This window comes from Schistocerca cancellata, chromosome 11 (assembly GCF_023864275.1).
Source record: "Schistocerca cancellata isolate TAMUIC-IGC-003103 chromosome 11, iqSchCanc2.1, whole genome shotgun sequence".
Lineage (NCBI taxonomy): Eukaryota > Metazoa > Arthropoda > Insecta > Orthoptera > Acrididae > Schistocerca > Schistocerca cancellata.
In genome coordinates this window covers 94,720,990-94,865,168 of record NC_064636.1, presented here as the reverse complement: position 1 = coordinate 94,865,168, position 144,179 = coordinate 94,720,990, and the positions used below count along the sequence as shown (strand labels likewise).

General features: G+C 42.3%; 1 protein-coding gene across 1 annotated transcript; it reads left to right on the top strand.

Annotated features, from left to right (window-relative positions):
- The first annotated feature begins 128,417 nt into the window (after positions 1 to 128,417).
- On the top strand, positions 128,418 to 129,110 carry LOC126108255 (speckle-type POZ protein-like). The gene has a single exon (XM_049913484.1). It carries the CDS (start codon positions 128,418 to 128,420, stop codon positions 129,108 to 129,110), a length of 693 nt encoding a protein of 230 aa, XP_049769441.1.
- The last annotated feature ends 15,069 nt before the right edge of the window (positions 129,111 to 144,179 follow it).

The following is a 144,179-nucleotide window of genomic DNA, read 5'->3' as shown; positions in this document are numbered from 1 at the left end:
GAAATTTCTAACTTGAAAAGAATTATCAGGATCAGAACAATGGATAACCACAACACAGTCGTTACATTCACTGATTTCAAAAAATAGCCTACGGTTCTGTAAACGGTTAGACAGTGTCCTTAACAGAGGACAATTAGTCAAACAGGCACTTACAGACGCAAGTTCAAAAGTTGAATTCGTAGGAGAAGTTTTTGAAGCCTTCACAACTGACACAGGGTTGGGCAGCGCGATGGGCTCTCACCGATTTTCTTCAGTTCGACCTCAGACAAGGACATGACAGGGAGAGACAGAGAACTACAAGAAGAAAACGTCGAAGGAATCCATCTAGAACAAGAAAGAGCATGATCTGACTTGAAATGTCTGACAATATTTCCATGATTTCTAAGGACAAAACAGATGAAAAGATAATGATAGAAACACTGTACAAAATTGCAGCTACAACCTGATTACAAATGTCGGAAGCGAAAACGTAATACATTGAACATATACACAACAGAGGAAAATAGATACAAACACAAAACGGAAAAGTCAAAAGAGTTGATAAGCTTATGTGGGAGAATGGATACAATCAAATGGTTAGACAACATCACAAGTAAAGAAAGATCGAGGAAAATTGAATTAGCAAACAAATTCACCCAAAATCGATATAATAAAAAATCAGTATCATTCCAGGCAAAAATTTAACACCACGCAACAGTAACTACACCGAATGCACCATGCAGATCTACATGCCTAACACCGAGTACAAGAGGTGAAGGAGAAGAACTGGAAATGCAGATATACTTCAGGGCCACAAAAGAACTAAACTAATAAATAGCTTAACGAAGAGGAGAAATGAAGAGCTATAGGGAAATGTAGGAACAGTCGCAGACACAATAAGAAAGAGGAGATGAAAGTTTTACGGTCATTGTACGAATGACTACCGGCTATTGGAGAAAAATTTTAATCTTGTATTTTCAAATTGAAAAACATCACGAGGTGGCTGGAACAGCCAAGAAAGGATGTGACAAAAGCGAACGTCACAGAAGACACCGGACAAGACAGCGAAAATTTCAGGCTACAGGTCAGTAGTGCAAAATTTCTTGTCCGACAACAAAACTCACAACCTAGGAGGCTGACGTCAAATGAACAGAGTCGGGCCGCCAGCCATGCATAAAGAGATTCTGGGAAGAAGAAAAACAACGTACCATTGTCTTAGGTTCTAACCTATCTGTAGTTGATCAAATTCAATTATAAAAAAATAGAAAACTTAAAGAGGTCATAAGCAGGAAATAAAGGAGAAATAAACACAGAATTCCAAAGAGAAGCACTGCAGAGGTAAGGAAAATTCACAAAAAGTGACAAATGTTCGAACCGGTCACGAGAATTGAGCTACATATTTCAGTTCAACATATTGAGTCCAAGTTTCATTATTTTCATCCTTTTTGCAATTGGTTAGTGCTGTTCTGTGTCACTGTATTTCTGTTGCTACTGTCGCATTCTGTAGTACTCCGACAAATAAGAAATTCTGGAATCCATAACTAAACTTGATCTAGAAATCTCAAGTACAAAGACAAGAACCAAAAAAGCGCGTGTCACGTGACACGGCACTACAGCGCGACACGCACGAGTCGCGCGGCTGCAGCGCGTACTGCGACGCGCACACCACACCTCGCACGCGCCGGCTGGCGACGCTCTGCGCTGACAGAACCGAGGCGCGCGCAGCCTGGTATCTTCCTCAAACGATTTTACAGAAACTATTCACGGAAAATATTTGATTTTTGCTTTACTTGTATCGTTATGTATCAGCTTCGTGGCGAAGTGCCCATCACCACGCTAATGGTCATTCTTATTGTGATGTACACAACTTTAGTAAGACACTACGCAAAACTCAAAAAGTTTGCAACGAAAATTAGGGGTCGCTGTGATTTTGCGTTTGGTACGTATTACACCATATGTTGCTGCGTATGAAATTTAGCTAACATGCTGAATTTTTGTTTAGACTTGGGAGGAGATCTCTATCTGACTCCGATCTCGAGGAAATTGATCCCATGTAGCGCGCTCACTTCCGATCTCACGCCCGCGAGAATGAAATAATCGCAACATCTCTCATATCTCCTAAACAGCTGGAGACATCGAAACGAAAGTTTGGCGAATGACAGCACACAAGGAGGAGAGCGTTTTGCCAACTCTTAACCACACGGAACTTTCTTATCTATGGCGATATATCAGTGCTTATACTTCCCTTTCTATTTATTTCACTCCAGTGACTGTAATTTTTTAAGAGTTATTGACAGCTAGCGAAACAAGAGCTTCCTAGTACGAAAATAAACATGAAATTTCTTCTTGTATGTTACTGCAAACCGACACTATGAGGTTTTTTGTAAGCTATTGTTGCTCTGTGATTGCCAATTCATAGTTTAACGAGGCACTCCGTTTCGGAATTCTGTCGCAATAGCTGCTGTGAGATGAGTTTGGCAAATTACACTGTGACAAAGGACGTACAATTAAACCAGTCACCAAGAGAAATGTGGCCGTAACTCACAAACGGTAATGCTTCTTCGAATGAGAAAAGGTTAACAATTAACACAAAAATAGATTGCCAATTCTTTTGGAATTTCGGTGGAATTCCAGTAACCCACCGTATTTTTAACACTGAGCCACTGCAATGGAAACTTACCAAAGGATTTTATTCCTTCTCTTCATCGGAGTAGTATTAAGATAATGACGAGCGTTCCTTCAGGCGGAATGATAGGCACATGCCAGATACTGGTTACTTACGTACGGCTTACCAAACTGAACTTGAAACACCCACAAAGAATAAGAACAAACAATGGAGATGAAAAGAGACGACACAGGACAACAAAGACACAGACAGAGACCAGAAAAAAGGAATTACACTACTGGCCATTCAAATTGCTACACCACGAAGATGACGTGCTACAGACGCGAAATTTAACCGACAGGAAGAAGATGCTGTGATATGCAGATGATTAACTTTTCAGAGCATTCACACAAGGTTGGCGGCGGTGCCGACACCTACAACGTAAAACACCAGAAAAGTTTCCAACCGATTTCTCATACACAAACAGCAGTTGACCGGCGTTGCCTGGTGAAACGCTGTTGTGCGTCATGTAAGGAGGACTTTCATAAAGGTCGAATTGTAGCCTATCGCTATTGCGGTTTATCGTATCGCGACATTGCTGCTCGCGTTGGTAGAGATCCAATGACTGTTGGCACAATATGGAATCGGTGGGTTCAGGAGGGTAATAGGGAACGCCGTGCAGGATGCCAACGGCCTCGTATCACTAGCAGTCGAGATGACAGGCATCTTATCCGCATGGCTGTAACGGATCGTGCAGCCACGCCTCGATCCCTAAGTCAACAGATGGGGACGTTTGCAAGACAACAACCATCTGCACGAACAGTTCGACGACGTTTGCAGCAGCCCGGACTATCAGCTGGGAGACCGTGGCTGCGGTTACCCTTGACGCTGCGTCACAGTGCTGGTGTTCTCGACGACGAACTTGGGTGCACGAATGGCAAAACGTCATTTTTTCGGATGAATCCAGGTTCTGTTTACAGCATCACGATGGTCGCATCCGTGTTTGGCGACATCGCGGTGAACGCACATTGGAAGCGTGTATTCGTCATCGCCATACTGGCGTATCACCCGGCGTGATGGTATGGGGTGCGACTGGTTACACGTCTCGGTCACCTCCTGTTCGCATTGACGGCACTTTGAACAGTGGACGTTACATTTCAGACGTGTTACGACCCGTGGCTCTACCCTTCATTCGATCCCTGCGACACCCTACATTTCAGCAGGATGATGCACGACCGCATGTTGCAGGTCCTGTACAGGCCTTTCTGGATACAGAAAATGTTCGACTGCTGCCCTGGCCAGCACATTCTCCAGATCTCTCACCAATTGAAAACATCTGGTCAATGGTGGCCGAGAAACTGGCTCGTCACAATATTCCAGTCACTACTCTCGATGAACTGTGGTATCGTGTTGAAGCTGCATGGGCAGCTGTACCTGTACACGCCATCCAAACACTGTTTGACTCAATGCCCAGGCATACCAGGGCCGCTTATTACGGCCGGAGATGGTTATTCTGGGTACTGGTTTCACAGGATCTATGCAACCAAATTGCGTGAAAATGTAATCACATGTCAGTTGTACTATAATATATTTGTCCAATGAATAGCCGTTTATCATCTGCATTTCTTCTTGGTGTAGCAATTCTAATAGCCAGTAGTGTAAAATCACACCGAGTGTAACATTGGACGGAAAGAAAAAGCCAACCACCAAGTAACGCACTAAAAAACCCAGTCTAAAACCGTAGGCCAAAGGGCAGTCTCCACACAGAAAAAGGGACAATCGCTTAGATCAAGCGATAATAAAACCCTGCACGAATAAACCTCAAAACTAAATCTGCCATTGCAACATCGTCCGATAAAAGTGCAGGAAGCGCACCGGGCAGCGCAAACGTCAGCCCGAGCGGAGTTAAAAGCGGGCAGTCCGACAAGATGTCGACCACCGCCGAAGCAGACCCGCAGAGACATAAAGGCGGATCCTCGCGGTTCAGTAAACAGCTGTGCGTCCTCCTGGTGTGGCCCATGCACAGCCGGCAGAGGACGACAGAGTCCTCACTAGAGACCCGCGAGGAGAAGCGCCACGCACCGGTAGCCTCCTCGGTGGCCCGAAGTTTGTCGGGTGAAGGAAGGGCGCGCCATTCTTCACCCCAGCTGCGAAGTACCTTCTGCCGCAAAACTGACCCGAGGTCACTCTCCGAAAGGCCGACCTCCGAGGCCGGTGCACCGACAGCCCGTTTGGCGGGCGCGCCGACACGTCCGTTTCAAGCAAGGGATGTCGACACGACCCGAGGTCCACACAGAGACCACACAGTGGCTGCAATGGACAAGAGTATGGAGGGTCTCCTGGACAGGCATCACCAGTTGATAATGGCGTCGTTCTTGCCTTAAAGGCACTCTCGACTAACATCAACTCGTCACGTCCAATCTCAAAGGTAACTAACGCTCACGACCGTTACAGCTCGTATTTAGAGCAAACCTGATTTGCTGTCTCGTAGTGGCGCAGCTGTCGCCACTCCTATGCGACTGGCAAGAAATTGGAACATACATCATTTTCCAGGTGTATGAGACAGGCGAAATACCCTCAGCCTTCAAGAAGAATATAACAATTCCAGTCCCAAAGAAAGCAGGTGTTGACAGATGTGAAAATTACCGAACTATCAGTTTAATAAGCCACGGCTGCAGAATACTAACACGAATTCTTTACAGACGAATGGAAAAGCTGGAAGAAGCCGACCTCGGAGAACATCAGTTTGGATTCCGTAGAAATGTTGGAACACGTGAGGCAATACTGACCCTACGACTTATGCTAGAGAATAGATTAAGGAAAGGCAAGCCTACGTTTCTAGCATTTGTAGACTTAGAGAAAGCTTTTGACAATGTCGACTGGAATACTCTCTTTCATATTCTGAAGGTGGCAGGGGTAAAATACAGGGAGCGAAAGGCTATTTACAATTTGTACAGAATCCAGATGGCAGTAATAAGAGTTGAGGGACACGAAAGGGAAGCAGTCGTCGGGAAGGGAGTGAGACAGGGTTGAAGCCTGTCGCCAATGTTATTTAATCTGTATATTGAGCAAGCAGTAAAGGAAACAAAAGAACTATTTGGAGTTGGAATTAAAATCCATGGACAATAAATAAAAACTTTGAGGTTCGCCAATGACATTGTAATTCTGTCAGACACAGCTAAGGACCTGGAAGGGCAGTTGAACAGAATGGACAGTGTATTGAAAAGAGGACATAAGATGAACATCAACAAAAGCAAAACGAGAATAATGCAATGTAGTAGAATTAAATCGGGGGATGCTGAGGGTATTAGGCTCGGAAATGAGACGCTTAAAGAAGTAAAGGAGTTTTGCTATTTGGGGAACAAAAAAGCTGAGGATTGTCGAAGTAGAGAGGGAATAAAATGTAGACTGACAATGGCAAGAAAAGCGTTTCTGAAGAAGAGAAATTTGTTAACATCGAGTATAGATTTAAGTGTCAGGAAGCCGTTTCTGAAAGTATTTGTATGGAGTGTAGCCAGGTATGGAAGTGAAACGTGGACGATAAATAGTTTAGACTAGAAGAGAATAGAAGCTTTCGAGACGTGGTGGTACAGAAGAATGCTGAAGATTAGGTGGGTATATCACATAACTAATGACGAGGTATTGAATAGAATTGGGGAGAAGAGGAGTTTGTGGCACAACTTGACTAGAAGAAGGGATCAGTTGGTAGGACATATTGTGAGGCATCAAGGGATCACAAATTTAGTATTCGAGGGCAGCGTGGAGGGTAAAAATCGTAGAGGGAGACCAAGAGATGAATACACTAAATAGATTCAGAAGGATGTAGGTTGCAGTAGGTACTGGGAGATGAAGAAGCTTGCACAGGATAGAGTAGCATGGAGAGCTGCATCAAACCAGTCTCTGGACTGAAGACCACAACAACAACAATAACCTTTTTTCAGATGTAGTGCGATATTTTTCCGTCAGTGTATTTAGCGAGTTGAAGTTTTTGATATCGTAACTCTGTAATTTCGATCACGTATTCATTGATTACGCAGATATTAAGTAAAGCGCAGTTGCTGCACAGAATAGAAAAAGATGGTCTATGATATTATTTGATGTAGGTGTGATCAACACAGAAACTCTCTTGCAATATTATTACTGAATAATATTAGTGGATTAAATTGATAAATACGTCTCACTTTCGTCTGAAATGCTGTCGTTTAAGGTTCATCAGTCCCTGTCATAAATTTTCCCTTTCTCAGTAGAACGATGATCATAGTTAGTGATCCTGACGTTACTCGTATTAAATGATCCTGACAGACTGCCCAAAATCTGCGTGAATTCTGACGCTCAGACTATTGGGTTGCCTTAGTCGAGGAGAAAACAAGTATATGATGTTTGTGCACGAATTCAGCAATTTTGTGACTTGGAATGCACGCACATACGCTATGTCATCAAAAATATACGGACATACCTAAAACATACGTTTTTCATATTAGGTGCATTGTACTGCCACCTACTTCCAGGTACTCCATATCAGCGACCTCAGTAGTCATTAGACATCGTGAGAGACCAGAAAGGGGTGCTCCGCAGAACTCACTGACTTCGAACATGGTCAGGTGATTGGGTGTCATTTGTGTCCTAAGTCTGTACGCGAGATCACCACACTCCTAAACATCCCTAAGTCCACTCTTTCCGATGTGATAGTGAAGTGGAAATGCGAAGGGGCACGTACAGCACAAAAGCGTACAGGCCAACCTCGTCTGTTGACTGACAGACGCTGCCGACAGTCGAACAGTGTCGTAATGTGTAATAGGCAGACATCTATTCAGACCATCACACAGGAATTCCAAACTCCATCAGGATCCACTGCAAGCGCTATGACAGTTAGGCGGGAGGTGAGAAAACTTGGATTTCATGGTCGACCATCTGCTTGTAAGCCACACATCATGCCGGTAAATACTAAACAAAGCCTCGCTTGGTGTAAGGAGTGTAAACATTGATGGATCAAACAGTGGAAAAACTTTGCGTGGAGTGACGAATCACGGTACACAATGTGGCGATCTGAATGGCAGGGTGTGGGTATGGAGAATGCCCGGTGAATGACATCTGCCAGCGTGTTTAGTGCCAACAGTAAAATTCGGAGGCAGTGGTGTTGTGGTGTGTCGTGTTTTTCACGGAGGGGGCATGCACCCTTTGTTGTTACGCGTGGCACTATCACAGCACAGGCCTACATTGATGTTTTAAGCACCTTCTTGCTTCCCACTGTTGAAGAGAAATTTGGGGATGGTAACTGTATCTTTCAACAGGATCGAACATCTGTTCATAATGCACGCCATGTGGCGGAGTGGTTACACGACAATAACATCCCTGTAATGGACTGGCCTGCACAGAGTCCTGACCTGAATCCTACAGAACACCTTTGGGATGTTTTGGAACGCCGACTTCGTGCCAGGTCTTTCCAAATGACATCGATACCTCTCCTCAGTACAGCACTCCGTGAAGAATGGGCTGCCATCCCCCAAGAAACCTTCCGGCACCTGACTGAACGTGTGCCTGTGAGAGTGGAAGCTGTCATCAGGGCTAAGGGTGGGCCAACACCATACTGAATTCCAGCATTACTGATGGAGGGTGCCACGTACTTGTAAGTCATTTTCAGCCAGGTGCCCGGATACTTTTGATCACATAGTGTACATTGTGTAGGGACTTTTCGCCCCATGGTTACTTGTAGCACATAGACAAAATAGGGCGGGTATTCCGTGATGACCTACACGAGACAGACGTTCGATTATCAAACGAAGTTCACTCTCCGAATGCGTCGCACTCCCGCCTCCTCCAAAGTGGTTGGAGGCCATCGAGCATCGGGTCCTCACTCTCTGGAACAGCCGCCACAACCCTGTTTCAAACAATTATCCCTCGCACAGCAAACTAGATTTACAATTGTAGATGTTTACACAATGACGTAAGTTCTTTGACTGTACTTCCAAGAGAACGTATTCCTACCTGAAAGATCGCTGCTTCTTTCGCCGCCTGGTTTCCATAGGCCCCTGCTGCGTTTGCTGTAAATACGGGAGCTCCTAAGGTTTCTGATAACCTGTGGTTTAGAATTATCAAGAAGAAACTCTTCTACGTTCATCAGGTCACGTAAAGAAGATTTCGCTGCGACTGTGATCAGCAATTACTGCAGAGGGACGCTTTGCGTTGTGCAGTTAACAATGAGCGTATAGGCGCGCTCTGCACTTCTTGCCGAGATACGAACTCTGCTGTATCTGCATTGTAAGATTCCATCTGACCAACACAGATCGGGTGTATTTGAATATCCGGTCAGAATGGTTATACGCTTCAGCGGACAACTGCTGAGAAAAAACGGTCACTAAATCAGTATGATTAGAGTAGACAGTCTGGATGGAGATAAAGCAGAATTTTTGTCCCAATAGTTCTCATGATGTAATTTACAACTCGACAGAAAAACCTTAATTGCAGCCACACATTAACAAATACCTTCTCAGTAATGATCACGAAACGTAAGAAATCTACCATTTATTATATTATGACAAGAGACTACGTAACTGATAGAAACCCGCGTTATATTTGTGATCTGAAACTTCTAACAGAGGAATACGAATTTTCCATTTAAATGCCGTTGAAGTTGCATCTAATGTTACTCCGTGAAGAGGGGGCTGTGACTGTTTGTGTGGTGGGGAGGGGGGCTTTGGGGTGGGGGGGGGGAGTGCGCAAAATTCCCATCTTGAGAGACACACACACACGTCCGTGCGCGCACATGAGAGCGTGTAGGTACGCGCATGCGCGAGTTTGCGCGCTCAAATTCACTGTCAAAAATGAACTCATGAAACTTTTACGCAACCTGCTAACAAATAATTTACATTATTGCAAAAAAAATGGTTCAAATGGCTCTGAGCACTATGCGACTTAACTTCTGAGGTCATCAGTCGCCTAGAACTTAGAACTAATTAAACCCAACTAACCTAAGGACATCACACACATCCATGCCCGAGGCAGGATTCGAACCTGCGACCGTAGTGGTCGCTCGGCTCCAGACTGTAGGGCCTAGAACGGCACGGCCACTCTTTTTTTTTTTTTGCCGCGGTGTGATTGGTCGCAATCACCTGTTTTTTTGTTTTTTATTTTTTTTAATGGACAAGTGCTCTACCATCTTTATATATATATATATATATATATATATATATATATATATATATATATATATATATATAAGCTGTTCCTCCGCTTTATGGTCCAACAACGCGACCACTTTTTTTTTTCAGCTATCCTAGCCACGTTTTTTTAACAAAAATGAAAAAAAAGGAAAAAATGATTTTGGAAGGTTGGTTTTTCTGCTTTTTTATTTTATGTTATTTTATTTTTATACAAATGGATGAAAGGAAGGCCGTTCGGCTACATAAACAGAATAATAGGAAGTCGTCCCGTTACGACAAAGGATGCTGCATACTATAGCCCGCTGCGAATTTGTCGATGACTGTCTTCTCGTTGCTGTGTTGTTTCCGTTGTTTGTTCAAATCTCATAAAAAAAAGGAATTGGGAAGAGGTGCTATGGTCATCTTCTCATGTCATCGATAATCCAGCTGCGAGGCGGATTATGGAATGCGCTCCAAAGAAAATTAGAAAAATATTGCCTATATTTAGGGTACCTGACGATCGCACAATGTCGTTCGTTGAGGTAATACCAAAAATCGGGTACAGTCTTTTCGCCATTACCGAAGAGGTAGTGAACAGCGTGGCCGCTGATCCACGTCACAGAGTTCGTTTTTGCTCTTGGGAAATAAATCTCATCGGGGAAAAGAAGTGATCGGGTAGTTATCCTGTCGGGAGTCGTGCGTGTGAGAAAAGCCAATATCTGACGCACCAAATACCAAACGTCCTTTGCCGACCCGCATTCGAAACGATGTTCATCCGTGTCAATCACTTGGCATGTGGCACACAAGGGTGAATCAACTAGGTGGATGTGATGTAGGCGGGACTGGCTCAACTGTTTCCCATTAACAGTTACGTACCATGCAGATTGCACGTTAGTATCAAGGGTGGTGGCATTCACTGCCTGCCACACAGCGCGCCACTTTGTAGTGGGGTGTTTGCTTTCAATCACATTCGGCGTCCTGTTCATTTGCATGGCAGCATATATCGCCCTCGTCATCATCAAGCGTGTGGGTAGTAGTGCGGTGCGGATGTAGCTTAATTCAAGGAAGAGCTGGCTAATGTAGAAGAAAGGTGCTGGGATGTCCGATATCATCAGAGGGGGTGCGAGTGAGATTGGTCGTAAGGCCTCCAATAAGAGACTTGTGAGGCACGTCGGACTTCGTCGCCACAGTTGCAGGTGACAGCTGACGAACAGGGCCTTCGCTCTGTTCTGAACATGACAAAGGCCTAAACCCCCTCTGCTCCTCGGGAGGGTTAGGGACTCGTAACGAATCTTAAATAACATGCCCGTATTAACAAAGGATCCTAAAACCGCCAACATGCGGTGAGCCAGGGTAGGTGGTACGGGGAGTATCTGTGCAAAATGGGGGATACGTGACGCCAAATAGACGTTAGCATATCGTGTCCGTTGCAGGAGGTCTAGATGTCGCAGACGGTGGTCACTGATTCCTGCTCTCATCTGATTCAATAAACGCCTGTAGTTAATGGCTGTTGAACGCTTCATATCAGATGTGAAATCAATGCCAAGACAGCGGATTGTGTCACTGATTCTTAGCGGTGCGACACTCTCGTCGGGTAGGCCTCTGCCTATAGACAGGGCGTGTGATTTGTGGAGATTGAGATGGCTCCCCGATGCCGCGCCGTAGGTCGCCACCCACGCCAGTGCTGCACGAACTTCGTCATTATTGCGAAGAAGGAGTACCAGATCATCCGCATAGGCAGTGCAGCAAAAAGTGTGTCCACCAAGGGATATTCCAGTCAGGCGTTGTCGGAGGCCGCAGAGGAGTGGTTCCAAGACGAGGGCGTACAATATCGCCGAAAGAGGGCAGCCTTGTCGCACCGATCGCTGGATCTGTACCGGCGGCGTAAGACGGCCATTATATAACACCTTGGACGTCGCGCCGCGTAGGAGACGCATCAGTACATTAACTATGACGTCCGGATACCCCATGTGTCGCAGTACCTCCATCAAAAATGTGTGGTCGACTCTGTCAAAGGCCTGGCTAAAGTCGAGTGAGGCCAAAACTCCTGGCAGTTGGCGAGCTTTGGCTAGCGCGATCATATCTCTATATCGGCACAATGCGGTGCGAATATTATGGTCACCACCTAACGATGCCTGGTCCTGCGACACAACACATCGTACAGATCGCTTTAGGCGTGCCGCAAGAAGCCGGGTGAAAATCTTCAAGTCACTGTTGAGTAAGGTCAAGGGCCGATAGTCACTGATCCTGGATCCGCCACGTGGTTTGTGTATAGGCACAATCAGTCCTTCTAGGAAGGCCCCAGGTATCTGCGTCGTGGGAGACATAAGATCGCGGCAAATATCAGTCCATGCTGGTGCCAGCAATTGTTGATACGTCCGGTAAAATTCCAGAGGAAGGCCATCAGGTCCCGGGGAATTATGAGCAGCCCCAGCCTGTATTGCTTCAATGATTTCCTCTTCCGTTACATCTGCTGTCAAATCCGCCGCCGCTGTCGGAGAGATCGAGCCATAAGTGAGTTGAGAGACTTCGGCGATCACCTCCGGGGGATGTCGACGTTCCGAGTATAGCCTAGTGTAGTGAGCATGAAGGGCGTTTCCTATGTTGCGCTGGGTATCAAGGCGTCGTCCGTCTTCCGTCGTGATAGCTTGGATCAGTGTCCTGCGTCGGCGTCGTCGTTCTGCAATGACGTGGTACATAGACGGTTCCTCCTGGGCCACTCTGTCTTGAGTGAGCGCTCTGACGATCGCACCCTCAAGGTGGCAACGTGTTAATCTGATGATCTGTGCCTGGGCACGGTTCACCGTCACCTGCCGTGCAGATGAGTACGGCAGTGTTGTACATTCCCTTAAGATGCTGTAGTAAAAGTCCATGGTATGTCTCTTCCATGCTGCAACATCTCGGCCGTAGCCTATCAAGGTCTTCCGGAGGGCTGGTTTGGCGCAGAGTAACCACCACGACAGTGTAGACCGGTAGGTGCCACGCCGGCGGCTACATGAGTCCCACGTGTTCTCTATAAGGCGGCGGCATTCCTGAGAAGCGAGGTGGGCGACGTTCAACTTCCAAAGACCACGGCTGTGCCATACCTTCTGGCGGCCGAGGGTAATAGCGCAGATGTAGGCCTCGTGGTCAGAAAAAGCTGTGGGCCAAACTTCGGCAGCTCTTGTCCCCACAGCTATGGAGCGCGAGATGTAAATCCGGTCGATGCGGCTGGAGGAATGGCTGGTGTAGTGAGTAAATCCGGGCCGATCGCCACAAACATGTTCCCACGAGTCCACCAATTGAAGATTATTTATAATTGTCGTAAGTTCTGCGCAGGGAGAATGGTGTGGTAACTGATCCTTAGGTGCTTGGCTACAGTTAAAGTCCCCTCCCATTATCAAGGCGTCCTGACGGCCCATAAAGAGGGGCGTGATTGTATGAGCGAAAAAGGTGGATCGTTCGCGACGCCGACCAGATCCTGACGGTGCATAGATGTTAATAAGTTTGACTCCTTGGATAGTAAGAGCCATGCCTCTGGCGTCAGGGAGATACTCGACGTCTTCTGCGGATATACCTTCGCGGAGGAGGATCGCCACACCACTGCCATTGGCAGACGCATGTGAGACCCAAGTCTTGTAGCCATAGCGTCCCTTGCAGGCTGTGACATACACCTCTTGAAGGAGCGCAATGTCGATGTCTGCTGCGTTGAGCAGGTCCCGTAGCATCTTTAGTTTATGTTGGGCACGTATGTTGTTGATGTTAATCGTCGCTAGACGGTACGTTTGGTCAGCCAGGTCGGCAACTGGGTTGTGTAGGAGGCCAGGTGTGGGGGGCAGGGGCGGCCCCACAGAGGCTGACGATACAGCCGTAGTCACTGTTGTTGGTCGGTGCCGGGTACAGCCGCGGGAGCATCTCTGCCTCCGGCATCCTCCTGTTGCTGTGGCTCATCCTCGACATCATCCGCCCAAGAATCAGATGCAGCAATTGGTAACTGTTGATGAGTGCTGTCAGTAGAGCGCTCGCGCGCATGTTCAGTAGCAGAAGTGATGTGTCCTGATTGTCGTCCGAGGCCGATTGTTCGTCCGGGTCACACATCCGAAGTAGGCAATCATCGGACGGCGTATGGCGCCGTTTCTTGCGTTTTCGAGGGGACCGTTGTTTCCGGACATGTTGTTCTGTGTCAGAGTGCGGGCGACAATCATCTGATGCGGTCTCCATTGGAAGGAAGGCAGAGGTCGGGACAATTTCAGTTTCTACTTCCATCTTCTCTTTAGGCTCGTCTTGGTGGCACAATTGATCACCGTCTTGAGGCAAGGCTGCCGATGACGTCGTAGAGGGGTATATGCTGTCCGCCACACTGTCATCGACCGCTGACTGCAATAAGGTGTTACGATCCTGGGCAGGAACAGCTGTTGCGGTTGCAGCCGCTGCATACGTGATGGGGAGTGAAGTAGGCGTCGCCGGGGATGGAACTTCACCAACCGGTGTCTGAGTCAGTCGGCGTTGAATGCAGGCCGATCGGACATGTCCTTCCTGGCCACAGCCGGCGCAAGTACGCGGTTGTCCGTCGTACATGACAATGGCTCTGCAGCCGCCAATTACTAAATAGGATGGCACATGCTCCGTCAGTTCAATCTTAATTTGTCGCACTCCATTTAAGACGGGATACGTTTCAAACGTTTGCCATTTTTCAGCCAAGTGGCTTAGCACGTGGCCGTATGGTTTGAAAGCTGTCATCACAACATCTGGCGGGACTTCGAATGGCAGCTCGAAGACCCTCAGAGTGCGAAGGCCTAATCCAGCGTGGTCGATCGTGACAGTTCCTATGTGACCATCAGAATGCTTGAATTTAAGTCCATGAGCGTGTCGGCACACATCATCAGTGCACGCCTTGTCATTGATCATTTTTATGTAGACGACACTTTGTGTTATAGAAAAGTGGATCCCAATGATGTCTTGAGGTGCAATATGTAGTTCTTCCCGGATGAAACGTTCAATGTCAAGTGCTCGAGGTCTTGCATAGTCCGCTTGAAATGTGATCTTAATGGTGGACTTGCGATACGAGTGCGCCATGGCACTACCGAGACACGGACGCGTGTCACTCGCCGCAGCGGAAGGTAAACAGTAAACACTCGCGCGCGCGGTGCGCTAACAGGGGGACACAGGCACGACGACCTTGCCCCACCGCTGCTAACAGCGGACTGCGCCACTCCGGCCGGCTGTAAGTTATGAACATTAACTCGACAGGCAGTAGATCATGAACGTAAAACTGACCAGGAACTTACTACGGAGCAGCGACACTGAAGACACACGCAGCTAGTTTTTTACTATTCCAAGCCACTGACAACCAAAAGAAACACCATTTCAGTTATCGTAGCGATTTTGCTTATGGGTGATCATGAAGGAAATGACTGTCCCAGAAGCTGCAGAACACGAGAAACTGCGTGCAGTTAGACCACGTATGTTTTTCATATATGTTGACATGCCTAACAAAGACACAAAAACCTTAACATCCTAGAAGAACACCAACATCACACATTTTCGCAACTACCTATGAGCACGATCGCTATTGATTAAGCGTCAGCCTCATCTTGCGCTACAAAAGTTGAGTATCTCTCACCTTTTCGCCGAGAGAATTTTCTGCTGCACGCTGGAAACCTAAAATAAAAGCTTCTGTTACAGAACTCTGTTACAGAATTCTGCAAGCTTCGAATTCGCATCGTATGTAACTCTCGGGGGCAGCGCAACAAGACAAGTGTCGCAAACCGACAGCTGCTCGTATAAATACGCCATTCAGAGAGCAATTATTCGTCGCGGGAAAACGCTCAGAGAGTAAATAATACGTGGCGGGAAAAACAATCTCGCAGCGAATATTACTGAAAGATGCGCATCAGTCGTACAGAGTTTTGACATGAGCTAAAAATAAAATATATTAACTGAAGTAATGTATAGTTTTGTAAATAGCACCGCCGATTGCACTAGCCCTCTGTCAACCTGTATGTTTACAGAAATAACCCTCCAAATTTTTCCAGCCATTGATATGACGCAATTTATACACACCAAAAAAAGTTTTGCATCACCTCGGTTCCGAGAGTTCCGGAACCTGTACAGAAAACTGGAATAGAGATCAACATAAACGCCATTTCCGCCCATTTTATTGCTAATGAAAACCACACATTGCATGTTGTACCACCATAGAGCGAGACCTTCAGAGGTGGTGGTCCAGATTGCTGTGCACACCGGTACCCAGTAGCACGTCCTCTTGTACTGATGCATGCCTGTATTCGTTGTGGCAAACTATCCACATGTTCATCAAGCCACTGCCGATCCAGATTGTCCCACTCCTCAACGGTGATTCGGCGTAGATCCCTCAGAGTGCTTGGTGGATCACGTCGTCCATAAACAGCCCTTTTCAATGTACCCCAGGCATGTTCGATAGAGTTCATATGTGGAGAACGTGCTGGCCACTCTATTCAAATGATGTAGTTATCCTGAAGGGAGTTATTCACAAGATGTGCACGACGGGGGCGCGAATTGTCGCACGTGAAGACGAATGCCTCGGGAATATGGTGCCGATATGGTTCCACTATCAGTCGGAGGATGGTATTCACGTATCGTACAGCCGTTACGGCGCCTTCCGTGACCACCAGTGGCGTACGTCGGCCCCACATAATGCCACCCCAAAACGTCAGGGAACCTCCACCTTGCTGCACTCACTGAACAGTGTGTCTAATTCGTTCAGCCTGACCGGGTTGCCCCCAAACACGTTTGCGACAATTGTGTGGTTGAAGGCATATGCGACACTCATCAGTGCAGAGAACGTGATACCAAACCTGGGCGGTCCATTCGGCATGTTGTTGGGCCAATCCCTACCGCACTGCACGGTGTCGCGGTTGCAAAGATGGATCTCGCCATGGACATTGCGAGTGAAGTTGCGCATCATGCAGCCTATTGCGCACAGTTTGAGTCGTAACACGACGTCCTGTGGCTGCACGAAAAGCATTGTTCAACATGGTGGCGTTGCTGTCAGGGTACCTCCGAGCCATAATCCGTAGGTAGCGGTCACCCACTGCAGTAGTAGCCTGAGCGAGGCATGACATCGACAGTTCCTGTCTCTCTGTGTCTCCTCCATGTCTGAACAACATCGCTTTGGTTCATTCCGAGACGCCTGGACACTTCCCTTGTTGGGAGCGCTTCCTGGCACAAAGTAACAATGCGGACGCGATCGAACCGCGGTATTGCCCGTCTAGGCATGGTTGAACTACAGACAACAGGAGCCGTGTACCTTCTTCTTGATGGAGCGTCTGGAACTGATCGGCTGTCGGCCTCCCGACGTCTAACAGGCATGGTTGTTTACACCTTTGGGCGGGTTTAGTCAAAAGGACTGTGTCTGTGATACAATAGCCACAGTCAACGTCTATCTTCAGGAGTTCTGGGGATCGGGGCATGAGTTAGCAAAAACACATATTTTGCATGAAAAGGTTTGATTTGTCGTGAGCACTTCGTTCCGGCAGTTTTGAGGAAAATTAACTAATGACAATCATCGCAGCACAGCATAAAATTCGTTGTACGACATATAAGTTGGCAGAATTAATTAATCCTGCCACCTCATACCACTAACAGATTAATATACTGACCCTGTGAAGATATAGGACACAGGCCAGGAGAAAGAAGAGTAAACAACTTAAATTTGAATACCATCATAGTTGATATTTTAAGGTTTCCAACCGGAGACATTCCAAAGCATGTTTAACCGATTTTTCTTTTCATAATGCGGGGCCACAGTCATAACATATTTCCTTAAAGTCAGTACCGCCATTAGACTGTCGTTCATTTGCAAGATGGCATACTCAGTGATGAAACAAAGCAGTAGGCTTTACCAGAAATACCGACCCTTAGACAATGTGTCTAATAGTGTATTTTAAATACGAGAGTATGCCATCTTAGGCACTGTATAACACTTAAAAGATTTGATAATGAAACTTTGAAGCGAAATTTATCTTGTAAGTGTAAATGTAACACCAGATAAACAACAGTCTAATATCGGTACTGACTTTAAAGAAAGGTTTAACAGATTTCAGCTCTTGTTTTTTTACAAGCAATGACGACTATGGCGTTTGGCACATGGCGCACAGTACGACCTGAATGCGAGATGAATGACCTATCAGCAGCTGGAATTTGAGCGAACGCTACCACTTCATTACAAAGGAGACGAGAAGCCAAGGAAATGTGGCAGCACTAAACTATTATTAAGGATGCGAACTGCACTAGCACAAAGGCGATAAAGCATTCCCACCTTATTTAACGACACTTAAAGGGACCATACCGTGGTTCAGGTCGAAAAAAATCGATTTTAGGTTTTCATCATATTTCGACGGCTTAAGGTTTTATTTAAGTAATCTGAAAAGGATTGTACTGAAAAAAATTTTTTTCGAGCATTTTCCAACCACGTGTGTTCATGCGCCACGCCCACTTTTCTGTCACCCACTTTTCTGCATATATTTTACATCTTTATATTCCCTACATTGCACGTTAGGATTTTTTTTTTACTTCCGAGTGTGTTGGCTATCCTTGGAATGCAACAGTCGGTGTTCTTTTGTTTCTGCTGTTTGTAAACAACACACTTTCAAAAACGCGGTTTGTTTTGTTCAAGTGTGATTGCGAGTAGTTGTTATAGAAAACTTGCAGGTGTACTATGGGCAGGCAATTAGGAGAAATAAAGAAATTCTGTAGGCAATGAAGAGAGATGTTTGGGCCACATTCTTCCGTAAGTCCCCTACTGATGATAGGCCATGTCATGGATTGTGTACATCAGGAGAAAATTCGTGGTGCAAATACAATAGGGCTCAGGCAACTGGAGAATCTTATTCTCACCAGCATTCTCTTCCTGCTGCTGTTATTACAGCAATTAAACCTATTTTCAGAGACTTGGCTCATCCCGACCTTCTAACGAAATGTCTACAGGGGCAGACACAGAACCCAAATGAATGTTTCAACAGCATAACTTGGAACCACCTTCCTAAAACTGTATTTGTAGGCATGCATACAATGAAACATGGAGTTCATGATGCTTTTATTTCATTCAGTTGTGGTAATATTGGAAAGTGTTGAGTACTGAAAAAGCTGGGAATTAATCCTGGTGAAAATATGATCACTGGGCTGCAACACTGCGATAAAATGAGAATACCCGATGCAGACAGGTCTGCATCTAATATGGCCAAGAAAGCAGGACAAACATCCAGCAAGGTGAAAAAGAAGCTGGAAGACCTGCTAGAAGAAGGGCCATCATATGCAGTAGGACAGTTTTAACTAGCTGTAAGTAACAAAGTTAAAAAGTTTTTTCTTTAAAGTCAATTTTCCTCAAACTAAAATTTTCAGTACATATGCCCCTTATATCTGAAACTGTCATAGATAAATGAATGAAATTTTCAGAGACTCTGCATAACATAAAAATCCACTTGTGGTACTACATTCATTAATATTTCCCCATTAGAAAGTTAACAAAAAAATATTTTCTGCTGAAAAAACTTAATATTTTTGTTAATAAATTTAAAAAGTATATCTTGAAGACTATAAAATGGATAAAGTAGATTTTAGTACAGTTGACTCTATTAGCATCATGTAACATACAGTAAAAATATTAACGTCTTGCATCAAATAATTTATTTTAGAAATGGGTCAAATACTTGCCTAAATTAACATGGGTTAGATAGGCAGGGTGTGGTCCCCTTGAACAGAAAAACAATTTCGAAAGGCATTTCGTTCCATGAACTAGACAGCTATGATTGAAATGGCAAATAAGCGTTCTGTCGAAAATAGAGGATAAATTCTCGCTTCCGTTTCCAACTGTCGCCTTCCACCGATGACGTCATACCTAAGTCAAGGTCGCTACTTACAACGTTAACTCCCCACCGCACCCCCGTCATATTTAGTGGTAAGATGGCCCAGTGGATAGGATAGCCCGTCAAAAACTGAGCACATACCAAGCATTAAAACAGGGAGAGGCTGTACTGGACTGTGGAAAAAAAGCAAAATAGATACAGTGAACGGTTGAAGAACAAGAAGTGCAATATAGGGCAGCCTGAAACATTAACGGCGCCGTGCGAAGTCATCATGGTATATGACTGTATGGTGCGAAAACTGGCAATTGACCCTGAATAACAAAAAGTGTGACGTCATCCACATGAGTGCTAAAGGAAAACCGTTAAACTTCGGTTACACGATAGATCAGTCGAATCCAAGGTCCGTAAATTCAACAAAATCCCTAGGAATTACAATTACAAACAAATTAAATTGGAAGGAATACACACAAAATGTTGTGGGGAAGGCTAACCAAAGACTGCGTTTTATTGGCAGGACACAAAATGTAACAGATCTACTAAAGAGACTGCCTACACTACGCTTGTCCGCCGTCTTTTAGAGTAGTGTTGCCCGGTGTGGGATCCTTACCAGAGAGAATTGACGGAGTACAGGTAAGTCCTAAAAGAACTAGGGACTCACGCCTCCTGAAAATGACGTAATAAAGGAACGTGGAGTTAATAATTAGAGCGACACCAACTTGAAAATTCTAAAAGAATGTATAGCAGGAGTGTGCAATGGTTTGTTATACGATACCAGTCTCTGGACTGTAGACCACAACAACATCTGTTTTGGTGTTGCTTTCGGTACTTCTATTGTTGGTGTAGCTGTGTACTGTCCATTCTTTGAGTATTGCCATGTATGGTATCACTTTATTTGTTGATTCCACGTTCTATTATTTTTCATGATTGTTATAGGCTGTTAATTATTTCGTCAAGGGTTTACCTTTTTCGAATCGCTTGCTATGCTCTTGGAAGTACGAAAAACATTACTAACTTTGGAATCGACAACTACACTTAACCTAGCGTATATCAGACAATAAATAAGTAAATAATCATAGAAGAAATGACACTTTTGAAAAACCACGAAAAATAACGAACCGAGGGATGGAGAACTACAATTGACCTGTGTAACTGTCGTCTTTGGTTGCTGCCACACCTCACCCTCGGCAATCGTGGCACATTCGGAAAAAAACGGCCAAATATTTGTGAGAAGCAAGATTACAGGTGCAACTGAGGGTCGCCTCACACGCAGAAATTTCAGCTGCACTCTTTAAGTTCCTGTCTAACCCCGCCTTCGGAAATCATGCCGTATTAGGAAAAAATAGCCATATATATTTACGAGAATACGATTATAAATACGATTGCTACTTGATTGACACGCAGCAACTTAAGCTGTACACTTAGGTTCTTGACTAACCACAACCTGGTAAATCGAGATATGTTTATAATAAACAGCGTAGTTTACGTCAGTCACTAAGACAACCACAGATAAAATTTAATAACAAGCCACTTGAACATCGTAAACTCATGGCGTCCTTCACTCTGGATGTCACTGGTCAAAGCTGACAGGTAGAAACGGACACTAGATTTATTTCAACATAGAACTTAATGCCTGGAATTCATTTAAAATAAGTTAGGAAGTGTTTAAAATACGTTACTTCTTACGATATTGCCATGGAAAATGTGTGTTTCACGGCAGCACCGTGATGTACTGAACACGTCACGTTGTCTACGCGAGCGAATACAGCAAGCACTTCGGATGGGCATCTTCGTAGCGCCATGTACAATTTGTAGTGATTCCGAGCTTACTCTAATTACAAGATTTATGAAGTTAACGGTTCTCCAACACAAACTGCTTTAGACGAACCGTAATAAACAGTCAGGAGGCCTGTTTTGCAAAACTAAATTACCTCGAATATAACTGTTGTGTCGAAGTCAGTATTCACCCAACATACGTGATGTGAGAAGTAATGTTATGTGCCCGCGGAATCTTGCAGCTATCTAACGCTTGTGCTTTGGCTGCCAAGGATTGGCGGAAAACAGATGCTGGTTCAAGACTTACCAGAGACGGCTATTGGCGTTGCCCGTGCCGCTACAGCATTTCACGGTTTTTTAAGGTTTTGCTGAGCGCGGACAGAACCATTCGTGATGCTCGCCATTCGACTCCTCAGACTGTTGCTAAGACACGACATGGGACGTCGAAGAGATTTCTGTATTGTTGAAAACTGCATCACGTCGCGATTGTTTACTCTAAGAGGGTATGAGGACAATTGTCGCCTTATAATTACAGGAGGCGTATATGCGCTGTGGTGTCCGGGGCAATTTCGCCGAAAACAACGCACGCACAGCCTTACTTCCTGCCCCGTCGAACACTTTCCGAACATCACAGAGGATCTCCTGCGAAACATGCAAGACCGGCAGTCCTGAAAGGAAGGATATTGCGGAGACACGGCGTAGCTTCAGGCTGAAGCCAAGCAACGCCTCCGCAAGTTTCTTTCTTCCAGGAGCGCCGGCCTTGCACGTTTCGCAGGAGAGCCTCTGTGAAGTTTGGAAGGCAGGAGCCGAGGTACGGGCGGGAGTACGGCTGTTAGGACGGGGCGTGAGTCCTACTTGGGTAGCTCAGCTGGTAGACCACTCGCCCGCAAATGGCAAAGGTGCCGAGTTCGATTCTCGGTCTGGCACACAGTTTTAATCTGCCAGGAATTTCACATCAACGCTCGCTCTGCTCAGAGTGAAAATTGCATTCTGGCAAGTAGTTTATTTATTTTTTTTATTTTACACGTCTAGTTCATTAGGACCAAATTTACGAGGAGATGTCCGTGGTCATGGAACGAGACAGTACATGAAATTAACATCAGAAACGTTGACAAAAGATAACATCTACACGATGATGAGCGAAAACTAGCATAATCAACAATATAACACACGAATTTTCTTTCTTTTATCCAGGAACTCCCTGACACACTAGAAGGAGTGAGCTATTATCTTCGTGGCACCTTCCTGAAAATGGATGCACCGGAGTACAACATGCCTTTCTGCACAGTAGTAAAGGAGTTGCAGACCAAGTGCAGACTGGATCCCTGCCTCGTATTAACAGAGCGGACAGCTGCTGCTCCTCGGGGGAAGGCTCATGTTGTTAACAGCGAACGAAACTGAAGAAAATGCCTGTTGAGAGGCCAGTGTCAGAATTCCAGGGGTCGACAAGAGGTTCGCGATCGTGTACCACATTTTGCTCGAGCTTCGCATTTCTCAGCCAAAAATACCCTTTGAGAACGGGAAGAGTTACCCCAGAGAAAGTAATATTACATGCCATAAATGAATGAAAATGAACAAAGTAGACTAATTTCCACTTTCGACTACCACTTATTGCAGATACTGTACTAATAATATATAAAGCAGCATCATGTTTTTGAACACGGGCTTTCCATGACCGCTTAGTTCTTAGGAATTTGGAGTGTTCAGATTCACTTATTATTTGCCCACGCTGTGTAATCACAACGACAGTTTTGATTGAACTGTGTGATAGAAAGTGTAAAATTTGAGTCTTATTGTGATTTAGCATCAGTTTTGTTTCTACAAGCTATGAACTTAATTCTTGAACTGCACCATTTGATACGTTGCCTATGTTGCACTCGACATCCTTCTCTATGAAGTTAGTGTCATCAGGAAACAGAAATATCTCATAATCACCTGTGATATAAACATATATCATTCACATATATAAGAAACAGGAATGGTCCCAGCACCGACCTCTCAGACCCCCCCCCCTCCTCCGCCGCTGCTTTACATAACCGTCTCCCAGTCAGAGACCATGTTATGCCCGTTCTTATTACTGTGGACACATCATCTTTCGCTGTACGTTCTTAAGATATGAGTGGAACCAGTTGTGTGTTACTCATCTTATTCCATAATGGCCCAACTTCTGTAATATCATTTTGTGACCAACACAATCAATCACCTTAGTTAAATCAAAGAACGTCCCTGGTGTTCGCGAATTTATGTTTATTGCGTTAAGTGAGTCACAGAGAAAAAAGGATACAGCATTTTTAGTTGTTAAAGCCCTTCTAAAATGAAGCTGATCGCTTGACAGAAAATTATGTGAACTAGAATAATCAATTAAGCTTATATGTACAGTCTTTCCGACAACTTCAACAAACATCGATGTCATAGAAAAAGATCTCAAATTGTCGACATTATCCCATTCTCCTTTTTTATAAAGTGGCCTCACTTCTGAGTACTTAAATCGTTCAGGAAACTGACCATTACTAAAGGAAAAATTACTAGTATAACATACGCATCACAGTGCTTTAGGATTCCGCTACGTACCACGTCGTATCTACGACAGCCCTTAGTCTGCAGCGATCTGATTATTCACTCAGTCCCCCCTCTGTCAGTATAACTGAAGCGTGTTTCAGAAAGCAGTCTCGAAAAGCCGTCTTCTGTGAGAGTTATGTGATTCCCCTTTCAAACTAAGTTTTATTTAATTCACCTGCTATATTGCTCATATGGTTTTAATTTTATCCAGAGAATTCGGTACTGAATTTGCATATCACGCTTTTTGCCTCCATAATAACACTTTAAAGCAGTTTACAGTACTGTCTGTAATGGGCTACTGCAACACGATTGTGGCTGTTTCTAACATTATAAATTCCCACTAGTCAGCCACCTAGATAGCCTGTTAGTGCTAGTATCCTGCTTTCAGTGTTCTAATGGAAAGCGACTTCCAAACGCCATGAGAAATGTGATAAGGAAAGCGTTTATTTGTCAGTCGTCTATGTTACCAGCAGTATAAACGTCCTGCAACTCTTCTTCTTTAATGAGGTTCGAAAAAACGTCTGTTGGCGATGGGTTAACTTTTCTAAATAGTTTGCAATTATATTTAACATTTGTGTACGCACAGATTCTTTTACCATTAACATTTGTATGTCATGTTTTGAAGGTAATTCACCCTTTCACAAACAGAATGCCTGTCTAGCAATGAAGAATGAACCAGAATGTTGCCTTTGGTTGTGCTACCGTTCCCCTGCACTCTTGTCACAAAGAATATAATCTGCATTAGATGATGTGAATTTCGGATATGTTTCAGCATTCTTTTTGTTGCACAGTCACTTGTAAAATTAATATTAAAGTCACCACGTGTACAACTTTTGATTCCACGGTCTTTTTCCCCAACATTTGAGACTTTCATGAAACAAATTGGTCACGCATGTATCATTCAAAGTATTTTCCATCGTTGGCCACTACTTTCTCCCATCTTCCGGGCAGTGTACGAATCCCACGTCGAAAAAATTGTTCATCTTTTGAAGCGATCCACGAACCGATCCAGTTTGTGGCCTCTTCATGAGACCGGAAGTGTTGGTCAGCCAGGCCATGCGCCATTGATCTAAACAGGTGATAGTCAGAGGGAGCAATGTCTGGAGAATGCGGCGGCTGGGGTAGGACTTCCCAATTTAACGTTTCCAAGTACGTTTTGACTTCTTTTGCAACGTGGGGTCGAGCGTTGCCCTGCTGCAAAATCACCTTATCGTGCCTCTCGCTGTACTGCGGCCGTGTGTCTTTTAACGCTCTGCTCAAACACATTGATTGCGTTCGATATCGATCACCTGTCATTGTTCCACTTGGTTTTAGAACCTCACAGTACACGACGCCGAGCTGGTCCCACCAAATGCAGGGTATGACCTTGGAGCCGTGAATATTCGGTTTGGCCGTCGACTTGGTAGCATGGCCGCGATATGCCCATGATTTTTTGCCTTTGGTGTATCGTAATGAACTCATTTTTCGTCCCCGGTCACAATGCGATGCAGAAATCCCTTCCGTTTTTGCCTCTGAAGCAACTGTTCACAAACACACAAACGTCGTTCAACGTCTCTCGGTTTCAGCTCACATGGGACCAAACTTCCTTCTTTCTGAATCATGTCCATAGCTTTGAGACGTTTTGAAATGGCTTGCTGTGTCACTCCCACTACTTGTGCCAATTCTTCTTGAGTTTGACGTGAGTCTTCACTCAGCAATGTTCCCAATTCTGCATCTTCGAAAACTTTCTCTCTTCCATCACTATGCCGGTCTACGACGTTAAAATCACCGTTCTTGAACCCTTGAAACCACTCACGACACTTTCTTTCACTAATAGCGTCTCTCCCAGACGTACGTGAGACCGGTCGATGAGACTCAGCCGCTGTTTCCTCCATATTGAAACAAAACAGTAACACCTCCCGGAAATGACGAGAATTAGGCTCGTAAACTGACATTTTCAATCAAGAACAACTTTATGATGCAGACACAAATCGACTAATGTTGACCGAGTTCCAAGCTAACTGCCTGACGTCTGCGATCTGTTTCTTGTAATTTTTGGTGCTTTCTGTAAAGTGAACCAAGAGCTCTTCTTAGCTGGAACGAAAATGTCCTAAAATCAGAGTTAGGGGACCTATCAATAACTGTAATTAAAACTTAAATTTCACTAAATTCGTCTGCTTCAGCAGAACACTCGTAGACATAATACGGCGCAGTGCTTTCCTATGTTAACAGACTGAAATGGAATACCGTGTTACACGTACATGTCCATACCCCACTCCGAGAAGAGCTCCTTGAAAACTAGCCAGCTAATCTGTAAACTGGTAAAGGACGCCTATGAACTTTCACATTATTTAAGTGATGCTCTGATATTCCAGCAATGGCAGTATCAACATCAATATGCATTTCACTAATTTTAACCCTATTACTTCTTATATTTCATGTAATGTGCTAATTCCTTCATTACGTAGATACCTGACTTTTTCTAAAGGTGAATTCTTGATTAGAGAGACTTCCCTTAAGCTGAGATACCTATCAGCCGACTTCAAAAATGGTTCAAATGGCTCTGAGCACTAAGGGACTGAACTACTAAGGTCATCAGTCCCCTAGAGCTTAGAACTACTTAAACCTAACTAACCTAAGGACATCACACACATCCATGCCCGAGGCAGGATTCGAACCTGCGACCGTAGCAGTCGCGCGGTTCCAGACTGAAGCGCCTAGAACCGCTCGGCCACCTTAGCAGGCCAGCCGACTTCAATCCAAAAAAGGCACAGCTCTAGCACCAACAACTACGGGAATTTTCCCATAAGCGATCCCACCCTCCCCCACTACACTGTCACCTATAAGCTTTGCCAACTCCTCATCCCATACCTATCGACACGCAGGCTGTGCCTAGCAAAACCCGAGCTGTCGATAGATTAGATTTGATGAGATTAACTTTCATTCCAATTGATCCGCAGTGAGGAGGTCCTCTAGGAAGTAGAACATCTCAGAAAAGCAATAACACATGACACATATTTACAACTAAAACAAATAAGCTAGTATACCTTCCACAGGTCCCTAGTGGAATGATTGTCATTTTATTTTTTATTTTTTTGTAGAAATGAAACGAGCATTTTACAACACTCGTTTACTAAGGTCGCATTAATGCACTGAATTTAAAATTAAAAAAAAATGTTTTTATATATGACAATAAACATATAATAGAACTACAACAATACTTATTTACAGTGAACACATTACTGCACCAAAATGATGCAGAAGTTAGATTGTACTTTATATATATATATATATATATATATATATATATATATATATATACTCAACTGGCAGCATTGTTTTGGAAATCTTTCAGCTGTTAAGGGGACCAAATCCGGCCTATCTAACCCATGTTAATTTAGGCAAGTATTTGACCCATTTATGAAAAAACTAATTCATGCAGGACCTTAATATTTTTACTGTATGTTACATGATGCTAATATGATCAACAGTACTAAAATCTACTATATCCATTTTATATTATTAAAAAATACTTTTTTAAATTTATTAACAAAAATATTAAGTTTTTTCTGCAGAAAAGATCTTTTTATTAACTTCCTAATGGGGGAATATTAATGAATGTAGTACCAGAGGTGGCTTTTTATGTTATGCAGAGTCTCTGAAAACTTCATTCATTTATCTATGGTAGTTTCTGATATAATGCGGCATATGTGCTGAAAATTTTAGTTTGTGGGAAATTGACTTTAAAGAAAAAACTTTTGAAATTTGTTACTTACAGCTAATTAAAACTGTCCTGCTGCACATGATGGCCCTTCTTTGGCCTCTAGCAGGTCTTCCAGCTTCTCTTTCACCTTGCTGGATGTCTGTCTAGCTTTCTTGGCCATATCAGATGCTGACCTGTCTGCATCAGCTATCCTCAATTTACCACAGTGTTGCTGCCCAGTGATCATATTTTCACCAGGACTAATTCCCAGCTTTTTCAGTACCCAACACTTTCCAGTAATACCACAACTGAATGTAATAACAGCATTATGAATTCCTAGTATCATTGTATGTATGCCTACAAATACAGTTTTAGGAAGGCAGTTTCAAATTATGCTGTTGAAACATTCATTTGGGTTCTGTGTCTGCCACTGCAGACATTTCGTTAGAAGGTCAGGATGAGCCAGTCTCTGAAAATAAGTTTAATTGCTTTAATAACAGCAGCAGGAAGAGAATGCTGGTGAGAATAAGATTCTCCAGTTGCCTGAGCCCTATTGTATTTGCGCCACATATTTTCTCCTGATGAACACAGTCCATGACATGGCTTATCATCAGTAGAGGACTTATGGAAGAATGTGGCCCAAACATCTCTCCTCATTGCCTCCAGATTTTTTTTTTTTTTGTTTCTCCTAATTGCCTGCCCATAGCATACCTGCAAGTTTTCTATTTCAGTTTTAGTTAACCAACCCTGTCCGGTTAACAGTTTTACAAACAATTTTACAAGCTGCAGAAACAAAAGAATACCAGCCGTTGCATTCCAAGGATAGCCAACACACTTGGGAGTAAAAAAAAATCCCCAACGTGCAATGTAGGGGATATAAAGATCTAAAACATATGAGAAAAGTGGGTGACAGAGAAGTGGGTGTGGCTCATAAACACACGTGGTAGGAAAATGCTCTTTAAATGCTGGGAAAAAAAATTTCCAGAGTACTTGAATAAAACCGTGATCTATCGAAATATGATGAAAACCGAAAATCGATTTTTTTCTACTTGAACCACGGTGTCGTCCCCTTAAGATAGCAGAATCATTTATCTCTATTACCCAGGTCTGAAACCGATCTCGGACATCAGTTCATTGAATATATAGAACGGAAGGCGTCCAGACGTGAGCAAGTGTTTTGGCCAACACAATGATGATGATGTTTGGTTTGTGGGGCTCTCCAGTGCGCGGTCATCAGCGCCCGCACAAAGTCCCAATTTTTACGCAATCCATTTTTTTACTGAGTCCAATCTAGCCGCTGTCACGAATGATGATGATGAGGACGAAATGATGAGGACAGCACAAACACCTAGTCCTCGGGCAGAGCAAATCCGCCACCCGGACGGGAATCGAACCCGTGATCCACATTCAGCAACGCTAGTGACTAGACAACGAGTTGTGGACTGGCCAACACTATAACGGAACATTTATCATGAGTGGTGTAGAATATCTACAAATTTTTTGGTCTAAACGTGATACAGAGACGAGAAACAATGTGTGGGCGACGTTTTATTTAGTCGGCATTGGGGTGGACAAGCAGGAGACAGAGGAGTACTCACTGTGGGCATTCACCCCACGGTCCTCAAGACTGTACGTAGTTACGCTCCTGTAGCAGGTCCAATCTTTTTTGAAATAGTTGTGTTTTTCACTATCAGGTATCAGCATTGTTCAGGCACCACCTATCCCAGTATAGTGTAGCCATTAAGCGTTTCTTACCACATTTCCGTTTTTATGTAGTTCTTTTACTGCAATATGAAACTGTACTAGTTTTCCAATTAATAGTAATAACAATAATAATAATAATGGCAAACCGAAAAAATCCTGGATGACTGGAAGATTGCTCTATTCATCCACTACATAGAAAAGTAATAAATCAGATGTAAACAACTATACGCGAATCTCTCTATTACCAGTCACCTACAAAATTCTGTCAGCTTGTCTCTTGAATACAACACAACAGTAAATAGAACCCTAAGTAGCAGAATATCAAGCAGAATTCAGACTGAACAGATCATGCTTGGACAAATTTTCAACCTCAAAACCATACTCAAAATGCGAGCTCTCAGACAAAAACGGGTGTAGTATGCACATTTGCAGATTTCAAAAAATCATGCCAGTCAATAGACAGGCCCTCACTATTCCAAATTTTAGAAGAGAGGGGATTATATCCCAAAACACGAGAAATCATAAAACAAACACTAATTGGCACGAAATCCGAATAAAAATGTATGGGAGTCGTCTCAGAATCCTTCGACATTCAAACAGGTGTGAGACAAGGTGATGGAATCTCTCCTATTCTGTTCAACGTAGTTCTAGACAAAGTCATGGAAGAATGGGGGAAAGAGCTCAAGAAATGTGGGTTTTGGGAGCCAATCCGACTAAGCGTTGCCAAAAACAACCTCTACATACCATATCTTGCATTTGCGGACGACCTGGGGATACTAACAGAGGATGAGCAGACTGCACTCAAACAGCTGGAAATATTCTAATCATGTGCAGAAAAAGTAGGTTTACAAACTTCATTTGAGAAGACAGAATTTATTTGTTCAAAAACAGAAATTGCAAGCTTGAAAACAAAATATAGTAAACTTAACAGGGTCCCATAGTTTAAATACGTTGCAGAATTCATCGAACCGACAGGTATTGAAAACATCTCAGAATAACGCCTCCAAAAAATTAAAAAAGGATTATGGTTAACGCAAAACCTCTACAACAAAATGTCAGTGTGAAGAGGGGCAAAAATTCGACACTACAATTCTGTCATCAAACCAGCAATCCTCTATGCAAGTGAAACACTAACCCCTAACAGAAAACAATAACTTGAAGACATCAAAAAATAAGAGAGAAAGATCATCAGGAAAATTCTATGAGGAAGACATACCCAAGACGGCTATAGGCTACAATCAATTAAAACAACACAAAAGTTTTCAAACATGGAAAGTGATATTAGGAAAAGGAGAATTAAATTCCTTGGGCATCTCAGCCGACTACCAGAAAATCGATTGACGATGAGAATAGTAGATTATGTAACCGAAGAGAATAATAGATTATGTAGCCTCACTTAAGAATTCCACACCTTGGCTAGATGAAATTCGAAAGGACATAAATAATGCAAACATAAGACCAGCCGACATTCTAGAAAGAGACACCTTCAGACACAAAGTAGACGGATGGGAAGTTATATCAGAACAACCAAAAGAAAAACAGTACAGGCCTAAGTGGTCGGATGAGCTTAAACAAGCATTTTCGGAAAGAATGGAAGCCTGTTGGAAGAACAAGAAGAACTCAAAGAAACATTGATCGAGTTATTTGCTTAACGTCATCAATTTCTGGGGAGAATTCGTCAATAATAGTAATAATAATAATAAAATGCTCACGATCGGAAGTGAACTCTTGGTTTACAAATTACCAACCATCATTGCTAATATATGGGAAAACAGCATAATATCAGCTTTGGAAAACTGCTTTGATCCAGCCACTACACACAAAGGTGTATGATACAGATCCAAACATTTACCGAGGTATTTCACTTCTACCAATTGTCTCACATGCTCTGCTTACCAGACTGGAGCAACAGACAGACCATTTGATAGGCAGGCTTCCGATCTGGCCGACCAGATGCGCAACAGATCTGGAACCGCAAGACGATAGTGCAAACTGCAAAGTTTCTACTTTGATAGACTTCAAAACAGCGTTGCGTTTCATTCGACCGCATCACCCTGTTTAATGTACGTCGTGAATGCGGTGTGCAGAACGAGACGACTATGTTAATCGAACAGGCCCTGACAGGTACAGCTCCGAAACTTTTCAAATTGGATCTAGACTATCCCCACGCCTATTCAACAGCACTCAATAAGATCACCAAACTCGGGAGAAATAAATACCTGCGATAAGTATTGGAACGGAAGGTAAACGAATGAACATCGAGTGCCTTGCTTTTGCTGACGATCTAGCAAGGAAGCCAGCCACGCCACGAGACTGCCATCAACACCGAACTCCAAATCTCTTACGAAAAAACCCAATACACAGACTGCAAGAGCCCAAAATTCTCCCCACTTGCAACCAAGTATGGTAACACCACACAAGTAGAACACTTGAAGTACCCAGAGGAAACTGCTGGAAACACTAGCAACGGAAGAGTAGCTTGCAAAACACGTGTACAGAAACTGCGCAAGCCTGCGCAATTACGTGGTATGTGTACAACGAGAAGTCGCTGCCCATCAGAGCCAACCTCTGTCACCACCACACAGTCGCCTCACAGAAGTACTCCACGCGACGGAGACGGCTACCGATGTCAAAGACACGGAGGAAATAGAACGGCAAAACAGAAAATATTTAGACCCAAAATTGAAATGATATCTGGGAGCGCAAACGCTCGGAAGAACTATATTCGCTGACTGAGTGGTTCGCCTCACTTGCACGGAAAAGGCGCGTAGAATTCTACGGTCATATAGCAAGAGTGGACGACTCTCGCTTGATCAAGAAAATCCTCCACATCGTCAACAGAATCCGACTGTCTAAAATACGTTGCCTGGTAGACACCCGAAGTGATTTTACAGGAAATCGGTGTTGACCTACTGACAATTACTTGTACAATATACAAGAAGAAAATCAGTGCACATAACTTCATGCCCAAGAACTCAATAGGAATGAATTTGAAATTTAAAAACATATGGACGCAAGGAAGAAGACAAGTCCAAAGTGAAAAGATGAGGAACTTTTAATAATTATAAACTACACAAGTCCAAGGGGTGAATAATAGAGCATTTTTTATTTTATCAAACAGTTTTGCTGCAAATGGCTGTGAAAAAATTGCCGTACGAGTAGATTCTCGACCGACTCTTTTGTGACGACGAAAGTGACGCTGCAAGACGAGACGAATGTGGATGCAACGAAGCAGACCAAGATGACTGTAATTGTACAATCTCATCCGCAATTTGCAACTGCATTTCATTAATATTTAATTATTAACTGTTCCCCAGTTCAGGAGGATTGCGCATAAGTGTAGTACTGCACGGTTAAACAGTCTTGTTTGTATTAATGTTTGGCAGTCAGCTTTTGAGCCCCCTCTCTACGAGCGCCCTTGGCGGGTGCTTATCTCACCCCCCCCCCCCTCCCTTCGCCCCTTCCCCACGCCACAGGTTCCAACGCATCCATATTGCGGTCGAAATCTGAATGATACAGATGTGTAGTGTTTCGAACCTGTAATTCCTGGATTTTCCCTTTTTTTGACACATTTTATTTGCAGTTCTTAGTAATATTAAAACACAACTAGCTCTTTACTCGCATGAAGTGCTGAGTGCTATTGACAAGTTATTTCAAATTGATATCGTATTTCTGGATTTCCAGAAGGCTTTTGACACTGCGTGCTTATGGAATATCGTCTTAGTAATGTGACTGGATTCGTGATTTCCTGTCAGAGAGGTCACAGTTCGTAGTAATTGACGGAAAGTCATTGAGTAAATCAGAAGTGATTTCTGGCGTTCCCCAAGGTAGTGTTATAGGCCATTTGCTGTTCCTTATACGCAAAAAGGATTTGGGAGACAATATGAGCAGCCGTCTTAGGTTCTTTTCAGATGACGCTGTCGTTTATCGACTAGTAAAGCCATCAGAAGATCAAAACAAATTGCAAAACGATTTAGAAAAGCTATTTGCATGGTGCGAAAATTGGCAATTGACCGTAAATAATGAAAAGTGTGAGGTCATCCACATGAGTGGTAAAATGAATCTGTTAAACTTCGGCTACATGATAAATCAGTCGAATCTAAAGGTCGTAAATTCAACCAAATACCTAGTAATTAGTTACGAACAACTTAAATTGGAACACATATAAAATACTGTGGGGAAGGCTAACGAAATGTAACAGATCTACTAAAGAGACTGCCTACAGTACGCTTGTCTGTCCCGTTTTAGAATACTGCTGTGCGGTGTGGGATCCTTACCAAATAGGACTGTCGGAGTACATCGAAAAAGTTCAAAGGAGGGCAGCACGTTTTGTATTATCCCGAAACAGGGGAGAGAGTGTCACTCAAATCATACAGGAGTTGGGCGTTTTCGTTGTGGCGGAATCTTCTCACGAAATTTCAATCACCAACTTCCTCCTCCGAATGCGAAAATATTTTGCTGTCGCGGAGCTACATAGGGAGAAACAATCACCATTATAAAATCAGGGAAATCAGAGCTCATACGGAAAGAAACGGGTCTTCGTTCTTTCCGCACGATATATGAGATTGGAATAATAGAGAATTGTGAAGGTGGGTCGATGAATCCTCTGCCACACACTTAAATGTGATTTGCAGAGTATCCATATAGACGTAGGTGTAGATATGTACCTACAACGTTTATCAAAGTACTTGTAGCTAAGAGATTGAGATTAGTAAATCGTATAGGACAAAAGAATGGTAAAAATTAAAACACTGGAATATGCTGGTGAGACGCATCAGGAAGAAGAATTGGTGCAGAATAACCAGAGAAAGAAGAGAGAAAAATATTGAGGGAAATAGAAGGCTCCAAGGCTACAGCCTCGCAAACGTGTATTTCGCCCGCGTCTGTGACGTAATTCACGCAACACTCAAGACTGTTCAGTGGTAGCTAGCCGCAGGGCGCACTCCTCACGCAGTGTGAAGCCCGGGGAAACCCCGTCAGCAGTGCGCCGCGCCGGTGCAGGCTGCGGAAACACCTCCTGGAGCTGTGAGTGGAAGTTGATTGAATAAGAATGCCGTTCTCGCATGATGTGCTGCGATAGTTGTCCACAGGGGCCAGAAAGTACAAAATGAGAAAAACCACCGGATTCATTCCTTGCTAAGCGAGAGAACAACGAAGGGAAAATTTGTGCTTCTACACAGAAAACTGAAGGCAAATCCAGACAAATTTTTCGAATACTACAGCATGTCCATTAACTGATTTGAAATGCTTCTGAGCATGGTCAGAGACGGAATTTAAAAGGAACACATCTACGTCTATGAGGCGACGTATCAGTGCAGAAGAAATACTCGCAGTTGCTTTAAGGTACGTCTTATGTTGTATTTTCTATTCTTTGTGTCTATGATTGTTAAAAATTATTTTAATTAATATATAATGTTAAAGTCCATGAGCCCACAGAATTTACAGAATATAATTAAAGTTCAATTAAAGCTCAAAAAGAGTAACAAAACATTCTTCTTCACCTTGTTCAGTACAATTTCATGCACTGCTTTCGTAGTGTCGTACTGCATGTTGTTTAACTGTGCTCTCACTTGGTGAAGATGGTGGGTCTTGTGTCTAGGAATCCTGCATACTCGGTTCGGTAGACAAACATCCAAACAACTCGTATTAATGAGTTTTACTACAACAAAGCAAATACAACACTTAACTTTGACAGATGTGCGGAAGCAAAGGGAGACATACAAAACAATCAATCTTCTTCGTCAGAGATTCCTAACGAAGTGGCTAACGTAGAAGCTGCTACCGAAGTGGGCTCCCACCATTCGGGCGCGGCGCTTATGTCCCCTTCACGTGGGAGCCGCTGCTGTAGCGTTGTCGTCCTGGAGGGAGGTCGGTCAGCGTGCGATTGGCCGTCCTCTCCTCACAGCCTTCCCACACACTGCCGATTGGAGTGCCGGCGCTGACTTTATGCATTAACAGTCAAGAGGAAGGCTTGGTCATTACATAAGATTTTAAAAGCTCAATAAATTTAAACTGAAAGTCAAGTTTGACCTGCAGTTTCAGTATCCTAATCACAGGAAGCTGCGACACGAGAAACATGTCATCCGTGTCCAGCACACGGGGTGTAGAGTGTGCCAAATCTCCTTTATACACTTGTCTTACGAGCGTACTTCCTCCAGATGGAGACTGAGTTATCACTGTAATCAGATCACCTGCAATGGTGTTCCTATTCCCACAAGTTCTGAAAAAATAACGTTTTTTATATAATTTAACGAATATTAAAAGGTGTACTACTTGGCTTCCGCCGTTTTTTCCCCAACATTTGAGGCTTTCATGAAACAAATTGGTTACACATCTATCATTCAAAGTTCTTTCCATCGCTGGCCACTACTTTCTCCCACTTTCGGGCAGTGAACGAATCCTGCGTCGATAAAATATTTCATCTTTTGAAGCGATCCACGAACCGATCCAGTTTGTGACTTCTTCATGAGACCGGAAGTGTTGGTCAGCCAGGCCGTGCGCCATTGATCTAATCAGGTGATAGTCAGAGGGAGCAATGTCTGGAGAATACGGCGGCTGGGGTAGGACTTCCCATTTTAACGTTTCCAAGTACGTTTTGACTTCTCTTGCAACGTGGGGTCGAGCGTTGTCGTGCTGCAAAATCACCTTATCGCGCCTCTCGCTGTATTGCGGCCGTGTGTCTTTTAATGCTCTGCTCAAACACATTGATTGCGTCCGATATCGAGCGCCTGTCATTGTTTCACTTGGTTTTAAAACCTCACAGAACACGACGCCGAGCTGGTCCCACCAGATGCAGAGCGTGATCTTGGAGCCGTGAATATTAGGTTTGGCCGTCGTCGTGGAAGCATGGCCGGGATATCCCCGTGATTGTTTGCGTTTAGGGTTAACGTATTGAACTCATTTTTCGTCCCCGGTCACAACGCGATGCAGAAATCCCTTCCGTTTTTGCCTCTCAAGCAACTGTTCAGAAACACACAAACGCCTTTCAACGTCTCTCGGTTTTAGCTCATATGGGACTCAAGTTCCTTCTTTCTGAATCGTGCCCATAACCATGAGACATTTGAAATGGCTTGCTGTGTCACTCCCACTAATTGTGCCAGTTCTTCTTCAGTCTGACGCGAGTCTTCACTCAGCAACGCCTCCAATTCTTCATCTTCGCAAACACTCTCTCTTCCACCACTATGCAGTCTACGACGTTAAAATCGCCGTTCTTGACGCGTTGAAACCACTCGCGACCCGTTCTTTCACTAATAGCGTCTCTGCCAGACGTACTTGAGACCAGTCGATGAGACTCAGCCGCTGTTTTCTTCATACTGAAACACAGCAGTAACGCCTCTCGCAAATGACGATGATTATGCTCGTAAACTGACATTTTCAATCAAGAACAACTTTATGATGCAGATACAAATCGACTAATGTTTGAATGAGGTTATGTTGACCGAGTTCCAAGCTAACTTCCTGACGTATGCGATCTGTTTCTTTCGACCGCTACTTACCGTTGTCGCCACCTATCGGCAAACGGCGGAAGCTGGGTTGTACACCTCGTATGTTAACTGAACGAGCTATTACAGCTCAACCAGTGGAGTTGTACATCCAACGACAATAATGTGTAATTCTCCCTTACGCCCTTTCTTGAAACACAATGTTCTTATTATTTATATTCTCCACAACGTGTTTCGGGGAACGTTTCTTATTTTCAGTTGCTTTTTCTCTGTGATACGCCAGTTATTCGTGATGTTTCGCATGTGTGAAGTGCTCCATTGTTCTGTTGTCTTTACTGTAACGTATAAAAAAAAGTGCAATTCTTAATTGGTCTTTATATTCAGATCGATCATTAATTAAAAATTTCATGTGCTTTTATGCATTACAGTAAAGACAACAAATCACTTAGCACATCACACATGTAAATCATCACAAATAATTGGCATAGCGCACAGAAAACACACTTTAAAATGGGACTGATTTCCCGAAACTCAAAGCGCAAAAAATTAGTAAAAAGAAAATCCGCAGGCTTTCGTCAACCATTTATAATGCATCAAGTCAAATTTTACAGGTATCTAGGGCATGGGAATTCGAAGCGTTCTCTACATTTTAAATTTCTGCTCGGCCGATTTACAGTTGCTGGCATTATTAGACAAACATGCACGATCATTTGGCAGATGTTAAGAGAGGAATACATGAAACAACTCACCACAGAAGAGTGGAAGAATATTAGCGACCAACACGAGAAGACAGCAAACTTCCCTCACTGTACGGGATCCATAGACGGACAACACGTCACAATCGTTAAACCGTGCAGATCAGGCAGCGGTTATTACAACTGCAAGAAGTACTTTTCTGTTGTACTGACGGCCATAGCAGACAGCAATTATTGTTTCAGATTCATAAACGCTGGGTCATTTGGTCATCAAGGAGACTCTAACGTATTCAAAGCTACTGCATTAGCTAAAAAAATTTAGAATCAAACTTTGAATTTGCCAGCTGCTTCACCACTTCTCAGTGATCGTTGTGGCCGAAAATACGTCACGTGTTTGTAGCTGATGAGGCTTTCGCGGTGAGTAACAACTTAATGAGACCGTATCCCACAAAAAACCTGACTAATAAATTAAAAGTCTTCAGTTAGAGGATGTCACGATGACGTCGCTATGTAGAATGTGCATTTGGCACTTTAGTTAATAAATGGAGAATTTTTCGTCGTCCAACCGAAGTTAATGTGAATGTGGCAGATACTGTCATTCAAGCATGTTGCGCTCTTCACAAACATGATGGCTACAGTTTCGGTGACACACTGACATGCAGTATGGAAAGTATTCCTGCACATGAGACAAAAGGGAAAAATAATGGGAAAAGTATCACAGATCGTTTTGCTGATTACTTCTGTATCATGGCTTCGATCTGTACCGCTGCAAGATCGTTGCGGTAACATCCTCGAACAAAGACGTAGTTTTATTAGTGTGGCAATTCACTTGTTGGCATTTTATTCATGAATCTGTACAGTGTTTATAGATACTTAAAAAACATTTTACTGTTAGTACTCGCCAAGATCTGATTTCTGCTTGTCACCTAGACCATCCCCCTTTCTGCCAAAACGGCTGCAGTAACTGCTCGCCACGACTCTCTCCTGTTGTCTTTGTTTTTATACTCTTCGTCCCGCGTGTCGCACAGATACGATGATGATGTTTGGTTTGGGGGCGCTCAACTGCACGGCCATCAGCGCCTGTACACATTCCCAATCTGTACACAGTCCAGTCTATCCACTTTCACGAATGATGATGGAATGATGAGGAGAACACAAACACCCAGTCCGCGGGCAGAGAAAATCACCAACCCGACCTGGAATCGAACCCGGGGGCCCGTGATCCAGAGGTAGCAACGTCAGCTACTAGACCACGAGCTGCGGGCGTCGTACAGGCGGTGTCGTAGGGTTTCCTACCGTGGGGTTTCCTAGGAGCAGTTTCGCACTAAACCTGTCAGAGGCCCGGGCCGGCAAAACAAACTGAGGCTCCCCTTGCTTTCCCCTCCCACCCTCCTCACCACACATGAGTTCTCCGAGAGTTTCAAACGCAAACGGAAGTGAGTCCCACATTGCTTATCATCTTCATTTTGTGTCGTGATAATTTACAATGTATAACGTTATTTTACGTAACACTGAAAGTGACTGCTCTCGTAATCTCGTTGCTATTATTTAATAGCTATGTTGCCCCTTATACGACAGAATTCATTACATGATTTCTGTTGTTCGAACCTATTATTTATGTTTCGCAACTAAGTCGGCATAGAGGGAGCGGGGCGTATAAAAATGAATCCCTATTTCCCAAACCAAGAGGAAGGTCACTGTCTACATAAAACTTCGTTCAGTGCATGGTGGAGGGTACTTTACTTACGGATTTCAACAAAAACCATAGTCTTGCTCCGATCTTGATGAAATTATGTACATTTGATCTTCAAAACAAGGGGAACCTCACCGTCTACGTGAAATTTCATACGGTGTATGGTGGATGGAGGGTACCTTACAACATAATTACACACCGTTTGACTGATGAGCTTGGGAGTTGGCTCATGTAAGTATGTTTTCGTGGGGAAGGCATTTATAAAAGCCAACGTATGCTGGATGGCGGAGGGTTGGCCTACCTTTAAATAAATTCAACATCGTTTCGTCAATCAGCATGAAAGTTGGCAGATATACGTATTTTTTTATAGACAGGGAAAGAGGAGACGGCATGACAGGCGGAGGAGGAGATATACGGAGAACGTGATGGGGGCGGAGAGGGGGGAGGAGGTGCATCCAGAGAAGTGAGAGAAGCAGATTAAAAGAGAGAGGGAGCAGCAGGTAAACAGAGAAAGGGGGAAGGTGGTGAATGACTAATGGAACACTGTAATAAATACATAAATTAGGGGTGTTATTGTGAATTCGATGTGCTATTAGAAATAGCGGAAGAGGAGGTGGACAGAGACGGGAAGATGGATGGAAAAGGAGAGGAGGAGGATGTGTTGTGAGAGAGGGGGCAGATGGAGGAGATGGAAAGGGAGACGGATGGGCGGAAGGAAGAGGTGGATAGAGAGATGAGGCAGGAGTAAGTGGACGAGAGAGATGAGGGAAGAGGGGATGAACTGACATAAAACTGGGATGAATAAATATCTGGGCAACGCCGGGTTTCTGTTAGTAATTAGATAAAGATTTACGCGACAATGGGCGTGTTCATCTGAAAGAAATTACGGAATATTTTCCTATGGTTCGATGAGGCGTTTAAAGTCTCGATAACTAGAGTGTTGTTCTTGATGTCTACATATGATAAAATTCGTTGCTCAATACAGATGACTCCACCAAAGTTCATCTAGTTGGAATTTCATCTTTATAAAATGAACTACATAACAATCAGCTGAAAAATGCTCCTGTTGGAGCACAATAAAGGCAAATATGTTCGTGTTTAAAAGACTCTGACAGAAAAGTGGGCAACCAGCTGTCTGAGTCCTCATTCCGCCTTCCTCACCAAAAATTCTGTAAGCTTCGCAGGACGAGTGACCGTGTTATGTAAGGAATTTACCAAGTAAAATTTCAGTTTTGTTGAGTTAAAAATTCAATAAATAGCAGATTTTGTATTAGAACTTCAGAAATACCGTTAAAAGCGTACTTTTGTGAATGAAATACAAATAATTAGTTTTGTATGACATATATGACGAAACTCCAGAATCGGCAAGTTAACTTTGCGAAATTATTGATGCTGGTAAAATGTGTGCTTTATTTAGACATACCGTTTTGAAACAACAATATTTTTAAGGCCCACAGCAAGCTCCATAATTTTTCACACAGAACATCACGGTAAATTTTTTATCAACCAACTTTTCGAGTCTCTAGACCCCTCCCGTGATGACGCTCGTATTTCCGACTACAAATAAATATCGTAACAGTGAACTTTCCGACTGACATGAAAATAAGAACACCCCTTCACATTTCATCCAGGCTTAGGACTGGCTATGCACGTAGTACATAGGCATGTTTAAATGTTTTTTTTCATTTTATTTCTTTTTATTTATTTCTTCTTGTTTTTGTTGTTATTGTTGTTCAGAATTACAGTAGCAAATTAAAGACCTTTTTTTCTTATGAATCGTAATTTCTTATTCAATTTTTTGTAAAAAGGCTAGAGATTTTAAACGCCTTTTTAAACCTCCAGAGTCTTCATATGTTTTCATAATGTCTTTTAATCTTTTGTCAAGATCTATGTACCTTTTCTTTCTTTTTTGAAGAGGTAGGCCAATGGAATCTTTTTTAATTTCAAAAATAGCATTCACTGCCTCCTCCTTCAGCTTCTGATTCAGAAAGTATATATTTGGATGTTTCTGATTTATTGAGGAATTCAGTTTTCTATGCCAACCTTTGACAGCATTCATCGTTCTGTGTCGTTGGTTATAAACATTCCACATTTCAATAGATATATTAGGATTTTCCATCCACTGATCAACTATATAGTCTGCAAATGCTGTGATCTTCTCTCCACTGGGCATTTGTTCCATTATTAAAATCCATGCTTCATCGACAGTGTTAAGTGGAAGATGTGCCATTGCAGCACACATGCGACAAAACAACCGGACTTCCTCCCTATCCCTGTCGTCTTCCGTTAATCCCAGTTCCTGTATCTTTTTCCACAGACACTGGTTAAAGTGAAAATTACAACAGGAAAGTTGTGTTTCAGGGAACACTGAATTCATTGCTTTAATTGTAGCCATTTCAAAATCTAGCACTGCAGTTTTTGGTGACCACCCAGGCATCTTAGATCTCAATCCAGAAAAAAGTCTTTCGTATAAATTTTGACTTTTGTCTGGCAGAAAAGCAAATAAAACAGGAAATATCTTGGTTGCCTCTTCTGTACTTCCGATGTCGACGTGGATTGTGTACAATTGTTTGAACTGTTTCGAACAGCTGTCAAATGTCCCATCCATAAGCACAGTTCCATTGTCACAAATGATTTTCTCTGCTTCTTCACGAGAAAATACTAAAAGTCTTTTGCCTGGAACAGAGCCATCATCAATCTTCAAAAAAACTATTACCTTCCGTTAATTTCAAAAGGTCTTCGCTAAAGTGAATTTCCGAACTAGAGCCAGGGTTCTGGGTTGTCCCAATAGCTCCTCGCCTTACACAATTGAGTCTTGGAGCTGTCATAATTCGGAATATTTGCCACGAATTCTAACCCTTTATCTTTCAAATCTTGAAATTCCTGCTTAAAAATTTGGGCTACAGGCACTGTCTTTTCTTCACGAATTCTTTTTCTGCAATTATGTAGTCTTTTCTTTATCTCCACATCTGTTTTGTCAGGTGGACAAGAATGTTGCTGTTGAGCAACGATTTCACCATTTGCAATTTTTAAACGACCTTTTGCACCTACCCCGTTCATAATTGACGCACATCCAGTTCGTATATTCTTCATTTTTCCTATGAATACGGTATCGATGACTATCCTTGATAAGACACGGCCTCCCTTTAGTTGTTGTTATCACTTGCATCGTGTACACTGCGTAGAACAGAAGTCGTATTGGAAAACGCACGGAATGAAAGCTATCGACGACGACACTGTCTGAGAAACGGTGACAACTCCTGCACTGAGGGTGAGCGACTGGGGTAGACAAGCAGTGGGGGAGGCTCAGTTCGCAAACACCTCGTTACGGAACCGGTTGCTCTGGACAGCTTCGCTACCTGCTGCACCCTTGTAGGAAACCCCACGTAGCCACGCAGACACAGGGCCAGCTGTCAGCTTTGTGTATGGAACTACACTGAACGCCGACCCCTGGTGCGTCAGATGGGTCTTCAGAATACTGTTACAGACGTATGTATGTTTCCAGTTTTTAAGAAACAACTACAGTTGTGCCACGCAGTTTCCCATTGAAACCCTCCATAATGCTGCTCACTTATCAGTGCCGAAATAGAGATGCCATTCATACTTCACTGTGATAAACAGTCTGTTCACGGAAAAACGAATTCTCTAATCAAGAATGGCAAACAAAAAGAATTGGAAATACCTAAAAAAACCAAATTCAGATTTTAAAAATTCAAGAAACAAAGGTTCCTGGAAGAAAATGTAGTAGATTCTTGTAACTACAAAATCTTCAAAGGCAAACCAGCAATAAAAATTACGAATCCGATGCCATTATGGGGTACAGCTTTCTGTGTTCATGAAAACGTGATTAGAATAGTTACAGAATTTAGATCCACCTCAGACGCACAATCTTTCTTGTCAGTTAGATGCAAAAACAAGATATAGAATAAATGAAAACAACGAGAAAAATTCACAAAGAACAGAGGAATTCTGCTGTCTTTTAGAAACTGAAATATCTAAAATTCCAAAGATGAACATCGTATTACTATTACCCGACATCAGTACACAAATACGTAGAGGAAAGAAATTTAGAAATGTAGTAGGACACTGCCCAGCTCATAGAATTACCAACACAAATGTTATGAGGCTAATCAGCTCGTGTTAAAGGTCTCATCAGAACCTAACACCAACCTTATTTAGGAAACTCCCAAGAAAAGGTGAAACGTGGATATCTCCTAACCGAATGTTAGGACGATTTCAATTAGATCATGTGGCTATTTCGCAAAAAAGTGCAATGGAAACTGTGAATGTGAAAACAGTACCGAAAAGTGAATCTGATTCTGATCAGTACCTCTCCAAAATCAGGCAAACTCCTACCGAATTAAGAACATAGAAAGTCACAAAGATTAATAATATATAATACAGGCAGGCTTACTATAACGTAAGAATCAATTAAAAACTGTTGTTGTTGTTGTTGTTCTTGTTGTTTTGTTCTTCAGTCCAGAGACTAGTGTCATGCAGCTCTCCATGTTACCCTATCCCATGCAAAGTTCTTCATCTCCCAGTACCTACTGCAACCTACATCCTTCTGAATCTGCTTAGTGTATTCATCTCTTGGCCTTCTACGATTTTCACCCTCCACGTTGCCCTCCAATACAAAATTGGTGATTCCTTGATGCCTCGGAACATGTCCTACCAACTGACCCCTTCTTCTTGTCAAGTTGTGCCACAAATTCCTCTTCTCCCCAGTTCTACTCAGTACCTCCTCATTACTTATATGATCTACCCATCTAATGTTCAGCATTCTTCTGTAGCACCACATTTCGAAGGCTTTTATCCTCTTCTTGTCCAAACTATTTATCGTCCATGTTTCACTTCCATACATGGCTAGACTCCATCCAAATACTTTCAGAAACGACTTCTGACACTTAAATCTATACCCGATGTTAACAAATTTCTCTTCTTCAGAAACGCTTTCCTTGCCATTGCTAGTATACATTTTATATCCTCTGTATTTCGACCATCATCAGTTATTTTGTTCCCCAAATAGCAAAACTCATTTACAACTTTGTCTCCTTCCCTAATCTAATTCCCTCAACAACCCCTGTTTTAATTCTACTACATTCCCTTATCCTCGCTTTGCTTTTGTTAATGTTCATCTTATATCCTCCTTTCAAGACACTGTCCATTTCATTCAACTGCTTTTCCAGGTCCTTTTCTCTAAGTCTACATATGCTGGAAACATAGGTTCGCCTTTCCTTAATCTAAGCTAAGTCGTAGGGTCAGTATAGCCTCACGTGTTCCAACACTTCTACGGAATCCAAACTGATCTTCCCCGAGGTCGGCTTCTACCAGTTTTTCCATTCGTCTGTAAAGAACTCGTGTTAGTATTTTGCACTTGTGACTTATTAAACTAATACTTCGATAATTTTCATACATGTCAACACCTACCTTCTTTGGAATTATTATATTCTTCTTGAAGCCTGAGGGTATTTCGCCTGTCTCGTACATCCTGCTCACTAGATGGTAGAGTTTTGTCAGGGCTGGCTCTCCCAACGCCATCAGTAGTTCTAATGGAATGTTTTCTACTCCTGGGGCCTTGTTTCAACCCAGATCTTTCAGTGCTCTGTCAAACTCATGACGCACTATCATATCTCCCATTTCATCTTCATCCACGTTCTCTCCCATTTCCATAATATTGCCTCCAGTACATCGCCCTTGTATAGACCCTCCTCGTACTCTTTCCACCTTTCTGGTTTCCCATCTTTGCTTGGAATTGATTTTCCATCTTGATATTCATACAAGTGGTTCTGTTTTCTTCAAAGATCTCTTCCTGTAGGCAGTATATATCTTACCCCAAGTGATATATGCCGCTACATCTTTACAGTTGTCCTATAGCCATCCTTGCTTAGCAAATTTGAACTTCCTGTCGATCTCATTTTTGAGACGTTTGTATTCCTTTTTCCCTGCTTCATTTATTGCATTTTTATATTTTCTTCTGTCGTCAATTAAATTCAATGTATCTTCTGTTACCCAAGGATTTCTACTAGCCCTCGTCTTTTTAGCTACTTGATCCTCTGTTGTCTTTACTATTTAATACCTCAAAGCTGCCCATTCTTCTTCTACTGTATTTTTCCCCCCATTATTGTCAATCGTTCCCTAAAGCTCTCCCTGAAACTCTCTACAACCTCTGGTTCTTTCAGTTTATCCAGGTCCCATCTCCTTAAATTCCTACCTTTTTGCAGTTTCTTCAATTTTAATCTACAGCTCATAACCAATAAATTGTGGTTAGAGTCCACATCCGCCCCTGGAAATGTATTACAGTTTTAAACCTGTTTCCTAAATCTTTGTCTTACCTTTATATAATGTATCTAAAACCTTCACGTATCTCCAGGCCTCTACCATGAATACAACCTTCTTTCATGATTCTTGAACCAAGTGTTAGCTATGATTAAGTTAAGCTCTGTGCAAAATTCTACCAGATGGCTTCCTCTTTCATTCCTTACCCCTATTCTATATTCACCTATTACTTTTCCTTCTCTTCCTTTTACTACTACTGAATTCCAGTCCCCCATGACTGTTAAATTTTCGTTTCATTTCAATAACTGAACGATTTCCTTTATCTCATCCTTCAACCTCTTCGTCATCTGCGGAGCTACTTGGCATATAAACCTGTACTACTGTGGTAGGCTAAGTGCCTCATGTTGTAAGTAGGCTGTTTATGTTTTCTCTATGTAAGTAGGCTGTTTATGTTTTAGCCTGTGGCTAGTTTGCATTGTTGTCTGCCATTGTATTGTTGGGCAGCGGCAGCTGGATGTGAACAGCGCGTAGCGTTGCGCAGTTGGAGGTGAGCCGCCAGCAGTGGTGGATGTGAGGAGAGAGATGGCGGAGTTTGAAATTTGTAAAAATTGATGTCATGAACTGCTATATATATTATGACTATTAAGGTAAATACATTGTTTGTTCTCTATTAAAATCTTTCATTTGATAACTATCCCTATCAGTAGTTAGTGCCTTCAGTAGTTTGAATCTTCAATTTAGCTGGCAGTAGTGGCGCTCGCTGTATTGCAGTAGTTCCAGTAACGAAGATTTTTGTGAGGTAAGTTATTTGTGAAAGGTATAGTTTAATGTTAGTCAGGGCCATTGTTTTGTAGGGATTTTTGATAGTCAGATTGCGTTGCGCTAAAATTATTGTGCGTCAGGTTAAGCACAGTTGTGTACAATTGTTCTAAGGGGACGTTTCATATGTCGACCCTTAGCCTAGGATACCTCACTGGAATCTTGTAGTTTGTGTATTTAGTGTAGCTTTTGTTTATTGCTAGCGCGTAATTGTAGAGAGAATCTCCTTTGTAGTTGTAGCCTTTCATTGTTGTACAGTAAAACAGTTGTGGCATGCATATAGATTTGCACCAAGTATTTCGCAGCTACGCTTGCAATTAACTAGATATTATTTTCAGTGCTATGTTAATGTGTTCTCTTATTTTTGCTATTCAAATTGTGCTTTTCTGTGTTATCGTGTGAAATATTGTGACAATAATGGCGTGTGAAAAACGTAACACTCGGCTCCAAAGTAAACTGAGAAATGACAGTGAAGACGAAAGCAGTGTGTTGGCCCCACCATGTAATGAATTAACTAATATTCAAAGTAGTAATTTGGTAACTGTGCATGGGGAAATGGAGCGGGCGTCAAACAATGGCGTAGGCAGTGAAACAGGTAGTGATGAGGGAAGCATTATCGATCGATCGGTCGGCAACAGCTCGCCTCAGGAATCCGAAATGATAGGACACAATTTTGCAAATACTGTAGATTCAGGTTTTGCGTCCTCACCGTTTTCTCAAATGAGTCAAAACACATTTTCCGCTTGTCAAAATGTGAATGTTACCGGTGCAAATTCACTGCTGAAAAGCACTGAGGAACATGTTTCAGACACCAGTGCATTGTTATTACAGTTAATGCAACAAATGGGACAAAGGCTACAAAAGTTAGACACAACGCTTGAACAAAATCAGAAACAAATGGGACAAAATCTTCAAAAGTTAGACACAATGGAACAAAATCTTCAGAAGTTAGACACAATGGAACAAAATCAGAGACTAACACAGCAAAAGCTTCAGAAGTTAGACACCACACTTGAACAAACACGTGAAGATTTAACTACTGAGTTACATAACATCGAATCGAAATGTCAAAAGGTCTGTAATGACGTAAAAACACAAATTTGTGAGCATTTCCAACCTATTTTTTCGCGTCATGAGAATGCGTTACAGAATCACGAAGCAGCCATAAAAGAACTGCAGACTACTGTTCATGAAAATCATGAGACCTTGCAAGCTAAAATGGACTCAGCTGCATCTACCAATTCGGTTACGCAACTTGCAAAAACTCAGGAAAACTTAAAGGACACAGTAGAAAGACACATGGGGGAAATTAGTTCATTATCAGAGAAAGTAGTTGAACTTTCGGATCAGCTAAATAATTTATCTACGAAGGTAGATGATAATCTGAATGACACAAAACCAGTTGTCTTTAATGACACAGAAGAGTGCGAACAAATTAGGAAATTCAAACAAAATCAGAATCAAATTAATACGCAACACCAAAGTGAAATCCGGGAAGTACAAGATCAGCTGACACAGGTAATACAAGAATTACGTATTTTAGAGGACACTCGCGCTCCAACACGGGAAGAGGAACTTAGAAATACGCAAAAGCCACAAAATAATAACACAGGGCATTTCGGAAGTTATGAAAGAAATTGGCAAGGTACACCGAATTTTGAGATGGAACCGCCGACACGAAGTAACAATGACCGATATGCTACTCGCCGACACGATGATTTTGATTATAAGCTGTTCATTTCTACACGTAAATTCAAAACGTTTAAGAATTCTGCCAACGACATTCATCCACAAGCGTGGCTCCATCAATTCTCTCATTGTTTCCCTCCCAAATGGTCATTGGAGCACAGGTTAGAATTTATGTGTGGCTACTTAGAGAATGAACCAGCTGTAAGAATGCGATCGGTCATTCACGATTGCCACAGTGAAGGAGAATTTTACCATGCCTTCCTCTCAGCATATTGGTCTCAAGCCACACAAGACCGTGTAAAACATAGCATCATGATGATGAAACACTTTGAACAATCTGAATTTTCCAGTCTTGTCAAATATTTTGAAGACATGTTGCACAAGAATCAGTACCTGTCAAACCCATACAGCCCCTCAGAACTCATCCGCATTTGCTTAATCAAACTGCCTGAACATTTACGACATATTATTTTGGCAGGACGTTGCAAAGACGACATTGAAGCTTTTCAGGGACTGTTACAAGAATTAGAAATTGACACAGACAGTCGCAGGATGCGAAAACAGGAAAACAATCACTACAGGTCACATCCGTCACAATTCCGTGACGACAGAAACGATAACTGGACGCGACAAGGCTATTCTCACCACACAAATCGTGACCAAAATAGACACCACCCGTATGACAACCGTTGGTAGAGTAGTAATAATTACAGGGAAAGATCACCTCTCCGCAGTAATGACTATCACAGAGACAATCATAGAAACAGACAATTTGGCAACCAGAACTATTATTATCACGGAAGACAGAATAACTTCAGACGCAACAGTCCAGCGCGCAGTTACGATTCAGGGAGAAATTCTCCACCACTTAACCGACAAGAAAGAAGCTACAGGAACTACCGACATGACGACAGACGATATGATCGTAACAACAGACCTGAACTTCATCAGAACTGGCGGGACTCTAACAGAGCAGAGCCCTCTCGGCAAGGCGAATTTGTGGAAGTTAGGCCTCCTAATCCCAGTAACGCCACGCGCCAACAAAGAAACAGACAATGACTCGCACCGCAGGCTGCCGCGTGCGCCGGCTGGCTCCGAGAAAAATAACATTTATCTGGTACTGCTAATGAGATTTTAATGTAACATTTTGATGTACTTGAAAATACATTCTGAATTAAAGTACTTTCTGGGAGATACCAGATGACACAGTGGTTAGTTAATGTGACAGCTACACGATTATATTACGACGCTGCTAATGCGTGACAATTTACAATGTTGCTTTTGCGGTGTATCTGTTTTATATCTGCACAGTTTTTTCTGAATTCTTCTATAAAGTGAGACATGTTTTAGTGGTGATTTTTGTGCTATTGCTACAAGGAGACAGCCTTTTTCTGTAGCACAACAATACGTTACAGCACAGTACTTTCCTCATCACGGCAATAAGCGTAATAACTAAGTTATCTATATGCAAAGCATTTCACTTTTGTGTATCATGAGGTAAGTACATTGACTTCTGCAGAACTTAGCTTTTGGAGGACAATAACTACGACACTTCCCAGAGATTATCTTACAGCAAGACGCACATTTAGCGCTACAGGACTCGTATTTGAGTGATTAATTTTGTACTTAAAACATTTATTTTTAAAGATTTTTGAATTACAAAGAAGGTTTTTGGTGATACATTTCATTCCATTGCTGTAATCTGTAACACCTGAGGGTATAATTACAATAATCCTCAGGGGGGTACATGCTTACTTTGTGTACCATGTGTTTGGCAAGCACAAGGAGCCCTAGCTAATATGGTATTTGTTTATACAATTTAACACATCGGTACCATATTTCTCTAACACATAAATTACACAGCTATCTGATCATTTAACAGAGAAACAAACATCTTTTTACTATGTCAGTGACACATGTTTACGCAATTACAGAGTTGGATTACTTCACACTTAAGAAATTGTATTTTGTCTGTACTTTGTGAACTCTTCATATTTTTTCAGAACCATTGTGATACTATGAGAGCTTTGAATGATGTATTTGGTAAGGGAGCATGATTTTAAAGTACGTTTGAGGCAGATGACACTTTTGACATGAGCAGAGAATTTTGTTAGGTTTTGAAATTATTGGAGGAAGCTACGACGATTTTGAGATTTGACGGAGGTGTTATGATGTTATTATTACGACGACGATGTGTATTACGCTGCTGATGTATATGATCAATAAGCTAATGCTATATGAGTTATTTGATTATGCTACTTATCTGTTATGATGAAATATTGAAGAAGTGTTGACGAATAAGGTAAGGAATAATGAGTAGTGTTTAGGGACTCTTGACTTGTGAAAAAGGATGTTGGAAACCAAGAATCGTACTTTAAGAATTATGAAATGTGTGTGTAAATGCGTGAATGTATCACAATGCCGGCGAAAATTTTTTGGACAATGTTATATTCATAGGATTTTGTTTCTATACATTTGCAACGCAAATTCTCGACCTGTGAAATTTTGTATATGAGACTGTCTCTGTAGCGGAAAAATGTCGTAAATATCTCCATAAGAATGTTAAGTGACCACTTGCACGTGCGTCGTCGGCACACAGCTGTGTCAGACACCTGGAGAACAAGCCATTAGGGTGTGCCTTTCCGGAAGCACAGGCAGAAAAAAAAGGAGGCCTATACGACCGCTAATGACATTCGTTTGTAGAAAGCATCGCAAAAACGACTTGGTCGAAATTAAAAACATATGATAACACTGTGGAGTTCTTAATTTATGATATTTACTGAAATGCTTAATAAAATGACAAGAAATATTTTTACATCTGCACACCTGATTATGTCAAGTGTCTTTCTCCGAGAGTTGAGAGCTACTGACTTACAAAATGCCACATGACTATTGAATGATATTTTTATGCTTTGCTTTTCATAGTTGCTTATTTCATTTGATGTCTGGTTTCCAGCTGTGTTGCAGCATTGCTTTTATAAAATGAAATGCATTTGCTAATGTGAACACTTTCTGTCAACAGATCTATTAAATAATTATTTTATGATCCACATTCTTTAAAAAAGGAGCACTTGGAAAGGAAACAACAATAAGAAGGAACTAGTAACAGTAACACATAATTTTCTTTTCAAGTACATGGTAATATTTTTTTACAATAAGTTGTTATGGTGCACCACTTTAATTACATAGACATTAAGATGTGAATATACATTTCCCTTGTCTGCATTATCGTCTTTAGTGTAATATTTTTTCTGCTTGAGCTATGTCATGTTTAGGTATAAGTTGCTGCTGTTTGCCAGGCATAGTGTTATTGAATTTGACTTTTGCTAATTTATCCTGCTAGCTTTGCCAATTTGCATTTTTTGTCATTGCTGTTTGTGATAATTTGTTATGTGATGCTGCATTGCCTCGTCCCTTGGTATATATATATATCTGAGCTCAGTAGATTTAAGTTAGCTTAAGAGGGGTAGACTATATAAGAAACTAACTATGATGATGACTTGGAAGAAATGTATTGAGAAGCTATATGAAAATGGTTTGGGCGAAAAAGAAGGATACTGTACAGTGGAGAAAAACTATTTTTGACAGAGGATGTGAACAGAATACAGAAGGCAGGCTTAGATAGGACTTTTGGGAATAATGATGAATGAAGGGAGATCTCCAAGAAGCAAAGAAAGTTTTGTTTGCCAAATACTGCAGTAAAACAAACCCTGTCCTTTCCTTGTGTTATCCCACTATGTCTTTGTGTACCCTTGTGTATTTGTTTTCTTCCTGTCTCTGTGTAGTTTCATAGAATTTTTTCTTCTAATATTAAGCTACATTCACTATGATGAGGAATACTGTTCTGCTCAAATATAATTGGCATTAATAATATGTTATTTTCTTTGTAAAGATGCTTAGACATTATTTATTCTGTTTTGTTTTAATGCTCATGTGTAAAGTTGATGTTTCAAAAGTTATTCTGATCGTTTATGTATTTACTTATGTCATAATTCCTGTAACACTGATGTATATGTTAGTTCAATTCTTTTGTAAAGCCCATATTACTACAAATGTTATGTGTATTGTTATGTTTTTAATGATGTATTTTGTACCTTTGTCATTGTATTCTTATGTTATAAAATTGTAATTGACAGCAGTTCATCAAATTAAGTAACTTGTAAGTTCCATTTCACTGCACACATTTCTGTTGGTCATAGTATATGGACAATATGTGAGAAATAGGGACTGATAGTGTTTGCACGTGTGTTAATAATTTAGCAAGGGACTGGATAACAGCATTGCTGGTTCTAAGGACAATTAGAAAAAAAAAAACTTTGTGAGTGCACAAGTGGTGGTTATGGACTTGCTATATTATCCGCAAGACTCTTCGATGGTGATTGTGCACCTGCACAGTCGCAGCAGATGGCTGCTGGCCATCTCTACAAGGACTACAGTGGGTCTGCATCTTTGATGGCCCACCAATACCATTATTTCTACAAGGACTGCAGTGGGTCTGCACCTCTGGTGACCCACCAATACTGTAATCTCTACCAGGACTACAGTGGGTCTGCTCTGTGACGACCTACCTAACAATCTTCTTCAAAACGTCGAATGACTCTGCTGTGGGTTTGCTCTGTTGTGGCCCATTACCTGTCAGCATGTCAAGAGTCAGCACTGTCTTTCTGTTGGAAGGACAACACTACTTCTTCAAGACTGCATGGACATCCACTACTTCCGTGTGCATTGTCTTTTATTGCTCAGACTTTGATAAAAGAAACGGCAGTTTTACTGTGGTGAATGATCAGGACTGTTTTTATTGACTGTGAGAAAATTTTAGCTGTTGACCAACATTGTATTAATAAGTGTGTGCATTTGATATCTTTGTGATTGTAATGAGGAAAAATTTTTTTAAATCTGTATTGGCCAGTGCCCAACACTATTTGTAAAATTTTTTGTGGGGAGCGTGGGGGCTATGTAAGTAGGCTGTTTATGTTTTCTCTATGTACTACTGTGGTAGGCTAAGGGCCTCATCTCTATCTTGGCTACAATAATGTGTTCAATATGCTGTTCATAGTAGCTTACTCGGACTCATACTTTTTATTCATTATTAAACCTACTCCTGCATTACCCCTACCTAATTTTGTACTTATAATCTTGTATTCACCTGACCCAAAGTCTTGTTCCTCTTGCCACCTAACGTTTTAAATTTTCTAACCTTCCAGCCCGATTAAGGAATCTGACACTCCAGTTTTCTTTCTCCTGATAACGGCGTTCTCTTTTGTAGGCTGGACGGGGGACTTTTTTACCTCCAGAATATTTTACCCAAGAGGACCGCATCACCATTTAACCATACAGCAATGCTGCATGCCCTTGTGAAAAATTACGGCTGCAGTTTCCCTTTGGTTTCAGCTGTTTGCAGTACCAGCACAGCAAGGCCGTTTCGGTTAGTGTTACAAGGCCAGATGAGTCAACAATCATCCAGACTGTTGCCCCTGCAACTACTGAAAAGGCTGCTGCCCGTCTTCAGGAACCACACGTTGTCCGACCTCTCAACAGATACCCCTCAGTTGTGGTTGCAGCTATGGTACACCTGTCTGTATCACTGAGGCACGCAAGCCTCCCCACCAACGGCAGCAGCAAGCTCCATGGTTCACGGGGGCGCTCCAGATTACTTAATTCAAAAGATATTGTAGGTATGTTCTTGGATTTCAAAAAGGCTTTTGATTCTCTTGACAGAGAAACTATAAATAAAATAATTCGACAATTCGGCGCTAAATCTAAACTGGCAAACCTAATCCGTGAAACAATTAAAGATACAGTGAGTAAGGTGAACTTTATGGGAGAAATTTCACAGCCTTTCAAAATAAAAACAGGTGTACTCCAAGGCGACGGCCTGTCACCAATTCTTTTTAATAGTGTGTTAGGGAAAACAGTAACAATTTGGAACGAAAAACTTATTGAACTCAATATATCACCTGTAAGGTTAGAAAGAGGAAGCAAATAGATCGATATCAACTGTCTAGCATTTGCAGATGATTTTGTTATACTTTCCGAAAATGTCGGGCGTACTATAACACAAATAAGTCTCTTGGAAGAAATAGCTAGGAGAACCGGCTTAAGAATTTCTGCAGAAAACACAAATTTTGTAACAAACGTTAAAGATGCTCCAAAATTTCTCAGAACAGATATTGGGCACATAGAGAAGGTAAGAAAATTCAAATAGCTAGGGGAGATAATGCAACAAAATGCTTTGGAAAATTCTGCAGTAGAGGAAAGCTTGCATGACATGGGGAAAGCGATGGTGTCGACAAAGACATCTACAATACAAAGCGTCTATCGAAAAATGCAAAAGTAAGGTATTACAGCACAGTAGTGAAGCCAGAATGCCTACATGTAAGCGAATACCTGGCATTAAACTAGAATGTACATAAATTATAAGTAGCAGAAATGCGAATTGCTAGGAAAATATTAGGACCACAAAACACAGCAGAAAGTAGGAAATTATGAATTAATGCTGAAGTAGACCAAAGTATACCTAGAACATATTTCAAACGTAATGAGAAAAAGAAGACTCATGTTTTTTGGACATCTGTTTCGAATGCAAGACAGTAGATTAACTAATAAGATTTTCGGAAGCTCTCAACAAGCTGGGTCAACGAAGTGAAACAGAATTTAGAAAGCAACAATACGAAATTGGAAGATATAAACAACAGAGAAGCCTTTCGGGAGAAATGATTGAAAATGGAAGGATCCTATGGTAGGGTGGCTAAAAAAACTGGTTCAAAAGGATCGGAATACAGAATGAAGAAAGATGGTGAACAGATGAAGGCATACCTGAAGAAAAAAAAGAGAACGGAGAACGAATAACTGAAATTGGAATGTGATCGCCAGATGGCCTATTCGCAATAATAATAATAATAATAATAAGACCTGACCCGTCTTTCGCAGGAGACTGCTGAATGCTTCTTAAAGGCAAAACGCCTGCTGTTGAAAAATGTGTCTACAGATACTACGTGAAATTGTAATCAGTCGAAAGACACTTAAACATTTTATTCACAATGAGTGACGACATGCCACCCAGAAAATAAATATGTTTCTTAACGAAACGTAGTTTTACACTTTACTTAACTACGTGCTCGAATTGTTTACCATCGACTGCAGACTTGCGATAGCCGTTCGAGAGAAAGATGAACAGATAAAAGTAGACTGGATGTTACGTAGTAGCGTCCTGTGGGGATGGGACGGCGCACACAGCCTGGTGTGACTGGGGCTTCGTGACAGGCTGCACCTTCCAGCGCTGCCCTCAGAGATGAGCAATCGAGAGCGGCTGGCAACTGTAGTGGAGCACTGCTTCCTATCGGACGGTCAGGAAACATCTCATCCGCATTTGCGTCGCACCGCGGAAAGACCGAGCTGGGCAGCCGTCGTGTCGGAACCACGTACGCTGACTCTTATCCGGCGGTCCGTCTTCCAGGAGAAGAGACGGAGTGTTCGTAGAGAAGGGTGCCTATTCAACAGCCCTGCGATGACGTGAGAACTCACGGTGGAGTTTCCTATGGCGCCGCACCACGCGTTTACGCTCCACGGTCGTCGGTGCTGTGCGTGACGGGGCCAGCGTTCACTTTGAGCTGGCCAGCAGTGCACGTTACGTACATCTACATTACTGCCGTTCGTCAGCGTCGCTTCCTCGGTAAAGGGGTAACACGTTGTAAGAGGTATGCGCTGTCTGCGATATGAGAATCGCTGACCAGAGAGCAGTGTTGACTGCAGTACGAACTGTGTAGCTGTAGCAGTTAGTTGTTGCTAGTCGCTAGTCTGAGGTTGTCTGCGCTTGTCTGCAGTCTGCTCTGGTCGCGAATCTGGAGATGGAGTATTATTGTATAAGATAAAGAAGCAGTGTCGCGCATATCTAGTAATGTATCTGGACTGTCATCCAAATGTTAAAAAAAAAAGTCCTAATAATAATTTTTGCAATATTAAGTAATTTTTTTTAAAAAAAGCATTCATTAAAAAAAAATGAGTTGCTTCCTTTCACAAATCACAAATGTATAGGCCAGCATTGCACGGAGCTGTGCCGGAAAAATGTTAAGTAAGAGCAGATATATTCGCCGTTTTTATTGAGGTAACAATTTTTGCTTTTTATTCAGAATGATCTTACAGGGCCACGACGCAGCACTGCTGTCGTCCAAATTTTACCAGGTTACTGAATTTATTTTTTTATTACTAGATTTAGGAATTTTTCTGTTTCGTGCTTATAATAAATGAGAAAAGAAATTTTGTGGGTACATTAAATGGGAACCTGTTTTGTTCTGAGGTCACACAAAAATGAGAATCGCTATCCATAATAAATATTTTTAATTTCAATTTTAAAATTTTTGCGGGGAGGTTACAACGTTGGAAAATAGCAGTGTCGCGTCCCAGTCGCCGCAGAGCAAAGCGGCAGACTTCTGCACCGACGTTCGAAATCACGTCCTCCGGGCGGCTGATGCAGCGGCAGACGACGAGGGTGGGATTTGTGTCGATGCGAGGTGCGGATGACACTCGCGTTCCCCGGCACGACGCACCGCGGGCTGAACGGCCGCCGCAGCCAGCACGGCTGCCTCGCGAGCTGCGTCGGCCGCAGCCCTCGTCGCCGCCCCCTGCCTGGCGCCGAGACTGCCCGCTCGCGCTGCCTGGCCTCATATAACTCGTGCGAGGGCCTCACGCGACGGACAGCGTCGGTCGTGATGGCCGTCCCTGCCGTCTCGACAGCATTTCTTCGGCATTCGCCGTACAGAAGTGGCACGTCCAACTTCTCCTCATCAGCGTGCGAGGAGCCTTACAGCGGAAATGACCTGCCGACAGACGACACAGTTCCTGCTGGTCCCGCAATGCAGACGAGTAAACAGTTGACATGCTTACACAAACTTGTAACCTACCCTGAGCGTGATTAAAGGCAATAGCCGACTCCGGACGACTTGCCTTTCAGTCTTAGAACATTTCTCGGATTATTTTGCGAAAAGTTTCAACTCCAAAATCAAATGGTTCAAATGGCTCTGAGCACCATGCGACTTAACTTCTGAGCTCATCAGTCGCCTAGAACTTAGAACTAATTAAACCTAACTAACCTAAGGACATTACACATATCCATGCCCGAGGCAGGATTCGAACCTGCGACCGTAGCGGTCGCTCGGCTCCGGACTGTAGCGCCTAGAACAGCGCGGCCACTCCGGCCGGTTCAACTCCAAAATCAACAATCTCCATATCCCTGTACTCGTCTGTTCAAGCGCATTCGGAAGCCGTAAAAAAAAGTATATCATCGTATTTTTAAAAAAATCACACTCGCTTCAATATCTCGATGTATTCTTAACATTCTCTGTGACTCACCAGAATACGTACCCGCAAACCACTGCCCATCGTCAGCAGTACAGGTTCCACAAATGTATGCCCTATTATACCAAATGTAAGCAAACCCCAACTCACATACGGGCCGCACTGGGTAGCCGCGCGGTCTGGGACGCCTTGTCACGGTTTGTGCGGCTTCCCCCGTCGGAGGTTCGAATCCTCCCTCGGACATGGCAGTGTGTATTTTCCATAGTGCAAGTTAGTTTAAGTTACATATAGTAGTGTGTAGGCGCAGGGACCGATCAGCTCTTCAGTTTCGTCCCATAAGACCTTACCACAAATTTCCAAAAAAACATTTTCTCACATACTGTCGTCTCTTTATTTTCACGGCGGTCATACAAAGTGCTCAAAACGTTGATAACGAGAATTGCTATAAAATGATTTTCGGCAAATAATACTGCACGTTGAGTTACATCAGGAATTACCGGCATCGCAGGCCCGTGTTGTAACGCATTTCGTGCCTTTGGCAGTCAACGGTGTTTCCTAACAGAATGCTTGTTTTAATTTTTCCCACAAATGAAAACATAGTAGTGTTAAGTTTGGCGAGTGAGCAGACCATTTCACGTTTTCTGAACGACCGTTCCAGTGCTCTCCAAGTGTTCTCTCCAGAGGCTCCGCCGCCAGACGTGACAAAGCGGGGTTCACGATGATGAAACATTGGCTGCCTTATGTCCCCCAGTAGCTGCGGCGGCAGCACATCTGAGGAACTCGAGATGCCCGGGTGTGTTTAGATTCCCGTCAGCAGACCGCAGACCACGATGCGGGTCTCGAAAAACACGCACTCAATGACAATATAGCGATGGCGTCGCTTTTGTCGACTTCCTCGAGTCGTATTGAATTTTCAGCTGACGATTACAGCGTGTTGCGAAGATTGACTTGCCCACGGTGTGTAAACGATTGTTCTTCCTTAAGGTACGTTCTCCTTCTTGCGACTGTTGCCATTATCGTTCAACAATGATCGTGGAACGACAATCGTAGAACGCTATTGCTCTGAATAGTGCTGTGTTCGTTCGAGCGGTCATTAAACGGCGATCGTTCGTCTCGAATAGTCCCTACGGTCGCTCGCGATTTCTGTTGTGGAAGGCCACATGCGTCACGGCGCCGTTTGATGTTTTACCGGATTCCTGATACAGGATACTTGTGAAACTGTCGTACGCGCACATCTCCACTCCATCGCTACCTCGGAGACGCAAGTAGGCCGACTATAAAACGACGTTCAAACTCACTTAAATCTTCATAAACTGTCATTCTAGCAGTAGTAAGCTATTTAACAAGTGCGCCAGACACCTGTTCTCTTAGACTCACGCGCCAAAGACACTAGTATAGGCATGCGTATTCAGATACAGAGATATGTAAACAGGCAGAATACGGCGCTGCGGTCGCAACGCTTATATAAGTGACAAGTGTCTGGCGCATGTATTAGACCGGGTACTGCTGCTACAATTGCTGATTATCAATATTTAAGTGAGTTTGTACGTGGTGCTACAGTCGGCGCAAGAGCGATGGGACACACCATCTCCGAGGTAGTGATGAAGTGCGGATTTTCCCGTACGACCATTTCAGGAGTGTACTGTGAATATGAGGACTCCGGTAAAACGTCAGATCTCCGACATCGCTGCGGCCGGAAAAAGATCACGCACGAACGGGACCGACGTCAACTGAAGAGAAGCGTTCAACGTGACAGACGTCCGACTCTTCCGCAAATTGCTGCAGATTTCAATGCTGGGCCAGCAGCGAGTGTCAGCATGCGAATCATTCAGCGAAACGTCATCAATATGGGCTTCCGGAGCCGAAGGCCCTTGGACTGTTTATGGCTGGAAGCATGTTGCCTCGTCGGACGAGTTTCGTTTCAAATTGTATCGAGCAGATGGACGTGTATCGCTGAAACAACCGGTTTTCGGCTGTATACATTTTTTCCACTCCAGTTTAACCTGAATTGGAAAAGCGCTCAAACTAACCTGTTTCTGAAGTAACCGATTGTCGGTTTATCGTTCCTATTACGTCCTGTAATAAAGTAGAAATCGAACAAACACTGAAAAATTTTTCTCTCTTAGTTTCGTGATACATTGAATCAAAACAATTAAATAAGCAAACAAAAGAAATCACCGAGCGTCAGCCGTTCGCTACTTTTCTCGAAAAGTGATGGGTGGTTGAATTCCAAAAAGACATCAGTATTCGCCTAACGACTCCAAGTTTCAGAAACTCCGCTCAAAAATCGAGGATCGCGCCGAGGGTTACAACCAGATGGACGCGTGTTATGTAGACACTGGGAAAAGATCAGCTACCTTGTATTTTTACTGAATGCTGTGAATGAATTGTTAAGTTTTTAATTTATTACTCTTTTATGGCAGACAAATATTTAATCCCTTAAAGCACGTGAAGTATTGCAGTTCTGTGCTGTGTCGGTTCGGAAAACATTTTACCAGTAGAATGGGAAAACGAGTCCAAGTTGGAAATTTTTACTTTTTACTCATTCGATGACTAGTTTCGGGCCGAGACTCATTTTTAAATCACCATAACATAGTCGAAAATGGCATTTCCGAAGAAGTAAAAAAAATGTGCAATGAGCATTTACAGTGCGTACAGATAAGTTATCTGTATGCACTGATCATTGCATATTTTTGGCGTTTTCGGAAATACAATTTTCGGATGTGTTATGATGATTTGAAAATGGTACCGGTAATGATGATTCATCGAATGAGTGAAGGGTAAAAATTTGCAACTCGGACTGGTTTTTCTGGTTCTACTGAGTAACGGAAGTTGCTGACCCGAGCTGCTCCAGCACGCTGGAAGCTGGACAGTATTTTACGTCACCTCGAAAGCATGTTTCCAGAGCGGCGCTGGTGCCACCGGCAGTGCGAGGCACCGCCGCGCGGGCCGTGCGGGGGCGGGCCCCGCCACGCACCGCACGCACCCGGAGGATGCTAAGTTCACCGGACTTGGATACGATGTGACGTCATTATGACGTATACACGCTACATCGAAAACGATAGAAACCGTATATCGACTATTCGACTTTTGTGAACTTTCGAGAGGTTGTGACAGGGTAGCGCTGTGCTCTGCGCCATTCCTTTAGATGTGTTTTGCGTTCCTTGCGTTTAAATCGTGTATTGTACTATGTTTGTGTCCTGTGCGTTGTTTTTCGTTTGCTCGTCTCTAATTATGTGTTCAGCATTCGAGAGACTAATCAGAGAAAACCTTACCACCATGGAATGCTTTGACACAGCATTCAATCATTTCATACGTCAATCAGTACTAGACACTAACCTTTGGTTAAGATTACATTGAGAAATCCACTTCCCCTCGTATTTCGTCTCCGGTCGACTATTTTTCTTCAACAAATTCTTCATATTTTTCTTTTTAAGTTCGAAATTCAATCATTCTACACATCAGTCATTACTGGACACTAAGGTACCTTTCTCTGCGGTCCGAGTGTAAAATTACTTGGAATTATGGTTGATAAAAGACTATCTTGGGAAGGACATATACATTACTCAGCTAACAAACTTGCACGAGTTAAGAAAAAAAAGTCAGCAAGAGTATGCTGCTACAATCTAATATGTACTGACAAGACCAATTGTATGAAACCATACTAAAATGTTGATAATAAATAAATATTATTTTCGGCGTAAGCATTCAATACAACAATCACAGAATCTAATCTGGTCGGGACATAAGAAGACTTCACTTTTTTACGTGGTGTTTTCAAGGCCACGGTCAGGAATATTTCTATTAATATCCAGCTCTTTTATTTTGGCGAAATACATACACGCTGCCACACTGAGCTGTTTTCAGAATCGCACGTGTCAAAACAAACCACTAGCTGACGACACTTTAGAATCTGGAACGTTCGTAAAAGTCGATAGGTGTGTTAATCGACTAAAGCGTATATACGTCATAATGACGTCACATCATATCCAGGTTGGGTGAACTTGGCATCCTCCCACGCACCCGCGTCCCTTGTGAGGCGGCGCCCGCGGTGGCTCCGGTGTCGGTGGACTCCGCCTCCGGCCGATCTTCTCAGATCAGTCCGCCGCTGCGTGCGCCGCCACACTACGGCGCCTCTTCTCTCCCGAACGTACAGACTTCGGACGACAATCGGTGAAGTTCGGATGAGTTAGTTTTCTTCGGTCAAACCGACTGATGTTCTCACGCACTAAATATGGAGCGTCAGAAACTGATAAGAGTGTGTTTCTGGTATCCTGAGGATGAAAATATATCGGGATATAATCCGGAATACATGGACTGCAATCGCAGGTTTATTCGAAACCTCATCTAGCAAAATCTTTATTGGAAATATTAGGCATAGATCATAACCTCCAAAAATAATTTATTCGAGTCAAAAGGGTGGCGTATCGTATATAGGATAAACCTTGGTAAGTTGGTGGCATTGCGTATTTCGTGACACTTTGTGGATTCCTCTTCACGGATTTATCAACCACGCTAGAAGTGCAGCCTCTGCCCACACATAGCAGCACACGGCCCCTACCTGCGGCCTCGGCAGCACAGTCAGTTGTTTCCTCCCGTCGGGGGTAACTGGCTTTCGCTTTCGCGCTGCAGAATCCCACGTGCTTTCAAAGTGCTGATTACTCCTCATACTAACAAAGTAACATTTTTTGATTTTACACAGTTGTTTATGTGATATAAATAAATTTTTCTGATTGAGGTTTGTGTTTTTGCGTTCGTTAGTTTGGACGTAATAGCCTCAGCTGCGCTAAAGTGCGCGTCGTTTACGATGACGGCCGACTTTAGGTTCGTTCTGCGCATCTGACGTCACAAAACACAGTCTGCCAATGAACAGAGAACGACGTTGCCAGAGCTCGACTGCAGTGCAGAGCGCGGACGAGTGTCTTCAGTTTTAGAAACGTTCAGTCACAAATAAAGCAATTGAACAAAAGCAAGGTCTTTATAGCAAACTTCCTATAAAAGAAAGTTTGGGAAAAGCATTCTTTATACCAATTGCTTCATATTCTATTAATTAATTAAACCAAACAAGCAATAAGCCTCCTAATTCAGGAGATAGCAAGAACATTCATTCGCAATAAAGAACGGCGGTAATTGTTTATTTCCTATTATACTTCGACGAAACGTGAGTAATTCATAGTCATACCAACAGTGTTTGTCGGTATTTTGCATGATTCTTTAAAGTCATCCAGGAAGCCAATTGAATGACAAGCTGCGGTACCGTAATGGTTAAGGTGATGCCGGCACGGTAGCTCAGCGTGTTCGGTCAGAGGGTTATGTACCCTCCGTAGTAAAAGAAACTGAGTTAATCGGTGATCAACGAACTTAATCGGATGTCTTACGACGTCCGCCCCGAGCAGATACAACTAGTAAAAACGAACAAAATGAGATTAAAAAAAACACACACACAAAAATAAAGTGTTTGGATTGAAAGCAAAAGGTTCTGAATTCAAACCTTATTCGACACTTAAAATTTTCATTATTTAAAAACAATATCGAAGTGTCTTACTTCATGAATTTTATTCGTTTGAATGTAATTTTTTTAAATATCTAGTGGCAACTAAAATCAACCATACGGAAAGTATACGCTGTTTTTACGTCTGCAAACTGTTCAAAATTTCGTGCAATGGTTTACTACATTTAATGCTGCACAATAACTGCGTTGAACATCGAAACAAAATTAAATCATTTATGGGGGGAAGGTAATCAGTCAAGAAGATGTGTAAAAATCAAATTTTTGGGCCAAATACTTTTTGTGAAATCGAATGATAAGTGTGTCAAATGTGGTGTCACCGCCAGACACCACACTTGCTAGGTGGTAGCCTTTAAATCGGCCGCGGTCCATTAGTATACGTCGGACCCGCGTGCCGCCACCGTCAGTGATAGCAGACCGAGCGCCACCACACGGCAGGTCTAGAGAGACGTCCTGGCACTCGCCCCAGTTGTACAGCCGACGTTGCTAGCCAGGGTTCACTGACAATTACGCTCTCATTTGCCGAGACGATAGTTAGCATAGCCTTCAGCTACGTCATTTGCTACGACCTAGCAAGGCGCCATTTATCCTTTGCTATGTATCTAATGAAGCATGTACAGTAACGAGAGATGTTCACCAATTGTGGATTAAAGTTAAGTATTCCAGCAACTACGTACTTTAATTACTAGACTCAACTCCTTTAACTGTTCCAGACCTCACAACAGTTTGCGTGAGCTTAACAGCGTGCATTGCGGCCTCCTCAAGCAACACGGTGTTGGCACTTATGCCAACACCTCATCAAAGTAGTCGGAACACCAGGTGTTTGCACAGGCGAGTAGTGCAGTGATGACAAAATCGCGCACAGCGCGGAATGCGGGGAGCACGTCTCTGTAGCAGCGAAAGGGATAATGCGGCCGTGGTGGCTTTACTTCATAAACTGCGCGCTCCCCCCTAAACGTAAGTTTGCGAACTATGCTATACTATGGCGCTGCTTCTCTTGGCGCGTGCGTCGTTTGCAACTGGCAACGCAGCAATCTCCCGCGTCTGGGCGGGCATGCGCGAACCGCCAGATAAAAGAATTGAACTATAGTAAACATCTTAGCATTTTAACTGCCATCTAGCGCCACCCTAGACAGTCTTCGCAAATACTGGCTAATAAACGTATTTAAAAGCAGATACTTAATTATTTGTAGCAGCGTGCCCGTGGTATAGATAGAGCACTTCATTTTAAACCAGATAATATATTAAATTTGCATATCACGAATTAACCAAGCTATCACGAACTTAACCAGTTTTTTTCTTCTGCATGTTAGATGTCTCCAAAATATCGCTATTATGCCAACCAAAATATTATTACAGCAGCAAGGTTGGTAAAAGAGGAGAAGTACTCAATTTACAAGGCATCAAAGCAATGTGAAGTGCCGTGGCCTACCCCAAAAGACTTTCTTAGCAGGACTGAAGGTGAATGTGTGGGCGTACCTAAATTAGGGAAACCTCCGCTTTACCTGTACTAATGGAACAAAGAATATGCAATTACATACTTTCCATGCAGGAATTGACTGTAATTCAGATTCTAAAACCAGCATATAAGCTAGCTACAGCAACTGGTAGGAAACATCCCTTCAGTGAAGAAGAACAAGCTGCAGGGGACTGGTGGCGGAAAGATTTTAAAACATGTTATGGGCTTCCCTTAAGAGTGCCTGAAAATATAGCTGCTTATAGGTCTTCAGTCGGAAATAAGTCAATAATTACTGACTTTTATCAAGAATTAGAAGCATTAGTCACAGATCTAGGAGTTCAAAATCGTCCAGATCTAGTATGGAATTGTGATAAGACAGGGCTCTCATATGTGGTGTACGCATGCAAGATCGTTGCAGCAATTGGAAAAAAGTATGTATATAGCAGAACTTTTGCTGATTGAGGTGAAAATCACACAGTTCTTGGCTGTGTCAATGCTAGCGGTCACTGGATACCACCTATGGTAATATTTACGGGTGTTCGAATGTCAGAAAATCTTCTGAAAGACGTAATTCCTGGCACCATTTATCACCAAAAGGGAGGATAAATGGAGAACTTTTTTCTGGAATGGACCAATCGTTTCATACGATGTATACCTCCTGCAAGACTTATAATTTTAGTAATAGATTCCCATTGATCCCATATTTCAGCAGTAGCCCAAACACTTTTAAGTCTAAACTGAAGAGTTTCCTCATGGCTCACTCCTTCTATTCTGCCGAGGAGCTCCTGGAAGAGCTGAAAAATTAAGCAAATTCCAGTGTTACATTGTTGATTTTCTTTATTTAAACTTACGACTTGTCGCCTGAATATGTTTCTTATATTTCATTTTATCTGTTTCTACTAACGTGTTATAATTTCATGTATTGACTCGTTCCATGACCATGGAGACTTCTCTTTAATTTGATCCCACGGAGCGATAAAAAAAAAGATAAAAAAAATAAAAGGTCATTGATCTGACCAAGAAGAACCAGATCTTTCTTCTGACATTTTCTTCTCACATTCTGCAACCATTTGATGTAGGGGTATATAGGCAACTTAAAATATCATGGGGAAAATCTTTAAATAGCTACATGGTCAAGAATCCAGGTCTCAGACCCAACAGATCTGATTTCCAAAAATTGTTGAAACCTGCTTACTACAGTGCTTTCAGTCCTGAGATCGTCATATCAGCTTTTAGGAAGACTGGGATATATCCATTTAATCCTGCCACTGTGACTGATGTGGCAATAGCCACATCAAAGCCGACAGACAAACCTGCAGAAGACAATCTGGAGCCAGCATTGGATGACCCAGAAAGTCATTCGGAGGTGAATGACCTTCGTGCTCTGCCTGTCTTAACAGATGATGGGAACAAATGCAAGCGGAGGAGAAAGACAGATAGCAAGGTAAAATGTCTGACTCCAATTCAAGAAGCAGCTTCCAGGAGGAACCAGAGGTAGGCCTATGCATTTTCTAAAATATTATCCTACGTGCTTCATTAACAGAGTTGACAGTTGTTCCTTTGAGTTGTTGTTTATTTATTTTAATGAAATTTACTGATTTATTGGTAGGCCACGAAGATACATTAAATCTACAACCCAGCATCTCTGGAGTGACAAAGAAGAGGACAAAACATACCAATAAATGTGGATCCTGGGGCCACAATTACACTCCTGGAAATTGAAATAAGAACACCGTGAATTCATTGTCCCAGGAAGGGGAAACTTTATTGACACATTCCTGGGGTCAGATACATCACATGATCACACTGACAGAACCACAGGCACATAGACACAGGCAACAGAGCATGCACAATGTCGGCACTAGTACAGTGTATATCCACCTTTCGCAGCAATGCAGGCTGCTATTCTCCCATGGAGACGATCGTAGAGATGCTGGATGTAGTCCTGTGGAACGGCTTGCCATGCCATTTCCACCTGGCGCCTCAGTTGGACCAGCGTTCGTGCTGGACGTGCAGACCGCGTGAGACGACGCTTCATCCAGTCCCAAACATGCTCAATGGGGGACAGATCCGGAGATCTTGCTGGCCAGGGTAGTTGACTTACACCTTCTAGAGCACGTTGGGTGGCACGGGATACATGCGGACGTGCATTGTCCTGTTGGAACAGCAAGTTCCCTTGCCGGTCTAGGAATGGTAGAACGATGGGTTCGATGACGGTTTGGATGTACCGTGCACTATTCAGTGTCCCCTCGACGATCACCAGTGGTGTACGGCCAGTGTAGGAGATCGCTCCCCACACCATGATGCCGGGTGTTGGCCCTGTGTGCCTCGGTCGTATGCAGTCCTGATTGTGGCGCTCACCTGCACGGCGCCAAACACGCATACGACCATCATTGGCACCAAGGCAGAAGCGACTCTCATCGCTGAAGACGACACGTCTCCATTCGTCCCTCCATTCACGCCTGTCGCGACACCACTGGAGGCGGGCTGCACGGTGTTGGGGCGTGAGCGGAAGACGGCCTAACGGTGTGCGGGACCGTAGCCCAGCTTCATGGAGACGGTTGCGAATGGTCCTCGCCGATACCCCAGGAGCAACAGTGTCCCTAATTTGCTGGGAAGTGGCGGTGCGGTCCCCTACGGCACTGCGTAGGATCCTACGGTCTTGGCGTGCATCCGTGCGTCGCTGCGGTCCGGTCCCAGGTCGACGGGCACGTGCACCTTCCGCCGACCACTGGCGACAACATCGATGTACTGTGGAGACCTCACGCCCCACGTGTTGAGCAATTCGGCGGTATGTCCACCCGGCCTCCCGCATGCCCACTATACGCCCTCGCTCAAAGTCCGTCAACTGCACATACGGTTCACGTCCACGCTGTCGCGGCATGCTACCAGTGTTAAAGACTGCGATGGAACTCCGTATGCCACGGCAAACTGGCTGACACTGACGGCGGCGGTGCACAAATGCTGCGCAGCTAGCGCCATTCGACGGCCAACACCGCGGTTCCTGGTGTGTCCGCTGTGCCGTGCGTGTGATCATTGCTTGTACAGCCCTCTCGCAGTGTCCGGAGCAAGTATGGTGGGTCTGACACACCGGTGTCAATGTGTTCTTTTTTCCATTTCCAGGAGTGTATTTAGAAGACGTGAGGAAAAAATCAGGGCACTATGGATACAGTGTAGTTTGTGTTTAATGTGGTACCATTCGAAGTGTCAACATACTTTTGAAGAGAGTGAGGGCGTTTTTATGTGCATCAAGTGTCAAAACCTTTCTGGTGGAGACTAAAATGAGGCTTTCATTTAATCAGTAAATTCAATGCATTGTTTTTGCTCATTACTTCGTTAGTACTTTATCATTATTATCATAAATAAGCCTCAGTGTCGTAAAATGACAGAATAATATCTTTTATAGAAATACAATGCTTTCATTATTTAATTAATGCATTATCACGAAATTACCCAAGTAATGTCACGAACTTACTAAGGGGTGTCATGAAATAACCTACAAAATTATTAGTTCATGAAATCATAAGGGAGAGAATGTAGAATCAACTAATCATAACATTGTGCATACTGAGTAATGCATTTAAGGACAGGCTTACATATACAGGGTGATTCAAAAAGAATACCACAACTTTAAAAATGTGTATTTAATGAAAGAAACGTAATATAACCTTCTGTTATACATCATTACAAAGAGTATTTAAAAAGGTTTTTTATTCACTCAAAAACAAGTTCAGAGATGTTCAATATGGCCCCCTCCAGACACTCGAGCAATATCAACCCGATACTCCAACTCGTTCCACACTCTCTGTAGCATATCAGGCGTAACAGTTTGGATAGCTGCTGTTATTTCTCGTTTCAAATCATCAATGGTGGCTGGGAGAGGTGGCCGAAACACCATATCCTTAACATACCCCCATAAGAGAAAATCGCAGGGGGTAAGATCAGGGCTTCTTGGAGGCCAGTGATGAAGTGCTCTGTCACGGGCTGCCTGGCGGCCGATCCATCGCCTCGGGTAGTTGACGTTCAGGTTTCATAACTAACCTTTTACGTAGGACTCTCCATACAGTTGATTGTGGAATTTGCAGCTCTCTGCTAGCTCTGCGAGTCGATTTTCCTGGGCTGCGAACAAATGCTTGCTGGATGCGTGCTACATTTTCATCACTCGTTCTCGGCCGTCCAGAACATTTCCCTTTGCACAAACACCCATTCTCTGTAAACTGTTTATACCAACGTTTAATACACCACCTATCAGGAGGTTTAACACCATACTTCGTTCGAAATGCACGCTGAACAACTGTCGTCGATTCACTTCTGCAGTACTCAATAACACAAAAAGCTTTCTGTTGAGCGGTCGCCATCTTAGCATCAACTGACGCTGACGCCTAGTCAACAGCGCCTCAAGCGAACAAATGTACAACTAAATGAAACTTTATAGCTCCCTTAATTCGCCGACAGATAGTGCTTAGCTCTGCCTTTTGTCGTTGCAGACTTTTAAATTCCTAAAGTTGTGGTATTCTTTTTGAATCACCCTGTATAATTCAGCAGGGTTTAAAAATATTTTTTATGTACTTTAAATTAAGTTAATACAGAAATCCTCACGAAATTGCCAAGGTTTACCCTACTTATAGCTACTGTACTGGGTCTTTTTTGGGGCAGGCTGTCATTAGTTGCGCACAACTCTGTCGTTTTATGCCAGTAGGACAGTGATTGTGTTGATGTGAAGTGGTGTGCAAAGGTGGTGCACAGTGTGTAGTTACACTTTTAAGTGCTGTAGGTTATCACAGTATCTTACGCTACACCTTATGTTTGTGTTTTATTCGTGTGGTCAGTGACACTCATTGACGGTTAATTGACGCACGTCTGTACAACTTTAAACAAACACAGCGAACCAGAGTGTTTACAACTTGCTTTTATCTCCAGTATTAACGAAACGTTTCTCCCGTCATTTCATATATCCGTACAACTTGGCTGGTTATTCCGACAACAGAGCATGTAGTACCCACCACGTTCTTTACGAGACAGGAAAGCTCATTCCACGCATTTGGGGTCTATTTAATAGCAGAAGCCACTATGCAGCACTCGTATCCAATGAGAGAGGCGTCGTTAGAATCTAAGCTACTTGATTCATAGTACACGATGGTTGTTTTTTAAGTAAGGGCCGTTTTTATTTTTAAAAAAAGATACAAATACTTTTGTAAAAAAAACTTTTATTTTCTGATTCTACACACTTTTAACTATTTTTCTACATAGTTGCCTTGTTTATTTAAGCACTTGTCATACTGTACAACTAAGTTTTTCATTCCCTCTTCAAAGAATTCGGCCGCGTGCTCCGAGAGCCAAGAGTTCGCGGCCGCTTTCACTTCATCGTCGTCATTGAAGCGCTGCCCGCCAAGATGGTGTTTCAGGTACCGGAAAGGGTGAAAATCGCTAGGAGCAAGGTCGGGGCTGTATGGTGCATGGTCCAAAACTTCCCAACCAAAAGAATCAATCAAATCCCGAGTCTTTTGAGAGGTGTGAGGCCTAGCGTTATCGTGCAGGAGCAAAACTCCTTTTGTCAGCATGCCGCGCCTTTTGTTTTGAATTGCTCTGCGGAGCTTCTTTAGAGTTTGCACAGTAGGCATCTGAGCTGATTGTCATTCCTCGTGGCATAAAGTCGACTAGCAAAACACCGCGCTGGTCCCAGGACACAGTTGGCATAATCTTGCGCTTTGACAGCGTCTGTTTGGCTTTGACCTTGACGGGTGAGGTTGTGTGTCGCCATTCCATCGATTGTCGCTTGCTTTCGGAAGTGATATGGGATAGCCATGTTTCATCTCCAGTGACAATTTGACTCAACATGTCATCCCCTTCTTCCTCGTAACGAATCAAAAAGTTCAATGAAGTGCCAAATCTCTTCCCTTTTGTGGTCCTCTGTGAGGAGTCTGGCTATCCACCGAGAACACAGTTTCTTAAAGTTTAGGTTTTCAGACACAATTTTGTACAAAACCGATCTTGAAACTCCAAGAAAGAGTGGAAATTGTGAATCTTCTTTCCTCACGAATCTTTGTTTCGACTGCAGCCACCAAATCATCAGTGATCACAGACGGCCGGCCTGAGCGTTATTCGTCATGGACATTTTGACGCCCATTTTTAAACTCTCTAACCCACTGACGCACTTTACCTTCACTCACTGCATTCAAGCCACAGACTTCTGCTAACTGACGATGAATTTCTGCAGCTGATAAGCTTCTCGCGGACAAAAAAACGTATCACTGCCCGTATGTCACACGCGGCGGGCGATTCAATAATCGTACACATTATAAGGTAGCACAGCGATGCGTACACGTCAGCTACAGAGCTGCAACTTGCATCAGTGTGAACTGGAAGGATGCCGGCAAGTGGCGCGGTGGCTTGTTGCGGAGTCTGCGCGAACTACGGGACTACCGAGCGAGGTGGCGCAGTGGTTAGACACTGGACTCGCATTCGGGAGGACGACGGTTCAATCCCGCGTTCGGCCATCCTGATTTAGGTTTTCCGTGATTTCCCTAAATCGCTCCAGGCAAATGCCGGGATGGTTCCTTTCAAAGGGCACGGCTGACTTCCTTCCCCGTCCTTCCCTAAACCGATGAGACCGATGACCTCGCTGTCTGGTCTCCTTCCCCAGAACCAACCAACCAACCAACCAACTACGGGACTATACGCGCGAACGGCCCTTACTAAAAGAACAACCCTCGTAGTTTCTAACCTAACCTAACCTCGTGTGATTCGTAAACCAGTCGCGGACCGGCTGCACCCCCTCTGTATTCTACCAACAAATCGATGCCCACCACCGTCTCCACTCACTGCAGAGCCTGCGTGCTCATTCCATTCCGTGTCCCTACAACGTGTGACACGGAGCCATTTGTAAACGATTCCAGCTGTGACTCATCGATATTAACAGGATACTACGTTTTTTTCGTTTTGTGAAGTACGTAATACTACATTTCCGAACATTTAAAGCAAGTTACCGATCTTTGTACACCTTGAAATCTTTTAAAACCTGACTGAGTATTTTATGCATCTTTTATCAAACACTACTTCCATATAGAGAATTGCATCATCTGCAAAATGTGCAGGTTACCATTAATACTGTCTGCATGGTCATTAATGTACAACATGAACAGCTACCATCTCAACACAGTACCCTGAGGCAACAAATTACTTCTACATCCGCGCGATGAATCTCCAATACGTGACAACTTTCTTCGTTTTCCTTACCAAAAAATCCTCGATCCAGTCACAAATTTCGCTCGATACACCGTACAATTATACTTTTGATAATAAGAGTAGACGTGGTACTGATTCAAATGACTTTCGGACATCGAGAAGTACTGGGTATACCTGACTGCCTCCACTCGTGGCTTTTAGTATGCCGTGAGAGAAACAAGTGAGTTGGGTTTCACGAGATTGACGTTTCCGAAATCCGTGATATTTGACATACAGGAGCTAATTCTGTTCGAGGCACCACACTATGTTTTAACTCAGATTATCTGCTAAAATTGCACAACAAATCGATGTGGAGCATAGTTGGCGGCAGTTTTATGAATCGCTTTTGCTGTTCTCCTGATCTCCGCTCTCTTCCGACAACTGGGGACGGTTTTCTGTTTGAGACATTATAATTAACAGATTACACCTTATAAAAGAAAAGATTACGAAATGCGTCAATGCATAGCAGACGTGACAGAAAAGTCGATAGCGACCCGCTAAAACGTCCAGGTGCGGAATTTTCGCTCATTTTTCTCGACAATAATAGTAAGCAGTGCACGTTAGTCATCAATGTCTACTTCATTGCTGCAAGACTGTTGCATGTTTACAATTGAGACCGAGTCTAAACGTTCCGTAGTGGCCCCACGTGATTCGAATTTGATGGATCATAAGACGAACACTTTAAATTTTGCGATTAAAGTGATTTTCATTTTCTGTTTAAAAAAGTGATGTGGCGACAACTGCTGAACAAACTTTCCTCACCCTGCTGTACGACAAATCGCAGAAAAAACGTCGCGTTCTGGACAGGTCTCTAGTGCGGTGCATTAATTAAACTGCATATTTTCGTAGTATGCAAGTATATGTCCACCAAATAAGGTACTTTGGCTTTGCAAACACGTAAACAAACGTGGCGGCGCGTCGCTTTGCTTCTTTCAGCCAGCCGCGGTTTGCCACACATCAGGCCGTCACCAGAAACTTCATTTGACAGGACAGTGAAAATAATACCGCACGAATGCTGCGGTGAGCGTCCTCGGTGCTGTGTCGTGCCGCCAGAAGCACGTCCGTGTGGCGTCACGTGTCCCGTGCTGTGACCGGCAGACAGGAGAACACGAAGCGGCTGCCGTGTCGATATAAGATCCGCGCACTTACTTGTCAATCGTGAACCAACGAGTCTGTTAATTTAATCTCGCTTTTGGAGCAGACGCTGTTTGTCTCTGCTCCAAATGCAGGTACAACATTTCTAACATACTCTGGCATTGTCTTTAAAGAAGAAGAAAACAGGATGCTGGTCCAGGGGTGATTTAGAATGAGAAATACACAAACCGTAACCTGTTAAAGGGAAATGTTACACTCGGAACGTGACAGCTACGTCAGCTTTCTGCGAATGGACAGGGAAACTTCGAATAAAACTTGTTTGGAGCACCTTCCCGCTCACATTGAAAAAGAAGACGCAAGTATGAGAAAATTTATTCTTTTCTACTTGGTATTCTGTGACAGATTATTAAGGTACCACAATGTGGGAACATGAAGCCTACATCGCCCTTGGAAGAATTTCGACTTTTTATTTTACTGCGTGTTGTGCGTAGAAAGCTGATTTTCTTCTTAACCTTATCCTGCGTAAACTATGGCTGGGAAACCTCCCTACACGTAATAATAAAATGAATTTAAATGTGAATAATTGAATGTGATTCTAATTTAATGTAACCTCTGAACAAAATTGGTTCCCATTTATAATCTCCGTGCAGATATGCATTCACATTTGATGTACCCACAAAATTCTTTTCTCATTTAATGTTAAGTTCGAAACAGAAAAATTCCTAAACCCCGAAATAAAAAAATAAAAATTCAGTAACCTGGTACATTTTAGGACGACAGAAGCGCTGCTCCACGGCCCTGTATTCTGAACAAAAAAGCAAAAATTCTTACCTCAATAAAAACGGCGAATATATCTGCTCTTACCTAAAAAATTTTCGGCATTGCTCCGTGCAATGCTGGTCTATACCTTCGTGATTCGTGAAAGGAATGATCATGCATTGGATAAATTCTTTAAATTGAAATGAATGCTTTTTTTAAAAAAAATTACTTTATATTATAAAAATTATTATTAGGGCATTTTTTTAAAAAAAATTGGATGACAGTTAACATTTTTTACTAGATACGCGCAAGGCTGCTTCTTTACCTTATACAATAATACTCATCCTCCAGAGTCCCGACCAGAGCAGACTGCAGACACGCGCAGACTACTGCAGACTAGCGACAAGCAAAAACTAACTACATACTGCTCTCTGGTCAGAGACTCTACTATGCCTTGCCTATTGCAGGCAGCGCATACCTCTTACATAACCCTCCACTGGGGTGGCAAAAATTTGGCAGCGATGGTGAGTCAATTGGACTTGCCATGAGCAACAAGTTTTTCTTAATTAACTAAGTTTACAATCACACAATATATACATATATATAAGTGCAGAACATGAAATAAAATATAGTGCACATGCACTGAGTACAGAACATATCAAGCAATGACAAAATGTATACGCAATGAGTACAAATCATATTAACAAATGACATAAAGTGCACACGCACTGTAGTACAGAACATATCAGGAAATCACAAAATGTATACGCAATGAGTACAAATCATATTAACAAATGACATAAAGTGCACACGTACTGTAGTTTTTTTACTATTTTACAAGAACTAGGATAGGAAAGGGAAGGATTGTATCATGGTTATAGCACATCAGGTTGCACGCAGCTGCACTGAAAGTCCATATCTTTCTACAGACGCACAACACCAAGTGAGACAATCTGAAGTTCTTTTCGTGAAGTATTAATCAGTGTAGCCAAGACACTGAAATGTCGTATTAATATTCCATGTTATCATTTTGGTAGTAAATTATGTACACCAAACAGTGGGACCATATTAACATCTCCATCGCTCAAGGTGGTGGACAGCATGTCGTGTCAACACCACGTTCTTGTAAGGTACACCAACGTAGAATTAGTGCAAAAACCAAATATAGTGCTCCATAATCATGAGGATAGACAGGACAAACGGATATTGCAGTAATTTCTGGTAATTAGGTCAGAAGGTGAAGGACATTAAGTCTTATGCCAGTCATCATTGAGAATTTCACTAGTTTATCAACTGATTTGAGTAATTGGTGGCACTCATCGCCCAGTTACTGAACATTTCTGTGCCATGTATGTAGTATTACAGAATAATGTTCATAAATCGTTTGTTTACAGAGAACATTGGCACTCATTGCCCAGCTACAAACCATCAGAAGTCATCATTCAAAACAGGAGCTAATGAGTGTAGCATCAAGCTACTGATATTCATATATATAGCATGAAAGTGACATAATACAAATTTAAAATATAAGAAACAGTGGCATTCGTTGGCCAGCAAGTACTGAATATTACAAAACATTTTTCATCATTCAAGTGACATACGACAAATTTAAAATAATTATTGCCACTTATTGATCAGTTACAAATCATCAGAAGTCATCAGTCAAAACAGGAGCTAATGAGTGTAGCATCAAGCTACTGGTATTCATACATGCAAATGACATAATATAAATTTAAAATATAAGAAACAGTGGCATTCGTTGGCCAGCAAGTATTGAATATTACAAAACATTTTTCATCATTCAAGTGACATATGACATATTTAAAATAATTATTGGCACTCCTTGGTCAGTTACAAAACTTCAGAAGTCATCCTTCAAAACAGGAGTTAAAGAGTGTAGAACATGCATGCATTATTACAAAATATCATTCACTATTACTCAGAACTCATAATTCAAGTGACATATGACATATTTAAAATGTAACACAGTGTAACTATTACTCAAGGTCTGTGATTAGAAAACATCATTCAGTATTACTCAGAACTCTCTTAAACTGGTAGCATTATTTGGGACTGGTAATACATTTTTTTTTTGTGCTAGCAAGGCATTGCGTTGGGATCGATAATTAATTGCTGGTGCATAACAATATTTGCTTTTGACTTATTGCTGCAAATGAGGATAGGTAACGTCATTCGTCATGAGTCAGCTGTAGCAAGGTTATGAAACAAATAAAGTATATGTGATCACATTCATGAATGACACACACAAATGGGTAAAAAAAATGCAAGTACTAGAACAGGTTTAATGACCAACTGCTTATAGCACATTAATTTCATGAATAGCTTCTCCTGGAAAAAAAAATACAAAATGGACTATTAAGCTGAAAGAAGAAACGCATATTATGCTGAAAAGTAGTGAACTTCGAATTAACAGGTAATGAAATGTGTATTAAATATATATGTTCTCTAGCTGTCCTTTCCAAAACCTTCAGTCATCATACCATGCGACATAAGACATACTGTCAAGAGGAACTGCAACAAATACTTAAATAACTACTTAGCATAAATACATAAACTTCAACATTATCCTCATCTGCAAAGAAAAACTTAAAAGTGGTGTGTTTAGTGGCCATATAAAGTTTATCACTATCAACACCTGTAAACAAAAACTTCATTATTCATATCACCATAACTCCAATATTATCATCACCTGTAAAGAAAAACTTCATTAACCATATTAGCATATTCTTCATCACTATTCATCATCATTCATTATCATCTGCAAAAAGACACTTCATCATACAAATATTCATAGTATAGAGTTCCTTATTTCTAGTATATTTCATCACTAAAACTAAGATGTGTAGTTCTGTCTGACAGATTGCATCAATCGTCTCGTATTCTGAAAGAAAAAATTAGTTAAGACCGCTATCAAACGATGTGTATAGTATATTCTTGTTAATGCTTGTTAATTCTGATCCATTTACTCTTCGTGACGAGGTATTGCATCTTCTTTCGGTAATTCCGAAGGTGAAATTCCCATTTCATAATAATCCACTGTGTTCTGTTTAATTTATATTTTTTAGACGTTATTTCTTTCTGAAAATGATAAACAATGATTAATGTCTTGCATTTAAATCATATACCCATTAAATAAAAACTGGTTTCTAGAGATATAATTAAGCATACAACATAGCATGACAGAAAACGTAATATGTCAAAAACATAGACAGTGTGCAGTGCAAAAATGTACACAGAGTATTACAATGTAGCAAAAAAAAAAAAAATGTAAAATAGTCACGATGTTGAGATATCATAAGGCAAAATGTCAAAGTCAACTGGTGTTTGTTATATCTTAAACATTTCATAGTGCATACAAACAAAACAGGAAAACAATCATACATATATGAAGAATGGAAAATGTGCATGGTCTGACATGTAACGACAAGAAAAGCGACCTGCTAACCTTACCTTGCCGGACACTTGCCAAAAATAAAATACGATAATCATCAGTAAGTGTTCATGTAAATATAATTGCATATGTGGTTATATAAAAAAAATCAGGAAATGGCATTACAGTGTGATAAATCATAAAGTATGTTCATTCAATGAAGGGTTTAATATTGGAGACATGGTGATTGCCTTTACTTTTTCTGGTTCTCAGAGTTTCGACGTGTACTACATTGGGGTGAGGAATGCTGCGAATTCGATATGGACCTGCATATAGAAGGTTACTAATTCTTTAATTATGTTAGGTGGTTCAACATTTTTCAGTATAACAGTCGGAGATAGCATAGTAGATTCATTTGGTATGGAATTAATTACATCTTGGAATGAGACTATGTGTGTGTCCCAATCAATATGTCTTTTATGGCAGTATATTCTACATAGTTTACCAATTTCTTTCATTAGTCGTTTACAAGGGTTCGAGGGTTCGAAGAATCATGGTACCTGGATATATAGATCGGAGAAATGTTTCTAGCTCGTAACATACGTGTCCATATAGCAGATCGAAACTGTGGTCCATTGTCGGAAATTACTTTCAACACATGCCCTACATGGAATAGAAAATGTTTTACATATGCTTTCGAAACAGTTTTAGCGGTAGCTTTGCGTAACGGAGTGAAGGTAACAAATTTTGAAGTGAGTTCAACAGCGACAAAGATGTAGCAAAAACCTCTATTAGTTCTGGGAATCGGACCAAAATGTCTACAGCGGCCATGTGTCTCAATTTAACAGGTACAATGGGATGTAATGGAGGAATATGTGAAGTCGTATCTGATTTAGCTTCTGGCAGATTTTACATGACGCTAGAACTCGTCGAATACGTTTCTCCATGTTGGTAAAATATCAGTTCTGTCTCAGTATAAGAAAACATTTTCTGGCTCCGTAATGTGAGTAACTTAAATGAATATACCAGATTAATTTGTTAACAAGTTCGTCAGGAATGCATAATAACCAATTGTTGTTGTCAGGGTGAGAGCGGCGAAACAGAATGTTATTGCGTACAGTGTAATGGTTTCTAATGGTAACATTATTCCTATCTTGCCAAAGGTGTTTAATTTCTTTCCATACGTTGTCTTTACTCTGCTCTTGTGCTATGTCTTGTAATGACGACGAATTGAAATTTTCAAATGCAACTTGTTGAATGTACAGGACGCTGAAATTTGCTTTGCAGAAGTTGGTTGCGATGTCTTGCTGATTGTTGCTGAGAGAACGGGATAGTGCGTCTGCTACAATATTTTGTGTGCCGGGAATGTGAACAATTGTAAAATTAAATTCCTGCAAATAAAGTTACCATCTGCTTAATCTGTCGTGTGTAAATTTAGCGGAAAGTAAAGCTCTATGATCTTTGTAAACGGTCGTATGTCTTCCATAAAGAAAATGCCGAAATCTCGTAAATGCCCATACAACACATAATGTTTCAAGTTCTGTAACAGAATAATTGCGTTCAGCAGGTGACAGAATGCGACTCGCAAAGGCTATGTTTTTAATTACTGTAGTGCCATCTTCTTCAATTTCCTGAAACGCCTAAAGCGGTGTTAGAACTGTCGGAGGCAATGGAAAAATTTCTAGTAAGATCTGGATGTGATAAAAGTGGTGCATTCAACAAAGCTTGTTTCAGGATCACAAATTCAAAATGTGCTTGTCTATCCCAGGACCAAATAGTGTTTTTACCTGTCAATTGACATAATCTAAGGGTGTCTAAAGCAGAGTAATGAATAAATTTACGAAAAAAGTTAATTAAACCCAAAAAGCTGCGTAGTTGTTTCTTCGTCGTAGGAACAGTAATGTCACGTAAAGATTGAAGTTTTTCGGGTCAGGCGCAATGCCCTCTGCTGAAATTATATGTCCAAGAAATTTTATAGAAGTTTTGCCAAAGTGCGATTTACTGAGATTAACTGTGAGTCCTTGTGCACGAAAAGTTCGTAACAGTTGTTCAAGAATCAGATTGTGTTCAGACCAGTTAGCTTCTGCAATAAGAATGTCGTATACGTACGTTGTGATTCTGTCTTTAAGCTCTGTCGGAAGTATTGTATTCAAACCGCGAATAAATGCTGCTGAAGAAATAGTTAAACCGAACGGTAATTTACAAAATTGATAACAGTCACCAAAACAGAGAAAAGCCGTGTACTTTCTGCAGTCCGGATGGAGTTGAATTTGCCAAAATCCCGATTTCAAATCTAATGTGGAATAAACAGCAGTACCATGAAATTTCTGTAAAAGTTCATCTAGTGTCTGTGGGCGATCCGTTTTATTAATAATAATGTCATTGATGTGACGGGAATCAAGTACGAGGCGAAGTGAACCATCCTTTTTCTTAACAGTATGGAGCGGGTTTATGTACGGACTAACTGCCGGTTCAATAATTCCTTGGTCAAGCATAGCTTGCAATTCTTTCTTAACTTGTTCTCTGTGAATATACGGAATGGGATAATGCTTGGCTTTAAATGCGTCGTGCTGTTTAACTTGAAATTCATACATAAAACCGAACATTGTACCAGGAACGTTGTCAAAAACTGGAGCTTGCTGTAAAGGAAGTTTGCGTAGTTGCGTGCGTTCGTCGTCTGTATTTGCACTGCTCTGTTTAACTTTATCAGAAATCATCTGTATAACGTCATAGTCGGCTTCGTCTGGAGTATTATAGTTGTGTACGTACGTATCTGTTAACAATGTCGAATGACAAGTCTAAGTTACGTGATGCGTAAATGACCTCTGTACGATTAATTGTTTGTTCTTCTGCAGATAAAGAGTGCTGAAATTCTAAAGCTAGTTGTCCATTTTCATCGTTTAACATTAAATACGAGTTTTGAAAATCAATAATTGCATCGTGTTGTACCAGAAAATTCGTACCTAAAATAACGTCTGTCGTCAATAAGGGAACAATCCAAAAATTTGAGTGAAATGTATGACCTGCAATACAAAGTGATAAATGTGCCTGTAATTTTACATCTACTCCTTTACCAGATACTGCTCCTTTTACTTTAGCTTTGCCTAATGGTAGCGTAGGATAGGTATTCTCTTTGTTACACTCGTTGAAAGTTTCCTCATTTATGACTGACTAGGTGATCCAGAATCGATTACTGCTGAAAATTTGGATGATCCAATTTTTACTTCGATGACAGGGTGTGAAATGGTTTTTTGAATAACTGGTTTTTCCTGCAAAAGAGTGTCTCGGATGTCGTCAAAAGTAATAACATTTTCGTGAACAAGATTCTGCGTGTCAAAAGTATTGCTTGCGTTGCTGGAAGATGCAACCTGTACTGTATCTAGTAAAATTCTATCTGACGTGCTATTATTTTCGGGATGATGCTGTGGCATTTCAACTATTTGTACGGTCCTGTTATTTCTTCCTGACGTATTACGTTCGGGATGATATCTACTGTCTGGTTCATTCATAATAATTTGTTGCTGTGGATGATTGTGCTGCTGATAAGACCGACTGTTATTAAACGTACGCTGAAAACTGTGCTCATTACTTTTACGTCTGTCATGATAGTCATTTCTACACGGCGCATTGCGATAGGAGTTTAAATGGTGTGTTTTCTGTACGTAGTTATATCCTTGTTGCTGTGCGTTACTATTTGTTGGAGCTGAGGCTATACGTGCAGGCGGCGAAACAGTAAAGCTTGGTTGACCTTGTGCATTACATTGTTGGTTAGGTATGCTAACAGGCTGGTTTTGTTGCTGTTGTTGGGAAAAACCTCTGTTATTACCAAAATGTGTTTGCGACTGCTGAAAATTTTGTACATACTGATGATTAAATTTTTGTCCAGTATTAAAGTTCTTGTGGTTGTCATTTCTGGAGCGTCTAATGAAAACTGTCACTTTCGGTATAACTTGTATCAGGTTTTCTTTATTCATTCTTAATCATAGATAGATCGACAGTTGAAGAGCTGTTTTAATAGATATAAAGAATAGTAGAAGAGAAAGCAGCAGTGCAGAAAACTAAAGATGAAATAGCACTACTACGGCTCGGGGCCCTGTGCACGCTACGGCACATATTCATTAAAGCGTAATCAATCCCCTGAGGTCTATTACGCGCTACAAATAAATTTTAGTTTCTGCGTTACAGGCAATGCCGGTGAAAATTCAAAAGCAAATTGTCGTATGCAGTCCAAAGCTAGTTTCTGCGTTACAGGCCAAGCTGGTGAAAGTACAGAAATAAATCGACGTATCCAGTTCAAAGCGTGTACCTGTGCTCTGTCATTTTCAAATACCTTAGATTTTTTTACGGATAAAAATTGCTTATAATCAACGTTATCGTCTCTGAATTTGTGAACAGGTTCAGGTTTGTGTGAGAATCTGTTTGTCTGTGTCACTTCGTATTCTAAGTCACGTACTCTCTGTAAATTACGTAAGTTACACTGGCTGTGTGAGTGTGACAAATGTTGGGAATGTGCCGTAGGCTGTGATGTGTTAAAGGCTGAAACATTTGTCATTTCTATCACTTTAAAACGTTCGTCAATTTGGCTGTTCTGTTGTTCAAATTTCTTATCGACTTTCGTGTCCAGAGTGCGTGAAACTTCTGCTGACACTAATTTAAACTCGTCGCGTATCTGTGTTGCGTTTTCTGAACATTGTTCAGTGACTGCAGTAATTTCATCTCTAAGTGATTCTGTTGTGGCTGCATGTGTATTACTTAATTCTTGTGCAACAGATCTAATTTCTTCACTACTGTTACTAGCACAAGCCTTAATTTCCTCACGTAATTGTTCTTTAGTATCGTGACATTGCATGGTAAGGGCTGTAATCTGTTCACTAAATTGTTTGTTCTGTTCATTAAGGTTGTCGTGTTTTTCGTCCGACTGTTTGAAACTTTCATTAAATTGTTTGCACGATTCATTAAATTGTTTAAAATGGTTGTCGTGTTTTTCATTCAACTGTTTGGAATTGTTGTCTTGTTTTTCATTAAGTTGTTTGAAATTGTTGTTTAGTTTTTCATTCCACTGTTTGAGAGTTTCATTAATTTGTTTGAAATGTTTTTTTTTTGTTTTTCACTCCACTGTTTGACATCTTCATTCATTTGTAGCAATAATTTTTACGAAAAATGGCGAAATTTGTCATTTTCCTCGTTCGAGCGCAAAATCTTATAAATCGGATGCCAGTAGTTTAGAGACTTTGTAAAGTGGTAGTTACTTAATGTCGACGCTAGAGATGGATTTTTGTCCTGAAGACTGAGATGCTGACGCCGCCCTTTCGCGGAGGAGCCCGCGGTCGGCGGGCAGCACAGGCGCTGCCAGGGCGGCCACGCCCCACTCCAGGGTGGGCCGCACGTGTGGTTCGTGAACCAGTCGCGGACCGGCTGCACTCCCTCTGTATCCTACCAACAAATCGATGCCCACCACCCTCTCCACTCACTGCAGATCCCGCGTGCTCATTCCATTCCGTATCGCTACAACGTGTGACACGCAGCCATTTGTAAACGACTCCAGCTGTGACTCATCGATAATACAGCCACAGGATACTACGTTTTTTTTTCGTTTTGTGAAGTGCACAATACTACATATCCGAACATTTAAAGCAAGTTACCGATCTTTGTACACCTAGAAATCTTTTAAAAACCTGACTGAGTATTTTATGCATCTTTTATCAAACACTACTTCCATACAGAGAATTGCATCATCTGCAAAATGTTTGAGGTTACTATTAATACTGTCTGCATGGTCATTAATGGGACATCACGAACACGAACAGCTACGATCTCAACACAGTTCCCTGAGGCAAGAAGATACTTCTACATCCGCCGATGAATCTCCCATGCGTGACAACTTTCTTCGTCTTCCCCACCAAAAAATGCTCGATCCAGTCACAAATTTCGCTCGATACACCGTACAATTGTACTTATGAAAATAAGAGTAGATGTGGTACTGATTCAAATGACTTTCGGACATCGAGAAGTACTGGGTATACCTGACTGCCTCCATTCGTGGCTTTTAGTACGCCGAGAGAGAAATAAGTGAGTTCGGTTTCACGAGATTGACGTTTCAGAAATCCGTGCTACTTGGCATAGAGGACCTCATTCTGTTCGAGGCACCTCACTATGTTTTAACTCAGATTATCTGCTAAAATTGCACAACAAATCGATTTGGAGGATAGTTGGCGGCAGTTTTATGAATCGCTTCTGCTGCCCACCTTCCCTGCGCTCTCTTCCGACAACTGGGGACGGTTTTCTGTTTGGGACATTATAATTAACAGATTACACCTTATAAAAGAAAAGATTATGAATTGCGTCAATGCATAGCAGACGTGAGAGAAAAGTTGATAGCGACCCGCTAAAACGTCCAGGTGCGGACTTTTCGCTCATTTTTCTCGACAATAATAGTAAGCAGTGCACACAACACAGCACGTTAGTCAACAATGTCTACTTTATTGCTGCAAGACTGTTGCATATTTAAAATTGAGAGCGAGTCTAAACGTTCCGTAGTGGTCCCACGTCATTCGAATTTGATGGATCATAAGACGAACACTTTAAATTTTGCGATTAAAGTGATTTTTATTTTCTGTTTAAAAAAGTGATGTGGCGACAACTGCTGAACAAACTTTCCTCACCCTACTGTACGACAGATCGCAGAAAAAACGTCGCGTTCTGGACAGGTCTCTAGCGTGGTGCATTAATTAAACTGCATATTTTCGTAGTATGCAAGTATAGGTCCACCAAATAAGGTACTTTAGCTTTGCAAACACGTAAACAAACGTGGTGGCGCGTCGCTTTGCTTCTTTCAGCCAGCCGCGGTTTGCCACACATCAGGCAGTCACCAGAAACTTCATTTGACAGGACAGTGAAAATAACACCGCACGAATGCTGCGGTGAGCGTCCTCGGTGCTGCGTCGTACCGCCAGAAGCACGTCCGTGTGGCGTCACGTGTCCCGTGCCGTGACCGGCCGACAGGAGAACAGGAAGCGGCTGCCGTGTCGATTTAAGGTCCACGCACTTATTTGTCAATCGTGAACCGACGAGTCTGTTAATTTAATCTCACTTTTGGAGCAGACGCTGTTTGTCTATGCTCCAAATGCAGGTAAAACATTTCTAACATACTCTGGCACTGTCTTTACAGAAGAAGAAAGCAAGATGCTGGTCCAGAGGTGATTCAGAATGAGAAATACACAAGCTGTAACCCGTTAAAGGGAAATGTTACACTCGGAACGTGACGGCTACGTCAGCTTTCTGCGAATGGACAGGGAAACTTCGAATAACTTGTTTGGAGCACCTTCCCGCTCACATTGAGAAAGAAGACACATGTATGACAAAATTTATTCTCTTCTACTTGGTATTCTATGACAGATTATTAAGGTACCACAGTGTGGGAACATGAAGCCTACATCGCCCTTGGAAGAATTTCGACTTTTTATTTTACTGCGTGTTGTGCGTAGAATGCTGATTTTCTTCTTAACCTTATCCTGCGTAAACTATGGCTGGGAAAAATGCGACAAGTCTACTATTTTGGTAAGTGCCAGCGCTATTTTATTTTCTTGCTCGATCGTAGCTTGCACGGGTTGTGGTGACTCACGATACACTCATATATAAATTGTAACAAAAGTATTTCACTAAGCATGTGCGTCAAAACACCAGCACACAAGTCAGCCATGTTTTCAAATTTTCCGTCAGTCAAAATTTCGCTCAAACACGTCAAACACGCCCCGTGTCAAACAAAACCCTACACGTTCAAATATTTGGCACACAGAGTAAAATTGGGTGCCACTATTTGATTGTGTAGCGGGCCCTTATGTATTTTTAAGGATGAATTGCGTATCTGATAATGTCAGCAGTTATACGTACGGCATACGAAAATGTGCAGCGTAACTCACGGGCAGAATTAGAGATCTCCCCAAAGTGTACAGATTTGGCCACGATTTGCTGTGTAAAAGTTTCGGGAAATATAACTTCTGTAGATTACCCGTGTTGCAAGTAAAACGGTTTTAAGATGGGTTCATTATTACGGGGAAAGTAATTTTTAATTATGAAATTAGCAAACTTTCAAAACTATGGAGAGAAGCACTACCGCAGAAGAGGTGAAGGGAAGGCCAGAAGAGATAGAAGGGTGGGGTGGGGGTGGGGGGACAGTGTGTGGGCTAGAATACAAAGCTGGCAAATATGAGGCTGCTTTTGTAAATAATTTCTTCATCCTGCACCTGCATAGCCAATCCGGCTCTTTCTTGTGACTTTTACCATTCTTACAGGTGAATTGCACGCAATTCTATTTCTTGCTTGACTTGAATGCACGACTTTTTCTTTAGACACTGTACGTTGAAACCGCATTACTTGTGATGGAATCTGAAGTGTGCTTCCTTTAAATGCTGTCGGAAAAACTGCCAAAGCATTTGCGTAACAAATGTACACAGCAACAGCTGTAGAATGTCGCTATGATCTGTTACGATTGCCAGCAACATTAAAATCTAAGGTAATCTGATTGCATCACAAGGTGATTTTACACGAAATATGCAGAAAATATTTTCATTCGAAAGTGGACAAAAAATAAAATACAGTAAAATTTGATCAATGCAGAACGTGTATAAGTCGGAAATCTGCTCAAGCCGTAGAAGTATTTCAGTTCCGACACATTCAATACACTTTAACAAGCTAACTTTTTTTTTTAATATATACAGCGGAACGTGTCTAAAACGGATCGCAAATTCTACGACTTTATTAAGAATTTACTGTGTAACGCCGAAAGTTAATTTTGACGCAGAGACAATAATGCCTGACCATCTGCTCGGCGGCGCAAAACCGAGAGAAGAGCAGATGTGCTGCGGGCGTGGGCATCAGACTGCACCGCTCTGTGCAACGACGAACAGGTTAGCGAGTAGTGTCGGTGCATCAAAGGAAATGGTTCGCTCGTGAGCGCTCGGTTTGGCGGGGTCTCTGGTTTTCCATTATTATTGACGCACGGGAGGGGGGGGGGGGGGGGCGCACGCTGGAACACTGTAGCGCAACTGTGGACGCTGCTGCAGTCGGTGCAGTGAAGGAGACGAGTGTTGTTCCGATGACGCACTAACAGCATTATTGTCTGATCATACAATGTAAGCTTTCACGGCCGGTATTGTCTTCACTTAAAACTTCTGGGCTCATAGGCCGTGGTCGAAGTATAAAACACTTTCCTGACGTTTCGTCTCCGACTGCGGGAGACATCCTCGGAGGTAAAGCGCAGTCGGAGACGAAACGTCAGGAGAGTGTTTTATACTTCGACCACGGCCTATCAGCCCGGAAGTTTTAAGTGAAGAGCATTATTGTCTGTCCGTTTCATTTGACTAGTAGCGCCTTAAGTGATAAAATGATTCGAAAGAAAAGTACAAGTCGGAAACACTTACACTTAATGAAAACATTTAGATACTCGAGGCGAGTGGGAAAGACTAACTCTCTGTACACGAAATAACGCTGCGTTTCAAATGCGGTAAAAAACAAATTCACGATGCTTTAAGAAACAAGAAGAAGATACTGGATGAATGGATGATTGGGATGGGGCAAATGAAAAGAAAGGCGAAGAAGACGGGAGATGAAGAAACTAACGGAATAATGTGCGAATAGTTCGTAAGTGCGTGGGAAAATAACTTACCTTTTTCTGGACCCACGTTGCATAGTGAGCCAAAGAGCTTGGAAACACCGGGTTTATGCATACACGGGTAGGCTGTACAGTTCCAGAGCTAGGCACAACATCGTGTGGAGTGAAGTGTGTGGGGAAGCTAAGGATGTGCAGCAGACTGTAGCAACAGAACGGAAGACAATATTGTGCGACCTAAGTGCGGATTATGATCCGAAAGACGTGTTCGGAGCCGATAAAACGGGTCTGTTTCGTCGCGCACTTTGTTCAGAATCTCTAGCAATTTGAGGTGAAAATACTCTTTCCACAACAGCAGTTGTGACTGGTGCAGCAAGAGCAAAACTCACAAGCGTCTCTCTATTTTTACATGAAGTACCTGTACTTTTAAGGGGGTGGAATACATCACACTATCTCTTACCTGTTTCCAAATTAGCTGCTTCCCATTCCTCAAGTTTCTGCGACACAATGTTATTCACACATCCTATCTGAAATGTTGCACACCAGTCTACTGTCTTCAGAATTATCAGAAAATTTAAAAATTCTGCCCAAGAAACAGAATTTTTTAGCGTTGTACAATGAAATGATTTCAGAGGTTGAAGTGGAGAACTCCATTTTTCTAAATAAGTCAGTTGAGTGTCTTAAAATAAATTGATAACAGGCTCGTATTTTGACTGAGTAAAAATACTTCCTTTCTCAAGTTAAATAAAAATGAAAAAATTATTGAAGTTTGAAATTTACCAAACTTACTGTTAATGGTTTTTTCTTTAAGCACGCTGAAATCGTGGTTATTTGCAACTTTTGGATTGAATTTAAAAACATTTTGAATTGACATTGTGTGAAATGAAGCCAAATAAGTGACTGTGGGTTTTCGAAAAATTGTTTCACCAACGTAGGGCACCTACCCTGAGATAGAAAATAAGATTTCCAAGGTTCATACATATCAACTCCTCTTAAAAACTCCTCTGAACAATGTCAACAATCTAGTTTTAATACTACCTATAACTTTTTTGTATTCAGTATCAACGAAGTCACAGAATGATTTCAGTTCACCCATGTCACAATACTGAAGAAATTAATTCACTGTTGTTTCTGTGTCAGTGGGAAGAACTTATTTCTGCACTTGATCTCCAGTGTGTAGCACATGGACTGCACAATGGGTGCCTTCCATGCTCACCTCGAGAACACTGTTCAGTTAGGAACAGACAATGTTTACTCCACGCATCTTGTGGCACCAAAGGTGGAATCACAATTACCTGACAAAACGTGACAATCGTGTCAACTATATTTTTAATTTTTAAAATATGCAGGTTATATCCCGGCTAATAATCGTGTTGTTTCTCCATCGGTGCTCGGAAGACAAATTACTTTGCACTGCACACCTTTCGCAGAAATAACTTTAAGCTTTCGTGATGTCATGCATCCAACATGACAGACACACACTTGGCATTTTTAAAACGTTCACTAAAATCGACTCCTACTTTGTCTTAGAACATTCAAATTTCTTCTGAAACAGCCCTCTGACGAGAACAGTGGTGCTGTCCATTGAACGGAAAGAACAATTGTGCTTTGTGGTATGGAAGCCAAACAGGACTTCTTGTGCAGCGATACGTTTCTGTTCCTCTATTTGTAGTATGTGACATAAATTTCAGTTTGATACGTCAAACTGTCCCACAGAAAAAGACTCTACAAAGAACGAAATGAAAAACGACTAACAGATAAAAGAAAAACCAAAGTACTTTTTCGGGATATGTAATTACAGATTAAAAACTCTCCGTTACTTTCCTTTAATGGCACCGTGAAGCATTGTTTCTTTCCAAGTCTCATGTCTTCATCGTTATACGTCAACACAAAGAACGCTACTTCTCTTGGCTGTGTGTCATTTCGACTGTCAAAACGTGTCACATAAGTGGCCGTAAGTTTTCCTTGGCTTCACCTACAAGCACACAGCTTTTCGACCGCTAACATTTTCAACCTGATACGCCAAAGTCTTCCTCTCTTTGTAGTTTATCCGTACTTAAAAAGAAAGTTATGCTGCCAGAAATTCTCGCAGAAACGGCGATCAGTCGCTTCTTTTTATTTATGTGTTGCGTTTTGTCGACACGTCCCCCATGTTCAATGAAAAATACTGAACGACACAGCGTACATTGTACCTTCGTATAGTCGTGGTTTACTTCGACAGGGAACTCTCCATTCATGGTTTTAGAGGAAGAACACTTTCTTCTCCTCGTATTAACGGACACGAGTTTCCCTCACATGCAACACACAACAGACAGTGGAGGGCACTAAAGCGAGCCTGCCGAACCCTGTGTTGCAACTGACGGCTACTTCTAACTGTTGTCCCCTAACAGTCTGCAGACATAGTGTCGGTTGCATCTGCGCGCCTCCCCCCGTCGGAGGTTCGAGTCCTGCCACGGGCATGGGTGTGTGTGTCGTCCCTGGCTTAACTTAGTGTAAGTTGGATTAAGTAGTGTGTAAGCTTAGGGACCGATGAGCTCAGCAGTTTGGTCCGATAGGAACTTAACGCCACCACCTCGGGTGCATCTACTACAAATTTGTCATACAACAGTGAATAGCTAATGCGTAACTATGAATACAATTGAACATTGATAGCACTTTAACGTTCTTTAACGACAACTTGTTACATCCGTCCTTCATTTCTGGGGTAGCAAATGATTGAGACGAATCGCGACGGAAAATCATCTGTTCACACCCGTACTCAACCCGTGACCAAAATACAGCGTCTCCTTTCATCTTTGCGTTCACAGGAAGCGGTATTTGGTAATCGGTTTACGAAATCCGGCTTTGGGAGCCCCATGTAGGAGGGGGTGTGTGTTACCAGCTGCATAGCGCGGGACGAGATGAACGGCCTGTGGCGTGGATGGGACGCAGACTGCCCGGCTGTGCCGACACCGACGTCGACGCCTCGCCCGCCCCTGCCGCAGCCGTTCCCTCGCCTGCCTTGCAACGCCGCCCCGTGACGTCAGAGCTGGGTGGGGGCAGCCGCGGGCCCCGGCTGTCTGTGCGGCCCAGTTCACAGTTGACTGTTGTGGGAGCGGCCGAGAGGAGAGGAGAGGAGCATGCGACCTGAGAAAGGTAAGGCGGCCAGCTGGCTACTGGAATTTCTGGACGCTGCCGATGTTCTGCACGCTTTTGTGTGGTTTGTCGCGTAACGGACGAAGGCAACGTCAAGGAACTGCTCTTGTCTAACATATTGTCTTACTTTTAAAAATCACGATGGCAACGAACAAAGGGGTCGCGAACAGGGTGTTAAATTGAAACTTCCTGGCAGATTAAAACTGTGTGCCCGACCGAGACTCGAACTCGGGACCTTTGCCTTCGCGGGCAAGTGCTCTACTGGCAGAAGTAAAGCTGTGAGTACTGGGCGTGAGTCGTGCTTCGGTAGCTCAGTTGGTAGAGCACTTGCCCGCGAAAGGCAAAGGTCCCGAGTTCGAGTCTCGGTCGCGCACACAGTTTTAATCTGCCAGGAAGTTTCATATCAGCGCACACTCCGCTGCAGAGTGAAAATCTCATTCAGGGTGTTAAATTACCGGTTTGAGTTTTCAGTAATTTATTGCTCGTTATTTATCGCCTTGCTCGAGCCTTTTAACCGGTGAAAACATGGGCGAGGATAAGGTAGAACGGATGGAAAATACCGCCACATTCAGTCGGGTAGTATTTCGATGTGCCAGTCGAGATTTCTCCAGAATTCTCGTACCAAAGGTATTTAATATGAAAACCTCGCGTTCTTGATTATGTTCGTAGGACGCAAGTTTCCGAAAACCATTAAACTCGGCACTTGTGACCGGGTGAGTTCTATGGCGACACGGCGTCTGCTGCCACTGGTTCCAGCAGCCGTGGTTGTCTGTAACACTGGACCGCTAGCCTGGAACTGGAGGTCGGCTACAGGTTGCCTATCTAGCGGTTTGCAGGGATGACAAAAATTTGTTTTTCAATATTTCGCTTACTTTTGCCGACATTAAATATCTGCAATGTTGTCCTACCGTACTCATTCAGAGGTATAATCTGACATTACGGGGTCCACACAGTAACATAACTATCACAGTTGGTAACTTGGCGTGTGTCGAGGTGACGTATTTCATGGCGCTGAAGTACGCGGACGTTATTCAGCCTGTCTTCCAGAATGACGGCAGTTAGCGATTTGCAATAAACTCCGGACGACATTAAAACAGTTCAGATATTTTTCGGTAACCCCCCCCCCCCCCAACACACACATATACGTGAAGTAGCACATATTCGCCGCTCCTGCGGTCACCTTCCGCATCACTTAACGTTTTAGTTTATTACTTCATTGTAACTGACTCTATATTGCCGACAGTTTGCAGACTGTATCCACGCACCCCATACGAAGTGTCGGCAGAATTAGCATCGTCGTACAGTTATGACGTCACACGTTAAGCCGTGCGAAAAACTGGCTTTTGTTTTGGCGACTTGGAAAACACGATAAGAATAATTTCAAACCGTCCCTAAACTTTTTCTCGCCTACAGGCCTAACATCAAGTATTACACACGTTAAATCATCTGGAGAGTAATCAGACGTCGGAAGTTGTTTTGTGCATGGGCTTTCCGAATACCGCGTAGTCCACTCGCGGATCACAACACGTGGCGCCATGCCGACGTGCTTCTGGCCATGAAACGCAGCACTCGCGTTGATTTCATTACTTTCACGATTCTCTGGAGTTGAGGTTGCGATGCGCGAGCGATTTGTTGCTTTGCTTAATATCCTGGTTAGACTGAGGCGAAGATTTGATTGGTAGTTGGCGAATTCTTGAGAATTTATCGTAATGTTTTCTGCCTCTTGAAGTAAACCTTTCGTATTGTTGTTTATCGTTCTCTGACGTCACGTCTCCTAGTTTGAGATTACAAATGAAAGGGAAGCGATAACACACCAGAATTTTTCTGCACTACACGACGCTGCAGAGCTTCGTCTGTCCGTTCTCGTGTTAATATTTGTCTGGTAAGAGGGCCTGGTGTGTCGACAAAGCAGCGGATCGGCGATCTCTCTGAGACGCGTCGTGTTCTGCGTGGCTTGTCGTGCTTGCGCATCAGTCGCATCGTAAGTGACGAAAGAACGAATATTACCGATTGTGAAACTGTCACCTACCAACTTCTGTACTTGAGGTTCAAATGACATCATTAAAGTGCAGTGTAGATTTTTGTGTCTAGGCTATTGACGACGGTAGAGTAGAGATTTAATTTCTCATTTCCAGTGCAATAGTACCGAACGTGGAGGTAGGTTTATGCTGTCACTTTCCGTCAGAGGAGTAAATCACGTCAGAATGATAACATTTGTAGAGAGATTCGCTAATTATATTTGACTGAAACCTATAGTAAATACTTCGTCTAGCCACTTACTGTTAATGAAGCCTTACCCATTATCTATGTTAAGTCTCTGTTTCGGAATTACGGGCTGGCACTAACGTCTTACTGACGCAGTGCGGAAAATGTGTATTAATTAGAGTGCACATCGCCATAAAACGCAAATTTGAGTACCACAACTATATAATTTTCAATTTCGACAATCGGTGTGTTGATGTACCGGTTTTCGAAATTAAGTTTTCTTCCATGTCGCACGTACAGGATGATTTGATAAAAGTCGCACGAATTCTGTGAATAATAATTACCCCGATATCGGTGCTCCAAATTGCTTTCACTCTTTTGACGTTGAAGTTTGTGTGGTGGTTTTCGTATTTATACTGGTCTATCAGAAAATATGCAACGCAATTGATGCACACCGTATTAAAAGACCTCTCCAAAACGTCTCGTGTGTAGCGAGATTAGTCGTGTCGAAGTGTGGGGAAATGTGACGTTGACGGATGAACAGAAGCCGCAGCACAAAAACAGTTTCATAAAAAGGCCGCCAGTTACTCGCGAATGTGTGGAATCCACGCATTGGGTCACTCATCGATTGTCCATAATAAGGGACTAAGATCACTTACGTCTTACGAGTGTGTACAGTGTTCCTTGGTGCTTTTAATTCTTTAGGTGTTTTGTCCACGAGCAAAGTGTGTGACAGTTGCGTACATTTCCTCAGTGCGGTGCCTGACACGGTACTTGGGCCGGCAGCAGCCGCGACTCAGGTGGAGTCGGTGGCGAGGCAGCGCCGTCAGCTGTCGTATGGCCGCGAAGCTCGGTAGCTGTACTGATGCGTCAATGGGGAACGGATTTACACCGGAAAGAAGTTATTTCCAATTTTGGGAATGTTTCTACAAGTAATGGATTGGGAACGGGACGTGGGCAGCAAGGGCGAAACAAGTTGAGGAACGCAGAATGTTGATTTTATTATTAACCGCCACTTGCACAATTCGTTCAGTATGAGCACCGGAGACTTCGGCGAGATGTTGCACAGCGAGAGATTCGCACCTGGTAACCAAAATTGGAACAGTTTTTTTCCAGCGCAGACTGGTATCGCATTAACGCGTTAGCATATCTACAAAGTTGCGTTGCCATACGATAATTACAGACCACAGTGGACATCGGCGAGTAGGTGCATTTTACTTCCGACCAGCCGCCTCTGTCGAAGAAAAAAGCGATTGGCGAGAATTTCGCTGTCGCCTGTGTGGCCCGTTTGGTCATAAACCACTCAGTAGTCAGTCAGTTAAAAGGAATCTACGGTTGTCTGACTTCCGTCGCGTGTTTCATTTCTGTTAGAGCACCAACTCTCGGTACGTCCTGTAAACACCCGTGTCTTCAGTACAGGCGGCTGTCTGAACTGGAGTAGGTCGCAGCTGCCGATACCGGACTTCCACATTGACTCGTGGCGTAATGATGTCATGTGTGACGTCACACACACTTACGGACACAACAGAACGCAGTGATGTTCTCATGGCTGCCATATTATTTTTTGTAACGTATGCTGTGGTGGAAAAGTCATCTGTTGCATAGCCCGAGGTCTAGGCTAGCCCGACGGGTTGCAGTATCGTTGTAAGTTACTGGAGCCAAAGAAATGCAATGTTATAGTAACAAGAAATTTTTATGTGGCACGTATTTTACGCATGTTAGATTTCGAAGAGTGTTCTATGTCCATTTTGATGTCATGGAGCGAAATACGTTGGAATCGGCACTATTTTTCACTAGTGTAAATTCCTAGCAGCGAAAGAAATGTAACCTTGCCAAAAGTTGTCTTATTAAGCAAGGGTTTACAAAGTCATTGTCTGAGACTTAAAAACTCCGATTAGAGCAATGAGGCCATTAATACAGTAACTGCTAAACTTGAGGACGGAATCTGTACCTGCCTGTACGAATTATTTAAATCTTAGTCTGGATTTTATACTTCAAGGAAACATGCCAATCTCTGCATTTCAGTTACCCCTTTTACGGGCAATCGATGTGTGACTCAAAGCGTGGATTCCACACATTCGCGAGTAACTGGCGGCCTTTTTATGAAACCGTTTTTCCTGCTGCGGCTACTGTTCATCCGTCTTTCGTCCCTAGTGTAAAGGCACGCCGGCAGGTGTGGCCGTACGGTTCTGGGCGCTTCAGTCTGCAACCGCGTGACCGCTACGGTCGCAGGTTCGAATCCTGCCTCGGGCACGGACGTGTGTGATCTCCTTAGGTTAGTTAGGTTTAAGTAGTTCTAAGTTCTAGGGGACTTACGACCTAAGCTGTTAAGTCCTACAGTGCTCAGAGCCATTTAATTTTGGACAAGACGCGCGCAGCCTCTGCACGAAGAGGCGTCGGTGCAGCCAGCCACCCCCGCACGCGTCTGACACGTGAGCACGGCGCCCCGGGGGAGCCCCCACGTCCCAGGCGAGTACAGCAGAGGTGGGCCAACTGAAACACGTACCTGTTTCGAAACAAATAAAACACAATGTAATGTTTCGATACGCTGTTTCGAAACAGTTTTGTGTTTTGTAGTCGTGTAGACCTGACATTATCATCTTGAATGTCTGCTGTATAAATATTTCCGTATAAACACAAATGAGATGTGAGAGTGATAATTAAATCGCAGAAAGTATGAAACTTTCACTTAGGTGTCTTGACAGTTTATTTCCTGCAGCAAATGCGCTGCTTTCGTGTCGTGTGACTTTCATACATTCCAACTGGCTGAGGACAGAGTCGGTATCTTTGACATAGCAGATTTTCCCAAACTCGTTTCCCTGTATTGTAGCTCCTAATTTTGATAGTTTTATGAGTGAAAATCTGTATGGGCTCTTGAAAAGGCATATCATGAGATGTAATTTATTGAGATAGCGTTCTGGGAAGCGAGGCACTGAAACAACATTTACGAGTGTGCCACTCACTCTTTTCTTTCAGTTCAATTTACCATTGTTTGTCTCACAGAGCAGGCCTTCAAAGTAACTGATTCACACAGATCGAAATATTGCCATAACAGACTGGAGCATATAACGCAGTGGTCAAATATGGTAGTTTTTCATCAAACATTAGTCAGCTGGGTACAGCTCATAATATGTAACCTGATGGAACTGGGAAACATGTTAAAACATTTCAAGGTAACTGAAATGCAGAGATCGGTATGTTTCCTTGAAGTATAAAATCCAGACTAAGATTTAAATAATTCATACAGGCAGGTACAGATTCCATCCTCAAGTTTAGCAGTTCCTGTATTAATGGCCTCATTGCTCTAATCTTGAGTTTTTAAGTCTCACAGTGACTTTGTAAACCTTTGCTTAATAAGACAACTTTTGGCAAGGTTACATTTCTTTCGCTGCTAATTTCTGTTGGGACTTGCACAAAAGGAGATAGTATTTCACAAGATTTTTCAATACCTGACCGTTGGACGGTTTTGTTTGTAAATCCGCACTGAAGATGGCGAGGGTGTAAAGGCTATTTGATTTTCAAAAGCCTGTCACACATTTCATACAAGGAATTCCATCTCGTAGCGCAATGTTGTTTCGTCGTTAAAATAGGGACACCCATTTGCTTCAGAATATTGTGTAGTTTCTCAAGTGCTTGAGGACTTCTTTTGAAAAATTCCGTTACTGACTTCACTTTTGCTCTTGTCTCAGTAATTGGTTCAAGGCTTATTTCCACAGTTAAATTCAGTGTATGTGCAAAACAAGGTACATGCCACCATTTGCACATCATCACTGCCTCCACCAAATTAGATTTACTATCTGTAGTGCAAGCTATAATTTTATTGGTAATACCCAAAGCTGATATCACATTTTGTAATTCACTGGAAATGTTTTCAGCTGTATGTTTGTTATGGAATTTAAAACTAGATATCAAATATGACTTAAGATTGCAGTATTCATTAATGAAGTGAGCAGTCACTGCAGTATAATTTTCATTGTTCACAGACGTCCGTCTATCAGTCGTAATGCAGATGTAGGATGTAGCTTGCACTGCAGCTGGTACTCGTGTTAGGGTGTTGTCGAACACTTGAGAGAGTAAACTGTTGCAGACGGTTTTTCTACTGGGGGTAAATAGTTTTCATTTATAAACAAGTCATTTTTCTAAACTCTTCACTCTCAACTATTCTTTAACAACACGTCTCAACATGTATTCGTCTATTTTGGCTCGTTTGGATGAAGGTACTGCTCTTATTGCAAATCCAGCCATCTCTGTGTACCACACCTACCGAGAACTGAATCGGCAGATTCCTGAACAATTGCTGTGGAAGTTTAACTGGCTTCGTTACTTTCCAGATTCATAAAAACTGGTTTCGACAGAGTTTCACTTCAGTTGACTGTTGGATGCTAATGTCCCAAAAGTCTGTTTAAGCAAGAGGTTGAACTATTAAACGACAACACTGCTGAACGTTTCCTCAGGATTCATCCTCTTAAAATGATCCCACACAGTGCTTCATACCGCCATAGCTGAAGACAGTAGAACCACCACGAACGGAACTGGAGACGGGAGCAAACTGCGAAAAAAACGGATACGCTTCTGGGATTCCCACATTCCGTTAGTACGGGTAATAAACCCATCCAGCTAGTTTCCATGCACACAAAGGAAATCATTGTGGAGAATAGGCACATTAACTATACTCACAAATAACGCCACGTAATTCGAATATATAACGGGAAAAATTTTTGTCCCTCAAGGTGTTTTGAACCATTACTATATAAATTCACCCCGCTTCCCAGTCCTTCCCGTTCACCAGAACACCACCAGTGATGCATCAAGCAGCTTGCTTGCAATTATACCTACATCTAATTTACATATACGTCTTAAAACTGCCACTCCACGCCTTTTTTATTCAAGATATTGTAGGCTTACTTGCGTTTTTCGATATCATTAGTGTAAATGAACAGAGAAGCGTATGTTATAAAAGATGTGTAATTTAACTGAATGATTTTCACACATTTTTTATTTTGAATGTGAATAGTGTGCGTTATTTTATTGTTTGGTTAGTGTTTATAAAGTAGATATTCCGCCATTTCGGAATCGGGCTGTCAGCTAGAAACGAATTTTTATTTTCGGAAGTCTTAAGCTTCATGCTGTTGTTCGTGAAAAAGATTTCGACACTCCTGAAAGCGTTTCATGAAGTAATACGCTATATGTGTTCCTGTATCTGTGCCCGAATCTCATCCGACACAGAGCGGAATGAAACATCACTGTTTCTAAACAATTAGTCCGTTCCACGCTTAAGTGGAGAGAAACAGCGTTAATTTGAAAGAACGATATAGTTTTTGTGTCTGGCTCGAGATCGAATCTGGTTCCGTTATTCGAGACAGGGCAGAATGAAACACCACTGTTTCGAAACGCAGAACCACAGCCGTTTCGAAACACTGGAACATTTCCACGTATCGATACACTGTATCGAAACATTGAAACAGCGGCCAAGTCTACAGTACAGATGGGGCTGTTCCGTCCACGGTTTTGTTTCGTTTGCTCTGTTTTATTGCGTCCCACTATTAAGTTACCGTGTGCTTTCAAATTTTCGTTAGCTCATTGGCCGAGTGGTCTAAAAATAAACAAAATGGATCTGAAGAATATTCCCGCGCATACGTACGACGCGAGTTACCGGTAACCATCAGTATGGCTTCTGAATAATACAATAAATAATCGAGTTGAACTTTTCACTGCTGATGTTACGACGAAACGTGCTTTCCAATGCAGTGGCAACACACATTGATTACTAATGGCCTTCTGTATAATAGTCATGTTGATTCTAGAAACAATATAGTGGAAATAATAGTGCACTGAAGCCCTCTTTCTATCGCTACATTGCCGACAGTAAACATTGTTGGAAACTGTAGTTCAATTCTTTTATCTTGGCGGCTCGCGCAGACGCGGGAGATTGCTGCGTTGCCAGTTGTAAACGACGCACGCGCCAACAGAAGCAGCGCCATAGTATAGTATAGTTGGCAAACTTACGTTTAAGGGGGAGCGCGCAGTTTATGAAGTAAAGCCACCTCGGCCGCATTAACCCTTTCGCTGCTGCAGACACGTGCTCTCCGCATCCCGCGCTGTGCGCGATTTTGTCATCAAAAATGGTTCAAATGGCTACGGGACTTGACATCTGTAGTCATCAGTCCCCTAGAACTTAGAACTACTTAAACCAAAGTAACCTAAGGACATCACACACATCCATGCCCGAGGCAGGATTCGAACCTGCGACCGTAGCTTTTGTCATCACTGCGCTGCTCGCCTGTGCTGACACATGGTGTTCCCACTGCTTTGACACACATATCATTCGATTTCACAAAAACTATTTGGCCCAAAAATTTGATTATTACACATGTTCTTGACTGATACCTTCCCCCCATAAATGACTTAATTTTGTTTCCATGTTCAACGCAGTTATTGTGCAGCATTAAATTTAGTAAACCATTGCACAAAATTTTGAACAGGTTGCAGAGGTAAAAAAGTCCATAGCGTATACTTCCCGTATGGTCGATTTTAGTTGCCACAACGTTGGGAATGAAATCTGGACAAGATAACTAAATTTCGTACAAAATTTACTGTATAACAATATGTCATTTAAGTACCAGATAGGTGTCGTATGTAATATTGAGAAATATTCCGTCTTCCGCGACTAATAAAAGTTTTGTTTACACCGGGCGTTTGGCTTTATTTTAAATGACTTCAATCAATCAAAAGGAAGTAGGCAAAATACATTAAACAAAACTTTGGACTTACAAAACCATTAGGACTTATCAGTGAAGTGCTCTGAGCTGTGTCAAATATAAATTTTGTGTGTGGCACACACAAACAGCATTTATATGCTAAAACACTGATCAGCCGACACAAACGTTGAATATTGTTACCGCTTCGCAAAACTACGAAAGGTGACTTGGCAATGGAGGAGACAAAATACTGTCCACTGAAGATGCTTCAAAAGAGAAAAACGCGTCTGGTCTAAATAAGACGCTTATTACAGTTGCAGAAGAGGAATATGTTTCAATACCATTGTAAAACAGCTACTGTGTAACAAAAACATGAAAGAACGTATTATTGTGTATGTGCCTTACCTTTCATTGTTGTCAATCGCTGCAGATTGTCATCTGCACCGCTGTAGTCAGTGTCGCATTCCGAATCATAAAGTCTTAGAGTGATGACGATGCGTTCAAGCAGCTTGTCAATTACAATTTCCCTTTCCATGTCCTCCTCCTGTAGCCTTTGTGCATGCCGAACACATGCAGCCCACGCTTAAGGAGTAATTGTCATGTGCTTCGTGCAAAAGCCTTTCTGTATCGGCAATTTTAAATGTCACTATTCGTTCTGTGGCATACCCTTTCACTTGTGCCCAAATTAACACTATCAGATTGTAGTGACAATGACACGGTGGCAAACGCAAAACTATATGTCCATCTTCCTGAACAATACAATAGATTTCATAAACTTTTGTGCGAGGCTTATAGAGCGCTACTAGTTCCAACATTTCGGCGCGAGTTTGGTTTGCAGTATGTGGCATATTTTTACTTGCAAGCCACAACATATCGGCTTTTTTGTACTTGTTGTGGGTGTCCTTGTCAACAGCGGAGTGATAACTCGCATTTTCCATTACAATCACCGAGTTTGCAGGCAATTAACGGAGAAACTGATTCCTAAACCACAATTTAAATGTCTCTGAGTTCATTTCGGACTGATAATCCACTGAATTGCTCTTTTTTGCCCGGAACACTAATTTGCTTTCTGGAATGAATCCGGAAGCAGAACCAGCGTGAAGCACAATTATTCGTCCACCTCTACCAACTGGTACTTTAAACCCACCCGAACCATCACTCATTTTCCAACACGCTTTTCTTGTGTGATTTTGGTATACCAATGTTTCGTCCAAGAAAAAAATGTTCTTATTCCCTGATTTTCTTACTTCAATAATACGTGTTACAAACTGTGCCCTTGAACCTGCTATGTCACTACGTTCCAAAACTTTCTTTCGTCATTTGTATGTACATCTTTGAATCCAATATTTTTAAGTATCTATTCATCGAAGTCATCCAATGATACAAAATCCGACGAATTTGTGATCAAATTTGTTAGAATTGGATGCCCCCTTTCGAGAGGAACTAATTTTCATTAGGATTTCTTTTGGCTCTGTGTGTCGTTTTCAAGAGTTTTCAATGTCCCCAGTTAAAATGAACGCCCTTTATAACATTAACAGTGTTTATAAATTGGGAAATATTCCATCTTTAGCGACTGTAATAAAACTTTTATTTATACCAGTCATTTCGCTTTTTTCTAAAACGTTCTGATTAAAACAAAGTTGGCGAAGTATACAAAACTGAATTGTGAACGTAATAAAACATAGAAACTAAAATGTATTATCAGTGAGGTGCAGTGCCCCAACTATTTGTGTTTGTCACAACGGACTGCAAATACTTAAAACATCGATCAGTCGACGAAAACATTCAATATGATGTTTCAAAGCAGCGAAGCAAAGAATTGAGTCAGACAATCAAGTAGCTCGGCAACGTACGAGCCGAAATTCTGCTCTAAATAATACTTTTAATACTGTCGCAAAAGAATATATCTCAATATGAATAGTAAAACAGCGGCTGCGGAAGAGAAGATATACAATCAAAACAGATAACTTGAATACTGTACGTGTGCCTTTTCATTGTTTTTAATTGCTGTGAAAAGAAATATTGGAGGACAAAATTAGAAAAACCGAAAACATGTTTATAAAGAAGAGACAGAGCACCAGAAATTTCAAAAAATTACATTCAAACGAATAAAATGCATGAAGTAAGACCTTTCGATATTGTTTTTAAATAAAGAAAATATCAAGCAACCAACAAGGTTTGAACTCGGAACTTTTCGATTAACAGTCAAACACCTTAACCATTACGCTAACGCAGTTTCTTTCTTTTTTCTCATTTTGTTGTGTATTGTTCGTTGAATTTGTTCGGGGCGGACGTCCGATGACACCCGTTCAGGCTCGCTCAGTTTTTCACTGCAGAGGGCAGCCGACCCTCTGACCGAGCACGCTCAGCTACCGTGTCGGCAGCTCGTCGTTCAACACAACTCCTGGAGGACTCTGAAATATCACGCAAAATACCGACAAACACTCTTGGTATTTCGTCCAAGTACAATAGGAAATAAACCATTACCGCTGTTCTTTATTGCGAAAAAGCGGTTCGAGGGAAGATACAAACACCTTTCCTTGCTATCGCCTGATTTAGGAGGCTTATTGCTTGTTTGGTTTAATTATTTAATTGAATATGAAGCAATTGGTGTAAAGAATGCTTTTTCCAAACTTTCTATAAAAGAAAGTCTTCTATCAACACATTGCTTTTGTTCAATTGCTTTATTTATGACTGAACGTTTCTAAAACTGAAGACACCCAGTTCTTGTGTTAACCGCCATTTAAAAGAAAATTCGTTTCTGTACAAAATCTCTAATCCTCGCAATCGAAAGTTCCTGGCAGATTAAAACTGTGTGCCGGACCGAGACTCGAAATCGCGATCTTCTGTTTGAGCACTTGCCCGCGAAAGGCAAAGGTCCCGAGTTCGAGTCTCGGTCCGGCACACAGTATTATCTGCCAGGAAGTTTCGTATCAGCGTACACTCCGCTGCAGAGTGAAAATCGCATTCAGGAAAAGTCCCTTCACAATCGGTTTTTCTCTGGAGATGTGAAATTATCGAGAAAAATTTTCCATGCAAACTGGTACTTCGGAGCTTCGTGTTCTGACACCACACTTCTAGATGGAAGACAACAGTGAACTAAACTACAGATTCAGTATGTTTTCAGTGAAGAATAAATAAACGAGAGGCAGAATCATTCGTGAGTGGTAACGAAAATTATGTATATGTGTAAAAGTCTGCGGTATTGTAGAGGTCAATCTGCTCTTAAAAGAACTTCGGATCAGTTACTGTGGCACTTCGTATGTTGTAATCTAAATTTCAGCTAAGGAAATGATCCATCCGTCACTGATACTATAAGGAAACCATAGTGTCAGTAGGACGTGAACAACAATGAATAACGACAATGATAGGTCAGCATACGTTCTAGAAAACACTATGATATATAAACAACTGAGTTTTATTTTGCAGGAAGAGTAAAGCCATTGGTGTATTTATTTTTGGTACTTTGCACTGAATGAAGTTCTAGACAGTAATTTTAGAATTCAAACACACGCTACCTATTAATGATACCTTCGTCTTTGTCTAAGAGTACGTCAGTCAGGAGCGAAATTGCGTTGAGTTGGATGTACGTACTTATTAAATAGTGTTCTGGAAAGGAGTAATATAGTTCCGATACATTCACGTACGTAATCGTTGATTGCTTACGGCAAGATGGCAGATGGTAATGTACGCAGTATAGGTACGAGCATTGAAGTCACTACGTAGTTTTGGGGCTGTGTGGTCAGTTAGTACACAAGTGCTAGTACATTCTGTGAATGGAAATATTAGGCGCTGCAGTGATTAATTGGAGACGCACAGAAGTACTTTCATAACATTGTAACGTGCATCGTTGGAGGCAGGTTGTGTGTGCAAATATTATCTATATTGAAACTTCCTGGTAGATTAAAACTGTGTGCCCGACCGAGACTCGAACTCGGGACCTTTGCCTTTGCCTTACGGGCAGAAGTAAAGCTGTGAGTACCGGCCGTGAGTCGTGCTTCGGTAGCTCAGATGGCGGCAGTCTCCGGAGAATGCCGACGTGAAATACTTAGTTCTTGTGCCCGCATCTCGTGGTCGTGCGGTAGCGTTCTCGCTTCCCACATCCGGGTTCCCGGGTTCGATTCCCGGCGGGGTCAGGGATTTTCTCTGCCTCGTGATGGCTGGGTGTTGTGTGCTGTCCTTAGGTTAGTTAGGTTTAAAAATTGCCGGCACGGTAGCTCAGCGTGTTCGGTCAGAGAGCCGGTTGGCCTCTGTAATAAAAAAACTGAGTGAAAGGATCAACAAAACGAACTTGACTGAATGTCATGTAACGTCCGCAACGACCAAACACAACGATCAACAACGAACAAAATGAAAAAAAAAAAAAAAAAAAAAAGATGGTAGAGCACTTGCCCTCGAAAGGCAAAGGTCTCGAGTTCTAGTCCCGGTCGGGCACACAGTTTTAATCTGCCACGAAGTATCATATCAGCGCACACTCCGCTGCAGAGTGAAAATCTCATTGTGGATTATCTATATTATATAAGAACTTGTAAATACAGTGTTGCCAACCTGTCTAATAGTTAAGAGAACTTTTGGCCTTACATAAAATTAGCAAGTGGATCGAAATCATGAGTTGAGTCGCTTAGTGACCACACTGGTACGGAAACGGAAGGCGACAGGCAGAAGGCGAAATACAGGACTACCGGAAATGATTCACTCGTTTCCAGAATTCTAAATTTACAAAGTATGACAACTAGAGGTACGACTGATGGGTGGATGTAAACTGACTCAGCGAGTTTAAACTGTACCGACCACCCCACAGTACGAATGCACTGCCTTTACTAAATGTCTGCAACGCTACGGAAGAGTTTTCGTGTGTTGGAATACGCGAGATATTTGAAAAAATGTGGCAGCTACAACCGTGGACGGGGGTGAAAGAGATTTTTGTACGCAGTCCAAATAAGTCAACAGCAGGCACAAGCCGCGAACTCGAAATACAGCAGCAAAGTGTTGGGAAGATCATGCGTCGGCGGTAACACTTCGCACGACGATTAAAAGCGGAAGGTTGCGGCCGGAGCCTTCAGATTCGCGCCACAATGGAGGCAGCACTGGAGGATGAACGTGTCGCCCCCATGCTGAACTTCAGTGACGAAGCAACCTTGCATTTATATGGAAAAGTGGCTTCCTCCTTAGGGGGTGCATCAGGGGACAGCGTTGTCCCACCCCCACTGCCACAGGTCAGAGAAGGCGTCAGTGTTTCTGTGCTGGCCACTGACAGCGTGTTGCTACGCGAGGTGCGGAACGAACTTTACTACCGCTTTTGTGTTTCGTGTCTGAAGTCCCTCACAGAAGATTTGTAGTGTGCAAAATGTAAGCTTGGTGGGTTTATGCTTCTATTCAAGCACGGATCCTATGTGTACACGCGGTACTTCGTAAAATATGGATCTCTGATAACGAATTAATCGTTTATACTGTTTTCCGAAGTTACTTCACGGTCGAAGACAATCTGCCGGCCGGGGTGGCCGAGCGGTTCTAGGCGCTACAGTCTGGAAACGCGCGACCGCTACGGTCGCAGGTTCGAGTCCTGCCTCGGGCATGGCTCTGTCCGACGTCCTTAGGTTAGTTAGGTTTAAGTAGTTCTAAGTTCTAGGGGACTGATGACCTCAGAAGTTGAGTCCCATAGTGCTCAGAGCCATGTGAACCATTTCAACTCATCTGTTTTCGCACTTACGCCGAAATAATGGCAGATGTGAAGTGGTTGCGGAACATAAAACCACCTAAAAACACTAAACAGTGGAAAGGCATCTGCACTGGGTGAGGTACCTTCAAGATTCTGCACAAATTTTGAGGAAGAACTTGCTCCCGTCACAGAAGCTGTTCATCGCAGACCGCTGGAACGATGAGTAGTACCAAGCGATTGGAAAAATTCCCGTTTTCAAGAAAGGTCAATGGACAAATTAAAACAAGTCTACGAGATAACGCTGCCAACACGTGTATGATGTGACACGGCCCTTAACTGCTGAAGTCCAGAAGAAATTCAACGTGCACAGGTGTCTATCCGGAGTCTGTTTATTGCGTATATCTACCGTCCACGTCGACGTTCTGAGCGCTCGATGTGACGGCCGCAACAGCAAACACACACTGGCAGCACCCGAGTCCCTTTACAGTGGTACAGGAAAGTAACAAAGTTCCAGTGAAAAACTAGTCTGTGTCATAATTGCACAACTGTGGGCATTTATTAGGCAATCAGAACATTCGCCACATCTTCCACCGTACGTTAACGAAACCCGCTGCCCGATTATTTTTGGTCGTTGTGGACGTCTTTGTGGCGACGTCTCTCAATATCGGCATGGAGGCGGAATGTCCATCTTGGACTGCTCCCTGCCTGCCTTGTGGCGCAAATCTGAAGGCGCCTCCGGCCCGTGTGTCTGCTGTTGCGGCATTCAATTGTTGCACGCGATGCAGTCGGTGTGGTTGGAACCGTAACCGCCGACGCATTGCCTTCCACACACTTTCCTCCGGTATTTGGAGTCCGTGGCTTGCGGCTGCTGTTGACTTGTTAGGACTGCTTAAGAAAATTTCGCTCACCCCCACACAGCGGTTGCAGCTGCCACATTTGATCAAATATTTCGCAAATTCCAACACACGAAAACTCTGCTCTCGCTTTGTCGGCATTTTGGCAAGGCGCTGCATTCTTAATGTCAGGTGGTAGGCACAGTTTAAACTCACTGTGTTTGCCGTTATATTCGTGCTCGAACCATATTTGTACATGTAATGTTTCGGAAAATTTAGAATTCTGGAAACAAATGATTTGTGGTAGCTCTGTATTTAGCCTTCTGTCCGTCGTCTTCCCTTTCTGTGGCAGTAATGTCACTGAGCGACTCAACTTACGGCTTAGATCCGCTTCCTGGTTTTATATAATGCCAATTTCTTTTTAAAATTTTTATCGAGATCGGTTCAGCAAATTATATTTACGAATTCTTTGAATGACTTAGAAAATATTTGTACACATAATCTGCCTCCAAGAACACCCCCGACAATGTTTACAATCCATGTACTTCTGTGCCCTTACTATTAGTCACTGCTGCGCGTAATATTTCTTTCGCAGAAAGTACCAGCACTTCGGTAGCTCCTGACCACTCAGTGCCGACACTCAATGTACTGACTTTAATGCCAGAACATGCATGTGTACTTTATTATCCGGAATCTTTCCGTAAGCAATCTACGATTACGTTCATAAATGAATATATGCTTCCTTGTATCACATCCATATTACTCCTTTGTGTTACACAATTTAATTATGTACTTACGTGGAACCAACGCAGTTTCGTGTCTGACTGACGTTGTTGTTGTTGTTGTTGTTGTTGTTGTGGTCTTCAGTCATGAGACTGGTTTGATGCAGCTCTCCATGCTACTCCATCCTGTGCAAGCTTCATTTCCCAGTACCTATTGCAACCTACATCCTTCTGAATCTGCTTAGTGTATCCATCTATAGGTCTCCCTCTACGATTTTTACCCTCCACGCTGCTCTCCAATACTAAATTGGTGATCCCTTGATGCCTCAGAACATGTCCTACCAACCGATCCCTTCTTCTGCTCAAGTTGTGCCACAAACTTCTCTTCTCCCCAATCCTATTCAATACTTCCTCATTAGTTATGTGATCTACCCATCTAATCTTCAGCATTCTTCTGTAGCACCACATTTCGAAAGCTTCTATTCTCTTCTTGCCCAAACTATTTATCGTCGATGTTTCACTTCCATACATGGCTACACTCCATACAAATACTTTCAGAAAAGAATTCCAGACACTTAAATCTATACTAGATGTTAACAAATTTCTGTTTTTCAGAAACGCTTTCCTTGCCATTGCCAGTCTACATTTTATGTCCTCTGGACTTCGACCATCATCAGTTATTTTGCTCCCCAAATACCAAAACTCCTTTACTTCTTTAAATGTCTCATTTCCTAATCTAATTCTCTCAGCATCACCCAATTTAATTCGACTACATTCCATTATCCTCGTTTTGCTTTTGTTGATGTTTATCTTATACCCTCCTTTCAAGACACTGTCCATTCCATATGACTGACGTATACGTGGACAAAGATCCAGGTATCGTTAACAGGTTGCGTGCAAGTGTTTGAATTCTGACATTAGATCTAGAAGTTTATTGTGTGCAAAGTCACGTACGAGAAACCACTGCACCTATGGCTTCATTCTTCTTGCAAAATAATGCTGAGAAATTTATATATCATATTGTTTTCTAACATGTAGAGTGAACTATCAGTGTTGCTGTTCGTTAACCTGTAATTCGCGTCTTTCTGACAGTTTACTTATATTATCATTGAATCGTGGTTCCTTCCCTTGTGCTAATTCCGAATACAACATACGAAACGTCACAGTAAGTGATGTAACGTTCTTTAAAGCACAGTTCGACCTCTACAATATTTGACTTATACTGATAATATAATGAATTTTCGTTACCACTCATAAATGATTCCGTTTCTCGTTTATTCACGGTTAAATTGCTGAATACTTTGGAAAATCTAATGTTTTATAATTTATGTAAATACGCCCTTCGACATTCATTAATCCTTTCTTTCGTCGGGTGAATTTTTCCAATTCCAAGTGGATATGTTAACTGCCAAGTCAGAGATATAATTTTAGTCTCCTTATTTATCAGGTTCAAACAGCTATTTCTCTTCATCTTTTCCTACTATGAAAATAAGTATTGAATATTTCTTTATACCTATCGCCTGTACAAATTATTTCCTCTTTTTACTTCTTTACATAGAACAAAATGCAAATTATCATTACTGCCTAGGTAGACTTAAAACATGCAGATTGTATCTGTGGTCGGTTACTCTGTAACGCGCCTAAAAGAGAATTACTATCGTCTTTGTAATCTCTTTTGTTTGGGGGTCTTCCAGAATATTTTTCTTTGAGACTCAAAATTGATTAGGGAGGAATTCTTACTTGAAATGAGGATGAGGGAATCGATTTTTAATTTTTTATTAATGGCATCTTTATCAGCAGTTAATGATCAAATGGCTCTGAGCACTATGGGACTTAACATCTATGGTCATCAGTCCCCTAGAACTTGGAACTACTTAAACCTAACTAACCTAAGGACGTAACACAACACCGTCATCACGAGGCAGAAAAAATCCCTGACCCCGCCGGGAATCGAACCCGGGAAGGTTAATCATCGGGTGTGAACGAATGGCAGCAAAGGTAAATACTCAGACCAACAACGATAGTTAATGATAACCAAAAATACACAGAAAAAAAAAATTCCTAGGCGCGTCCTGTGTGGCCTAAACAGATACTGCAGGGCCTCCTGCACCCCGCATTCTTACACACCACGGCGAGGCACGGATTTCTGAGCGGCAGAGAACCCACGACCCCTTACATCGGTGCAGTGCAGTCAGGACTCAGCAGCCGACACGGCAGTCAAATACTGTCCCAACATGTGCACAGGTCACTGAGGAAACCTCGATGAAAGTATAACAGCAGGTGTAGCCGTGTCTGTTCTCACAGATGTAATACCCAGTCTTCACATGACGAATGGCGCAGTTTTTATAAGTTCATGCAAAGCTTTATTAACGAGGTTTTTGTCGAACGAAACTTTCCAGATAGGACTAAACAAAACCACTATGACGTAAACAGTTGTGTGTGGTGACCCACACTGTAGTTAATTTGAAGCGGCAGAAATCAAACTTGGTATTTGACCCTAAAGTTACTGCAGCTTGCAGGCGTGTGTATACCGGTATGTCGCCTTGTTATATTGTGAGAAACCGCACAGGTAACGGAGTGTTCGGTGGATTTTTTCTTTGCACGTAAGTTTCGATACAAAGCCACTAAATGTGGCACCAGTGCTCCGGTAGTAAAAAAACCGAATATGGCGACTGCTCAGTCTGTTCGGCATCAGCCAATCACAGCCCAGATAAGGCCCGCGCATTGCGAACTGTTAAAAATAACTACCGGTTGCTACAAAAACTGCTGCCACAGAACAGCCGTTCAAGCCATCGTACTTGGCGCAGCCCTAGTGAGCAGACAGAATAGTTCGAGCACTCGGATAAATACCAGGGCAGCCAACAGTCAACGGAATCGATAAAATGTTCTGAATGGGCAGCTCATACGAATTAATTACGTTAAAAACTTGCGACATATAAGCTTCTCTGTAAGACTGAAATCAAAATAACTTTGGTAAATACAAGCGGAGACGATTTAGAGTTTAAAGCGCTTGTAATGCAGGAAATGACAGTAAAGTGTTTGTAAGGATACATTCTGAACCTATAATTTGCTCGAGTCTTGACGATCGTATCCCGTCTACACGTATGGCATGGTGCAGGTAATTTCTGTACTGTCCAGAAATAAGGTGGACTGCGCAAAGTATTGTTTGCGTTAAACTGCAAAGTAGGGCCTCAGGTATTGAGACAGGGGCTTACAATCTCAGCCGTGTCGTTACTCAGCAATGCTGAGCGGACGTAGAGGCAAGTGGAGGAGGGAGTTGTTTACCCGGAATGCAGCGTTCTGTAGCAGGAATCGTTGACCGTGCTCGCTTCTTGGAAAAAATAAAATACGAAACTTAAACGAAGCACTACACAAAGGCCACGGCATGCAGCGTTCGTTGCGGCCGTTACGAAAGGGGAAGGGGGGGTGTCACGTGACGTCAGAGCCGCTGCCCCGCCACTTCTGGGACATTTGCTTTCCTACAGCAGGGCGTGTGTGTGTGTGTGTGTGTGTGTGTGTGTGTGTGTGTGTGTGTGTGTGTGATTGCCCGCAATGGCACTGATAGTGTCGTACGTGGTTGTGAGTGTTGTATTGTTGAGTAACTTCGTGTGTCGCAGTCTCACTTTCATGTTGCCCGCGGCTCGTGGTCTTGCGGTAGCGTTCTCGCTTCCTGCGCGCGGGGTCCCGGGTTCGATTACCGGCGGTGTCAGGTATTTTCTCTGCCTCGAGGTGACTGGGTGTTGTGTGTCATTCATCGTCATTTTGTCCTCATTCACTCGCAAGTCGCCGTAGTGGCGTCAAAGAACTTGCGGAGCGGCGGCCGAACCGCCCCAGCCACCTGTGCCATACGCTCATTATTTATTGCTTTCATTTTTCACAATGACAGTTATCTTTCAGTTACTTTTCTTTGATTTTACGTTGGGAATTGTCTTAATGCATGCAATCTAAATGTGCCGCTGCTGCCCTATAGAAATGATTTTTAAAGCTGAGTACAGTCGTGTTGCCCTCCCAGTCTCGCCCACACACAGAGTATCGCGTATCCAGCGACGTACTTACCTGTACGACACGTATCACGTTCTACTGTCTGAAGTGTGGAAGCTTTGTTCACAAAAAAATGTCAAAACTGTTGCCGCTAGTAATGTCAGATTCGACATAAAGAGCGGCAAAGTACAGAATAGTATTCTAATTATCAGTATGTTCTCAGTTTTAACCTCAGAGCAAAACAGTTTTCTCATTGTTCTAGTCATGTCAGAAGGCAGCAACATGCAGCTCACAACTTTTACCTAGCTCATTATCTAGAATTTATTCAGCTTGGTACTAAGTGGCAGAACAGATATGAAAGAAAATTACTGATTCCCTTAGAATTGATCTTTTCCAAAACAGACATTATGTTTAGAAGAGAAGTTCTGACACAGTACTCCCGATGAAGTAGGTAGGACACTTCGGAGTACGTCTCGACTGAATAAAAATTCCCTCGTATTTAATGCATGGGTGTCTGCTGCATCCGATCCCTGAAAAGCAACCAGTGTAATTCTTCCGTAATTACCGGCGGTATAGGGGTCCTGTTTGTTTCGGTTATCATCACAGAGGGCATTAGTACCAACTAAAACACTGTTCTCAATAAGATTTCTGTTCAAAATATTATCTGTTTACACCTGTTCCGCTCGCGAATGCCGCGTGGGTGGCGCAGTCGTCGGTAAGGTCTCTTTGACAGCAATTTCTCGATTTTTCTCGTCGCGGTCATTCAACTGCAAGCCTAAAACCTTCGAAGATACGCTTTGGCACGCCACTTTTTCAATTACAGGCCACACGTCCTGTGGATAAATTCAGTCGAGACCGTTTGTAGCGCTCAACTTTTAACGACTTGTCTCCTATAACAGCAAAATCTAATGGTTCCATCTAAACCTTACGCGAACGCTATATTTCGGCTACAGCACCGAAATCTAACAGTCCCATGTAATCCCTATCTGAACGCTACATTTAAAAACTCCCTTAGTACGTCTTTTTCCGACTTATCGAATAAAACTAAGTATTTTTATTCCGTTTTCGGAGAAATGCATCGGCTGTAAGGTCCAATATTCGTTTTTTTTCTGCATTTTTTGTTGCTATTTTATGGACGTAACGCGTATTTTCAAACTCCTTCTGTAGGTTGTTGGTTTCAAATCAAGCATCACAACGAAGACATCGTCAAATGCAAAATGAGTACGCACATCTTAGATGTGAAAAGCAAACAAATGTAACAGATTACGTCAAGTAGGACAGTATATTGTAGTAAGCGTTACTGTACAGCATATAGTCGAGAATCTGTAACAAGAGATTCATTTTTTTGCATTCAGATGATACAATTGTATGGTCAGTAATTTTCGTAACTTTTTCAAGAGCGAAAAATTTTTTGAATGATTCTAAAATATTTCTTTCTTAGCAGCAGTTATTCGCTGATTTTTGTACACTTCATGGCGGAACCATTTTTACATATTCTTGGAGCTTCTTCTGGACGCACTCTGCTAGATCTTGTGGCATATTTGGAGTGTTGTTACCTGTGTGGATTGTTTCTTCATTGCCCATCACATCTTCTTTATACGAATTATCTTGAAGTTCTATGTAATTTGATTCTCAATATTTTTCGTCCACTAAAAGTCACGCAAGAACTTTTGCTTCATTCAGGTGTCTGTAACTCATAGTAGAAAACCTCCTTTAGAAGAAACATCTTTGCTGTCCGTGACAAAGGGCTAATAATAATAATGGGTAGCCTATTAATCGACCACCAACTGAAACTAAACTAGACTCTCCCAATGCGCCATGAAGCTTACATTCCAAGTTGCAAATGAAATGTGGACCCTGTTAGATATGGCCGCAGATGGCGCCAACCCAGTGAAATGTACACCTTTCAGCATAAAAGTTACCGTTTTCGCTCTTCTGTGTTAAAATGTGTCGACAAAAATCGTAGTTCAAGATCGCTGAAACTCCATTACTGATTACTAGTTTCAGATCATTGACGAGTCATCTCCCGATCTAAATATACAAAATAGCATAAGAGGTGAACAATAGCATAATACGTTTTATGTTCAAAATTCCATTCTACGATACACACACATATGTAAGTAGTAATATGTATTGGTATGTATCAGCCACGAGGCATTACACAGCGCCATAATCTGTTGAGATGAACCGCTCTTGCTGTCACGCACACACTGAAAGATGTTATAGACCGTGATAAAAGTAATGACGTACGAAGGGCATTTCGTAAGCGATATACACGTTTAGTCTCAGCTAGTGCTTGATTTGTGAAAAAATGTTTCCGATACTGTGACCTTCCAGGGTGGGACTAAGGGGTGTGTTGCTGAAATTCAGGAGTCTTAATACGTTATTTTAACGCTACAAGAAAAGTGCTTAATGTGGCCACAGCCGAAAGCAGTGCAGTATTTTAAGATACAGGAAGGTATGTGCAGTACTGATGACCACGTGCAGTACGTGAGGCTGGGCGCAGATTCAGGTGCGTATAGCGCGTGTGGCGCGGCGCAGCGCAGCGCGCCCTTCTGTACATTCACAGGTTCAGACGGGGCAGCCCGCGAACACGCGTTGCCCCACCCTAGGCTAGGCGCAAATTGAGACGCGTATAGCGCGTGTGGCGCGACGCAGCGCAGCGCGTGTTTTTGTAACATCACAGGTTCAAATGGGACCGCGCAAATTGAGACGCGACGCGACTGGGACGCGCCTGCGCCAGGTCGCGCGGCGATGTGGTTAAGGCACAGTTTCTCGCGCCGCGCGTAGCGCTTGCCTCGCTAGCACCGTGGGAAATTCGAGGCGGGGAGCGGAAAAGTAGCCCGGCCATGTGCTCACATCGGAACGGCGCATATCAGCAGTGGTAGTATTGCCAAAACGATAAATTTTGCCTTACTGTGTACTGAATTTTATTGCCTTTTGGTAGTGTTTCGTTTTTCACCATTTAAACGCTCCAGCTTTCTTCGTTAGCACGTTATACTTTTCTGTTATTTATATCTGCATAGTTTTGTTTTGTTTTTCTTCTGTCAAGAAAAATGTATACTTCAGTAACTGATGAGCCATTGGCCGCTGGAATTGCACCATATGCCTCCGTGATGTTTTCAGATCGCAAGAAGGGAGAGAGGTTTGAATAAGGAAGCGAGGAACATTATAAAATCATGTGATTAAGAATCAAGGCAGGGATGTAAGGCAAGGTTATATTCTCGCTGTCTGGTAAACTAGCGTATCTGCACGATCTGTTACAAAAGTTTAGAAAGGGATAATCTCCACAGGTGTGATCCCTTTGTGCTTGTGGTAAAAAGCGTCCAAGATCTGAAGTATAGAAGTTTCACTGTGATTACTCTGATATGGATGTAATAATGCAATAAGACACACTGTACTACATGCATGTGAACAACATATTTCCACTGCAAGCTAGAAACAGTCGAAAAGCAGTCACAAATAACAATGTTTTAATTGGTTCGTCTTGATGAGAAAAAGCATTTCAATTGTTGTATGGACATTATCAGCATTAATAAACTAATTATACAACAACAGGCTACACAAATGAAGAAAATGGTCCGTATTATTACGAAAGTAGGAATATCCTAAAAGAGTGTTACGATTAGATATATTTAATTTGTTGAAATGTGCTGTTGACAAAGTCAGATCTACTTTCATGCAATGTTTTTCGAAGTCCATCTCACAAGGCACACATGGCTAGCTTGTGCATTCCTGTCGGGCGCATTATCCTTCGCTGCTGACAATACACTGTGTTGTGCGACAGATTTATTTTTCTCAATAACAACTATTTTATTCGCGATCACGCGTCAGTTTGGCAAGCCCTAGGTGAGTAAACAGTATCTGGCATGTGCCTATAATTCCGCCTGAAGGAACGCTCGTCATTATTTTAATACTGCTCAGATCAAGAGAAGGAATAAAATCCTTTGGTAAATTTCCATTCATAGCGACCCCTAATTTCCGTTGCAAACTTTTTGAGTTTTGCGTAGTGTCTTACTAAAATGTGTACATCACAATAAGAATGGTCATTAGCGAGGTGATGGGCACTTCGTCACGAAGCTGACATACAACGCTACAAGTAAGGCAAAAATCATATATTTTCAGAGAATAGTTTCTGTAAAATCGTTTGAGAAAGATAAGAGGTTGCGCGCGCTTCGGTTCAGTCAGCGCAGAGCGTCGCCAGTCGGCGCGTGCGACGTACGGTGTAGGCGTCGCAATATGCGCTGGACCAGCGCGACCCGTGCGGCACGTGCGTGTCGCGCTGTAGGTTCTTGTCATGTCACACGTGCTATACGCTTCTCAATTTGCGCCTAGCCTTATAACACGTGTTGGTCGGAAAGGCTGGGGTGGGGGGGGGGGGGGGAAGCAGTCCTGCCGGACGCTCACTTCGCCGTGGCGCACGAGGGCAGTGCAAGTATTGCCTATCCGAAAAATACGGCCTCACTGTACACTGAATTTTATTACAGGGTGTATACGACCCGGAAGATCCGGGAAAAACCCGGGAATTTTTCCTTGTTTTAGTTTTCAGTTAAATTTTTGTAACATTTCACTGGTAAGAACCAGTACTCTGACAAAGGATATCACTGTGTCCCGCTGCTGCAGAAAGGCTCTTCAACAATGAAACATAAATTTTTGTCGTCTCTTTCTTATGGTTTCAGACCACCTTTTCGCACTTTCCTTTCGCACTGCATCTGTAATTCCATCACTGACGCAAAATTTCCGCTCTAGCTGTCTATTGCGCTTTCACGGGCTCGCTCATTTGCGAGCTTGCCTCCTAACTCATTCGCAGGACGGCCTACTTTTACTTGCGACCATTCCTAGATGAGGTGCCACTTCCCCCTGCGCAGTTCTCGTGTATACCCTTATTTATCTAAGACTGCCGGAATTTTTCGGGGAATCCAACGTAACTGGACTGCCTATGCGTATCTGTCGTGAGTCGTCCCAAGTTTCTTTGCCGACAACTGGAACACACAGCATTTTCTAGACTTTATTTTCCATTTCCAAAACTGCTTCTGTTCCATGGCTCGAAATGCCTCCCTAATGATCACATATAGCTGATACACGATATCAACAGATATTTATTCTAATCGTTTCCAACGGAAATGGCGGTAGTTTTGCAGGTGTGTGTGCAAACAGAGGCAGTAACTTAACGAACGTTGATCGTTGCCCCTCAGAGTTCTCACGATGCGGAAGTGACGTTCAGGTGGGGGATGATTAAATTTTGCCGCCAGGACACAAGTGACTCATCCACTAGTACAGACGTGTTCGTAATGTACAAAAAACGAAATTCAAAACGACTGACACATTGGAAAGAGTGATACAAAAACTATTTACTGCTAGTTTCACAGTATAGACCATGAAAAAGTGTTCATAGCTCATAACGTACGTGTTTTAGGACTTTGGTTTACTTGACCTTTTTTCTGTCACTGCCCTTTTTAGAGATGTCCATTCTAAGTGGCTAATGAGCTATACATTACTGCAGTATCTGTAGCCTCACAGACCTTTAAGCGTATCTGAACAGAAAGCATCCTCAGCCATTTTCATTAAGAGCGCTGCAGAGACAGTGACTGTACACGATTTTTGAAATAAAAACTACGCAGCTAAAGCATGATTACGAAAAACGTTGATGGCTGTTAATATATTAGAATATCTTAAAGTTTCATTTAACGCAACTTAATCATGTTTATTCTTATGATGAACGGATTATACATTTTCATCCCCCTTTATATACTGAATCACCTCTTCAGCCCTGAAAACTGCCCTGTCACCGAACGGTTCACAGTAATTCACTCTGTCCTACCTTCCTTTTCATAACGAATCCTACTCCCGTTGTACCATTTTCTGCCGTTGTTGATATTGCCGTATACCTGTGTGACTGAAACCCATGTCTTCTTCCCATTCCGCTTCACTGAACCCCACTGTATCGATATTTAGCCTTACCATTTGCCATTTCCTGTATCTAGATTGAGCCTTACCATTTGCCATTTCAGATTTTGCACCTTCCCTACCACAAGTTCAAACTTGTGACGTTTCATGCCCCAGGTCATACAACGTAAACCTTTCGTTCGTTTTCCGCCTTTTCCTTTGGTCGCCTCCCAGTAGACAGTCCCCTGAAAGGGATCCGAATGGCTGACCAATCCGGAATCCTTTGCCAATGGAGGAATCATCAGGCCACTTTCTCGATTACAGGTCACACGTCCTTGCGTGTACATACATTCGAGACTGTTCATAGCGACATCACTTTTAACGACTTGTTGGCCGTGACACCGAAATCTAATGGTTCCGCCTGTGTCAACGCTATATTTATAAAGTCACTTAGTATGATGTTTAATCCAGTTTCGGGGAAACACATCGGCTGTAACGCCCAATGTTCGTTATTGGTTGTTGCGTATTCGTAGACGTAACGCTTATTTTCGAACTTCCGATTTCAGCAGATTGTTGTCTTCAAATTAGGCCTCACAACGAATACATCGTAAATGCAAAGTGCGTCCGCACATCTTAGATGCGAAAAGCAAACAAATGTAACAGATTACCTTAAGTAGGACAGTATATTCTAGTATGCGTTATTGTACTGCATTTAAAGTTAAAGCAACTGACTTGGCTGCGGTCATAGAAAACTAGAAAATTTAATCCCAAAGTGTGCTGTTTTTTCAAAGAACAGAGATGGAGTAATAGGGTATTCTTCATTCATCTTTTGTGGTTACGTGTGTTAAGTACACGATTGGCCATTAAAATTGCTACAACACGAAGATGAAATTTAACCGACAGGAAGAAGATGCTGTGATATGCAAATGATTAGCTTTTCAGAGCATTGACACAAGGGTAGCGACATCTACAACGTGCTGACATGGGGAAAGTTTCCAACAGATTTCTCACACATAAACAGCAGTTGACCGGCGATGCCCGGTGAAACGTTGTTGTGATGCCTCGTGTAACGAGGAGAAATGCGTACCATCACGTTTCCGACTTGGTCGGATTGTAGCCTATCGCGATTGCGGTTTATCGTATCGCGACATTGCTGCTCGCGTTGGTCGAGATCCAATAACTGTTAGCAGAATATGGAATCGGTGGGTTCAGGAGGGTAATACGGAACGCCGTGCTGGATCCCAACGGCCTCGTATCACTAGCAGTCGAGATGACAGGCATCTTATCCGCATGGCTGTAAAGGATCGCGCAGCCACGTCTCGATCCATGAGTCACCAGGTGGGGACGTTTGCAAGACAACAACCATCTGCACGAACAGTTCGATGACATTTGCAGCAGCACGGACTATCAGTTCGGAAACCATGGCTGCGGTTACCCTTGGCAGACGGGAGCGCCTGCGACGGTGTACTCGACGACGAACCAGTGTGCACGAATGCCAAAACGTAATTTTTTCGGATGAAACCAGGTTCTGTTTACAGCATCATGATGGTCGCATCCGTGTTTGGCGACATGGCGATGAACTCACAGTGGAAGCGTGTATTCGTCATCGCCATACTGGCGTATCACCCGGCGTGATGATATGGGGTACCATTGATTACACGTTGTTCGCAGTGGACGTTACGTTACATTTCAGATGTGTTACGACCCGTGCCTCTACCCTTCTTTCAATCCCTGCGAAATCCTACATTTCAGTAGGATAATGCACGACCGCATGTTGCAGGTCCTGTACGGGCCTTTCTGGATACAGAAAATGTTCCACTGCTGCCCTGCCTCGCACATTCTCCAGATCTCTCACCAACTGAAAACGTCTGGTCAATGGTGGCCGAGCAACTGGCTCGTCACAATACGTCAGTCACTACTCTTGATGAACTGTGGTATCGCGTTGAAGCTGCGTGGGCAGCTGTACCTGTACACGCAATCCAAGCTTTGTTTGACTCAATGCCCAGGCGTATCAAGGCCGTTATTACTGCCAGAGGTGGTTGTTCTGGGTACTGATTTCCCAGGATCTATGGACCTAAATTGCGTGAAAATGTAATCACATCTCAGTTCTAGTGGAACATTTTAACGAGAAACACAGGAGCAAGTGTAGGCCTTCCTGTAATTTATGTACGGAATACTGTCTTACCATTTTGGTACTGTTGATTAAATTTTGTGATTCAGTAACTGAAGCGGAGGTGTGTGCTTCCTGGCTGCCCTACCTCACAGCACTCACTGCAAGTTCTAAAAGTGCTCAACACGTTACCTCGTTCAGTCCAAGACCACCTTCAATATGAGTGAACCGTTCACGTCGTTGCTCCTTCTTTCTTCACTTATTGAAGGTTTTTGCATTTTGATGGCATTCTATTGCTGTACGTAGCGGAGAAACGTAAGAAAAATTCCTCTTCAGTCCCTCTCCACAAATACCGCATTGTAAAAACTGTATGTAGGTGCACCGTATTTCTGCCGCTTTTCCGAAAGTCAACTCCAAGACAGCCTAAAATTTACAGACGTGAAATTATTATTAAAAGCCAAAGAAAAAAACCGGTTTGTGCTACTGTCAGCTATAACTACCGTAAACCGTCGGTCCCTTGTACGTCGTTACAACCGGTTTCGACTGTGTGTTGTCTCTGATGCGGTGTACAATATATTAACACAGAAATCAAGAGTTTTGCTCAGTTCAGGCATTCGCCGGAACTAGCGAGGCCATCTCACAAAACACAGTTAGAAAAAAGGATCGTAAAGATTCCCGTTTTCACTCCTTGTCTTGTTTGCTGCCATTTTCAATGATTATAATGCTTTTTTAAATAAAATCACAGTTAAGTTTTTGCAACAAATACGGACTTTCTCTTTCAAATTTTTGCAATGACAAAATGTTTTACCGCCTATCACAAGTGGTTTCCATTGCCTCCTGCATCCTCGTGCTGTTGATCACTGCTGATTCTTCGACATTTCTGAAGCAGTTTCGCAGCCCCCCTCCGGCCCCTTTGACAAGGCCGCTGGCGGAACGAATGTGACTTTTTGTGCCGGAAGTCTTTGGCCGCCATTGCTGATTGTTTTTATTCTAAAATTAAATCAGTGCGAGGATGGAACCGAAGACCAGGGAAATCGTGGTTATTAGTGAAATACGCGACGCGTAGACCGCGGGTGCAGTAATCTACACACATACGCACACGCACACACACGCACAGTGAGGAGGGGGGGGGGGGGGGGGGGAAGAGAGAGAGTGCCGCTCCCAATGGCACGAAAAGTAAACACAAAAAGGAAAGCATCCCGCAGTAACAGAACAAACTACACGAAATGGCGCAAGGAGGTAGGGAAAGGGGTGGTGCAGAATGTCCGGGGGCCCCCTATCACCCAAACGAAAGTACTTACGACGTAGGTACCATGTACTGAAATTGAAAGATATTTTGATTTCCAATCACACGACGAAAGGGGGATACGCCCTGTCAGCAATCAGTTAGGCCAAAGATAGATTTGTACCTGCCTATAGCAGTTCAGTGTTAGCACTGTAGTCGTTACTCGGAGGCTGGTAGAGCTTTTGTGTTGCCATATTTCAGTATTTCAGAAGGCAGCGAAGCTGTAAATATCATAGAAAATAACATTAAATTATAATGTGCACAAAAATACACTCTGATTCAGCTGTGTCGCCCAAAAATCGCGTTTATCAAGAAAACTATCGCCTAAATGGCGATGGCTGTATTCCTTTCAAAAATGTTGCCCAGTTTTCTGTCATTAGTGGACAAAATGCCGAAAGGTGACACAATCTTATCACCTGGGTAGTATCAGTTATGAAAGTCAGTTCCGATATGGAACCATTTTTTGGCTGGGTTGGGGGGGGGGCTACAGGATGAGACAGCGGATTCTGTAGTTCGTTCGTTTCCAAAAGCGCGCTGCTTGAATTCCTCCGAGCCGGCAGCGCCCTTCATCCCTTCCTCACCCTTTCTTACGAAATCTATTTCTGCTCTTGTGACACCGCAGTAACTGAAGCCAGCAATTCCATGCACAGTTACATCTTAAAGATGTGTCCTCATCCATGCAGTGTCAAGTGACTAAACATGGACGTGTAAAGGAAAAGCAAGCTATGTCAGAATTCAATCGTTTGTTGCGGGGCATTTTATTTTCTTGTACAACAACCGGTTTTCGTCGATTCTCCACCGACCCCGGGTAGTTCAGCGAGCCGAGCCGCTGAGCTAGCAATCCCTGGATTCGGGAGGTGAGGTGGTTTGAATCCATCCGCCGTCAGCGTTGAAAATGATTTACAGTGGATTCCCATTTTCAGTTTAGTCAAATGCCAGGGTCGGTTCCTTACTACAGCGCACAGCCAGTTGTCTCCGAGCGCCTTTCTTTCCTGAGAGATTCCACTTCCCTTAAAGACGCAGCCCCTCTGCTTAAATGAAAGCAGCTGCATCAAGGGCATGCCAAGCATCTCTTCCGAGGCACCCGGCGCTAAAAGCAACATGACAAATAAATGATAACCCAAATGCTCCTCATTTAGCGTCACGCATGTCTGCTGGATTGTTCTGCAAGGCAGAAAATTATCTCCCTTATATAGCAAGAAGTGACAGATGCATACTCAAATGAGAAAATTTGGGAAAGCGTAAGACTGGATAATTCCAAATCGTTTGCATTGCCAGATATTATTCTACCTTCTCTGTCGAACAGACGTCTCTCTATTCCTTTACACTCACAAGGGCAGCTCAACTGCTCCCTACAGATTTATGGTCTCTGCAGGACTCGGCGAGAAGTCAATGCGACATAAATGGGGGCTCCAGAAGGCCAAGCGTTTAGCAAACAGCAGGTGTTTCGGGGCGGGTCGGACGAGGAATGAGTCATCTGTCAGCACAGCTCCCAGTCAGCGGCTGGCGCACCAGAGACAGTTCAGAGCGGTGAACCGAGGGTCCTGGGGCCGAGTCCCTTTTTAGCTTTTTCCTTTCATTTTGTATGTCACATGCACTACAAATAAAACGGAATAATACTCCAGACATTGTGTTTATTATATTTTAATAAAAAGCACGAAAACGAATCGGAAAGTAAAATTTGAGATTGCGAATGTAAGGGCTAGCAGAAAGGTAATACCTCAGAAATTTGATGTCTGATAACTCTTAAAGTGCTTTAAATAAATCAAACTTTATTAACGTTCTACATTTCCGCTGGATGGACAACTAGTGTTAATGTTCAGTTATGTCCCATTTCTTAAAAAAATTACTGTATTTTCATTAAAATTTAATCTCCCTTTATATTGGTTAAGGAGATCTACACCAATTGGCATTTTTATACATAGATCAGAGATTATAAGGACGTTTTGGAGTACTTCCACACCATTTTTTTACTGGCAAGAGTACTTCGTGTTTAACACGTTTTTATAACTTTTCTGAGGCTACAATTATCTGCACCCCCATTACTGGCATTATTACAAGTTCATTTCTATTTGGTAACAATTCTAACCAACATAAACCACTGTCACTATCTGCTAAACGCTGCACTTCTTCGTTACACACTTGCAGAATACTTACTTACTGGCTGACTCAACACCTTCCTTTCATTGCTGGTGTCAGAACCCTCCTCCAACAAATCGTTCACAGCCTCCCTTCAATCGAAACCTTCTCTGTTTCCAGAAATTACACACATTTTTGCAGAATTACCCTTATCACTTTTCTCCTTCATACTATTCTATTCACTAAATGACAGCTCAAATTTTTTCCAGCGTTTCGTCATTCTACCTTTCCTTTCTGTCTCTCCCTTTTTCCCACAATTAGTTGGCTGACCCCATTTTGGTCACCATTTTCCTGCCTCTCCCTTGTAGCCTCACCAACGTCGTCATTTATAGACGCTAGTATTTCTTCTACACTGACATCAGTAATCTCCTGTAATTCTGCACCTTCTGTACTTTCTCCTTCCCCAGAACACCCGACTCGACTTCAACGTGGTTACTAAAGACTTTCTGGCAATCATGTTCTGTCAGATTTTCCGCAAATACATCACCCACTTCGTCTGCAACACAGTGCTTATTTTATGTGTCTGTCCAAAAAATCCCCTAAACCTCCGTTAAATGTACAGATTTGTATATAGCGCGTTCCGCCTGTTACTACCTTTTGCTCCTCACTTACAATTCCTGGCTGTTTAGTTCTAACACGTATGTAGGTTTTTGCTAGCGTGTTCAAATTACTACTTCCCATCTTGTAAACGCTAGCCCTTTCACAGACGGCATTTAGTTTTTCTGTACCATTTCTTATGTCCACCACCATTTGCTGTCACCTTGGCGCATCATCATCGTCTCACACCGGAGAATACGGTCGATAATAGTGCACCTGCTCCCCATTACTTCGCCTATCATTTGGTGGGTAGCGCCACCTCTCGGCACCTCCGCCCCTGCTATTTCCACAGTACTCGGCAATTGTGTTAACGTTTACACTGTGCCGCGGTTCTGCATTGTTTGGTCGTTCGATACAACATCTACTTCTACGTGATTACACTGCTATTCACAATAAACTGTCTGGCAGAGGGTTCAATGAACCACCTTCAAGCTGTCACTCTACCGTTCCACTCTCGAACGGCACGCGGGAAAAGCCCTCAGTTTTGTGTGACTTATCGCGTAATCGAAATTTAGCTAAATTCTTTTAGTACTCATGTGAATAACATCAAAATTTTCTTTATTCAGGGTCAATTGCTACTTTTCACACCATACAGATATATTGTCTAAATCATTTTGCGAGTCAAGGCGGTAAATGACAGCATCATCTGCGAACAATCTGTGATGGCTACTCAGAATGTCTCCTATGTCGTTAATATAGATCAAGAACAATAGAGGGCATATAACACTTCCTAGGGGAACGCCGGATATTACTTATGTTTTACTCGATGACTTTCTGTTACTACGAACTGTGACCTTTCTGACAGGAAATCACGAATCCAGTGGCACAACTGAGGCGATACTTCGTAGGCACGCAGTTTGGTTAGAAGACGCTTGTGAGGGTGTCGAAAGCGTTCTGGAAATCTAAAAATATGGAATCAATTTCACATCCCCTGTCGATAGCACTCATTACTTTATTAGCATAAAGAGCTAGTTGTGTTTCACAAGAATATTTTCTAAATTCGTGCTGACTATGTGTTAATAAATCGTTTCCTTCGAGGTAGTTCATAATGTTCGAATACAGTATGTGTTCCAAAACCCTACTGCAAATCGACGTTAATCAGATGGGCCTATAATTCAGCAGATTACTCCTACTTCCCTTTTTGGGTATTGGTGTGACTTGAGCAATTTTCGAGTCTTTAGGTACGGATCTTTCTGTGAGCGAGTGGTTGTATATAATTGCTAAATATGGAGCTTTTTTTATCAGCATACTCTGAGAGGAATCTGACTGGTGTACAATTCGGACCGGAGGCCTTGCCTTTATTAAGTGATTTTAGCTGCTTTGTCACACTGAGGATATCTACTTCTATATTTCTCATCTTGGCAGTTGTTCTTGATTGGTATTCAGGGATATTTACTTCGTCTTCTTAGCTGAAGGAGTTTCGAAAAACCGTGTTCTATAACTCTGCTTTAGTGGCACTGTCATCAGTGACTTCACGGTTATCGTGGAGTAAAGGTATTGATTGCGTCTTGCTTTATGTATGAGCAGAATCTCTTCGGGTTTTCTGCCAGATTTCGAGACAGAATTTCGTTGTGGAAATTATTAAAAGCATTTCGAATTGAAGTACGCGCTATATTTCGAACTTCTGTAAAACTTTGCCAATCTTGGGGATTTTGAGTAGTTACCATCACTCATTAATTTATGTGGTACATATCTCTCAGTTGCTGTCTATACTATCTCTTTGAAAACATACCACAACATTTCTACACTCGTTACGATTTGCATGCTCCTCCTCATACATCATCTTGTCAACTCTCTCGAAATAACTAACGAATTTATGGAAGTCATCCCTCGGAGCTGCAATAATTTTGTTTCGCCAGTTCATGGGCAGTTATAATACCTTACAAAATTCTTTTGGATGTACATTTCCTGTTGGATCAAAACGGTAAAAACTGCGTGCTAGCGACATAAGATATTTCAGACGATTCTGCTACAAAACTACACCCACTAGTGTTAGTTCCATGTCTGAGGTTTGTTTCAACTTGGCATAATCTACTGCTATGCTCACCCGACTTACTTTCAACCTCTTCTACCTGGTTAGTCAGCTGAAGAACATTTTCTTCTGACACACCCAATAGGTCAGACACACTTTTTACTTCATCCATACATTTGGCATATTCTTTTATCACAGCTACCCTTTGTTTGCAATAGTAACTTTTTTCAAGGCATCTGTTAATTCAATTTTTACAGTTCTAATGGATTGTTGGGAGCTATTCTCAATTTGAGAAATTTTGCCATCTACTTTACATTCTAACGACTTCAAATCATTTTCTCACTTTTTTTTTTTTAAATCGCAGTTTGCCTTACAGGTTTTTCGTTGATTTTCTGGCCAATTGTTTCGGCAAAATTAGTATGTTCATCTTTTATAGAACCCATTATAGCTGCAAACATTTATTGCATACATCTTGGTTCTATTTTCTGCATTACTCTTTCCTGTTTATGTTGTTCCACCGATACTATACGAAATTTTGTATCCAAATTTGACACATTTGATTTAGTTACACTCCCAGCATTGCCATCACAGAACTGGTTGTTACCGATTTCATGCTTCATGCCACTTCCAGGCTCTACATTATCTCCACTAGTTACATTAACTGACGTACTTGAAGCAGCTTCTACTCCACAGCCCGTAAATAACAAACATCGTCAAAAATCTCCTCTTTTTACTTTAACATCTACTAGGCCTACTCCTCTCTGTTCAGCCCTGCTGGTTTGTGAAGCACTTGTATTCATTGAGGGTCCGTCCTCTTTTTATCGTATTTTAAAACGTTTATCACCTTCCATGTTACTCTTTCAAAACACACACACACACACACACACAAATGTAACAAACTTACCTTTCATTGAATGCTGCAGCCTCGGCATGCTGAAACAGTGTGTCAGACCACCTCAGCCTGCCGTACCAGTGTAAGGGTCCCCGCTCATCGTGTAAGTTGGCATCACTGCTCTTATGTACTGCTGCTCGTTGATACCGCTATGACGCCGCCTGCTGCTTTGCTGCAATCTGTATTACATCTTCTTTCTTGTCAGTCTGTCCGGCGTCGCGAAATGGGTTGGGTTCAAAATTCCGCGTGTACCGATTTACTAAATTTTTCATTATCATTCACCATACGGTCTCTCACTAAATTTCCCTCAACCACGGATTCAATGTACCACGGCGTTTTTACTGTTTCCCCGGCATGTGCTCCATGTGCGTCAGCACGGTTCCTGTTGCCTGCACCTACCTGTGAACTCGTTGCAGCAGATCACTGGTAGGACAGCCGAGCAGAAACCTGCCGTACTGCGACTCGCACCAGGCTGCATGCAGTGTAACTATTCTAAGAATTGGGAAAAGGTCTTAATTTTGAGTGAAAGGTAGAAGTACTGACAAAATTTTGGTATATTCTGAAATTTGGAATTAAAAGTTCGCTGCCAAGCCGGTGCTAATCGCAACACAGTCATGCGCAAACCCTTTCATTTAGCATCTGTGGTAACGTATTTCCCGAAATCTGAACAACTGCTAAGCAAGGATTGTTCTCAAACGCAAATGCTCGCCACACTATTAAGTTTATGAGTGTCTAATTAATGCAATCAAGTTTTTGGTCATCGATCTTCTCAATGTGCCACGTGATAATTACTTACAAATTCCGTACTTCCTAAAACGTCTGCATTCAGTGTCTTAAAAATTTCTCACACTAGTTCGTACAGCGTTTTTCAGTATAACAATGATCTACATATTTACACATTCACGCATCATTCACACTGCTGAAACGTATACAAAACTGTACAAACATAAATAAACAAAAAATCATTCAAGAAGTAAACAGAATAATTCACGAAAACATTCTCTTGACCTGTTTGTCGAATGTGTCTGTCCCCTACTTAACTCTGGTGGATGAAAATTAGAACCACATACTCTGCTGAGCCCGATTCAGACCGTCTGCAACTGTACATGAGTCAGTCATTCTCCCGATAAAGTCTCGAGACAGGAGCTCACTCGTAGACCCCCTGTGTGAAACAACTCCTGCAAGGGTGCGTGTCCATAACCGCTAGTTAAATGACGAATAATACAGATTCAGGCCATGAAACAATCTACATCTACATCCATACTCCGCAAGCCACCCGACGGTGTGTGGCGGAGGGTACCTTGAGTACCACTGTCGGTTCTCCCTTCTATTCCAATCTTTTATTGTTCGTGGAAAGAAAGATTGTCGGCATGCCCCTGTGTGGTCTCTAATCTCTCTGATTTTATCCTCACGGTCTCTTCGCGAGATATACGTAGGAGGGAGCAATATACTGCTTGACTCTTCGGTGAAGGTATGTTCTCGAAGCTTTAACAAAAGTCCGTACCGAGCTACTGAGCGTCTCTCCTGCAGAGTCTTACACTGGAGTTTATCTATCATCTCCGTAACGCTTTCGCGATTACTAAATGATCCTGTAACGAAGCGCGCTGCTCTCCGTTGGATCTTCTCTATATCTTCTATCAACCCTATCTGGTACGGATCCCACACTGCTGAGCAGTATTCAAGCAGTAGGCGAACAAGTGTACTGTAACCTACTTCCTTTCTTTTTGGACTGCATTTGCTTACGATTCTTCCAATGAATCTGTCTGGCATCTGCTTTACCGACGATCAACTTCATATGATCATTCCATTTTAAATCACTTCTAATGCGTACTCCCAGATAATTTATGGAATTAACTGCTTCCAGTTGCTGACCTGCTGTATTGTAGCTAAATGATAAAGGATCTTTCTTTCCATGTATTCGCAGCACATTACACTTGTCTACAATGAGATTCAATTGCCATTCCCTGCGCCATGGGGCAATTCGTTGCAGATACTCCTGCATTTCAGGAAAATTTTCCATTGTTACAACCTCTCGATATACTGCAGCATTGTCCATAAAAGGCGTCAGTGAAATTACAATGTTATCCACAAGGTCATTTATATACACTGCTGGCCACCGTAAATGCAACACCCTGAAGGAAGCATCCAAATCAAGTGAAATTTACACCATGGGTTTGCAGCAATGAGATATGCAACTGATTAGAATTTCAGCGCAGACGCACATCACGCGCGCCTGTGGCGCCACCTCATAGCGCCATTTAAGGCTTGGCGATTTCGACGAGTGTGCGTTCGGCACGCGTGTTTACCTTGTGGTTGTTTCACAAGACAATCAGTTATGCCTCGTAGACAACAGCGAACATCTTTTGATCAAGTATCCGAGTTCGACAGAGGAAGGATAGTGGCTTACCGAGATTGTGGATTATCATACGGAGAAATCGCTAGTCGTGTTGGACGAAACCAAACAACTGTAATGCGGATATGTGACCGTTGGATGCAGGAGGGTACGACGGACCGACGTGGTCGATCGCATTCACGTCGGTGCACCACTGCACGTGCTGATAGGCAAATTGTGCGCATGGCAGTGACGGATCGCTCAGAGACATCCCGAACCATAGCACAGCACATTGCGTCTGTAACGCATCATCCAGTGTCTGCGCGTACCATTCGACGCCGTTTACAGCAGAGTGGTCTGTCCGCAAGACGTCCATTGCTTCGTCTACCATTGACGCAGAACCACAGACGTCTCCGTCGCCAATGGTGTGATGACAGACGGATGTGGACGGCAGAATGGAATGCCGTTGTCTTTACTGACGAGGCACGCTTCTCTCTGCAGCACCACGATGGTCGGATTCGAGTGTGGAGACACCGTGGAGAGAGGATTCTGGACAGCTGCATTATGCACCGCCACACTGGTCTTGCACCGGGTATTATGGTATGGGGCGGTATTGGATATTACTCTCGCACGCCTCTAGTACGCATTGGCAGTACGTTAAATAGCCGGCGCTACATATCCGAGGTGATGGAGCCAGTTGTCCTTCCTTACCTTCAGGGCTCGGCCACAGCCATATTTCAACAGGATAATGCGCGACCACACGTGGCACGTATTGTCCAAAGGTTCTTCGTCAATAACCAGATTGAATTGCTTCCCTGGCCGGCTCGCTCTCCGGATCTTTCGCCGATAGAAAACACGTGGTCCGTGGTTGCTCAACGAGTGACCCAGATTACATCCCCAGCTGCCACACCAGATGATCTTTGGCAACGTGTGGAAGCTGCTTGGGCTGCTGTACCCCAGGAACACATCCAACGTCTCTTTGACTCAATGCCGAGACGTGTGGCAGCGGTGATCTCCAACAATGGCGGCTACTCTGGCTACTGATTCTGGCAGGAACCACATGTCACAGACGTCTGTAAACGTAATCATTTGATACTTGGTCAACATGTTATCTACAAAATAAATCTTGTGCTACCCCTTGTCTTTCTTGGTGTAGCATTTACGGTGGCCAGCAGTGTGTATTGTGAACAGCAACGGTCCTACGACACTCCCCTGCGGCACACCTGAAATAACTCTCACTTTGGAAGGATCTCCACTGAGAATGACATGCGGCGTTCTGTTATCTAGGAACTCTTCAATCCGATCACACAATTTGTCTGATAGTCTATATTCTCTTACTTTATTCATTAAACGACTGTTGGGAACTGCATCAAACGCCTGGCAGAAGTCAAGAAACACAGCATTTACTGGGGAACCTGTGTATATGGCCCTCTGAGTCTCGTGGACAGTGTTGTTTTCTTGAATAACATGAGATGTAAAGAGAATATCTCATTGAATAAAGTACTACTATAGATCTTTACAACCTTTTTAATATTTTGGTAGATGTCCATTTTGAACCATTTCCAGACCAAGTAACATTTCGCTGTAGAAAAAATTTGGAGATAATGTCTTTGCCACATCTGGAGCTTGTTCTCCAAATGAAATGTGCTGAAAGGACAGGAACTCTTGAAAATGTTATTACTAAAGATTTGCAGTTATTCACCAATGGCATCAGTCTGACAGAAAGGGTGTGGTAGTGTTGAAACTGACTGATGACAGACAACATTTATAAACTGTCGCTGGAGACAGGTGTGGCTGTCACTCGTAGAAGTGTCAGCAGTCACCTGTATGCTGAAAGGGCTGCTCCGCGTTGCCGTGTTTCAGAATCGTCCGCAATGGAAGCAGTTAAGGACGTGACGGAGACAGTGACTGTGGACCTGGGTGCACTCCTGGACGCCGGGGACGACGCCACGGTGATACTCCACGCAGGTGCCACGCGGCTGGTGGCGCACAGGGCCGTCCTGGCGGACAGGAGCCCCGTGTTGGCGGCCATGTTCGCGCACGACACCCTCGAGACGAGCACCGGCGTGGTGAGGATTGCCGATGTGGGGGGCCCGGTGCTGAGGCAGCTGGTCTCCTACCTGTACACCCTGCGGGCCCCCCAGCTGCCCGGCACGGCCCCCCAGCTGCTGGCCGCAGCGGATAAGTACGGGCTGTCGGGGCTGAAGGCGAAGTGTGAGAGGCAGGTGGCCGCTCAGCTGACTGTTGAGACCGCGGCAGCCGCAGCCGTCCTCGCAGTCCGCCACTCCTGCAGTGACCTCAAGCGCGCTGCACTGGCGTTCATTAAGACCTGTCCATTAGAGGTGTTGGCCACTCAGGGGTGGGCAGATGCGATGCGGAAGCAGCCGGAAGACTTGATCGAAGTGAGCCGGTTGCTGTACGATCCACCACCAAAAAGCAGGTGAGCGTGAAGAAAACCTCTCATTCCTGTCTCTCAGTTCTGGATGTGTTTGTGTTTCCAAGTCAATAATTTTTGCCACTTGAGTTTCTTTACATTTGTCTCTGCTGTAAAAATCAGCATCATAGACAGTCAATTCATGATAGCTCACAGTGCTATCATTGCTCTCTTGTAGCAGTTTCAGTGAATCCCTAAACTGAACCCAGTTCATTATTAGGTATGTTAGCTAACAAAAATAATCAGAGCATGTGTAGGCATTATTCAATTAAACTACATGTATACATAAAGTGGTTGTTTAGGTTTTAGCATCAACTGTCATGACAGACGGTACACTCACTGTGTGAATAGAGCATGTCCCAGACTGCTGTGGACACAAAGCTGTATTGCCCAACACAGGCTCACGCAGTGATGGGAGTAGTTTCAACCGGCAGCCTGTACTGGTTGCTGAAAGCCTGTTCACATAAAGTAGTGTTAAAGTTGTTCAGTGCCTCTGTGGCTGATTACACTGAGATACCTTTGAATAGTGTCACGCAGCATTAAGATGACAACAAAGTAAGTCACTTACAATCGACACCTCGAGCAAGGTAGTGTACTGCAGAATGATTTTAGAGGATGGTGGCAACATTTTTACAAATTTAGATTGCTGATGTTGACCTGTGGAATTTTCGTCATGTAGAAAAGCAGATTATCAGTATTCACTATTCACACCTCAGTACTACAGCTTTGTCTCTGTTGCATAGTTTGTCTGTCACCTATTTCTGTGTGCAAGCCATGGCAGCAAGTATCCCAACATAATTCTTAGTTCTCTCCAAATCCAAACAGTACATAAGGGATTTTAATTGCTCTAAGGGAATGTTGTTGTTGTTGTTGTTGTTGTTGTGGTGGTGGTCTTCAGTCCTGAGACTGGTTTGATGCAGCTCTCCATGCTACTCTACGCTGTGCAAACTTCTTCATCTCCCAGTACCTACTGCAACCTACGTCCTTCTCAATCTGTTTAGTGTATTCATCTCTTGGTCTCCCTCTACGATTTTTACCCTCCTCGCTGCCCTCCAATGCTTTATTTGTGATCCCTTGATGCCTCAGAACATGTCCTACCAACCGGTTCCTTCTTCTTGTCAAGTTGTGCCACAAACTACTCCTCCCCAATTCTATTCAATACCTCCTCATTAGTTATGTGATCTACCCATCTAATCTTCAGCATTCTTCTGTAGCACCACATTTCGAAAGCTTCTATTATCCTTCCTGTCTAAACTATTTATTGTCCATGCTTCACTTCCATACAAATACTTTCAGAAACGACTTCCTGATACTTAAATCTATACTCAATGTTAACAAATTTCTCATGTTCAGAAACACTTTCCTTGCCATTGCCAGTCTACATTTTATATCCTCTCTACTTCGACCATCATTAGTTATTTTTCTCCCCAAACAGCAAAACTCATTTACTACTTTAAGCGTCTTGTTTCCTAATCTGATTCCCTCAACAACACATGATTTAATTCTACTATGTTCCATTATCCTCGTTTTGCTTTTGTTGATGTTCATCTTATATTCTCGTTTCAAGACACTGTCCATTCCGTTCAATTGCTCTTCCAAGTCCTTTGCTGTCTCTGACAGAATTACAATGTCATCGGCGAACCTCAAAGTTTTTATTTCTTCTCCATGGACTTTAATACCTACTGCGAATTTTTCTTTTGTTTCCTTTACTGTTACGTAAAAGAATAATCGTCTGCTGTCATGGCTTGTATGGAAGGTGTTCAGAAAACTGGGAGAAGTAAGCATCGGTGCTCCAGTGTGTGGCTGCTCACACCTCTCGCACCCTGGGACCACCTCACCAGACAACCCAGTCCTCGAGGCAGTTCCGGCTGGTTCCCTAAAATTGAGTCTTCTCACCTCATTTTGTTGACATCTCTATTCAGCCGTTAGATAAAGCTCACACAGTACTTCTATACACTTCCTTCTATGACACACAGAATACCATGCTTTACTGCATCTTCGATGAACAGGTATCCGACCCGTCTGCATGTCTCGATTGCTCCATGGCTTTTCGATAGCCACCCAGTGAACACTACAGACTTCCATTCTACTGTGGCACACCTTATGACATTATCTATCCCATCCATTGTTGTTGCTATTGTGCCTCTGATTGCTGTGAGCATCGAAGTCTCTCTGCGACCAGAGTTGCCTTTATTCTGCACCATTTTACAATTGCATATGTCCATAAAAGTCTACTAGCTACTAACACAGATAAATGATCATTTATTTTTCAATACTTACGTAGTATTTTATGTGCTATTTGGCATATCAGAAATCTTGTGTTTGAGATGACACTATGTGCGTTCCCTGAACCAATTGTAATGAACTTATAACCAATATTGTAAATCATTCAGTGTCTTTCTCTTTTATTCAATAAAGATTATCATAAAAATTCATGTTTCAAACAACAAACATACTACAATTGTTATTTATGTTCTTGAAAAAAAATTTGAAACGAAACACATAAATATATTTCTCCACATTACTCCAAACTCGTTCTGCACACTGTGGGAAATAACCAACGTTCTAAGTTTGAAAAGGTTTTTGTTAACGGTAATCTTTTTACTAACAGTATTCTTTGTGTACATTTTACAAATTCTCTTGATGTATATTAGATTCTTGTTGTAATTAGTGATCTTCACCTAGTTCACGGGCTCATACTTCCCACACTATTGGGTGTCAGCTGCAGAGACACATTCATTATTTGGTTCTGGAACTGCCTTGGTCTGTCACTGATTCCACTTGCCCCCCACCAACATTCCCCCTCAAATTATACTTAGTGTCACACTCAAAACTTTATACACCACAGGTGCCTAGGGTTTAAATAACAATTAAAATAAGATGTATAAAATCACATGTAAGCAGAATTATTTTTTACTTCATACAGTGAAGTGATACAGTTTTTTCCCATTTCTTGGGGAGGATATCTCACAACCTCCTCCCCCGTGTATCCATGCCAGGCCTTCTAGACATTAGATTCTCACGGAATTTACAGTTCATGCCTACTGTATGTGGGTCCGCAGCTCGTGGTCGTGCGGTAGCGTTCTTGCTTCCCGCGCCGGGGTTCCCGGGATCGATTCCCGGTGGGGTCAGGGATTTTCTCTGCCTCGTGATGACTGGGTGTTGTGTGCTGTCCTTAGGTTAGTTAGGTTTAAGTAGTTCTAAGTTCTAGGGGACTGATGACCATAGATGTTAAGTCCCATAGTACTCAGAGCCATTTGAACCATTTACTGTATGTGGAGGACAAACTTAATTTTATATCGGTAGCAAGTTCACAGCACAACTTACGGACTACAGTATCATCAATCACAAAAATTGCTCATCGCCTCCACCTCCCCCCCCCCCTCTACACACAAACTTGGATGTGCAAACGCAACACACACACACACACACACACACACACACACACACACACAGACATTAGTGTTTGTTTTCCCATAATTGGATTGGGGAATGACACAGCTTACATTAACTACCTTGTGATTTCATATGTGCTTACAAAGTGAGGATGCTCACTTGAAAAATGTTTAAATTTCTGTCAACCGTATTTAATGAATGAAATTTAGATTAATGTGGTAATACTGTTACGACAAGTAACTGTTGCACGGCCACAGCCTCTTTCCGGTGTCAAATCAAGAGTTTCACCTTGCCGCACTGTCTGCTGTACTAAATTCCTTCCCCAGCTCAGCTTGAAACACAGTCAACAAGTTTGTTTTCTGTACCTCTCAAAGGCCAGTTTTTAAAACAGGCTTTGAACGATGTCTGATGATCAAAAGTATAACATTACTTACATTTAAAAAACTTTTCACAGCCAGACGAGTGTCGTGCCTGATTTATATGCATGTGTTACTATGCTCAGAAGTAGCCAAATGACCTGAACTGCATTGCACCTGGTTTGTAAGCAGCCACATAACTGTCTTGCAGTTAGGCTGTTCTCTTTCTCATACAGTCGTTTCACTACACAAAATCATTACTGCAAGAGACCACTAGAGAAAACCGCCCTTTCCTGCTATTGTCCATATGAAAACCAATACCACAATAACGTAATTATCAGAAAACCCATTACCAGAGATGGCGGTCCTCAGTGCTTGTAAACTAAAGTTAATTACAATAAATGACATTTCAAAAAGCAAGATTCCGCTTCAAACTACATGGTTCTGTATGGGACTGGAACTTAGGACTCCAATCTGGTCACTACTGTCTTTGCTAACAAAGCATGAGAGATCGTAACTATCATTTTAACCAGATGTAACAGCATTGCGCTTGTTCAAACTAGATATGATGAGGCATAAGGTTTTGTTTTCGACAGGGATTGTGAATGACGCACAATAAAATCTTACAATTTTATGTATCGAAATTTTTCACCACTAGAGGGATGATGAAACTGAAATGATTATACAACAAAGTATTCCCCCGCTGCGTTCCGAACGCAGCACATATCATGTTGTTTTCTAGCCACATATAGATGCACAATGTCAGTTTATTTCAGCACTAGTGAGATATGCTTGTGTCTGAACTAGAAATTATGTGAGGAAGGGTTCTGTGCTGACTGGGACTCTTAACCCTGTACATGCTACCACCACTGACTACACACGAAGAGGTGCTCACTGTCAAATACTTTTCCACCAGTCACTAGGAGTGGAATTTATAAATCTGAAATGATAGGCCAAAACGTTCTGTGCCTGATTCACAGTCGTAACCGGCACCAATTGTTATTGTTGACATTGCATGCACAAATGCTAAAAATCATAATTGCTTTTCACCTATTACTTGCAGTGCAAATGCTACAACTTGAAATCGCACAGTGAAAATTTTTGTACCCAACTAGTATTTAAAACCTGACACCTTTCCCTTTCATTGAAACCTGGATGACTGTGGAATGTTGCAGACACAACAAAATGATGGAACTGTATCGTCCGAAAAGTGTTCAAAATGGCAGAAAGAGATACCTGAGTTAGATTCTCAGTTCAGCACCAACATTTTCAACATTGCAAGTTCCAATAAGTGTGCCGTGACTTTACATGATCATTGGTTCAGTAATGAAATAAAATTTCTGGTATAGGAAAGGTTGATGATGAACTTCTAATTGTCGGACTATGTTGTTTAACTGAACTCCACAGAAGCTAAGAGGGTCTTTTCATAGTTGTTTAGTGTTCGGCTGATCAGTGACTCGAACACAGAGCTTAATCATATGAAGCTAGAGCCATTATAACAGACCACCAAACTTTCAGTCCAGTGCCATTGTTTTGTTGTTAACGGAGGATGCTCCTCACTTGATGAGCGTTCCCTTTTCCTGGAGGTTAATTACAGCCTTTACAAAACATTCTTTTCCTTGTTTACCAATAATCAACTTTCACTAGTGGCCTTACCTACCTAATGTGTACTTTCGACTTGATTTTGTAATCGATGAAATAAAATCACATAATTGTCAGCTGCCTTACTGGAATTATTGTAGCCTATGGAAATTTTTGCAGGAAATGTTTCTCCCACCTGAGCAGCTGTGATCTTCTAAGAGTTTAGGTTGCACCAACACTAGATCATAGAACAAAACTCGGTGACAAGTATCAATCAAACTTCCAGAACGTTCTCCTGGTACCTTTGTTGTATTAATAGCTGCAGTAGTGTGGTATTGTGTCAAGGAAAGTTAATTATTTTCTAGTTCTTTATTTTTGTGCTAGGGGCATATAATTTTACTAAGAGAAGAGATGCATTTGATTTATAAGGAAGTCAATCATAGGCAGTTGCTGTTCTGAGAATGGGTCCATTGTTATTCTCGAAGTGGATTCCTTTTGTTATAATTTCTGATGAAATTTATTTTTTACTTTGAGGTGGTACTAAGCAGCTTTGTTTATCCAATATAATATTTTTTTGAAGAGGTCATTCATTATTGTAGTTTCTTCTGTTACTATTAACACCACCGGTCATTGCAAAGACGAGACTTGTCTTCAGTAAACGTAGCTTACGTAGCACAGATAATCCCTCCAGATAAATTCCAGGTGGTAAAAGGAGGCCTAAAAAAGTATCGTGCAATTGCGTAAGAAAGTCCATAATTTTTTCTATGTAGCGTACTACATTGATGCATATTGCCTAGAAGGGCCACCCATAATTTTACTGAAACAAGTAGATTCATGCATAAGATCATAGGGATTTTGTTTTACATGTTCTCATACAGGTTGCAATAAGTTTAGTTATCAGCCATAATTTTTTATTGGAAGTTATAAATTATTCTTGGAGTGACTTACTGAATGTTGTACTCTTGACGGTCATGAAGATTGTTGTTTAAGCCTTTGAAAATGGTGCACAAAGTATTTTGTGCGTGTATGTGGTAAGTGCGCTGAACAAATCAAATCAGACAATAATTTTCTCATTTTGAGTTGGTTTGTCGTGATGTGGTGGTTAACCAGTGTGGCCCAATTGATTACTGGCAAACGTCATGAAATGTGACCAGTTAACCATCATGCAACACTTTAATTCAATAGCAAATGTTGAGGAAGAAAGAAAGAAGTAATTTAGTGTTAAACGTCCTATCGACTGCAAGAGCATAAGAGACGAAGCAGAATCTACAGCACTCAAATGTGGGAAAGGAAAGAGATAGTGGCATTTCAAGGGAAAGGTCAGAGCATTTGCATTGATGGGGCCTTAACTTGATTAAATGAAAATGTTTGATCCTTAGAAAAAAATGTACAATCAGAGGCTAATGAGTCCTGGTGTGACAAAGGTCTTTTGTGCTAAGAAATTGTTCCCAGGGATATGTCCATAGTAGTTAGCATCCGTTGTATTCGTGGTTGTCTGCAAATAATTTCATTGTGTCATTTGAAATAGTAATATGTGCTCATCAAACCAAAGGAGAAAAGTAATTTTGATTTTTATCGCCTCTACGTGTCTTTTCAACAATGATGGGTGGTGTTGATTTCAACTGTCACACAAAACTTTTGAAGCCATCATTTCAAGTTAAGACATGTCACTCGTAGCAAATGGCAAAAAGGAATTCGATAATAAACATTTTCTTGTGTGCAGTCAACAACGATGATGCGTGCAGGCTTAGATTCCCACTCCACACAGAACTTTCCGTTAAGTTATTTCCGTTTCAGACATGTGCACATCTGGCTACAGCTAAACTAAGCAGATGTTTAATGTGTATTTGTGGTTAGTAAACAATGATAGGTGCTGGATTCAAATCCCAGTAAAGGTACAAAATACTTTCTCAACATTTCAGATTCTCATCTTGCATATATTTGGATATGTAATGTATTACTGCCCTTGGTTAACAATCCTATTGTTGGCTGGGTTTGAATCATCTAACACAAAACTTTATGCTATGTCATTTCAACATTTGCACACAAAAGCTTACATGTGGCCAAAATGATATTTAAGATCTTTCATACTTACTTAAGAGACAATAGTTGCTTAATTGGAATCCTGGATGCTAGTGTGATACAAATGTCTTAGTCATGTAATTTCAAGTTGAACCTTAAGTTTCTGGAATGTCATTTATTGCAATAAACTTGAGTTTACAAGTGTTGAAGACTGTCACCTGATTATACCAGGTTTCGTAATATTTACATTATCGTGACATTACTCTGATTGTGGACTGAGTATTACAGATCAATTTCATCAAGTAGTGTCTCGTAGTAACCATTTTGTAGAGTGAAATGCCTGTACCGAAAAGAGATCGGAGGGACTGTTACGACTGTAACATTATGTGGGTGCATACAATTTAGGTGGAGTGGAATTCAGGCCGTTGGTATAGATTTGATTGTGATAATACCTGAACTGACCTCTCCACTAATTCTGTAATTGAGTTTTTGCAAATGTTGGCCTTTGTATGTACCTTCTGGCTGCACTTTGTTTTCAACTACCTGTTGTATCGTGTTCGGCGACTGCCGTGGGAAGCTCGGGTGGTGCAGCTGATAGTTACTAGCTTACTGGTCATTCACTTGTATAAACGGGAGCCCTGTCCCTATATGTGGCACATGTCGTCCATATAGTTGCCAGTGTGTGGATGGTCCCTCAGCAGTGCTGGCCATAGGGAGGAACCCCCACATCCCCACGAAGAAACGCCAGCCAGCTCACACCCTGCCTCTCTCTGTATGTGCAGCGCACCAGTCGTTACGGAGCTGAGTACCACAACCACAACCAGAACCACCACCACCTCCGCCGCTGCCGCCACCTCTGCCAGCGCACCTCGCCAGACACCTGCTGCTGCGCGGCCCACGACTCCTCCACCTGATGAGGCCACTGTCTCTCAAATGCGGTGAGTTCCCTCAACACACACACACACAGACACACACACACCATTATAAGGTAGATCAGACATAAATACTGTAAAGCATCAGAACATACCTTCTTGGGTGGTATCCGCAGGACTAGATCATAGTATCATGGAAGAGAGGTTAAATAAGAGTAGGTTGGTAGAGAAAATAGCTATTGTCAACTGTTCAGTGACTTATTCTCATCAAGATCAGCGAACCAATGCCAACAATAATTCATGCAATGTCATCCACAGAAAATTTAGTGGCAAGTGGAGTATGAGTGCACTGAATGTGTAACACTATGTCAAATGAGATAATTGTATGTTACTCTGGATGTATTGGAATGGTCTAGCAGAGGTCACACATACACACATTTATGAGACCATTTTTGGTTCTCGTCAGGAATGAGACAGGAAAAACAACCCAATAATTTGCTATAAAGTTTGTGTTAGTAACAAAAATAATCTCTGCAAGCACCAACCAGAAGCAAACATCAGCAGAGCCTTAGTGTGTCAGGGTGTGGTCCACCTTGGTTGCCCCACTACTGTAACAGCCAGTTCCAGTAACCACAGACATGCAAAACAGAAACTCTGCCTCCTGTTGACAATGTCTGTCTGTGTGAGCAACAGATTTGCAGTGCCATGAGCACCCAGAATCCAGTCATTTGTGGTATGCGTTCCTCTCTCTGTCTCTCCCTCCAGTTTTTAACCTCAACAACTACCTATAGTGCCACAGCAGTTATTCCCTGATGCCTTCAAATATAACTTACTATGCTGACCCTCGTACTTGTCACAGTTTTCCACATACCACACTATCCTCACCTGTTCTGCACAGACATTCCACAGTTCTTCTGTTAAGAGTTCCCCTAGTTTAAACGTCCTTCTATAGCACCGAATTTAGAATGCTCCGATTCCCCTCTTGTTTTTTTCCATAATCCACGATTAATTTTTATGCAGTACTGTGCTCCACACATACATTAAGGGACATCCAATACAAATTAAGACCTATCCTTGGTATTAGTAACTTTGTTTTACAAGGAATCTCCTGCTTTCCCATGCAACATTACTCCTTACAACAACCACGCTCTGTCCCTCAGTGTAAATTAGCTTCACGTGTAATAGTCAGTACAAGCAGTCTACTGCGTGGTCCTTAATTCCGATGTAAACATTGCCACCAATGTTATTTCTGCTACTTCACAATACTTTCCTCTTTCTTCCATTCATTAATCCTGATTTAGTGTTCATTCAACTATTTATTACATTCATCAACTCTGGTGATTCATTCGGACTTTCAGTGAACACAGAAATATCACCAGTGAATTTTATTAAACAAAATCGTTTTCACCTTCAGTTTTAATTAAATTCCTGGAAGTGTCTTCAATTCCACCAATGATTCTTCAGTGTTCATCTGAACATTTGTGGAGACTACCTGCATCTTTATCTTTAATCATCTTTGATTCAGAGTACCAATTCTTGTTGATTATTGCTCATATTCTATGCTGTACCATATTCTATGCTGTACCATATACGTACCTTTTAGAGAAAAACAATTTACTGTTTCATGCTGTTAAATGTCATGTAAAGATCTACAAATCCAATAAATATCTCTTGATTTTTCTCACACATTCCTGCCACTATAAGGTTGAAGGTCGTTGACCTCCCTGGATCCATTACTCTAAGTTTAGCATCCTCAAACAGATCATCAGCTTTATCTTCCATTCTTCTGGATGTTGTTATTTTTGTCAGTAAGTTGGATTCATGAGCTGTTTGGCTCATTGTGCGTAAGCTATCACACTTACCAGCACTTGGTCACTTCTGTAGTGTTTGGATGTCTTTTTCTGGCTGTCTGTTGTTATGAATTATCTCTCATAGATTATATAGACGAACGTGAAAATTCGTTTGATCGCCATTCATTATCACATTATCTAGAGCCTCATAGAAGTTAAAATTCACATTCCATTCCTGTGTACTTCAGTATCCTATTTATTTACACATTGAATTCACGTAACAACTCTCTTAAAATTTACTTCACTCATTGTCCTAACTAAATTGTGATATGACTGTACATCTGGTCCTGGGTACACCTTAAAATCCAATACCTGATTCTATAATGTGTGTCTGGTTGTGATGTACCCCAGCTGGAAATGTCTTTACCAACTAAAGCTCTGCCTCCCTCCTTAAGAGCTGAAAATGCCAAGATACCGAAGCAGCCATACAAATGTCACAGAACACAGGGCACAGCCTTGCAGCAAGTCAGCCATCCACATGTGGTGGAATGGTGCAGGAGGGCTCCTCCGAAGGGAGTGCTTGTAATGGTAACACAGAGCACCATGAACGGCAGTCAGTGATTACATTAAACCTCTCTGAGGAATTTTTGAGAAAGTTGTGACCGTGAATTACCGTATTTACTCGAATCTAAGCCGCACTCGAATCTAAGCGGCACCTGAAAAATGTGACTCGAAATAAAGGAAAAAAAAAAAAAAAATCCCGAATCTAAGCCGCACCGGAAATTTGAGACTCGAAATTCAAGGGGAGAGTAAAGTTTTAGGCCGCACCTCCAAATCGAAACAAAGTTGGTCCATTGTAATATGAGACTCAATTTAGGTCGAATGAATGACGATACAGCTACAGTAGTTTGGTTCGAGTCGTAAGCTTAGCAGTTAAGCTTTACCAGGTAGCCATTGCTATGCGTCAGGCACTCCGTCCGTATTTATACGGGTACCCTTCCTTTTGCACGTGCTTCGTCTGGTTTGAATCGATTGCTTCTTTTGCTTTGATCTGATAAGTGCTGTTTTCTTTGTTATAGGTGTTTGCGTCACTCTAAGCTGAAAATGCATTACTGTACTGTGTCACGCATTGTTTGTCGCATTCTGATAGTGCGTGTTTCTGGCTTGTCGCCGCTCGCGGCATGGCTTGCTTTTGTGCGCACTACCGCCGCTTACAATTCAAAAAAAAGAGAGAGTAATCATCTCATTAGCGAAACAATGGCAAGAGACTGATATTTGTTGTTACTTACACTGCTGCTTTCTTTGATAATGATCAACAAAAACCAAATAATAGACTGCGTATGATAGAACACGAAGAATAATACGAATATAATACGAATATAAACATGACACGATACGTATATTCTTCCGCGTTTGCTGTTGTCTCACTCTAGTTTCGTAGTTTATTAGGCAGGCAGGATTTAAATGAGATAGCAGCAAACACGAAATAATACATGACAAAATGTTGATATTCGTATTATTCTTATGGTGAAGAGAATACTGCATGTGATTCACATTTCATCAGGTTCCTATTAGCAACCATCTCTTCTCACAGGTAGGAAAAAATTCAGACAGTAGAGTTAGCCATATTGACAAACATCCCAAATAGTCTTGCATGTCGGATTTTCGTAGTACATTGAAATTCTGCTACATTCGAAGATGAACAATACAGAATTTGTATTTACTTCGTTGGATAATGTATGAAAATGTAGTGGTCGAAACTCGGGGCGGAGAAAAAAAGCTCGTCTTCTACCTTTTTTTTTTAATTTATTTACTGACGCGGAGGTTTTGGCGCCAGTATTTATCTTTGTGCCTACAAAACATGCCTGTGTAGCGCTACATATGTGGAGGATGCTAAGTTCACCCAACCTGGATATGATGTGAGGTCATTATGACGTATATACGCTTTAGTCGATTAAGACATCTATCGACTTTTACGAACGTTCGAGAATCTAAACTGTCGTCAGCTAGTGGTTTGTTTTGACACGTTCGATTCTGATAACAGCTCAGTGTGGCAGCGTATATGTATTTCGCCAAAATAAAAGAGCTGGACATTAATAGAAATAATATTCGACGGCAGAAGTTAGTTGTGGCGGCACCTACCAACATTTTTCAGAACTTCCACTTGCTTTGCACTCGATTCTAAGCCGCAGGCGGCTTTTTGGATTACAAAAACCGGAAAAAAGGTGCGGCTTAGATTCGAGTAAATACGGTAACCTAATGGGAACAGTATAATCAATCTGTTTGACTGGGATTCATTTCCAAAACACTCCAGCAGAGTATAACCAACACTAAACAGGTGGGTGAGGAACAGATGTTCTCCAGTACAAAAGCAAGTCGTAATATTACATATTAATATCAGTTGCCAGCCTAATTAGGCATTCTTGTCAAACAATGTAACAAAGTTCAAGGCAGTGCTAGGGCTAACCTAACTTTCCTTAACACCTACTTAACTCTTTCTTGACATCTGTTCGCACTACAACACAGTAACCTAAGCTTGCAGATAACTTTAGTACTAACTTGGAAGTCAAGACGATGTACCTTGAATGAACTAGATGCAGCAGTTAATACAACCAGTCACCAACACGCATATACTAATAGCATTACTAAACAGGGCAGAGCATGGAATGATTCTGATTTAAATCGGGGTTTATTATGATTATACTCTATAACATCATTGCTTAGTAGAGTTTCTCTATGCCATTACATGAACCAGCTTGCATTAAAATAGCTAACACAGTAAATATTTCTTTCTTGAGCTCAGTTTGAAGCAATTAAACAGAAAGCAAATCTAACTACACTGGCTCTGGAGGGACCTTTGCTTTGCTTCATTAACCAACTAGCCTAGCACATGAGGGCTACTAGACTTTAATGGTTTGATGAACCATGCTCATTAACAAAACTACACAAGTGTGTATGGGAAATGGTGAGTATTGTCATGAATAATTATTTACTAAGTGAAGCACAACAAACTATAACTCTTCAAATAACAAATGTGCTTTGAAAAGCAGTCTTTTAACCTTCTCAAAATATGGTTGACTGTGCAAATGCCAACACAATATTAAATTCAAGTTCAAACACCTACTCATAAAATGAACAGTGATAAGGCTTTGTAATTCTGATCAAAGTGCATAATTAATAATCTTTTTTACTTCTATTCAATATTATTATTCTTTTAACTAACAACTTTACTATTTACTGGTACCTTTTTAAGTAAGGCAAATTATTTAAGAAAATGATTGCAGATCGATTTAAAAATGCACTGGCAGTGTAGTATTTCTTAAACTATAAAACTGAACTTTAAACACAACTCCACACATTAGAAAGCAATCACAACTATTTTTACAGCTGCTGAATAGTCTTTTCATAATAAATTAGCACACTCGGAATTAAATTCACTAGGGTAGGATTCCTGGTGAGGTTTGTGATTTGGGATAATCACAGGTGCAAGATAGAGCTTTTAGCAATACCACAATTATTATTAAAATCAAACAAATTTCACAAATACCTAGTCCATTTACAGAGTGCCAAATGTAAACATTTTGGTGTTAGGCTGGTGGCACTGGTGGCATGATTTGCAGTGGCTGTTAACATGACGGCGATTTAGTCATGGCAGTACTGTTGGCCTCGCCCTGTTATAGATCTTCTGAATTATATTTTTGCAGGGCCGAAAACTGTGCCATTATACATGGTAACACCAAATGCAGAATCAAAGGTGCATAAATAACGCTCTTAGCTCCTCTGCCTCAAAACTGCAAGAATATGAGCCACAATGTTCCGCTACTGCTAGCGAGATATTAACCACAGCACTGCTCAGGCCAGACTCCTTAGCCGTCGCAAGGGATGAGTTGTCGCTTGCGTGGACGACAGCTTTTCCATTCTGCCAGGCTACTTCTGTAGCTGCAGGGATTCCCCACATTTTTTACATTCAACCCTGCATTCCCTAACTATGGATCAAGTCATTTACAGTGCATTACATAATAATCATTCCAGTAGTTATTTACATTAACAAGCTTAATTTAAACTTTGTTCCAAAAGTTCACATAACTGAAATATGTATACGTTATCAAAGAATTTCCATGACAGATAAAAGACTCTACATATGACAGATACAGCACTCTACATAATCTACACGATCATTGGTTCAGTAATGAAATAAAATTTCTGGTATAGGAAAGGTTGATGGTGAGCTTCTAATTGTCGGACTATGTTGTTTAACTGAACTCAACAGAAGCTAAGAGGGTCTTTTCATAGTTGTTTAGTGTTCGGCTGATCAGTGACTCGAACACAGAGCTTAATCATATGAAGCTAGAGCCTTTTTAACAGACCACCAAACTTTTCAGTCCAGTGCCATTGTTTTGTTGTTAACGGAGGATGCTCCTCACTGGATGAGCGTTCCCTTTTCCTGGAGGTTAATTACAGCCTTTACAAAACATTCTTTTCCTTGTTTACCAATAATCAACTTTCACTAGTGGCCTTACCTACCTAATGTGTACTTTCGACTTGATTTCGTAATCGATGAAATAAAATCACATAATTGTCAGCTGCCTTACTGGAATTATTGTAGCCTATGGAAATTTTTGCAGGAAATGTTTCTCCCACCTGAGCAGCTGTGATCTTCTAAGAGTTTAGGTTGCACCAACACTAGATCATAGACCAAACTCAGTGACAAGTATCAATCAAACTTCCAGAACGTTCTCCTGGTACCTTTGTTGTATTAATAGCTGCAGTAGTGTGGTATTGTGTCAAGGAAAGTTAATTATTTTCTAGTTCTTTATTTTTGTGCTAGGGGCATATAATTTTACTAAGAGAAGAGATGCATTTGATTTATAAGGAAGTCAATCATAGGCAGTTGCTGTTCTGAGAATGGGTCCATTGTTATTCTCGAAGTGGCTTCCTTTTGTTATAATTTCTGATGAAATTTATTTTTTACTTTGAGGTGGTACTAAGCAGCTTTGTTTATCCAATATAATATTTTTTGAAGAGGTCATTCATTATTGTAGTTTCTTCTGTTACTATTAAC

Excerpts from the sequence above, each read along its gene's own strand:
- LOC126108255 (XM_049913484.1), top strand. The coding sequence starts at position 128,418 with ATGACAGACAACATTTATAAACTGTCGCTGGAGACAGGTGTGGCTGTC.